We start from the raw sequence: 107,406 nt of genomic DNA, 5'->3' as shown, positions 1-107,406 counted from the left end.
TGAGTTGTTGCAATACCCACAACAAAGCCATAGAAGACCGCGGTTCTAGACTCCAAGGTTTGGTATTGTCATTCGCCTTCTTTATCTCTCCTCCGTTGCTTGGCAGTGAGCAGGTCCCTTCCTGGTGGTACTTCCTTCTGTTCATTTAAAAGCACGTGTAGTGATCTCCCGAGGTAAGTCATGGGATTTCCTGGGTCCAGACCCATGAGCTACAAGAAAAATCTGAGCTTTGCTAGCTGCCAGTGCAAAAATGATATGAGCTGTCCATGACTGTACTGGCAGGCCACGGTATATGCAGGAGTTCTTACTGTCTGGAGTGACCAGGGAGGCCCTAACTTTGGGCACAAGCCCTTGTTGCTCACAGTTCTGGCCAGCCGCAGCCCAAAAGCAGTTCAATGCAGATGGCCTTAAGCTGAGACAGAAGAGATCCAAATTAGATATTGGAAAAATTAACTTTTCTAGTGTCAGAGTTGCCAGGCACTGGAACAGGTTGCCCAGGGAAGTGGTGGAGTCACCACCCCTGGTGGTGTTCAAGAAGTGTGTGGATCTGTTTCTGTCTGATGTGGCTTAGGGGTTACAGTGGTAGTGCTGGATGGATGGTTGGACTGGGTGATCTTGAAGGTCTCTTCCAGCCTTGGTGATCCTATGATTCTTTGTGCAAAAGCTGAGCAACCCCAAAGTATGAGACTTCTACAGGCTGAACAAGGGAGAGCCACCAAAAAGTAGTTTCAGGTAGAAAAACCCATGTCTTTTCTGACAGAAAAGGAAGGACCACTGTGTGCTGATGCAATTGGGTGGAAAAGCAACCCAGCTATTATAAAATGACACAAGTCAGCAATAATGTGCTGCATTTCCTAAAACAGTGTCAAATTCTGCCCCTACAGTGTGCAGGATTTCCACAGGTGAGCTGTAGTTTAGAAACTTGATGGCAGATAACTTGGCATCCTGTTCTCTCTCATTGTTTTGTACCCACCAAGACTGCAGTTGAAACCTCACAAGGTTCAGAAAGTTGACATTTTGGCAAGCCTATGTGAATCTATAGTGTCACAGGACTCTGACAAAAGATAGTCAGGAAAAAAAAAAACAAAAAAACCAACCACAGAAAGGGAGAAAAATACATAATTATTACCTCTGCAGGCTACAGCTGGCGTTACTAATTTATGGAGTTTTCTCAAATTAAGATCTTAAATCAAAAGGTGGTCGAGCCCTCTACAGATAAATTAGGAGATGATGCAATAGCTCTTTTTCACATTAAACTATGGTGACACCACTGGCTATGAACTCTATGAACTAAATCTTGTAAACAGGGAGAATTAGTGTATCAAAATGGTTTAATTATTTTCCGTGTGTTGTAACCTGTATAGCAGCAATAATTTAGTTTTAGAGGATTGCACTGAACAGGTCAATATGTGAATAAAGCAGTAAACCTGAAAATAAATGCCAGAGCACATTAAATTCTATCATGAAAGTAGAATTGTAGATCATGGAGGGAAAACATGACATCAATATATGAAGGTGAAAAATATTCAGATGTTTTCATACCAGCTGATAAAAGTACCTTCTGTTTTCAGGTGATTCAGTCATAGTACTTGCTATTTGTTTTTGACATGGTAGCTTTCCAGAGCTGCAGCTTTTCACTGCAGTGCAGAGATGCTCTTCCAGCTGGCTTTCTGCCAAGAGAAATGAAACAAGAGACATGCAAACTGGAGTGAAAGCTTAAAAAGAATATCCAAACACAGAAACTAGAAGCTCTCGGGAAGACTTTACAATTAAAACACTAATTTTGGTGATGTGATCAATTTCCATTCTTCTACCATACCATCAGTTCATAGAATGATGGTATTTCTGTTGCTTTCTAATGTGAATCAGAGATGTCAGTGGTCAAGGTAGAATTGCAGCAGAAAAGGCTTGAGTCCTAAGTGTGTATGCACTGCATAAGACAGGGAAAGGAGGGATTTCTGGCTTACTGAGTTCCTCTTTTTCCCTGTAAATTCACACTCCAGAAACATTTAATAAACCCATACAGCACTTAGGGTACAAGCTTCTGCTTTCATGCACTGCAGCAGTAGCTGGCACCCCTACGAAAATCAAAAGCTGACTGGGCTCAATGTAGGTATTAGAGGGCCTGACAAACACCACAGGAGACTGGCAAAAGCAGACTAAAGGATACTGAAGGACAACAAATCACAGGTGAAAACCTTTATAAAAAGAGATTTAGAAAGCAGGATCAAAATAGTGTAGAAAAGAATTTCATAATATCATGAGAAGAACAATCTAAACTATTTCAATTGCTCAGTCCTTTAGCCTGGAATGATTACTTCCTGTCCTTCCCTGAAAAATTTCCAAGTGAATAAAAATACTTTAGGGAATCAGAGACCTGTGACGGTACCCAAATAATGAGGATAATGCCTTTAACAGTGGAGAAATATGGTATCATTTTGGCTGTGACATTTCTAAGAAGCCTAGGACAGAGAAAAATAGATGACTGCCTAAAGGGACTTTAGACTTCAGGCCTTGATCTCTCCTGTGGTGAACGCAACTGTCCCTATGTGGAGCAGAAGAACCCAGTATTGATAACGCTTTTATGTACAGATGGACTCTTATGGATGTTTATACTGACACTTCCAGAATGTGCTGTAAGATAGAGAAACAGAGGCCTAAGCCTTCAGTTTGACCAAACCACATTTTTGCTTCTATTTAATCTCATGGGTAATTTATCAGAGTAGTACTCCTATTCCTTCCATTTTTGTCTTACAGAAAATATGGTAAAATATACTAAGTCCTGTGCAATTTGGAACAAAGCTCGGATCAAGGCCAGGATATAAGGGCCTATGAAATGATCAGGTATATTCATTGTGTCAGTGACGCAGACCTTTGGAATTAAAAGATACATTTATCAGACTTTGAAGGGAACTACATACTACTTCATACTTTTATGGCAGTCCTTCTTTGAAGTCGAGGAGATTTTTAATCAATTAAATATTAAATACAAACTGGCCAGAATCCATTCCTCTTTGTTTTGTCTTTCCAAATAACTAATATCAATCAAAATAATATAACTGAAATGGTCAGGCAAAGTACAAGTCTGAAAAATCGAACATTACTGAGATTTTTTTTGCCTACATGATCGAACATCTGACTTTTCTCGTTGTGGCATTCATACGGTGAACACTTTCGCGTGGCCAGTCTTGGACACATTAAGGACGTAACACACCTTGCGTTCCCTAAGAGCCTCTGCCTGAGCGAGCAGGAGCGCGCCGAGGGCGATGCGGGAGCGGCGCGGGCCGGTCCCACCGGCTGGGCCTGCCTGCAATTATCCGTGCAGCCTCAGTCTTGCTCGTCGGCCCAGGGCAGCTAAAGGGAGCGGGTCGGGCCGCCGCCGTTGTCTTCATGGCCCGCGTTCGCTTTTTCGGCGGAGTGCTGCAGGGAGAGCGGAGCAGCCCCGCGGCGGCCCCGGGAGCGATGGGGCTCCGCAGGCCCCGACTGGGCAGCCCCGGCTGCGGCGGCTGCTCCAGGGGCGCCCCGGGGAGCGGGACGGGAAGGGACGGGACGGGACGGGACGGGACGGGAAGGGACGGGAAGGGAAGGGACGGGAAGGGAAGGGACGGGACGGGACGGGACGGGACGGGAAGGGACGGGACGGGAAGGGAAGGGACGGGACGGGAAGGGACGGGGAGGGACGGGAAGGGGCGGGAAGGGAAGGGACGGGTCGGGACGGGCAGGGAAGGGACGGGAAGGGAAGGGTCGGGACGGGAAGGGACGGGAAGGGACGGGAAGGGACGGGAAGGGAAGGGACGGGACGGGACGGGACGGGAAGGGAAGGGACGAGACGGGCAGGGAAGGGCCGGTGCGGGACGGGACGGGACGGGAAGGGACGGGACGGGAAGGGACGGGACGGGACGGGACGGGAAGGGACGGGACGGGACGGGAAGGGACGGGAAGGGACGGGACGGGAAGGGACGGGACGGGACGGGACGGGACGGGACGGGAAGGGACGGGACGGGAAGGGACGGGACGGGAAGGGACGGGACGGGAAGGGACGGGACGGGAAGGGACGGGACGCTCTCAGGAGCTCCGCGCCGGACTGCGGAGGGCGGCAGTCGCTTCAGCTGCCCCCGGGGACTTGGGTGTTGTACCGGCGCTCATGGGGATTTGCCCGTCGGTAGAGGCACGCCGGGCCTCTGCACTCACGGCCCCCGAAAGCGGTGAATGCCAGGCACTATCTGTTCCCAAAGCCATGGCTCAGAGAATAGTGCATACGGAAACTGGACGGGTAGTTTTTGGATGCGTCTGCACCACAGTAATTGTAATACACAGCACAAAACCTAAACCTAGTTTTCCAAAGACAAATGACATCCTTACTCTTTTTATAAGCTTGGCTATCTTTTTGGGTATCTTCGTTTGTTGTAACTAATTTCCATTTGAAATCAGGATCTGGAATTTGGTCCTTTTTCTAGGAATACTGTCCAGTTTTGAACATGGGGCTTGGGGCTGCACTGAGACGTGGAGAACCAGATTCAGAGTGCAAGAAATGAGAATGAGGAATAGCAGTCCTGCTTCTTGGTTCCCATAGTTAGTGGTCTGCATTGGAAAGGAGTGTTTGGATGAAAATAAACGATAGCATCAGCTTGCTATTGCAAATTCTGTAGGATACAAGAAACTTGGAAAACCCCTCCAAATACGAAAAATTCAGACAGTCATCATACCTTCATTTCTTGGAAGTCTGGTGTTGGACATGTTTTGATTGAAGCAAAAGGAAGGAAAGATTCATTATGCTCTTTTATTCTTTCCTAGACAGAGGAAGGCATATACGATTGGACTCAGAAAAAAGGCAATCTGCCAGCTGAGGAGAAATACTTAAATGAAAACATGTATATTATGAAGAAAGCAGGACATTTATATTCACAGCATAATAAAGCTGGGAGAAGTGAAATTACAAATTTAACACAAAAAATGGGCAGTCAGCTTTAAAACACACACAGATTGGGCATTTACAAATTTGACCACCTGGACTGAGCTTTCAATTTTGTCCTATTCTGGTTCATGTAAAAGTACTGAATTGCAAAAAAACAAGACTGGAAGATTCTGGAGATAATCTAGTCCAAGTTCCCATTTCTGACCAAGATCAACTATACTCATTTGTTACTATTTAAAAAACCCAACTTATATGTTAGAAATGGCATAATTTTTAGAACTTTTTTAGGCTTTTCAAATATTTTTGCTTATTTCTGCTTAGTCTTTAAGTTACACCTACTTGCAGTTCATGAAAACAAATTCAGTTTTCCTCTAAACTGTGAGTATTATTGAGAAACAAATTATTTGCCATCAGTTTTTTGGTTTTTTTTTTCTATCTGGAGAATATTATGATAGCCAAATCTTTTGCCATCTTCTCACTAGATGCAGGCCTTAGCTTAGGCCATGCCAGTGTAGAGTACAAGAATTACTTCATGCATCTAAGATATGCATACTACACACAAGTATAATGCTTACTGTTTGCTCCTTTTTCTGTGCAGCAGAATGACATTGACTCAGTTTGTGAAGTACTATGGCCCCCATTGCTTTATTCTGCAGAAATACGATACAGCTCAGAAGCCCCCCCTGAATTTGTGCATTCAGATATTTAATTTTATGCAATATTGTTCTTACCTGCATTGTACTTTGTCCATTTTTCAGACTATCTAAAAAAAAAACAACTTCTACTACTTCTAGTCCCTCTCAATTTCAGATTGCTTGTGGATTAATAAGTGTACTTATTTTGTGACCAAAGTGATTTAAGAAAACAGTGGACTAGGAACAGCACACTGATGTTTAAACCCTCACTCAAATGTACTTGTTTTGAACTGAGGACTACTGCTTTCTGAGGATGAATACCAAACAAGATATTTACTTACCTTATTGAAACTTCATCACCACTATGCTTCCCTAGTTTGCTTATGAAAATTCCACATAGATACTGCTGAAAGTCTTACTACAGTAAAGCTGCTATTCCGCCACTTATGTACTGCTGCTCCAACATAAGGTATCCGATTGGTGTTATGCACCTTGTCTTTAGAGACCCACGTCGGGTGTTAACTCCTTTGCTTTTCTTCCGGATACAAACCTAATTTCCCTGAGGATTTGTTATCAGAGTTTTCAAGAATTTGAAAGTAATTTTGAGAAAGTGACTGGCATGTTGGCCATTTCTAGTCTTCATTATCCCTGTGAATTTTGTAAGTAACTGTTAATGCTTTTAAGAAAACATTTCAATAATACAGCATAATATACATGCCAAAGGACCATCTTCTGGGATTTGAACAACCAGCCACTGAAGTATCCCTCCTGTTTGCAATTGCAAATATTTGTAGCCTGTTTAATGTTCTTAACATGCATGTACAAGCTTGGATTTCACATTACACCCGAAATATGTAACATACTCATATTTACAGTGTTTCACTATGTACAACTTTTTATCTATAACGCTGCACGATAAGAGTTTCTTCCATGCCAGGTACCATTTTTTCAGATTCTGGTGTTTTGTTCTACAACAGTTTTTAAAATAAAATATACAGAATTCTCATCTATAAAATACAGAGAGGTGCAGAAATAAAAAAGAGAACTTGTGAAAGTAGATTTAAATTAGGCTATTGAGACTTACTACTTTTTAGGCAAGAAAGTGAATGCTGGAAAAACAACAATACTGTCACAAATATGTGCAAGGCTTCTTCGATAATTGTTTAGTCATAGAAACACAGGGAAATTAATCGGATTTCACTCTCCTGTGATATCCAAGGAAGGAGTACCCGATGGTGGCTGTCCAGGGTACGCGGTGCTTGGCCTGTGCAGGAGCTCGAGCACGGGGCTTTGTGATGAAAAGGGGACCGGGAGGGCATCGCGCGGACACTTCCCGGCCTGACCCGGCGCCCGGTCCGGAGCTCCGCCGCACCTTGGCCCGCTACGTGTGCCAGGTCGCTGCATTCGCCCTCGAGCGAGCTACGCGGACGGAAGACGCGATGCTCTTTGTCTCCGGCTCTCGCGGAGAGGCCGAGCGGGTGGCGCAGCTCCGGGCCCGCCGCCGTTCCCGCTCCGGGGCGGTGTCGGTTCCCATCCTGCCGGGTCCCGGTGCCGGTTCCCCCACCCCGCGTCTCCCCGGTAACAGCGCGGGGCGGACGGGTCGAGCGCGCCAATCGGCTCGCGGCAAGATGGCGGCGGCGGGAAGTGCGGCTGGGTTGGGCGACGGGCGGGCGGCGTAGGGCCCGGCCGGGCTCCGCAGCCTGTGGCGTCCTGCATGGAGCGCGGCGGGAGCAGCCAGCTGGACCCTGGCTTCTCGCAGCAGGACACGCCCCTCCTCATCGTGGAGGACTCGCAGCCCCAGGGCGCGGAGGCAGACGTGGAGCGGGTTTGGCTCAGCGTTTTGGCTCGCCGGCCGCCGGCCCGGCGGAGCCCGAGCCCCGTGCTGGTGAGCGCCCGGCGTGGTGGCGGCGCCACCCGGCCTTGCCCGGCCCGGCTGTGACGCAGCCCCCGCCTCTGTCTTGCAGGACATCGTCTGCGGTCCTGCTGGGAGCCGGGCGCCGCGGGAGCGACTCGCAGGTAAGGGCGGGGCGCGTGCTCACGGCGGGTCCGGGTACCGCGGTCGCGCTGACGGCGCTGTCGTTGCAGAGCCCATGGAGAGCCCGGCCCGCCCGAGCCCCTCTGGACCGCGGGGCTGCGTCGTGGAGGAGTCTCCACCGCCCGACGGGGAGAGCAGGTACGTGGGGTGGGTCAGGCCGCGGGAGCCGCCATCCAGGGGCTCTCGGCCGCCGCCTTTCCGGCCTGCTGAAATCTCTCTCGTGCTGAGGACAGGCCGGGAAGGCGGGCTCGGTGCTGTAGAGGCCGTGCTCGGCCCCGGCCAGGACGTGCGGTGCTGGGGGCGTGGAGTGCCTGCTCGGTGCCAAATGCCTCCTCGGAACACGAGCCGCGGGAAGGCGGCCTGCGGGAGCCCCTGCGCGACCTTAGCGAGTGTCTCTGTTGCAGTGCCCTTGGAAAGGCCGGGGAACGAAGTGAAGGCGATGTTGAAGACTGTGCTTCTTCGCTGTGTGTAGAAGGTAACTTACTCGTTTCAGGTCGTTTTTTTGGGTTTTGAATCGGATCGACCGTCTGTGCAGTTTTTCAGTCGAGTTGACTCACTTGTCTCACCAGGGGCAGCTGTGCCGGTAGTAATATGTCGCAAATTGGCATCCTTTTCTGGAACTGATTTGTATGCTTTGGTGTTGGGAATTAAAAAAAAAAAAAAAAATTAAAAATGTTTGATTTATTATTGTTAGAATGGATCTTCGGGACTGAAGGTGGTTTAGAAGAGGCAGGGATGCATTGTGATCGTCAGGAAATGGAGCCTTATTGTGAACTGGCACAAGGATCCTCGTCATCAGAGGATTTTCAGACACAGGCTGTGTATTATCAAGATTATTTTCTCTTCACAGAATGAAAGTATGCTGCAGTTCCTAATGGCATTACATAGGCCCTTGCTGATTAATACAGATTTCTGAGTTAATGGCCACTGTCCCTGTTCTGTTACCGTATTTTAATTAGTACAGCTAAGATCAGATCAGTTAGTTTATTCAGAGTTTCAGCAATTGCCTAAATACTTTGCACATTAGAGGGTATGTCTTTTCTCTTATGAAAGTGATAGATGGCTCTTGAATTTTTTTTTGGTATACACATTTGTAATGGATGTCTGGTGTTAGATACAGGCATGTCACAGCTGCAGTTTGGAGTTCTAGAGCTGTCGCAGAGCCAGGACTTTGAGAGTGACTTTGTGCCCGGTGAGGGAGATGCTAGGTATCAGCTTCACTCTGGACCTGCTGTTCTTTCTTCCAGACTTGTGAGGAACGAGTCTAAATATGGTAAGTGAAAATGATCATAGATGTCTTCTTGCTGCTGCGTAGATTCTATCTAGTTTCTTTAAATTATGGAAGTTATGGGTTTTTTTGACAGGAAATATGGTATTAGTAGTTTTCAAAAATGGGTTCACAGCTCACTGGTAGATGCATAGAATTTTTCCCCCTCTTTCTTTTGGGCTAATTAACTTGTTTTCTTGTACCTGTCCAAGTGCTATCTTTGATTCTTTCACTTCTCTTTCGTAATTTCTTTCCAGAGTATTTAGGCAATCTGATACTGAATTCCCTCCCTGATAAAAACCTCATTCTGTTTTTGTTTTTTTTTTCTTCTTGTTATCATAGATAGTTAATTTTTTTTTTAATATAGGGCTTGTTTTGGTATTTGTGTAAATTACAGACCTACATTTTCTTATTAGTATTTTATTCCAGATGATGTGAGTAACAAATATTTTTTTTTTTATCTCTCTCTTCCTAGAACTTTGTGGAGTCAACACAGAAAGTGACTCCAGCACAGAAGCACATGCTGCTTTGGAAAGCCAGGCAGAGAAGTCTGAAAGGTAAAACAGTCTGTCTTCTATGTAGGTCTTTTGTGGACATTCTAGAAGCTGATTTGTGTCTTTTTTTACTAGATTTTTAGATGTGGGAGAGGGTTCAAGGCAAAAGAGAAAGATGTACTGCTGAGACCTTTTTGCAGCAGTGCTAAGGAGTGCTCTCAGCATTCCTCGGTGAGAAAAGATGTGATGTCAAACTCCTAAACACAAAGATATTGATAGGTTTGTTTTTACAAGTGCGAGTTCACTGTGTAGTAAAATATGCCAGTAATTTTGCCAAGGTGATATGACTGGAATATACTAGAAGCAATACTTAATTTTAGGTCACAGAAGTGACTTAAAGAAGTCAAGAAGTTATCTTGAAATAGCTTAGTCGCTGTAGCGTGGGCTTTGGCTGCACAGGAGAAATGTGGAGGCTAAGTGGTGGGTATTCCAGGATGCTTTTGAGTATTTGCTATTGTAATCTTTATGGTTTTAACTGTTTTTAAGTGTGAAATTTCAGTTTGTTGAATAGTATTTGTTCTATCTGGCATAAAATTTATATGATATTTAGCTCATCTGGTTATTATTGTGTTCTGCCACAAAATAACGTTAAAGAGGTGAAATGAAATTCCTAGACTCTGCATTGAATAGAAGTGAGTAGAACAATCTGCATTCCATTTAAGCATCACTTAGATCAGTAGAAAACGTAAAAAACAATTCTAAAAGTATAACTGATCAAAGATGAAAGTGTTACTTTGTCAGAAGTTTGTCTTCCTTCTCTCCTTTTCTTTTCCTCTGTTATACATGAGTGAATACCTTCTATCTGTTACTGATAGATTTTCTTTACAATATTGTCTTACTCCATATGCTGAATTTCTCGGGTCAAAGACTGAGTCTTGCATTTCCAGAACTCTGCAGGAGGCAGAAGAACATACCAGAAAGAAAATGCCTGTCAGTGATGCCAGTAAAACTGAGGAATCCCTTGTTTCTGGTCATGATGAGTCAGATATCTTGTCAACTCAGGAAGAGATGTTTCCCGATAATCATGCAACAGGTAACAATAGACAAGCAGAACCAAAATGTCCATCCCGGAGACAGTTATAAACATTATATGTACTTTATCTTTATAGGCATGTAGTATTTCAGAGTGCAGAGCATCGTGAGAATTCTTCATGTATTTTCTGCTATAATTGAGAACCCTTTGGAAATGAAAGGCCACGGCCTCATTCAGTAGAGTATGGAACAATGTCTAAATGTCACTTCCTGTTAGAATGGTTACTGGCTTGTCAAGTACATTTAATTTCCTTTTTTTTCTGTGCTGTTTGAAGAGCAAAACCCAACTTTTATCCTATTCTGAAACAAATAATGACACACCAGTGTGGATAAGTAGTGTAGGCAAACTTCTGCCCAGTGGTGTCTACTCTGATCTGATCTTGTGAATTAACCTTCTGTATCCAGAAGATTCAATGACAACCTTCCCCTCACACTGAGTCAGTGGTCAGTGCAAGGTGTCTTTTCTTGCAAGAACCTTGCCAATATTTGCATTCTAGTGCTGGATCAGGAGTGCGGATATCCCATTGGGGTTTTTTTTAAATTCCCATGTAGGAAGACTTGTACAGTCTAAAATCTGTTCAAAATTTTCTTTTTCATCTGAACTATTTTGTGCTCACATTTCACATACTGAACTTCTGTGTGCAGTCCTTCACCATCTCTGAAAGTCAGGTTGTCATTGCCTATCTGAGAAGGAGCTGTGCAATAGCATGAGTTTAATTCCTTGGAATTTTCTGATCACTGTGTTTTTTGACCATATTTCTGTCTTCATTTCCTTTTGTTCAAAGCCACTGCAGGGAGTGGCTGTCCAATAATCAGGGTGGAGGAGGGAAGTTCTCTGGCCTGCACCCCTGCCTGCAGTCTGCAAGTCCTGCAGCTCTCTGGACAGACATTCGTTGTACAGGAGGGTCATTCCATGTAAGCAAAAAATTCCCAAACTCTTTCAAGAACTTCATTGTAGTAGTGCATTCCCCCTACTCTCTTTGTTATTCAAGGATATGTGCTTGATTTTAAGCAACCAAGTGTTTTAGGTGATAAGTGTTTAAGTGTTAAGTTTTAAGTGTTTTAATTTTCCACTATGAGAGGAGCATGGCCTTATTTTGCAATGAAATGAGCTAATGGTGACCATGTGATCTTCACTGTCGCTAGTCTCTTACTGGTGAACACCTGACACTTGCCTTTCATGAGAAGAGTTGTATTGTGACAAGCTGGAGCTTGATAGGAGGAGAACTTAATGCATTTTTTAGTGAGGTGTGGTTTTCATTTCCCTGTTTCCTTTTGGGCTGCAGTGTCTCTTCAGATCTAGTTATTCCTCCTCCTGTTTCCTTTGGACCCAATGCCCTTGTCCCCAGCAGTCCTACTGAGCAGGAGCAAGCAAAAGGTAACATTTTTTTCTGCATAGAGTCTGTGGTGGTTGTGTTTCTGTGCACTGGTTTAGTCAGAGCTTGCAGCCTTTTCAAAATCTGTTAAAATTATGTTTAAAGAGTAAAGCAGGACTGAGAACAGTGAAGGGGTAGATGAAGGGAGATCTGTATTTGTGACTGTTGTTTATGATTCTCTATATTCTCTCTCCGCTATTGCTATTTCCTGCAAAGCTGTCACAATAAAATGACTACTGTTGACTAGTTCCCCTCCACTTGAAAGAAGGGAAGTGCTTTGTATGGCATACAGATTTCTGCTGGAAGTTACATTCCTTCTTTAGGGATAAGCCATTCTTGCTACAGGCAGAAACCTGTTTTAAGTCTATACTGCTAGGCCAATAGGAAAGACAGATAAGAATTACATAATATGAGTTGTTTTACTTTAATATAGACAATTTCCACAGTATTTTTAAGACCTTTTATATGCTGTAAGTGTGTATCCTAAATTCTGATGTCTAAAGAGAAATTATTTGATATGATATGTTGGTTATTAAATATTTTCTCTAAGCACACGTTTACCATCAGGGATAAGATACCCATCTGTGCAAGCTTTTAGCATGATAGACAATCAAATACTCCTTTTTGAGAGATTCCTGTCACAGAATGTGAAATACTGTTAGAACAGATATTTTGTTAGCTGGGGTCTGAATTTTGTTGCATTTTAATAAAGATAGCGAAAGGAAAAGGAATATCTCAGAAAAATGTTTTTTTATAAATTTCAGACACTTTTTTCCTAATTGTAGAAGTTCTAGACTTGTAGCAAAATAGTCATGTGAATTTTTAACAGAACACTTTCTTCCCCCTTTGAAAGTAAAAATACGGATGTTTTTGTTGATCTTTTTCTTTTGTTACAAAAAGAATGCCCCTGGAGACAAGATTTTACAAAATTGAATACACCATTGAAGACAAATCTTTTAATAGAATGTTGGAAAGTTAGGTACAACACAAGATTTTGCTGCTAATACCTTTTCTACTCTTTCAAATCAGATGAACAGATGGATATATCTATCCCTGCGGAAGGAAGAGAACTGATGAAAAAGCAGAGAGGAGATACACTGGGGGAGATGGCCCTCCCTTGTGTCCCTCCAAGACCTCTTGTTCAGCCACAGGCTTCAACTCCAGTGTCCCAGAGTGCCCCAAACTTCTTTCCTGGATCTTTACCTATACCATCACAACCAGACTTCTCTCATGTAAGGGTTCATTCATGTATATAGCTTTTCTGAGGTTTTTATATGGCTGATGCAGATGTGTTTGAGTCAACCTCTGTTCTTTTGTATTGAGCTTCCCTACTAAGCTGGTTCTCATGAACCTCCCTGTTCCCACCAGTTGCAGTTATATATTAGTCATACTGTGTGGCAGCTTTTCCTGCAGAGAAAATGCAGAACAGCTTAAGAGGGCATAGTGAGTTACAGAACATAGAAGCTGTTGTCTTAGACTGCGCTGCCTTATCCTGAACTGCCTCTCAAACTGCATCATAAATTAGTTTTTTATTGGGCAAGACCTTAGCATCCTTGTTTGTGGGGAAAGGGAAGTTGTTCCATAAGAAAGCATCTTTATTCTCCTACAAGGCTAGAATTTATTTACTGCTTTTTTTCAAGCTGTTTATTCTTGCTCTCTGTTGTTTCCTTTGTACATTTTGATTCTGGAAATGATAACTGTTTAAAAGGGTTTAACAGACAGTTTGTGGGTTTATACCTAAATATTATCAATGTCATGAACTTGCTAGGAGCTTCACTAGTTAAAGCAGTGCTTCTCCTTAGCTGAAAGCAGCATTCATTATATAGGAGATATCACAGGGAATCTTTCCAGCACCCTTGCTTGCTTGAGTAAAAATAGCTACTAATTTGCCATATTTCCCCTGTATTTTATGATTTGGTAGTGAAAGATACCAAGGATTGTGTCTGACCTTGCCACAGATGTACTAAATGGTAATGCGTGGTGATAATTTTTCTTGGCAAAAACAGGTAAATCATGGCTCATATAAATGTGTGGAAAAAAAGTTTTGGATGTTTGTTTGTTTTTGTTTTCATTGGTTGTTTCTTGGTCTGTTGTTTTGTGCTAAGCTTGCTCTGATCCATAATCCAGTGTAATTTTTAGGAATAACAAACAAACAATCCTACTTGGGATGCCCTAATAATCTATGTCCCTCTTTTTTCATTTTAGGATATCTTTGTTCCAACTCAGAGTCCAGAGAAGAAGCATGAAGGAGAAGAAAAAACTTCTTTAAAAACTGCTTTAACCCCTTTATGCTTACCAGGATCCACAGATGCTTTGTCAATGATGTCTGCTGATGATTCTGTGTCACAGCCTCCAGAGTCGTGTGAACTGATGCTTTCTGCAAGTGCATGTAGCCAGCCCACAAATACAGACAACAGTTCAGGCTCTCTGAACACGCGCCAAGGCAGTGAGACCACACAAGTAGAGAGAACTTCTGAATGCAAGGCCTCAGACTCAAGACTCTGTTCTGTGGAGAATGATAAAATAAAACTGAATGTAGGTGATCAAGCACCCTCTGAAAATGGTGAAGAAACAAAAAAGGAGGACATTGGGACTGCATGTGAAATGCCTGTAGGACAGTTTGCTAGTGCAGGTGTTGCAGGAGATGGGCCATTAGCCCCTACAGTTCATCAGGAGATCAAGTGTATTTCTGGAAGTCAGGCTGCTGCAGATCAGTCTGGTCTGCCTGAGATTTTATCATATGCTCAAGAGACTTCCAAACCTGAGGCAGTTCATGAGACTCAGTGTGAAGAACAAGAAGAAAAACTGCAAGTAAAAGAGAAGCAAATAAAGGAGGATAGGTCTCCTGGTAATATAAAACTTTCTCACAAGTTTATTCTTGAAAGGGAAGGACAGTGTCATGAAGATACAGAAGTGAATGATACTTGTAAAAATAGCAAAAATGTAGTCCAGGAATTAGAAGAGAGTGGACCAGAATGTCAGGGAAAAGAAGCTTTGAAAGGTTGTACTTTGGATGCTGGGAAGGTGAAGAACGTGGATAAACTATCTTCTAAGGCTGTAGCAGGAAATGTGGCAAAGCTCAATGAAGTTTTAGCTAAGCCTTCTGTAGGGGAGTTATTGGAGCAGCACAATTTGCTTCCAAAGTTAAAGAGTGATGTCCAGTCAGAACTGGCATTGTGTGACAAAAACCATCCCGATCATTCAGAACTGGGACAGGTAATGATAATAAGTAATCAGCCATCACTTCAAGAGAGAGGGGTTGAAACATGGGTGGTTCAGCACAAGAATCAGGTGCTAAAGAATATGGAGGATACTGTTAGGACAAGGAATCTGGAGCAAGAAGAGCAAATGCAGCCACAGGAGAAGGCAACTTCTAAATCCCCCAGTCCTTCCAGTGGTAAGTGAATTTAGGTTAGTAGTTCACAGGTGTATATTTTGAATAATGTCAAGGACAGCTGTATACAATCCTCAGTGTTTTTAGGGAGCACTGCTACTGGATGCAATTTGAGCAGTCTCTTTTAAGAGCAGCACTACACTTCACTGTGTTATATGCAGAATATGACATTGCTGTTTTCCCCTGTGGTATAATTTTTGTTTCTGACAACAACAGGGTCCTTGAAAGGAACAGGGGTGTATTAGTACGTTCCCTCTTGTAGGTCTCCTTAGTTTCTTTTTCCTTTTTGTCATTCTCAGAGGAGAATTTTCTTTGTGGAGGTGTACAGAGCAACTTTGAGCTAGAAACTAATCTAGCAAATTTTTCATGAGATATTTTTAAAGTAGAATGGCTTTTCACTCGCATGCAAACTGTGGCTCAGCAGGTATTGTCATCATCCATTGAAGTAATTTAACACACAGTGTGTCATTATACAAGATGTGAGATACTACACCTGTTTTATGGAGCTTTTGCCTCTTAGCTGGCTTAATTTTTAAGCACAGTTCTCTACTCCTCAAATGAGAATGAACAAAGAATGATTTTAGTGTCAGAATATGTATTTCACCTCTATGAAGTCTGTTTGGAAAAGGGAAAGACTGTAGGACCTCAAATGTTATTTAATGTTAAGTTGAATGATGATGTTTTTGCTACAATAGTTTTAATTTCCTTTAACTAAAAGAAGAAAAAATAGCTTTGCTATACAGAAAATAATGCTTTGAGGGGATCTAGTCAAAATACTGGTCAGAAAGTTCAGTATGATCTAGGATGAACTTTACTGTGAACAAGTCCACAATATTTGGGACTACATGTTTTTTAAGACAATTTGGCATAGTCAGGAAAATGATACTGGTCTTCCAACTTAAGAACAGTATGGGTTTTATTAAATGCAGCAATAAGTTTGGCAGTACACCGCTGAAATTATGATAAAGATAAATAGCTGCAGTTACATTACAAGGTTAAATGTCAGGTTCCACTTCAATATGGGCTTTCACAATATTCACAATCCAAAATTTCCTTTTTAAGAGATCATAAACAAGATCGTGTTTGACTTCAGATAATATTTGGCCTCTCATTCTGTACTCAAAATGTTTTGCTTTTTTTCTTGAACAAATCGAAATGCAACTTAAACACATCACAGTTGGCTGGGTTTACTTTTTGAAAGAGTACTATAAGCCATTGTTTAAAGAAGATGAATTCAAAAATTAATGCTTGTTTGTGTTTTATGCATTTGTATTACACTAAAGGGCTGATCAGTGTTAGGAGAGAGTTCAGGCTTTTGCGATACTCTACCTAACTACCTTCAGACTCATGAAGCATGGTGGAAGAGTATGTAGAGTGGTATTTGCTCTCCTACCATTACTCAGTCCTTAAGGTATGAAAAGCTGTAGAGCATCCCTCTAGTCTTAAAGCAGCTTTGTTATCATAATAATTATTTTCATAATAAATATTTTAGGAGTCTAATCCCTTATCAACAAATTATGAAGCAGAAATCAGTAAGCACAAACTTTGGGTAAGGGCTTGCCAAGGGTAGTCTGTCCCTTCATCCAGGTCACTGATGAATAAGTTGAGGCTGGACCCTGTAGTGATCCCTGGGGTCACCACTAGCTATAGGCCTCCAGCTAGATTCTGCACCACTGATCACAGCCCTCTGAGCTCTGCCATTCAGCCAGTTCTCAATTGACCTTGCTGTCCATTCATCCAGACCACACTTCCTGGGCTTACCTGTGTGGATGTTTCAGGAGACAGTGTCAAAAATCTTCCTGAAGGCGGTGTAGACACCATGCACTGCTCTCTTCCCATCTACCCAGCTAGTCATTCCATCACTGAAGGCAGTCTGATTGGTCAAGTGGGATTTCCCCTTGGTTAATCTGTGCTGACTACTCCTGATAACCTTCTCCTCCATGTGCTTAATGATAACAACCAGGATGAGTCATTCCTTCGTCTTTCCATGGATGGAGGTGTAACAGTGGCCTGTAGTTCACTGAATCCTCCTTCTTGCACTTTTTGAAGACTGGAGTGACACTGTAGCTTTCTTTCTCTCCTCAGGTGCCTCTCCTGTACTCCATGACCTTTCAAAGATGAGGGAGTGTGGCTTAGGAGTAATGTCTGCAAGCTCCCATAGCCCTCATGGGTGCATCCTATCAGGGCCCATATATCTGTGGGTGTCAAATTTGTTTAAGTGATCTCTAACTTGATCCTCCTTGACCAAGGGGAAGCCTTCCTTTCTCTATACTTTCTCTCTTGCCTCCAGGATCTGGGTTTCTGGGGCACTGGTCTTATAAGTAAAGACTGAAGCAAAGCAGGTATTCAGTAACTCTGCCTTCTCTGTATTCTTCATCACCATGGCACCTACTACGTTCTGCAGCAAACCCATGTTTTCCCTAGGCTTCTTTTTGCTACTGATGTTCTTGAAGAAACCCTTCTTGCTGTCTTTGACATCCCTTGTCGTATTCAATTCCAAATGGACCTAAATCTGTTACACGTTGATGTAACATCTGTTGATGGTCATAAGAACATAAGAAAAGTTTATTACTTTTGATTAACTGTTTTCATTGATAGAACAGTTGAGACAGAATGTGAATGAAAGCATTTAAACTTTGAGGCGAGGCATTCACATTTCTTTCAGTTCTTGTGAATGCTTCTTTGTATTCTCTCTCATGGTATCCCTTGGTGTAGTAATTAGATTAGGCCAAATGTGGCCTAGCCAAAATTTGGCTAGCCTGCCAAATGTGGGTTTATAGGTTAGAAGGGATTGTGGTAGGAGTTGCTTCAATTTTTAAATAAAACACTTTTTAAATGGAGACATGCTCTAGGCCATGATATGACAGGAATTCATAAGCTGTTCATGAGGAGGAGTGGTTTGCCTTCACAATGTGTGAGTATCATTGTGCTAGAAGTTACCTACCCACTGCAAAAATACACTGAAGTTCTTGGGTTGATCTTCGGGATGTTGCAGTTGTTCAACCGTGACTTTAAAGCTTGTGATAACCAGAGAGGTGAGAGTTTTCAGACTTTTCAAACAGATGATACATAATGGTTTGCTGATTGGTCATTTTTCTATGAGAGGATTATGCAAACTACTTCTCTACGATGTTGAAAGTTTGCAAATAAATGCATGGGATGAGGCAAAAGGAATGAGCATTTTACTAGGTTTTTGATTTAGTTTGTTACTATCTGCACATAGTAAATCCACCAAGGCATGGTTTCCTTGATGGGATAGGCCACCTCAGCCATCATTCTGTGTAAGTTTTAGGTTATCAATTTAGGCAGCATGTAGCTCTGCCAGTTCATTTCTGTCCTAACCTTCATTTCTGTTTTTGACCTCATCTCCTTTTTTTTGAGGAAAATCCTGAGCATCTCTGAAGCAGAGCTGCATTCTGTAGAAGTCCTGTTCATGTCAGGATATTTAGTCTCCCCTTCTGTCTAGCACTTGGGAACAGCTGCATCAAATTGACCACTGTCCGGATTTTCACTGAGAGATTTTCCACATAAAATAGGAGGAGTTTCAGTTAGAGCAGCTGTTCAGGGAGGTTTCGGACAGCACTAGTGTTACACTTTTCCCTATTTCTACAGCACAGTGAACCTGTGCTTTTGATATTTGAACTAAAGTAGACCCTTGAAATTACTAATTCTGGTGCTCTGTGTCTTTTAGGAACCCCGTTTTGTTTTACTTTGCTGAAGGAGGGTGATGTCATTCAGTCCTTAACTAGCATAACACCACCTCTTACTGGCCATCTCAAAATGGGACCCAGGAGACACAGCACACCAATTGGTGAGTTTCACCCAAATGGCTCTGTTCTGCAGTGAAAGCATGGAAGCTTTTGATTCTTGGTGCAGGGTCTAATAAGATAACTCAAATGCTGCCTTGGCAAAAAAAAAAAAAATCCTGTTCTATGGAGAGGGCTTATCCCGTCCCCACGGTTTTCTTGTGTTTTCTGTCTCCAGCAAAGGTGTTTGCTCCCTGTGCACAGGGTGGTATGGAGCATGTCTTCCTTGCACTCACTGTAGTCCTGTGTACAACTCCATTAAAGAATGTAAAAGAGCCTTCTAAGTAGCAAAAGAGCTTAGACTACAAGAGGATTGCCTCCAGTATTCATCTTTTATCAGGACTTTCTCTGCTAGATTCACAGAACAGCACCCTGCAAGTGTTAGATGGAAAGAAGTCTGTTCTGCTTGGGTGGTAGTAAATTATTCTGTCACAATCTAAGGATAATACATGTGCTACAAAATTTTCATGCTTCAGATCTCTAGGAAGGGATTTCCACTACTGCAGCATTACTAACGATGCATGCAGTGAAGTGTCTTGAAACCAAAACTAAGACCTCAACCCCAACAATGTGAATGACAGTAGCTACTTCTTGTTTCTTGTTTTTATTTTTCTGTTTTCAGTGGACGATACTTGCCCAGACAGCACTATAGCAACCAGTGATGTTACAGCAGAGGGCACAATGGGGACCAACAATGTCACTGTGGAAAGCGTGGTGGTATCAGCAGATGTGACAGAAGTGTGTGAGAAAGGAGAGTCTGGTGTGGTTCCTGAGTCAGATGCAAAACTTTCTCTGCGAATGAACCCTGTTACCCCTGTGAATGATGGGAGCGAGGAGTCCTTGCCATTCAGCTTGGAAAGTAAGAGGATGAAACCAGAAGTGTATGGGTCCTACTGGATCTCAGCCCTAACTCAGAACCTCTCTGTGGCATTCCCCAAGACAGAAAAATTACAGGGGACTCAGAGACTCATTTTTCTTTTTGGGCAGTGTCACTTAAGTTTGTTTCTCTGTTTCTGCAATGCTCTAAGCAAGGATGAAGTGAGAGGAGAGGCCTCTGTCACGAGGAAAGGTATTTCCAGCACACTACAAATGGTTTGGTTTGAAAGGGACCTTAGAGATCATGTAGTCCTGACACCCTCGGTCATGGGCAGGGACACCTTCCACTAGGCCAGGTTGCTCCACGCCCCATCCAGCCTGGCCTTGGATACTTCCAGAGTTGGGGCAGATTCTCTAGGCAGCATGTAAAAGTACATCACCACCCTCACAGGGAAGAATTTCTTCCTAATATCTAATCTAAATCTCTGGTCCTTTAATTTAAAACTATTTCCCCGTGTCCTATTACTATCTACCCATAGGAAAAAGTCTCTCTCCTTTTTTCTTTTTTTTTTTTTTTTTTTTTAATAAGCCCCCTTTTTAAGTACTGAAAGGCCTCAATGAGGTGTCTCTGAAGCCTTCTCTTCTTCAGGCTGAACAAGCCCAGCTTTCTCAGCCTGTCTGTAGGAGGGACTCTCCAGTCTTCTCATCATCTTGGTTGCTTCCTCTGGACTTGTCCATAATCTGGACAAAAAAGGTTTGACAGGATTTTAATCAGAACAGTGGCATTCAGTCTAATAGTCTAAAACTTGTAGAAACTTAGGTCTGTTCTGAGAATTTGGATGGGGAAGCCTCGGGCACCCTTTGTCCAGTGTTGCTTAGCTTCTCTTCACTGAGTGTGTGGACCTGGGAAAGGTCAGGAGAGTTTTTTTGGATGATGCCAAAATCATCCTTCCCTTCTTGTTTCAGAGCCTGCAGCCAGTGACAGGAAAGATGGATCCTCTGCTGCTGCTGAGGCTGCTGCCAGGTAACTGGGCTTCTTGCTGGGCAGAGTTCATACAAAGGTCTGGGTAGATCCTTTTTTCACACATTATCAGCCGCAGGGAAAAAAAATAAATTAGAAGACAACACAGGAGCAAGGAACATTTTAAAAGTATATATGACATTAACTCTTCAGCTCTTGCAGCAGGTTTCAGTTACATAGGTGAAGTGGGAACCCCGCTTGTTTGTTCATTATGGGCTCTGTGGTTCCTGCTAATGTCAGCATTTTGCCTGACTCTGATTGTAGTCGAAGCCAGAAATTCATGTCCTGTGCAGTCCAGAATGCAAGTCTGCTTTGTCCCTCTTCTAAATTTCAAATATATGGGTTTCTGCTTTCTTTAATTGGGCAATTCTCTGCAAAGAATCTCTGAGAAGTTCTGAAAGAGAATTGTTTTTTTGGTATAAAGCTGATAGAAACATAATCAGTTTATGGATATACAGAAATCACAGGTTAACAAGTTGACCAAAACATTGAGTTATTCCCTTGGTCTTTTGATTTGTACGTATCTATCTTACATCACGTTTAATGTCTAGTGTTGCTTGATTTAGCTTGCAGGAAGTAATGTTTGTAAGTACTAACAGGAATCTCAGTAGGAAGACAGTGACTTATAGTCACCTGAGTGAAGCATAGTGGTTTGAAGTGGTGAGAAAACTTAGGAGTAAAGTCAGTATCTTCTTGTTACAGGACTGCTTGCTAGATGGTAATCATGCCTCAATGCTTAGGGTGAGTGATAGTCATTTCTCACTGGTTGAGGATGGGTTACCTTTGTAGGTACATGAACATGAACTCTCAGGGTCTACTTTATGACTGTCATTCCCAGTATTTTTGCAGTGTCATGAAATTCCTGAGAAGTAAGCCATAAGCGGTCTAACTGTGTCTCCTGGTGGTTACCAGAGGCAGTAGATGCTGAAACTCCTGATGGTGCTGCAGTTTTCCACACAACGTTTTCTGGAATTGTTCCATTGCTCTTGGCTATTAGGGTGTCTGCAGAAAGACAGAAATGCTTGTGCAATTGCAGTTTCTTTCTTGATCTTTGAGACAGATCATCTTACTCATTCTGTGGCTGTGTAGGTTAATCAACTCAATGTTCTTTGTTCTTACAAGGAGCTAGAGAATTCTTGTTTTGCTGTATGAGGGTTTTCTCACTTCCTGATGCATTTTTGTTTGTTTGTTTGTTTGTTTTAAATCTGCACTGCTAGCTCCCAGAAAGCATCATCTGTGTTTAGTCATGTCTGTGAAGTTCATCGAGAGGATGAGACCAGAGGTCATGGTCTTTCCACTTCTTCATTTAGGTAACTCCTCACAGTCTTTGCCTGCCAGTCCTAGTTGGATTTATATCCCTATGTGTGTTTTCTACATCAAAGAAATTGCACTAAGCCATTTTCTTTGGGTGACTTAGAAGGTTGGGGACAATGGGGTAAGTATACTAAATCTGTATGTTTGTGTCTCACATGGTTATCAGGCTTACCTTTTGACTGAGCAGCCATGTGGTTCCAGAAGACTGATATGCTTTAGTGAAGTCTTGGGTTTGAGAAAATTGAGATAATTTTTAAGGCTGTTTAAATACCTTTTCTGTCTCCTCTTCTAAGATGTTCTGACCAGTTTTGTTTGTTTGTTGTTGCTGCTGCTATTGTCCCTCTTCCAAAGGACTGTACAGCTGCTTATGTTACAGCGATCAGGGTGCTGCCTGGAGAACTAGAAGTAAAAATCTGCTTCTTCAGTGTTTTCCACTCCATCTTTTGATAGGGACAGTGAGGGCTTGGTCTATGTAGAAAGAGTAAACTAAGTTTCAACAGTTGCATTAAAGACCATAATGAACAGGGAGTTCCAGCGCTGGGTGAGGCACAGCTAGAAGGGAAAACAGTCCCTCCTCAAAGTCCTCAAGCACTCTAGACACAGGTGGGGGTTCTTTAATACTGCTTTCACTTGAGTGGCAGCATATAGGTTGTCTTGTTTTCTTAATCAATAGTTTTGATCTGTGTGTAACTGGTTTGCAGGGGGGATCTGTACATTTTTCCTGGCACACAGGAAGATGCTGAATTACGTACAAATCCCAGTGATTCCCAGCAACAGAAGGCAGATGGCAGTGGTGGACAGATCCTAATTCCTCAGAGGATGCAGCAGGACTGCCATCAGCGATCTTCTTGTGCAGAGGACGGAGAGTCTCTGGAGACTGATGTTGTAAGCACTCAAGCAGAAGATGGGAGAAGAATGCAGAGAAAACAAAGTAAGGCTATTAAAATTGATCAAAGTCAAGAGAGGTGGAAAAACATCAAGAATAAAGGGATCCAAACTACAGAAGGTTATCTTTTTACCCCAACAACTGTTACAACATCAACACAAACATCAGAAGAAATCTGTAGACAGGTGGAAATGGGAACCAGTATGTCTGGGCAAAGACCTGGGCAACAAGATGTGAACATTCAAACCGATGAGAGTGGGGAAAAGCTTGTCAACACCTCTGGAGATGACACAGACTCTTTGCACTGTCAGGTGGGATGAGGGCTGCCTGTATTTAACTGTTTTAGGACAGTAAAGTCTCCCTTCAGCCAGTAAATTCATTAACAGCTGGTTCTGTTGAGAAAAGGCCAAGGACCACTTTAAAATGTTAATATCACAAGCTGTCCTTAATCAACTGCTAAAGTAGTAGTATCTGGTAGTTCACTGGGCAGCATGAATTTGGGAAGTAAATCTCCCCATGTATATTTTCTGGAAAAATGTGACAAGTTTTGGTTGGTTGGTTGATTGTTTTTGTTTGGGGTTGGGTTTTTTTTGGGTGCAGATATACTTAACACTGTAAAAACTTTCTCACTTTCTTCTGGCTGGAGATAGAAGTTGCACGAAATTTTGAGTGAAGGGTTTGATGCTTTCTGTTTTGCATCAACCAACTTCTGATAGCTTTTTCTCTCATTTCATCTGCTGTCAATGGGTAAACATATGTAGGGGGAACTCCTCCAGAGAAACATTCTAACAAGATGAATAACTTCAGATTAGTACTTTGTAAAGTATTGCCGACTCAAAAACCCTCACTGCTTGGCTGTTACAGTTTGTATATACTTTTTAGCAACAGAAAGACTAGAAAAATTATTTTTTACTAAATCTGATTTAAGACTAATGTGTCCTGTGGGAAATAGGAGATTAACAGGGCCATAAAAATACAGCAAGAGGGATGTGATATGTCTGAGAGTCCACTCAATCAAAGAGTATCAGAAACCATGCTAAACAAGCTTGCTGTTTCCTCCATGGGCTGCTGTGATTTCCCTTCCTCTACTTGTCAGCAAAATGTGTTCAGTTCTCCTTTGTTTAAGTCACTTGTGTGTTATTAATTGTGCATTAATTTGTAGCAAGATGCTTAAAGGTTCCCTACTCCCGTACTATAACATGGTAAGAAACTGTACTGCAGAGGTAGGCCTACTCAGAAATAGTTTGCTTTTTTGTTGTGATCTGTTTTGTTTTTACTGTACCCTCTACTACAGGGAGAGGAGGAGTTTAACCTTCTTCACCCACCCAAAGGCCGAGTTCAGCATCGCCACATGCGAACCATTCGAGAAGTGCGCACTGTTGTTACCCGTGTTATAACAGATGTTTACTACATCAATGGTGCAGAGGTGGAACGAAAGGTAGTTGAGGTAAGTTCCTGTTTGTGGTTAAATGGAATGAGAGATTGGCTGAAAAATAAAAGTAGTTAAAGTGAGAGTGTATTTTGGCTGCAGAAAACAAGTTGAATGAACAAATCCGTGTGCTGTGATGACAAGGCTTTCTTCATGAGCAAACTTGCAGGCCATTTAGGGAATGGCAAAGACTGTGGTTTTGATGCTTGTATATTTCATGCCAAGTGTTCTGAAGACACATTCAAGACCCAAAGAGCTCAACAAAAGACTTAACTATGTGCATCCAATTATTTTAAAAGTCTTGGAGTTTTGGCAGAATAGAAATATTTCAGAATGAGCAGAAATTCTATTAGTAAGCAGAAGTCACTTCTGCCTAAAAAGTTGAACTATGTAAGATAGTTTAGCCTGTTTCGCAGTTCAATGTCATTTTTAACAGTCTTTTGAGTTCTGTGTACCAGATCCTGTAAGAGGTCTACAAAAATCAATTTAAAACTGAGGAACACAGCAGCCTTTTATTAGTACACCTGTGTTGTAGTATGTACATTCATTAATTGGAAAGTCTTTAGGAAATCACAAAGTTAGCTGAGAAATGCTGACTTGATGGGCACAATAATCACATCAGCCTGCTAGCAATAACATGTTACTCCTGTTCTATAAAGGTAAATAACCTGAGTCTTGTGCTGTGTAGTCACAGTGAGTAATGACATAATAGGATAAACTAGTTCAATGCTTTTACAACTGATACTACACATGAAATTCCTTATTGTAACATAAAAATGGAGAAGTCCTGAAATAGGCTTACATAGTTTGTGTAATCACAATCATATAACCATTTCTGCTTTATCCATCACTTGATATCACTGTTTTGTAGATACATGTTTTTTATATCCATAAAGCTTTAATAGCTCCAGATGACAAGCTGTCTGAAATTGATCTTGGATTATGAGCAATGAAAGGCTCCTAGTGTCTCATGTATTTGTTGCAGTCTTACACTCTAGAAGGGTGGGAATTATTCACCAAGCCAGACCAATTGGATACCAAGCCAAGCTTTGCCGTGTTGCTAAGGAAATTTCCCTGTCCAACCATCCAGGAAGCCACGCTGGCAGTCACAAGTGTACCGCCTGAGCTGGGACTGAGTCCCCTTCACAGTGGACAGCTCCAGTGAGCTGATGGGTGCCCTGCTTGAGTCCCTACACACCCCACAGTTGCACAGGCAGATCAGGTCTCCTTCCTCACCAGCTGGACCCCAGGCTTCCCACAGCAGAGTCTCAGACATCTGGATCCTTAAAAAAATTTAATCTGGTTGCAATAACTAAATAACAAAATAACAGTTTGAGCTGGTGCCTCCAAGGAGAGACCTTGAACAAAGGGCACCCTGGGCTTTTATACCCTTAGAATCTAAGCTGGAGAAGTGTGGGAAAGTCTGAGGATCTTTTGTTCCTGCTGTGCCTCCAAGTGTCCAGGTCCCATAGCCTTTTGCCTGGGGCTCTTGCCCCACGGGAGTCAACATGCTGCTCCCACTTGCAGCCCTGCACTACCTATACTGAATATATTCCTCAACACTGCTGACTGAGTTCTTAATGTGACTTCTTGATACAGAGCAGCTGCGGGCCTGTAGTGAGAGATGCACTATCTACCATGGATTAGCCCAGACTGAAGTCTGTATGGCTGTCATCAGCTTCGTGAATGTGGTCTCAGCTTGTCTGCTTTTTGGACTGGTGATTGTAAAGCATCTGGCACTTGCATCATCTTAGACAAACCTCTTTTTGTTTCTTTTAAGGAAACTGAGGAGCCTGTAGTGGAGTGCCAGGAATGTGAGACTGACATGTCCTCTAGAACTGCAGGAGGCTCATCGCTGACCTCAGGGGACCTTGGTGATGTCAGCTCCTTCTCATCTAAGGCCTCAAGTCTCCACCGTACATCCAGTGGAGGAAGCAGTGGTCACTCTGCCACGCACAGCAGCAGCAGCTCAGGGCGAGGAACTGGAGCTGTCAAAGGGAAAGTGTGTGGGACAGAAAGCAGAGAATTTGCTTTACCCGTTGGCAGAGGCATCTTAGGAAAATTGAGGTAAGTGCAAAGTCTTGGGAAAAGAGGAAGAGATCTGGCTTGTAAGTGTGAAGCAGGGTAGACCTAAATCAAAGGTTTTCTGAGAAAGATCTGTCTTGATGAACAGAAAATAAGGAAGGTTGTATTTGCTTTTGCATCTATTCTTCCTAAAGGAGCAGCTTGTTTCCTTGTGAGGCATTGCTTTGCAGTTTAGCAGCAAAGAGGCAGACTTTTGGGTATGTTGTGAGAGCATCAAGAAAATGGGACTATCCTAGTGAGCTGGCTTCTCTTCTCAAAATGGTTAACTCATAAATTCTCTAGCCCTAGGAAAGGAGCTGGGCAGCCTGCATCACCACTCAGAGTTAGCCAGACAGGAGCACTGCTTTGTGAGGAAGAGGAGGACTGTATGCCTGGCACTCATCAGGGTGGCAGAGCACCTGTGACACTTCGTGGACGAGGAAGAAGAGGACGCCCACCATCTCGAACGACAGGAACAAGGTACCCTGGAAAAATGAGACTGTAACTTTAATTTATTGCAAGAAAGAGAGTGGGAAACTTCTGTCTTAATGTCCTAGAGGAAAGGAGTACTGAATATTTCAGAAGTTAGTTTTTAGTGATATCATGTAGCAGCTGCAAGCACCTCACCCAAGTATTTTATACTTAGTAATTGTTTTTTCAGATCCCCCTTCTGGGAATGCTTTTTGTCTTTTTTTTTTTCTCCCCTATCTGGGACTGCTTTTTTCTACAGAGATTTAGCTGGACTGCCAGGTCTGGAGGATCTTTCAACTACCGCATCACCTGAGGAGAAATCATTTGCTCGTTCAGTTCGACTGCCAGATGGAGGAGAGAAATCTGACACTTCTCACTTCTGTGCCTTACGTCGAAGTGACTCTCCAGAAATCCCATTACAAGGGGCGACTGCTCCTTCAGACTGTGCAGACTCATCCACTGGGAGCAGCTTTGTGGGCCTCAGGGTTGTAGCAAAGTGGTCCTCAAATGGGTACTTTTATTCTGGGATGATTACCCGAGATGTCGGAGCTGGAAAGTACAAGCTACTCTTTGATGATGGATATGAATGTGATGTGCTAGGAAAAGATATTTTGGTCTGTGATCCTATCCCACTGGAGACGGAGGTAACCGCACTCTCTGAAGACGAGTACTTCAGTGCAGGTAAGAGCAGTGCTTGAGTTTCATCCTTGGTTTTCTAAGTTGCTGTATGTAGTGGGAAATGGGCACTTGTTCCAGGAAGATGAGAAGCCTGAGTATGGCTGGCTAACAGCTATTACTTGCTGTCTTGTCAGGTGTGGTGAAGGGACACCGGAAGGAGTCTGGGGAGCTATACTATTGCATTGAAAAGGAAGGCCAGAGGAAGTGGTACAAACGAATGGCTGTTATCCTGTCTCTGGAACAAGGAAATAAGCTCCGGGAGCAGTTTGGGCTAGGTCCTTATGAGCCTGTCACCCCCCTGACCAAAGCAGCTGACATCAGCCTTGGTAAGGAAAGGTGCTGTTGAGCTGAAAAGTGCTGTCTGCTGTTCTGTGTCTTGTGCCTTTGAGGTAACTCAAGTACCTAATCTGAATCGCCAGTGTTTAAATGTTTCTGGATATTCAGTAATGTTTTTGATACTTTATAGTGAGATCTTTGAGATCCTTTTATTGTTCAGCATCAGAGACTTAGTGGTGTTGACTGGCTTGTGGAAAGTGGTCAAGTGCTTCAAGGACAGTGATGCTTGCTGTACTTCCATACACTTGGTGGATGGCTGCTTTGATACAAAGTCCCAGCAGTACTGGGAGGAAAACAGACAAGCAGGGTACAGGGCATGAGAAGAAAGATACATTTTTTTTTTTCTTGCTTTCCTCTGTCAGAGGTGGTGGCTTGTATCTTCTAGGTACTATGGAGTTCAGCCACTACTGTACAGTTAGGTAGGGTGAAAGCTTGTGGAATTTGGTGACAACTCATGATTAATCCCTGCATACTATATTGCAGATAATCTGGTGGAGGGGAAGAGGAAGCGACGTAGTAACCTTGGTTCTCCCAGCACTTCCAGCAGCAGCACAACTCCTACTCGTAAAGGGCAGGAGAGTCCACGTGTCCCACCAGCCTCCCTGTCTGGGAAAAGGAAACTTATTGCTTCCGAAGATGAGCGATCCCCAGCTAAACGTGGCCGCAAGTCAGCAGTAATAAAGCCTGGTGAGAACTTGAGTTCATCTAGTTTTTTCCTCCCTGCTTTTTCTGTAATTGATCTTTCCACTTTCCATAACTTAAAGGTAGATGAGATTGCTGGGTTTTTTTTTTTTTTTTTTGGTTCTGCATGATTTGAGACTGATTCTCAGTCTCAAATTCAGCATTCAGCATTCAGAAGCCAGAGATATTTTTAGTATAGTCTGAGTATTTACTTGCTATCTTTCCAGTTGTGCTTTTTAGAAATGTTTTGACTTAAATATTGTGATTTGTCTCTCTCCTTTCTTAACTCTTTAGTCAGTCCTGGAAGCTGTTAAAGGGACCCCTCAGCAGTCAGTGTTGTTTCAGGATGTTGATAATACTTGCAAACTTGTCCCATTAATGTTTTAAGTTGAAGATTCTTTGCAACCAAAAGAATAAAAGACCCCTACCTAGCCTAGTGTCATCCTAGCCCAATCCTGCCTCTGTGTCTCCTGCAATAAAATAGTGAGTTGAACAGATTCCCCAGGTACAACATACATTTGAAGACTTACAGCGCTTCTCTCTCTCTGCAGGGGCTCTGAGAGGTGGAGAGTTTGTAAGCACCTGTGAAGGTGTAGATTCTGCAGATCCCCCAGTACTGGAGGGCAACCATGGACCCTTACCCCACAATAAGACCCTCTTTTTGGGCTATGCCTTTCTTCTCACCATGGCAACACCAAGTGACAAACTGGTCAATCACCAGAAGCCATCAGATGGTCCCACTGGGAGCAGTGAGGAGGAAGAAGGTGAGGCAAATCTTACCCATTGCATTTTCAAGTGAAATGCTGTGTCTTTAGGAAAAATGCTGGATAGTGTCTGATAAGACATTTGTGTGACTACTTGTTTACCCTTTTGCTCTTTAATCCTTTGCAGAAAGGACCTAGGACTCAGTCTGACTTAGCCAACTTGCGGCCTAAGATGTGACAAACCTCAGTGATGATCATAGGCCTGTTCAGCAAGCTAAGAAAGGTGTGAAAATTAGTGAGATCAGCGTTGTCAGAATAGTATAATGTAAGAAGGAAGGTTTTGAGAGATAAGGGATAGTGCTGGTGAGCATAGAACTTGAAAGCATGCATGGATTACTCCAGTTAGCCTATGCTGGTGTCATGTTTCATGCAGTTGAAGAAGTGACAAGGTGCTCACCTGGCTTATGGTGTGCTGCCCTCTCTGGTGTCCCCCTCCCCTTCCCCTTTCTTTTTTTCTTTTTCTTTTTCTTTTTTTTTTTTTTTAACTCTTTCAGTGATTTTCTCTAGATATTCTTGGGAGAATATCTTGGCTGGGATCCCTTATTGGAATGGATGAGGGCTTTGTAGACTGTGGTGTAAGAACATAAGCAGATAGATTATAGTCGAAAATTGAACTTTCTGTTAGATTTTTTAGAGATGACTCCGTATGATAAACATTACATAGCAAAACAGCTGCGAGCAGGAGCTGGCTATATCCTGGAAGACTTCAATGAAACCCAGGTAAGGGGTTCACCTACTAATCTAGAAAAATAGTCACAGAATAGTTGAGATTAGAAGGAATTTCTATAGGTTATCTTGTCCAACTGCTCTGCTGAAAGTGGGTTCAAATAGAGCAGATTGCTTAGCTCCTTGTTCAGTTTTGTTTCGAGTTTCATCAAGGATGGAAACACCATATCCTCTCTGTGCAGCTTGATCCAGTTAAGAAAAAAAAGGGAATTTCTTGTATTTCAGTTTGTAACTGTTGCTTCTTGTCCTTTGAGTGGATAACACTGAGAAGAGCCTGGCTGCATCTTTTGTACACCCTCGTTTCAGCCATGAATATGCATTAAAAAGACTACCCAAGCTTTTCTCTTTTTGATCTTAACAAAGTCAGCTCTCTCAGCCTCTTCTGGTATGTCAGGTGCTGACATAGTGGTGGTCCTTGGCTCCAGCATGTCTGGTGTTTTTGGTATACTGCAGAACCCGGGAGTGGATGAAGCACTCCAGATGTGGTCTCGGCACAGGTGTGTGCCTTGGAACACTTAGAGGTAGAGCTCTTCACTTACCAGATCTACTTGGACAATACTGTAATTTAGTGTGGCTTTTACTTACATTTTCTTTCTTTTTTTTAAAATAAAGAGGGTAAATTGCTTTAGGAATATCTTGCTTGAGGAAGCAATCTTGTCTAGTGATTTATTGAGTCTCAGGTAAATCATCTCTTTTGTCTGAACTGGAAGAGAGCAGTTATACAATGACTGAGATAGCAGTGATACAAAAACTACTAGGCACAGTTTTTGCCTGTGGACTGCAAAGCTTGGAATGGGATATTATGAAACAGATTCTGAAATCAGTACTACCTTTATCTAATTCACCTTTCACATAATATGGCAGTGAAAATCAGGGTTTCAGTTGTTTTCTTCTTTAAACAGTTTAAGCAGCAGGATAATTTCGGGGGTTTTTTTGCAAGCATTGTTTCCCGTTTACGTGCCTTGTTTTCTCCCCTGAAGTGTAATGCGGCATACCAGTGTCTTCTAATTGCGGACCAGCATTGTCGAACTCGGAAATACTTGCTGTGCCTTGCCAGAGGGATCCCTTGTGTGTCTCATATCTGGGTCCATGATAGCTGTCATGCTAACCAGCTTCAGAATTATCGGAATTACCTTTTGCCAGCTGGATATAGCCTCCAGGAGCAAAAATTGCTAGAATGGTGAGTGCCAAATAATCATGATCTGAGTCTACAGACTCTTGGAGAGACCTGTTACACATGGGAGGCCCTTGAATAGCTACTAATACTGAAGGTGACCCGAGTACTGCTCCCTATACTTTCCCTTCCGTATAGGAACAGCACTTCCATCTCTTTCCTTGGATTTACAATGACCTCTAATGCCAAGGTATATTTGAGTGCCATATACACAAAAAACAGAATCTCCTTGGAAGTAAGGAAGGCATCAGTCTTCTCATGAGGAAGACAGAATTCAGACAAGGCTTCCTACACCCTTGGCTAAATTCTCTAATTGCTCAGAAATGGATAAAGGAGAGCAATACTATGTTATTTTCCTTTTCCCTTGGTACATTTTAAGCTAGTTTCTGCATTTTCTATGGACTTCTAATCCAGAAAGTCTGTTTTGAGATGACAGAGGAAGTCAGACTCCTTAGGCAAGCTGAGGGGCAGACACAAATTTGTAGATAGTTGTAGGCTTTTGGGCAGGAGACTGTCTTCTGCTCAGCTCTGTCAAAGTGGAAGCAATTTGGATGTGCACAAGAAAGGTGGTTCAGGATTAGGGAAGAGTTCAGCTTAACTTTGGATATAGGCTGCTGTGCATACACCCCAACAACACTATCTAGCTACATTTTATGCTCTATGAACAAAGGATAGTTACTCCAAGTACTTCAGGGAGGGGTGGTAAGAGAGTGGGTCATTGTATGCAAGATATTCAAAAAACAATACATGGGAGCAAATCAGGTGACTAGACTACTAGATATTCTTACCAGTCTGCATTTCTCTTAACTCTACAGGCACCCACGAGAAAACCCATTCCATAACCTGAAGGTTCTCCTGGTGTCAGACCAGCAAGAGAACTTCCTGGATCTGTGGTCTGAAATTCTCATGACAGGGGGAGCAGCATCTGTTAAACAGCATTACTCAAATGCTCACAACAGAGGTACTCATTGGCCCGTTTCTCAGGGAATCCTATGCCACTGTGGTCTTTAGTATGGTCTAAAACCATGTGGGATGATTTACAAGGTTTCTCTAAGCAGAAAGGAAGGCAAGGACAGACACTTGGTACTTGAATGTAATCTGTATATAGATTGCATCTAGGAGACCTATCGTGCAAAGGAGATGCTGCAGCAATTCAGAACATAAGACATCAGTTTCCAGCCTATGTTGAAAGGGGGAAATAGACAAGAGTTGCTCCTGCACCTTCTATTGGTCTCTCAAATTGTGTTTCCATTGTCCTTCTGAACTTGGCTGTCTCTTCCTCTCCATATGCAATGTAGGCCCTAGCTCTTAGAGACTGAGGTCAGGACTCAGGGTCATGCCTATACTGTTGGCTACTGGTTTTCTCCTAATTTTCTGGACTAAAAGGCATATTTTCTTGTGAGCTGCAGGGTTGCTGTAGGCGTGTCTTAACTTTTACAATGAGAATTCATTGTCTAGGAATGAGAAGACCTAAGAGTGATTCATAGTGGTGAAACACACTGATCTGCCAGGCTGGATGGGGCTTGGAGCAACCTGGTCCAGTGGAAGCTGTCCCTATTCATTTTAGGGGATGGAATGAGATGAGCTTTAAGGTCCCTCTCAAACCAAATAATTTAGCATTCCATGCTTCTGTGATGTTCTGCTGCAGAGCAGAATCCTCTTCACCTGACAGATGCCTGTTTTTCCTCCTGTACAGATCTTGCTTTGGGTGTTTATGATGTGGTGGTGACTGATTTTTCCTGCCCAGCTGGCATCCTGAAGTGTGCAGAAGCTTTACGGCTGCCTGTTGTCTCACAAGAGTGGGTGATCCAGAGCCTTATTGCTGGGGAAAGAGTAGGCTACAAGCAGCATCCAAAGTATAAACATGATTATGTCTCTCACTGAAATGAAACTCTGTCCTGCTGTCCAACTGTCATGCAGACTGTTTTAAACAGGTTTTAAATGTTTGTGAATTGGGCAGTATGCATGGATTATTGTATATAGTTTTATCTGCTGGACTTTTATGATTAAATAAATGTTTGATCTCTTGTGGTATCTGCTGCTACTCCTCATTATCTAAACTTATTCCAGGGCAATGCCTTTAGGAAAGGAGTGCAGAGAAAAAATAAATGCTTTCATTTCTCTGAGCTGAATAGCACTAATATTTGGCTGTGAGTAAAGCGTGAGCTCAACACAAAGTCAGTTACAGAGGAAGGGGTGTTTTCCATTGGCAGTTCAGGGCAGTGGCATTTCTGTTTGTTGGAAGAATACCATGTTGTGTATTCCTCCGGTTTGCTGTTATTTCGATTAATTTCATTAAGGTGCTGCTGAAGTCAGTGCTTAGAATTTCTTGGACAAGTGTAATTTTGTTTTGGCTACCTCTTTTTTTTCTCTATCATGACTATATAGCTATTAACCGGTGTTAGTGGAGACAAGCTGTACCTAACTAGAGATAGACACAGCCTTGGACAACTAAACTGCTGGGAGACTGAGGTACAAAGAGTGTGTTGAGTGCTGTCTATCTTTAAATGGTAATGGGATAAATCATCTGCTTCTGAGCTTCTGTATTCACATCTTAGTGTTCAGATGGCATAAAGGCAAAAGCTCTTCACTCAAAAAGTGCTCTAGGCTGAAGGCCTTCCTCCATCCTCATACAATCTTTAGTCCCTTGCTTTAAAAGTGTGAAATTTTTCTCAGTGTATTTTTTCCTCTATCATTTCATGGCTCAGGCATTTCACTGTGTTGCTCTGTAAATCTCACATCCAAACTTCAACACTTTGTCAAGCTTTCTAGCTTTTTCCATGGTCAAGGACTTTTAAACTTTGCATCAGGCACAGTCCTACCATAAACAGCTGAAATGTGTGGAAGGTGCCCAGTCTTGTACTTGCTGGCTGTTGTTACTGTGTCTTTCTGAGTGAGCAGAGATGACTTTTTCCCCCCAAGGACAAGTAATTTCAGTGTGAGCTGTGTGCAAATACCCTTTCAGCAGGAGGCTGGTTTCCTGGCAGCATTTTTATTCAAATTGGGAAACCTGATACAACACCCCAGTGACGGACTGGCGTGTCTCTATTGCCAGTCATTCAAATGGACTTGCATCAAAATGGTCTGTTTGTTACAGCAAGGCTAGGAAATCTTAGTAATGGGCAAGAAGTTCCTGCCAGATACCGCTCTTCAGTGACAGACAAGGCCATGCCATGCTCCTCCCTTTGCAGCAGGGTGCAGACATTGACAATACTCCATATAATTGCATGACAGGATATTTTTATTTGGCTTCAGCAGCGTACTCACTAGTAGCATTCTAAATAGTCTGGAATGAGAACAGCACAGGTGAACATCCCAGGTAAGCATCTCCTTACCATTTTTCTGCCCGCAGAGGCTGCTTTCTACTCAACTAGGGCAAAGCTCCTGTCTTGGCAAGTGTAATTTTAGCACATAAACTGTATTAAATTGTATAGAGAAAGCATGTGATTTCAATAGTGTCTCCATGACCTATACACATATACTAGACTAGTGCACTGAATGAAAAGAGATTTAAAAAATCTATTTCTTCTTCTCTCCCCCTTCACCTCAATAGAAAATTGCTACCGCAGTTTCATTTTCCTGGTGGTATTTGATTAGCAGACATTGTGTACTGTGTATCAGCTTACTACACAAGCAGAACTTCTGAATACAGCCAAAACTTCTTTCATAGTCAAAAACAAGATTACTTCCTCCATACTTGAACTTGAAGTGGAACATAATCCAGTTGAAGAGTCCAGACATCATAATTCTGGTTTTTTTTCACTTTCTGAAGAGGTTCAGATTGCCTGTCCCTGGAAACACTTATCAATATATGCAGGGCTGCAGAAAGCATATTTTTAATGAGTTCAGAAGAAATGGAATAGCTTTCTGTAATCACTGGGCAGCCTCACTTAAGTGGCAATTCCTGCCAATTCCCTCTGAAACAGTAGTTCACCAGGCAAAAGCCAGCTACAAAGAAAAATTCATTTGAGTGTAAACTCTCCAACTGTCCAAGAGCACCAGTGCTTGACGCATCACGAGTCACAGCCTGAAGGAAAGGTCTTTAGCGCTTAAACACCAAAACTGGAAGAAAATGGTACAATATTAACTACATGTTGAAAGTAACTCTCTTTACCAACCCACACCAGCATTTATTTGTCAGTATGAACTAGCAGCTTGTTCAACTTTCTGCCAAAAGAAACTCAATGGGGAGAAAGCATATGAAGCCCAAAAATTACTGTATGCTGATTTGTTACTTTTCTGTCATATTATTTATCAACACTTGGTGTAAGCCAAAATAATTAGAAGCAATCAATAAAAAATGGCTTTATACTTCAAGTACCTCAAGATAATGCTACAAGCAACCCTCAAGATATTCCTACCTGCCCAAGGTTCCTCCAGCCTGGGTGTAGTATTTGTTATAATCCAAGCGTAGCAGCAGTTGAGCTAAGTCAGAGTTTATCTGATGATTGCGAACACTAGAGAGAATCTTGAAGAGAAGCGATGACTGACGACTGAATCCCTATAAATTTGAAGATGTCAGTTCTGGGCCTTCTCAGAAGAGAAGGAAAGCAAGCATCTCATCTCTGTTTCTGACTACCCAGTCCTTTAAGAGCCTGAAGAAAAGAATCACTGCAAGAGATGTGATGCTTGTGGTCCAGGATACGGTAAGCTGTGAGCCACAAGAATTCCTAGATGTTAGTTATCCAAAAGGAGGGGTAGAGGTACCAACCTCTGCCTCCTTTCTATTTCAGTATCTGCTCCAATTCTGCCTCTCTGTGCACAGAGAATTTCCAACTCATAAAGAGTTCATTAGTTAAAATAATTACAAGCACTTACATAGAAAGTCTTGGCTTACACTCTTGTTCTATAGCTGTTACAGCCAAGATAACTGCTTAGGCAAATGTTTGCATGGGAGGAGAACATATCCACAGAAACACAGATTCACCTTCACCAAAATACTGAGTTGTGCAGCTCCCCGTTCATCTAATGGGCCCAGATTCTGACTGACCAGAGAACAAAAACTATGACAAAGATCCAGAATTTCATTTAAGCAATGGAAAACCTACATGAGATAAAAAGAGCAAATTAGTAGTTGAAACAGAGTTCAAACACAAGAGAGAAAGCAGGTACCTGAAAAGTTGTAGCATTCATAACAAAGATGTTGCTGATACTGTATTTTTAGTCAGGAACGAAGATACTGATGTAGCATTTTTTTAAATGTTTTCTAAGGAAAAAGGATTTAAATGTTATGCTGTATCTCCCCCTCTGCCCCTCCCACAATCTTTTGCAGACATTTCTAGGAAAACAGCAATTGGCATGAACCATCCAGAGAGGCACAGGAGTTACACACTGGCTTCTCTATCCAACCAGCAGGTCATCACTGCAGCTTTGGGATTAAGAAAGCAGGATAAAGACCAATAAGAGCTATGGTTCAAGGCTTTGGTTTCACTGTTCACTAAACTTGGAATTTCTTTTGTATCAGTTGATCTGACTGGATAATTACTATTCTGACACCCTTACTCTACAAAATAAATGAGCACAGAGACACTGTGTTTCACTGAAACTAACCTCTGCAAATGTTTTTGTGATGCTGTTTATAAAAGTACTTTTGTTTTGTTTAGTTTTTTTTTAATTAACAAAATTAGAAAGACCTTAAGTCCACTTGGGAACATCTCAACTATTTTTTTTTCTCTTAAGGAGAAGAGGGAATTTTCCCTAGTCTAAAGCATATCAATATGAATCACTCAGGAATACAGTTCCCATCACTATGCTCGTTAGTACTTTAATAAAATAGCCTGTGATAAAAACACAGCGATAAAATACAAGATATTAAGGTTAACTGAACACTGAAATAAGCTTGATTTAGAATTGCCAGGAATACAGCATTCACACTCACCAGCTGTAAATTAGATGCTCTTAATTCAATTATCAGTTATAGATTATAGCTGCCTTACTCCTAGAATTGTAGTCTGCAGGAGATTATCACTGATCTGTTTTAAAAGATGTGATTTGTCGTATCTTTTCAAAAACGTGTGGTTTTTTAGAGCACTTGGAGACTTAGTAGAAAAAGGTGAAAACAAGACCTACTTACAGGTTTTAGGAGGATGAAAGATTGAGCCAACAAATTACTTAGGAAATGATCATGAGCCAATCGTATACTCTCAAAATCTCTTGTGGCATTTATCTGCTGCAGAAGCTGTGAGAACTGAGACTCCAGTACATCTACCTGATGAATATAAGAAACTTCATTAGTGATTGGAGGATTTGGGAATTATTCAGACCAGCCATAAGTTTTGCATAAGAAACTTTCCTTATTGCTACTCTTACGTTAGAGGCTGAGGATCCTCTTCTCTCTGGCTGACGAATGGGGAATTATATTACATAATGTGCAGTATGCAACAATTTTTGATGCCTAAGTAATATCTATGTAGAAAGGGAAATTATAATTTTCTTTAACTATGAAAAGGTATAGAGGTAGAATATAAACAAAGGTATTTGATTGTAGTCATTTCCGAATTTTATTCGGGGAGATAATATTTTGAATCTTAGGGCAAAAGCTGCAGTACAAAAGCTCAGCCAGATCACTGTGGAGAATTTGGAAATCCAGCCTCTTCTCAATTCTTTAAAAAACAAAGCAAACAAAAAAGCCCAAAACTTAACTCAGAGTTTACTTAAAGAGGCCAGAGAAGGAACCAGGATGGTATAGTAATGATGATCCTTCAGACATGGCTGGTTTCTCACAGACATTTAGTAGCATTAGAGAACTACTACAGAACTTCTCCGTTTCACTGATACGCAAGTCCAAAAGCTTTGTAATTGTAGCAGGAGTCTGGGAACTTGTAGGAAGCTCTAGACTTGCGAAGAAAATCCTGATTTCCTTAAGGTACAAGGAATCAGAAAGCTGAGATGGGTCTTCAGTGCATTTCTGCCAGTTTCTGATTAACTGATACAGTTTATCTTTCTCTGTAATACTGACCTGCAGGTAATACTGAAGATTGTCCACAAGGAAAGCCATGTGATCCCTCAGACGCCACTTGATGGCATCTGTTCTGTTAGATTTCAGGTGTTTGCGTTGCATCTGGAGAGCCCAGCAGTGCTGTAGCTCAGCCTGGACTCGTCGCACACTCAGCAGGTATTTGAACACAACATTGTACCTACAATCAAAAAATACAAAGTTGGTTAAGACTAAAATCTTTCTCTGCTGCAGTTACTGGAGAATGTAACTATGCAAGACTGGAAAAAGAAACGGGAGGTGACAGCCAATAGTTAGGGCCAATCAGGTCATGGCCCAGGTGCCCCATGGCACCTCTTTGCAGAGTAAGATTTCTCCTTGTATTGATTACTGATGTAAAAAACATGAAGTTCGTTTCAGTGTAAGGAGGGGAGCTGTCAATGAAAACACTGCTTGTTAAAGCAGCGCTGTTTGTAAATCAGTGCATACCTGCCAGCATCTTGCAGGTCTTACTGTCATTACAAGTACTTTCAATATGAGTAAGTGGAATGAGGGATTTTAATGTTCAGGGAGAAATAACTCTACCTTTCTCTCCATAGAGAGGGAAAAAACCCCAACACATTAGTTGAATGCCTCATATCAGGGAACATACAGATGAATATAGAATGACCATACCTAGTACTTACTTCTCAAGAACAGCAGGAGTAAAAAGAATGTGCAGTGGCCATTGAACTTTATAAGAAAGGCCCAGAGCTGCCCATCCAGATGTGGGGGCTTCACGTGGGGATAATTCCCGGGAAGGCCCTTCACGAGTCTGAGAAATATCTAAAAACAAGTAAGGTGCTGAATTACTTTATCTTCTCAGTCAGTGCAACCGTGGCAAGAAAGAAAAGGGAGAATTAAGAAGAGCCAAAGTAGTCTAGGCCATCACATAGGGCAGTAAAGTTAACAAAATTAGTATTTAACTTGAGAGAGGGGTAAGTAATCAATTGGAAAACAGGGTCATCAACTCCTCTCTTAATTTACTTCTAAAATTGCAAGCAGATACCTTTATGTTCCTTTCCATGATACTCAATGGTTAAGTGAAGAAGAGGAAGAAGGTTGTCATCATCTAACAGCACCTTATGAGCAGACTGCTGAAATGCAATGTTGACATCTGACAACAAGAGAACCCATATCAGCACAAGATGATGCAGCTAGTACCAATTCTTCACCCATTAATTACTTACTCTTGCTCCTAAAAGACAACAATGATCCATTATTGACACTCTTTTCTTTTAATTCCAGTTTCAAGTACCTACCATCAGAAGGTTTCTCAGATTGTTTTCACTCACTCTGTGAGACATTTTCATTCACAAGTGCTGTAGTTTCAAAACTAATGACATAATGTAGAGAGTAGAGAACTCTTCTGTGCTGGACATGGCTTACCACTTCCCTGCTGTACCACAATGAGGACAGTTTAGTAAGCAAATAAGCAACACTCACCATGTTCAGTTACAGCTGTAGGTGGTGTCTTTAACATGTGCTGTGCAGTGTCAATGAAGGCCTGAAACAGCTCACCTCTTCCCAAAAGGTAAAAGTCTTTTATAATCTGTGGAGATAAAATTTTTTGTACCTAACATACCAAAAACTGAGCAGAAATTTTAAGTGTCCATTTTTATTATCTGAACATTTTTATTACCTGGACAACTGCTGTTTCTAAACAGCTGGAAAGCTCTGAATCTCATTCACTGACCAAAAAGTCTACACTGCCTTTGCTTCAAGATGCAAACTACAAAACCACATACACATAACCCTCTAACTCTGTCTCTGAACAAGTTCTATCAGGGTATGCTCATTCTTGAGATTGGAAAATTAAAACAGCTTTACCTTAGTGAAGTAAGCCCAGAGTGTAAGGCAATAAAGTATTTAATAAAAAGAAAGAAGAGAAGAAAGGGAAGAAAGAGCTGCTTTAGCAAAAATGAACTAGCAGTTGCATTACCTTCAGTTGTCCTAGTAGATCTGATTCCTCCACCATCAGTTTCCAAAGATGCTAGTGAAGAAACAACAATCAAATGAAACAACAGCAACCTCCACTCAGAATTATCTCACCCATTCAGAGAAAAGAGTAGCTGCTGTCTTAAAACACTTGAAATACATACAAAAAGAGCATCTATACAAAATGTTATATAAAGTACAAGAGAACACAGTGACAGTCCTGTGTAGCAGTCCATGCTACCAGCTAAAATTCTTGATATGTACTGGCAAAAAACTCTGCCAAAGAAATCTAAAGACCTGGGAGCAAAAAAAAGTGCAAACTCCTATGAAATCAGTTCTACCCCAATTTTGTTCTCTAACCTCCCCATTTTCTTAAGTTCTCCTCCCCGCCCCAAGTGAAAAAAAAAAAGATGAAAAACTGCCAAAGCACGTGCTCAGTGAGATGCTATCTACTATACTGAAAGCAAATGAGAACTTCTGAAGTCACTTCAAGTGAAATAAAAAAAAAAATACAAAAATTCCCTTCTTTCCCTTATAAAAGACCATAGTATTCGTTAATATCCTTTTGTCATTAGAAGTTGGGTTTACATGAAGCTCTGAGACCAGTTAGAACAGATGCACTGTTCATGTTTGTTCAATCACTGGCACTGATGAGCCCCCTTCTTCCAAGTCCTTCACAAAACTTAAGAGCTCCTCAGCCTGCATAGTAGTTACCCCTCATAGGATGCTCACCTCAGCAACAGTGCTCCGTATCCAGTCAACCACTGTTTCGAAGTCCACCAAACTAAAAAGTGGTTGCTGCTTGAGTCGATGTAGCTCTGCTGCAAAAGTGTCCTCCTGGTTTTTTAGGATGGAGCCTGTGCAGCAATGAGAAGAGTTTCAGAGAGTAAAAAGGGATGCCATTTGGAGACGTGCAGACCTCTTCCAACACAATGGAACAGAAAGGCTGTCCAGGCAGCACTGTCTCAGGTCTGGCAAGGAGCACGAAGAGGAGGCTTCAAAGTACAACTATCAAGCTATAAGATTTCTACTGCAAGTACAGTTGCGATATAGATGCTTGCCAGGGCAGTGCTGTGGTATCAGTAAAATCCCCACCAGTATTTTCTACATAAATGGTTGCTGCTAAGAGCCCTTTTTCTAGGACAGAGCTAGATCTTAGAACTCACAAACTTTTCTGCCACATTAACCAGTTGGTTTGGGTCTCCACATACCACTGCCCCTTTCAATTTTTTCCTACTGCTTGAACTTGGGGACTTCGTTTCTTTTAATGAACTGAGCTAGAAGACCAATTTCTTTTCCCCTTGCTTCTGCTACTGCAAGAAAACAGTCCAACTGAATTGGTCCTTTGTTCTCTGTAATGTCACTCAAGTAATTTAAGTACTTTTGCATAGACATGCTCAAGGTATAGCCACCACAGCCATATACCTCTCCCATTGGTATAGGAATATATTTCCCAAACCTCCCCCAATGTAAACTTTTCAAGCTGTCAAAGTGAACCATCATCTAGAATTTTCTCTCCCTTGCTGTCTTCAGGGCTCCATATAATTTTTCTTTCACAACAACTTTGGGACCACCTTGCAAGTTAATCGCTCATGTTTGTGGATGTAAATTAATCCCATGACACCATTCTGCAAGATATACACTTAGAGCAAGATGTGTGTGCCTTTGTGTCTGTCTGCAGCCTTTAGGGAGAGGGATGCAAACTGAAAAGAAAACAAGGCCTTTGCAATCGCTTTATCCAGAGCAAATCACATGGTGACTTGCTGCTGGAAACTTGGAGACTATGTTTGAAAAGTATTACTTATACATCCTGTTCTTACACCTCTCCCTTGGAACCAGTCAGAAGCAGAACACTGGGACTACTGCTCTGTCCTGGCACAACTATCCATATAGTCTGAAGAATAACAGCCAGTAGTCACTGACTGTTGAGGAATTCATTAATGTAGCGTTTTGGAAACTATATGTCAGTCACTCATAACTGAGCAAAGGATGTGAGAAGGATATTCCTTACCTTTTCTGGTCAGGTTAACATTCTGATTCTCAAACATCTGGACAGATTCTCCCACAAAGAGGATTTTCTCAGCAACCCGTACAGGAATGTATGAAGGCAGCATTTCTATTCTCAAAGAAAACTGCTTTAGAGACGGAGCTAACATGTTCTCCTCCTCAATCAAGCGCTGCCAGAGACACCAGAGAAAAGAAATCAAGTGCAAAACAGTGTCAGAAAACCAGTCAGAAAAGGTGTATATAGGGGGGTGTGTGTGTGAGGGGACATCTAAGAACATTGGAAGTAAGCACAAAGGTAGCAGAACTGATTTGTATCATTTAAGTAAGCCAGTAAACTTCCTTATGCTTCTGGTATGCTAGCAGATCTCCCTAGACATCAGAGTGGAGCAGAAGGAGAAAAAGAAGCAAAGCCTTTGTGGAACAGTGATAAATTAGCTGTATTAAAGGACTATGCTACATAAGCAAAAGGAGTTTTATTGCAAATGCATTACATCAATTTTTGGCTGCCATAACAATGTTAACTAGCATTACCAAAAATAATCCTCCCCTACACTCATTCCTATGTTTTAACACTTGCGATACAGGCCAAATATAAACACCTCCACTAGTGAGAAAATCGGATAAAGATCCAAGGGCTTGCTAGCAAAGATAAGGCAATTTTCTCACTTCCAGTGAAAGCTGTTTTAGAACAATACAGTGAGTTACTCATTTTTTTTCTGAATTTTAATAAGGAGCTCCCAAGTATGGAGGCAAGATCTTCCTTCACAGATTTAATATTGATAATTTCATCTGGCTTTCTTCTTGCTGGAGAATTAGTTTCAGTGGTCCGTAATCCAGAAAAAATTGCCCAAACAAAGTTTTGAGAATGCCATCTACAAAATTCTTCATTTCAATAGAAGAGTACAAATTGGTATAATACTGATATTAACAGGTTGGCAATTATTTTCTTAAGATTCTAGCAATACTTTTAGATGAGGCAATATCCAAGTATTTTATTGGTCTATCCCACTAAAACTCAAGAGTTCTTATTTTACTCTTTGACTGAAGAATTGCCAACACTGTTAAGTCAATACTGAAGAAAGAAGTTGCTTAGTCTACAATTTCCACCATGGACCCAGAAGACTCAACAATATTCACTTTCTTTATCCAATATAGCGAAATAACAAATTTTTCCACTAACTGCCTTTTAAAAGTTTTCTCCTGTTTTTCTCTGGGTGTAGTCTGTTTTCAGTAGAGACTGTTGGCACAGGGCACTTAATTAGTATGCAACACAGAGTTTCTGTGTGGTCACAGCCAAGCTGCATGCACCACACTAACTCTGTAGGTGCCTATGGAATGTTTTCTTTCCACAAACTAGAGGGTGAGTTTAGAGTTGAAGCTGTTCCACACTGTTCTCTAGTCAGGCACTATTCAAATATTCAGTGTGGAAGACTACTCCACTGAGAAAACTGCTTTGCAAAAGGGAACTCTAATGGTATAGCATCTACAGGAAGAGCTACCACATTTCACCAGTGTGCTGGCAGGTTGCTCCCTTGCTTAGCAGTCCCTTGACTCTCACATAACACATTTTGTATCAGTAATGTCAGTTGCATTAACCTGTTAGGCAACATTTGCACAACTAATGGTTGTGCAAGAAAGGCACCTGACCCAGCAGCCCATAGAAAGTGTGCAAATCAAGTCAACAGCCAATTTCCCCACCCTGTTCCTTGCAATTGCTCACACTACCAGCAATGTCTATGTTAAACAGATCACACTGTTGACCATAAGAAATGAGAAAACAGTCAGTCAAGAACAGTGGGCATGCAGAAGTTCCCATTACTTGACATCAGCATATACACAGATTTCATCCATATGGCTTTTTGCCCTGGGGTTATCCAACTGTGCCAAACAATAGGTCTCTGTCCCTTATGCCTAGCAGCAACCTATTACAGTATTACTTCAATTAACTATCTTAGTAGGTTTCAGTGTATGTATAGTCTAGTATAGCTCACATTGAAGCAGAATACAATACACTTCTTTAGTTCCCTAGAGACAAAAGAAGCCAAGTTACGACTCATGGATCTTACCAGGTCCTGCAGTTCTCGTAGTTGTTTTCCTGTAAGTCCCCCAATTCCTAAGTCATCGTCATCTTCTTCAGGTTGGCTAAGGACATTTCCAGAAGAGGGGCCCTGTTTGATAAAGAACTCTTCATGTTGGTCTAGTAGCAATCCATGCAGCATCCAGGCAGAGAGCTGTTTATACATGACTCCGTGGCACACAGCCAGAATCCTGAGGTCAAGAGAAACAGTCAGTCAGGCCTTTGCACACAATAATCAAAATCTCATTGGATGTCATTCCAGAAGGTCCAGTTGGTCAGCCAGGCAGTATGGCTAATGTATTATTTTATATTTTATATATTTTTTTTTATTTTTTTATTTTTTATTTTTTTTTTTTGTAAACAGAGGAAGGTGGACAGAACCAGAAGGTGCAAAACTAAGCAAACATCTCCTCTGGACATGTGGCTGCTCCATGGAAATCTGCTAGTATGCCAGAGGTATAAATCTGCAATGGGTGCTGTTTCTACTCAAATGACATTTTAAGTAGTTTTACTTTCTCCACAATGACATACAAACATCACAACACTCACACAGTCACATTCATGATTTTGAAGGATCAAATATCAGTAACAGGTCTACCATATGCAAAACAATTCACGTAGACTTCAAAGAAGAAAAAAAAAATTCGGTCTGAAGTTTTATGAGCCCTTAACCCAAAGTATGGAGAAACCCTTAATTCCCACCACAAGCCTGCTTTAGATAAATAATGGGGAGGGTGACAGTTTTCCCTTGCATGTTACTCCCTTTTTACCATGCAAGGCTGTTTTGCATGTACTGTTTCAACAAGTAAGAAACACTTTGTCACTAACTCCAGAAGAAAGAAGCAGTAGTTTTACTGTATCTACATACTTTTCAAGAGCACTGCGAACAGGAGGCAACCCCCCACAGCTATGTTTGTGGACTGTCTCCAATATCTGGCATCCATGAATCTACAGAAAGAAAAGGTTAGACTACATCTGTTATTTGAATCTGTACTGACCTTTTTATGCATTTAAACATTACACTTTCAGCTAAGAAAAAAATGCCTTCACAAACTGAACAAGTCTTACAGGAAGGAAGGTGTAACAGGCTCCGTGTAGTAATGAAAAAGGCCTTCTATGTGTGGCTCTACACTCAAGCTTCTCTCAATACTTTCCCTTAAAAAAATATAAGTGTCTCTGGATTCTGAAAACATTACCCTCTGCCTTTTTTATCTCGGGCAACAGTCTGAGAAAACAGACTCAGAAAATAAAAAATTCCAACCACCAGCATCCTGTCCTATAAAATTCAAGACACCAAAGATGATGGGCTAAGGGAGAAAGTCAAATACAGTGTAAATGAATTTGTAAAACAGTCTCTCAAAACTTACAGTAGAACTTGGAATAGGTCATTCATTACTGAAACTACATTATTTTCTAGTATTAGAAGTCTGGGATGGAGGCAGAAATGACTGTATCAGTTAAAGAGGAAACCTGTTCAGAGAAACTATCTGCATTTTTACTGTACCTTCTGAGTTTTGATCTGTTCCACCATGACCATCACAGAGGGAAAGAGTAACTGAAACTGCAGAACAAGAAGTGAAATATTGATTTAAGTTGTTATGTAAGGAAGAGAGAAAGAAACTATACCTGAGTAACTGGACACCAGCTGAACACAATCATTTAATGAAACCATTTTCTGTCTTTCCCCACAAATGAGAAACATGACATGCAAATCTCTAGGAAGTATGTCTTCCCTCCACTGGACCAAAATGCACAAAGTAACTATGATCCAGCAGTAGTTCAGGCTAAACACAGCCAGTGAGGAATGTGTGAGGGTCAAGGTGGAGGACCTTAGCCTTGTGTTGAAGTGCAGGTGATCATCTGAGCATGATGAAGGGACTACAGATGTAGAGGCATTAGATAGAAATGGCATGACATGATGAAGTAAGCCTTGCTTATCCCGCCCCCTTTCTTATTAGACTCATCGATGAATAAGAGCAAGCAAAGAACACTACCTCTTTAATAACATGACATACCTGGTCCAAGGAGTAATTAACATGAGAGATGGAAAGATGTGGGTCAGCCAGAAACTACAAAGATAAAGCAATTAATAAAGATTAATTATCACAACCACTGGATGATGGCACTACCCAAGATATGACAACTACTTGTCTAGCACAGATTAATCAAAACCTCTAAAACTGAGAACAGAAGCCCCAATAGTTTGAGACAGCACTGGGCTCTGACAAAGTTGGAGCCCTTACTGAACTGAAGGAAGAGGGGACAATACTTAACAGGGTGAAAAGTAATTTACAATGGCATCTCACAGGAATAATTTGGAAAGCATCCCTAACATGGAAAGGAAAATACCTTGTTTCATCTTAGAAGCTATTACTAGCATGTTTATTGTAGAAATGACAAATTTCCACAATCTGTAAGCAGCACTACAGCCTCTTGTTCTGTATCTCTCTCCTTTACCTCTTGTTCTAGGTCAAGTAGTGCCTGTCGATAAGGTTGCAGCACTGAATCAAGACCTGTGCAGAAGGCTCTCAAATAAATGCCATGCAATCCACTCTGGTTTTGCTGAGACGGATGATGATCCTGAAACCAAACAATAAAATCTGCATCAGCGTCCTAGTGCAAGTCTGAATAGTAATGTAATATCCGTGCAGTGTCACAGCAGTAGTCAGTGCTCTGAACATGCCGAAATGCACCTTAGCTCACCATAAAGTGACCAGAAAAACAAATACAACATTATCATAGTGAGAATCACTTAAGCAGATTTACACTGAGCTCTTTCGTGGACCTATGCAAGTGCTGGGAGCCACTGGTACCAGTGCTTCTTTTCACTTAAGCATGCCTCTTGGATATCAAGGCTCTTCGCAAGTCAGGAGGAGATAGTCATGAGCATCCTGCTGAGCTCACAAACCCTGGGCAGTCTGCTGTAGTCAGAATTTATTACAAGACTTCCCCAAGAATAAGATTTTACATTTGATGCATCCTTCACTGCTCTCTACCCTCCCTTACATGCATCGCAGAGAGCTTTCTGGAGCTCTGCTCGGTGCTAGCGCGAGCGCGTGTGTGGGCCACGGGCCACTCCTGTGTCCTGGGCAGCTTGGTCTTACTGCTATCTGCCGCGCTATTCCCGGGAAATACCACGGGCCGGCTGCCCCACCTGCTGCTGTACGTGTCCTGTGTACTGCTCCACGAACTCGGCGAAGCGAATGTAGTCTGTGCCCAGGCGGCAAAGCCGATTCAGGACGCTGGTCTCGCTGGGGTGCAGAAACGGCAGCTCCTGAGACACCTAGAAGGCGAAACAGCGGTGACGGATGGACGGACGGACCGCACAGGGCGGAGGCGGGGACCAGACGGGGCGGGGACCGGGGTGGGGTGGGCTTTGTTCGGGGTGGGTTTTGTCCGGAGTCCTGCCGCACCTGGAGGCCGCCCCGCTTGCTCCAGGTGAAGGCCGCCCCCGGGTACCCGCTCAGCGCCAGCAGCAGCTCGTGGATCATCCTGCCGCACGGGGCCGCGGGGGCTGCCGGGAGGAACGCGGGGCCCGCCGGGAGGAACGCGGGGCCCGCCCGGAGGGACGCGGGGCCCGCCCGGAGGACCGCGGGGCCGGCCGGGAGGAACGCGGGGCCCGCCGGGAGGAACGCGGGGCCCGCCGGGAGGAACGCGGGGCCCGCCGGGAGGAACGCGGGGCCCGCCGGGAGGAACGCGGGGGGCGCAGAGGAGACGGGGGAGGAGGAGGGGCACGGCCGGCGGCCCGGGCCGCGCGAAGGCGGGCACGCCGGAAGAGGCCGCGGGAGTGGCCTGGCGGAGCGCGGCCTGAGGGGGGCCGTGGCCCCCGCTCACGTCCCGACCGCTCGAGAGGCGCGTTGGCCTTGGCTCGCGGCAGGAGGAGGACGGTGCAGGAACGTGGGTGGCTGTGATGGCAAGAGTCCGTTCGGGAGGTCCCATCCAGGACAACCGCAAATGCACAGGCTTCTAGGTAGACTTGGTTTCGGTATGCCTCAGTAGGTTTCTTTATCGGTTTCTCGTGTTATCTGTCAGCGTTTTATCAATCCCAGTTTTACCTTTCTTCATTTATTATATATTGCTTTCCTCCACTTCCTGTCATAATACGGGTAGTCTTTTAAAAACTGTCTAGCTCGAAAACTATGTTATTTAATAAAGTGGTTTTTAGCAGCCTCTTTTTCATTTCCCCCCTATTTTTCACAGTGTTTATGTGCATTTTTACTCTTTTTCATTTAGAAGAAATTAGTGCTTAGTGTTAAGGGTCATCTAATGTGTATTTGGTTCAGCTTGCCACAATAAGGTCTGAAATGTAGGAAGAATATGGGCATGTACTATCTATAGCTATAGAGCTTTATGCACAACTCGGGTGCCCTGACATTATTGTTTATAATGTATGAGTATAATAAAACTATCCTCTTTCTATGGACAAAATTTCTAGTGTCATAATAAAGACTGAGAGTTTGGCTAGACATTTGTTATGCATCCTTGACATAAATATCACAGTATACAGTTGGTCTGGAAACCCATACAAAAGAACAAATAATAGTAGTTTGTTTAAAGGATTTTGGTGCTCATTTTCTCTAGGAAGCCTAGTGATTAGTCATTAAGGCCAAAAACTTAAAAGAATTTTTTTTCCAGAATCGATTGCTCAAATTTTGAAACGAGAGAAAAATAGGTATTTCTATAATATTTGCAAGACCGTCTGACTAGTGCTCATTCAACATTAAGGGAAAAAAAAAGACAAGAAACAGGAAAGACAATAAATTAGACACATAGATACATGACTCCTAACAAAAACATTTTGCAGAGTCAATAACAAACACCAGAAATCTTAAATCAGGGAAGCTGTTATAGATAACCTTGAAGAGGTTCAAACAGGTTTTTCAATGATAAGCAATAATTGTGTTTTATTTTTCTTTTCAGAATGAGATGTTTTTGACGAAGGGTTATGGCACTGTGCAAAAAATGTTATGAGATTTTTAGGTGGAACAAAATGAGTTCTGCACTCCACAGTCTTCATAGAAACATTATTCTAAACGTCTTCTCATTGTGTAACTTCCAAGTGGCCACATGTGAAGTAATGCAAATGTTAACAATTAGAACCTTAACTGCATTGTAAGACCTTTCATTTTGTAATTTATGTTTGGCATTCCCCAATGTAGTTATTTCTGTAATCATTCAATTATGTCTTCCTTTAATCAATTAAGTTCTCTAAGACTGTTGAGTCCAGCCAATGACTGAACACCAACCTTGTCAACTAGACCAAAGCACTAGGTGCGACATCCAAACACTTGCAGGGATGATGTCTCCACCACTCTCCTGGGCAACCCATTCCAGTATCTAATCAGCCCTCCTGTGAAGAAATTCTTCTTAATGTCCAACGTATACCTTTCCTGGCACAGCTTAAGACTGTATCTTCTTGTCCTAGTGCATGTTGCAAGTAAATATGCTTTCTGATGGGCTTCAAATTCACTGAATTTGGAAGTGATCTCTGGAAGTCTCTAGTCCAACCTTGTTTCCTCAATGCCAGGCAAATTCAAGTGGGTTTGTCAAGGACCATGCCTAATTAGGCTTGAACTATCTCCAAGGGCAGAGACTCCACAACTTCTTCAGATAACTTGATCTAGTGTTAATCCTTCAGAACCTTCAGAATACAAATATTTCTTATTTTGTTGAAGTGGGACTTTTATGTTTTTCAGTCCATTGCCCACTGCTTCTTGGCATGTTCTCTCATGCTCTCCTCATGTGTCAGATGCTCCAAGCCCTTAATCAATTTCATCATACTTGTTCCATTATGTCCATGTCTTCCTTGTATTGGGGAAGCTGAAACTGAATCCACTGCTGGGAGGATGAGAATGATTGACCCCCCTACCTGCTGGTGATGCTTTTCCTAACAGGGGCTATTGGTCTTCCAAATTACTTAATTTGTGCTTAGGTAGTAAATTTATGTCCTGGCAGTGAAATTCATGGGACGAATTAAAATGGACACGTGGTGGCTGGCATTGTCGTGCTCTGACCCTTGAACAAGAAATAGGCAAAGCCAACAGTAGTATGTACTGAGGGGAAGGAAGCTTTCAGGGCATGATTCTCCTGTGGCAGCACTGCTGGATGTTGCTATTGTTTTGGGGCACCCTGCTTCAACTTCAGGCTGACAGTTGAGTTACCCCGCTTTGGTCAGCAGAGCTGTTGAGATGGAAGGACATGGCTGCATCCAGCAAGGGCAGGCTTTGCTACTGTGAAGGGCAATGCAGATGGGAAACCTGGCAGGACAAGAGGTCCAAGGCAAAGCAGCACGTGGGAGGCAGCCGGGCTGCGGAGGCTGAGCTGATGAGGTTGCACTGCACACAGTGGGGCTAGCATGGCTGGGCTGCGAGGGTAAGATGTGAGTCATGACCACGTTGAGCTGGGCTGTGTTCCGCACAATATGCTCCAGAGTTTACATCAGAGCTTAGCTGGGTGTGTTACGAATGAGGTTAACGGGAAGATTCAGGGCCAGGGCGCTGGCCCTGTGAGGGGGAGGGACGCCGGGGAGAGACAGGGCGGCCAAAACGGCTCCTTCAGGTCTACGGGACGGGCCGAGCTAGGTTGGGGCCTGGGTCCTGCCGGAGGGGGGCTGCGCAACTCCTCATTTCTCTCCAGCGGCGGCCGAAGGTTGCGGGGGCGTCCAGGGCGCAGCCAGGGCGGGGAGAGCGCGGAGGGGCGACTCCTCCCCCGCCACACCCGGTGCGGCAGGAAGAGGAACAGCCGCGCCCAGCTCCCGCCAGCGCCGACCCAGCGCAGCGCCATGGCGGCGGAGGACGTGGACGGGCTGGCCGTGTCCCGGCCCCACTATGGCTGTGAGTACTGGGGCCCTGGGGGTTCGGGAATCCGCGTGGCCGCTAAGCGACTCCCAGCACCAGCTGCCCGTGCCTTACAGGGTCCAGCGGTGGGAGGGGAGGCTGGGCCGCCGCAGGCATGGGGGGAACCGCGGGGTCCGGGCTCCGGGACTGGTCCGGGGGCGCAGTGCGCCTCGCCGGCTCTCCTCTCGGGCCGCGGTGAGCCGCGAGGCGGGCGCCGTGCTGCGCGGGAGTTCGTCGAAGCTCGACGGTCCTCCTGAGTGCTGGAGATGAGTGCTGGGAGAAGACGGTGGATGGGCAGCGACGAGACGTCCTACGGCTGTACCGCCGTCGTCTACCGCGGGCGGGTCCCGCGCCTCGCCCAAGATGTCCGCCGCGGGCGGGGCGGGGGCGGCCCTGCCTTCCGCCTTCCCGCCGATTTTGGCGACCGCACCCGATCTGCCGGGCGAAACACCGCTCCCATCGGCCACCTTCACTGCCTTGTCATAGACTTGCTGTGGACAGGGAGGCTTTGGGTCTTGGTGTCCGACGCGCGGGCTCGCCTGTGCTACGATACCGCGTCAGAAATGATCAACGGCGGAGAAAAGGTGGTGCTGTGAAGGGGCGATGTTGTAAGCGGCAGTCGGTGCGACCTGGCCTTTAACACTTCCAGGCATGGGGCCGCCACAGCTTCTCTGGGCAACCCGTTCCAGTGCCTCACTATCTTCTTGGTTAAAGAATTTCTCCCTATCAACTGGTCTGAATCTCTCCACTTCTAGTTTAAAACTGTTCCCCCTTGTCCCATCAGTATCTCCCTCTTCTTGTTATAAGCTCCCTTTTAAGTACTGAAAGACTACAATGAAGTATCCTTGGAGCCTTCTCTTCTGCAGGCTGAACAACCCCAGCTGTCTCAGCCTGCTTTTGTGAGAGAGGTGTTCTATCTTTGTTGCTCTTCTCTGGACTTGCTCTAACAGTTTTTGTGCTGAGGATGCCAGACCTAGATGCAGTGTTCCTGCTGGGGTATCACAAGTGCACAGTAGATGGTTGTTGGTGGCATTTTAGATATAAGTTAACCTTTGCCTAATAACAGTATGAGACATTTTCTATTTGTCAAATTGGTCCATAAAACCTAAAAAAGCTGTGGGTTTTTCTTCCTTTTTTGACATGAGATGTACTTAGCTGTAAGTATGGGAAGAGGAGACTTTTTCACTGAGGCTTTGAAAGCACAGAATCTGGAAGATTTAGGCATATTACCCCTATGTAGGTCTTCAGCTTGGTCCGAAGATGGCATGCAGGTTGTAAATCTGAATGATTCCGCTCTGTGTAGGGAAGCCCTATATGAACTCCCATATAGGGAGTGTGTATTATCATTTCTACCTTGTTTTAAAGGTGGACTATAAAGATACAGAAGGGATTATATAATGTGAATATGTATTTGTGTCCTTCCTTAATCTTTTGCTATCAAAATCAGAGGATAGGTGAGGGGACTAGTGGTCATTGATGTGCTTTTGAAGAAGACAAAGGGAAAGCTAGAAGAAAATAAGAAAATAAAGGATTGTTTCTAAGAAATTGTACAAGGGATGCACTCAAATTAAGAAATAAGGAAGAAGGAAACTGGCAGATTTATGTGACAAGGATAAGGAAATGGGGCGTCTTCTATTGCTAGCAAAGAACAACATCAAATCCTTAGTTTTCTGAATAAAAAAACCACTGTGATGAATTTCTGTGGGAGAGGTTGGATCTGATTTTTTTAATGTGCCTGTTCCGTTACATTTGATCTTCAACCATCTGAGGGCCGTGTTTTGTTTATTTTCAGCTGTCTTGGATAATGAGAGGTTAACAGCAGAGGAAATGGATGAAAGGCGACGCCAGAATGTAGCCTATGAATACCTTTGTCATCTGGAGGAAGCAAAGAGGTGAGAATAATTGATTTTTCAGCTGCTGGTGCTTTAAAAAAAAGACACGACCTTTGGTATGGGAAATAATTTGGATGCATCTTACCTCTTGTCTCAGTTTCTCAGTGGCTATATAGTTTCACTAGAAAAAGCAAGCAACTAAAAATACCAAAGAAACTCCCTTCCTCCCTGAAAAAACCAACCGACTTCTTATATGTGCATCTAATGTTCTCAAAGACTTAATAGCAAGGACTCTGTAGCTGTATTGCTCCCTTGTTCCTAGCACTGGATGGATTCTCCCGATGCCATGATGATTTTTTACCTTTTCTTTTTATATACCTCTTATATATCCTCAATACCCTTACCATGCATACTTGAAATCCTTCAAGTCTAGTATCCTAGCAGAGTCCTGGTATTCTATTAAGCCAGAAGACCAAATATCCTAAAGGCCTCGCGGTTGGGAGGCCAAAAAAACCTTACGCTATCTTGAAAATCCAATACCTCCTCTAAAACATATCCTGTAAATTAAAATTAAGCCCATCTGGGGAAAAATACTTTAAGATAAGAAAATGTCACACTGTTCATTTAAGCTTCACTGGAGCATCAATGTTAAATATACTAATTAACAAATTCTATATTCTAAATTCAAAATTGTATATGTGATCTACTGTGTGTGTACATTCGGTATATTCCACCTTAGTGAATTATTGCACCATAAAAACTCTTATTAGATACCAAGATAAAAAGCTCTTTATCCCTTAACCATGTCTAACTCTTAATTCTAAACCCAAGAAAAGGCATCACTCCCTGTTGTGTAACTTGTATATGTCTGGTGCAATATTGCCTCCTGGCTTAGCAGTGCACATGAAAAACAGTTATTCCCTTCCTTTTAACTGAAACATTTTACAAATTTAAATTGTAGCAGTGTATATCCCTTGCACACTGAGAACTCAATTCTTGCATATTTTTCCATGCATCCATCTATTTAATAGATCTGTAGTACTTTATCCTGGGTTGCTCAGACTTCTCTTCAGGTGCTCAGTGTCTTTCTGGAAGTCCACTGCCAAAAGAGAGAAAACTTTTTCAACAGAGTGTTAGTGGGCATACTTAAAAAGAGTGCACCGATTATTTTGTATACCCCAATAGATTTGATAGGATCATACATTATTGCATGCTATCTGCTTTTTCATGATGTTGTAGTAGAGTTTTGCTGAGTTGTCACCTTGTGCTGCTGAAATCTGTTTCTTGTCTTGTGTTTATATGGTGTTTATATGGTCTATTGTGTTTTCCCAAGTGTGTTACCCTTCACTTGATCCTGCTGAAGTAGATTTTTCCTGATTTTTGTTTAAAATATTGAAATAACTTTTATCTTAATTTTGTCTTCCAGACTGTGTGTAATCTCCACGTTCAATAAGCATATAAACATACTGTATATGTTCATTCAGACAATTAATTGAAAGTGTGATCAGCACACAGTAGATACTATGAAGGAAAAAGGACCGTTATCAAAAATGGATGCATGAAGTCCTATTGTTGATATTTTAAAAAATATTTTGCAAAGATTAGATCCTATATGCCCTATGTGAAGAGTAGGAATGTGACATACATAAATACATATTCGACATAGCCGAGAGTGTGTTTTGTCATGGCTTATTAAACACTTAAGTCTCCCTTTGTTCTTCAAAAGATGATAGGGGTTATGAGCCAGAAAATTTTTCTTGGCTGCATGGTGAATTTTGTATAAATCTGTGCAATTCTTTCTTAGCAAGGCAGACACGTTCAGCTGCAGTGACTTTACTGGGGAGGAAGTATTGAGTTTGTAAAAGTTCACTGCTGGCAGAATATAAAGGATTTAATTCCAGGACTTTAATATTACCAAGAACGTATAGTATATTTTTGAAGGTGTGGGGAGCACTTAGTTTATGCTGTAGTCCTTTAAGTGCTTTATGAGAATTATCACTCCTGTAAGTTCACACAGAGTGCTTAGTTACTAGAAGGTAATAATTTTCCTTCCATATGGACTTGAATGAAGTTTGAACTAGTAAGATCTGACCATGCTTCAAAATAACTCCCTTTGAATCCAAAGTCTTTAGCAGCAAATGCTGGGCAAACAGGCAGAGATGAGTTGTACTGTAGTAACTGTCCAAGCTTGAAAGAGCCCCAGATCCTTCACTTGTGGACTCTTCCTGTCATCAACCTTTGAGTAAATGCTTGAGGAGGTGCTGATTCTCTCTTGAATTCCATGCCCAGATCTGCAAAAAAAAAAAAAACCAAAAAAACAAAAAACAAACCTCAGGCAAAGATATGTTCCACAGTAATGGCTTTAATATTTTCATCAAGCTCTTGCTTAATTGTAAATTTACTCTAAATAAATCAGCTTTGACTCTGAAGTTCTTAGTGATCTTGTCTCTGCTTCTTTGTGTCTTGATGTGGATGAGATTGAGCAGCTGGGCATTTGATTTTTGTCACACCTTGTCAGAAAAACAGCAGTTTTCACATTTGTCTCTGGGTGAGCCTTGAGATGTTTCAAATAATGCCTAGTGGTTGCCAGTATGTTCTGTAAATTATGAAGCAACACCTGTGTTGCTCAAAATGCAAGTAGTGGTGTGCAGCCTTCCTTGTATCCACCTTGGCAGTTGGAGCACTTATTTTTCAAGTGGAAGGTCTGCTTGGAGAACCTCAACCCTTATCCAACCTGTAACCCACATTTGCTTAGTGGCATACAAACTATTCATGTATATGTGAGTGGGAGTTCCTTATTCCTATAGTTAAGGCTGAATCACTTAACATAAGAGTTAAAGATTAAATGACCAGGAGGGGAGCAGACTTCTGAGTTTAATAATTAAGATATGTGAAGGAGAGCAAAGGCTTGAGTTCACTGTCTGCTTCCAGGATTTTTTTCCTTCCTGAGAAGTTATTTTTTAAATTGCCCTTTGAGTTTTATTACCACTAGTACAGTCTAGAAGAGGGCTCTCGGCTGCTTTGTTGGTAAGGAGTTTATTTAGTAGAAACAAGTAAGAGCTGTAAGAGATCAGTGTGTTTGAAATGAATGCCCTCGATATGAGATTTTCTATATTTGACTTTGCCAGTAATGTAACTTGAGCCTAGCATCTGAATTAGATACTGTGGCATTTTGCTTGTGCTATTGATTACAGTCCCTCTGAGCTGTGAGAGGGCTAATAGCCTTTCTTCATAGTGAGAGAATGTCAGATTGGTAGTTATATTTCTAACAGGAAGAGGAGGACCTAAGAGCAGAGGAAGGTAGCTGGTGTACTCCGTGTCACGCACAGAAGCTGAAAAGGTGAACATAAATAAATATAAAACATCATAAAGTTGATGATAGCCAAGGCAGGGTGGGAGGCAGCTGAAGAACAATGCTTGCTGACTCCTCTCCTCTTCCCCATAATCACATTATATTATTACAGTATAATATTGCATTCAAACACTGTACTTCCTATTATTTTTTTTTCTACAACATAAAGACACCTAAAGTAATGTGATTAACAACACACTGATTTGCATTGCATCAGCATTGTCAGAGGCTTGCTGTCCCTTTAACTGAGCAACACATAGGGAATATAGAAGCAAAGTGGGGTTTTTTTAAATATTAGAAGAAAGTAAAATAAAAATTAGCTAGCACATAATTTCGTACTGAAATAAAAAGTTTAGAAAAGTTTGAATTTCTGAACTGCCGGATGTGACAGCCCACGTGCAGTAACTTTGGGTACTTCTGTACTCAATTTACAGCTATTTGCAGATCCGTCTGCTAATGAACATACATCAGAAGCATTATCAGAGGAATAATTTGTACTTAATTAATGATATTCAAGCATGTTATTTGGTTGGGTTTTTTTCAGTCACTGTTCTATTGTTATTTAGTAGTTTTTTATTTCAGTTAATAATGTGCAACAGTCTTGTGAAACAGGAATTAGTTCTTGCTAGTTGGAGAAAGGGAAACGGAGTGTAACTAAGTTGTTCAGGATTGTGAAAGACTGAAATGAAATTTGGAGTTAAAATGAAGATTGTGAATAGAGTGATTCCTCTACTATGTGTGGACCAGATGCCTCATTCTTGAAGAAAATTTGCTTTGTTAATAAGTATTATTTAATTCTTGAAGTTTTCTTTTTCACATTCTTTTTTGTTTGTTTCTTTGGATTGCTTTTTTTTTTTTTTTTTTTCCCTGTCTCCAAATCACAGTAGTCTAATAAAATAGCTGTTGCAGTGCAGATAAAACTGTAAGAATATACTCTGTTCCGTTGGCAGCTCATGCTCACGGTAGGGTAGGGGTGTATTTATCTCAAATAGAAGCAGCCTGAGACCTGAGTTTTGCGGTCCTTATCCAGAAGTCAGGGTATTTTACTGTAATATCCTTCATTGGTGTTTCTACTTGCAGATTTGGTCAGGTACTGGTTTTGGGTTGGTTGTTTGGATTAGTTTTTCATATGTATTGTTTTGCGGTGGGTTTTTTTTGTTTGTTTTCTGCTTCTCAGATATAATGCAAGTGCCGTGATAGATTGTAATCCAGGAGTATTCATAAATAATATTTTATTATCACTAATTGGAAGTTGGACTAACTTCTACTCAGTTCTTACCACTTTATTTGGGCTTTTATCAGCTCCTTTTTGAACTGGAGATAGTAATTTACAAATCCTGTACTGTTTTGTATGACCTCATGCAGTTGGCAGGGAGTGGCTGTCTGGAGTGGAAGTGGCTTGGAATGCACGTTCAGAACTGTATTTTTCTGAGAAGTGGGTGGAGAGAAATACAGAAAGCATAGTGGTGAAGTACCACCATCTTTGCCTCACTGGATATTTCTTTTATGACTCACTGGAAATAGTAATGAAAGGCAGGCCAGGAGGAAAGAAACAACCCTTTGTTCAGAGATCAGGATTTTTCTCTTTGGAAGGTGCTTTCTGAAGGAATACTGTGTGTAATGTAAGAAGAGCAGCCCAAAACAACCAAAACAAATAGATGTCACTAACAGTTCTCGGCTGTGAGTACTGTGGAGTGCTTTGTAATAACCCTTATTTACAAGAAATCAAGTTGGTCTTGGGGCGTGATAACTTCAGTGATGCTGCAGCTTCCATGCATTTAGGTCTATTTAGTTGCTAATGCTATGTGATCAAGGCAATTAACTTGAAAAAGACTGTTGTGTATTTGATAATTATGTTCCTGTTGACTGTGGGCTTGGTACTCGGCTGAAAGCTCTCCAGGACAAATGACAAACCTTTCTGGCAAACATGGCAAATGCAGTAGTATCCTCATCAGCAAGAGCACCTAAGGGAATTTTTACAGGTTGATGGCAGTGATTGCAAGTGAGCAGAGAGGAAACTCCTATTTACTTGTACGGAGGCGGGGAGTAGTAAGGATTTCAGTGCCAGAGTATCAGTTTTGTCTTTGGCTCAGCTGCATGTTGCCAGGAAGAGTACATCAATTTCTGGGAAAAATCTGGCCTATGTTACTAATTAATTTCTTGTTCTTTTGTATCTTTGAACTGAAAATGCCTGTGTGGATAATGAGAACGTTGTGAGACCTTTTAGCTGTGGGCAGTACTTGCTTTCCTAGCTCTCCATCTGTACAAACCTTACTGAAATGCATTTAAATATCCACCGACTTTTCTAGAGGAGAACACTCCTGATGTGATAAATTTATTTTACTTTGCTGTTAACTCTCTGAGAGATCTTTCATCTTCAGAGGTGGTTCCTTGATTTGTTTAGAGTTAGAATAAGTTGTTTTTGTTAATTGTTAGAATAAGTTATTTTGAAGAGATGTTTTTGTTAGTGTGTTTTCCATGGCTGTCTAATGCTCTTGTTCAGGTGAACTGGATGAAGAGCTGAGGTTGTCTTCCAGGTTTTCTCTTCTTAACGTCTGTGAGAACGCCTGCCAAGTCTACATTTGTAACAGCACTAAAAATATTTGAGACTCATATGGATGATCTGCTGGAGTGTGAGAATCCTCATCTTTCAATAAAATGTGTAGTATCGTTAGTCCAAAAAATGCCATACGTGTTGTGCCAGCAGTAATGAGCAGTGAAAAAGCTTTTAAGCCATAATTTCATACATTCTTTTGGATGGTTTATGTAGAGACTTGGCTGGGGAGAAAAAAAGGTGCTGCCCTTTTGCTCTCACTTCTTTTTCCTCTGCTGTGGTGCTGCAGCAGCCATGCATCTTTTCCTCGGTACACCTCTGGGGAATTGCAGTAGGAGGGCTAAATGGTCATGAGCAGAAGCATCTAGATGTGAAGGCACCAAGGGCAACAGTTGGAATGACTTGTCTTTCAAAATGCCTGGATTAGCTGCTTGTCATCCAGATCCCAGCATGTTCGCGTTCGGTTTCACTAGATCCCCTTTGGAGGCAGAGCATCGTGAGCAAATGCTGGTGAATCCTGGAGGTGGTGCCGGACAGAGATAGTCATCGCTGTTTATTATCAAAGGGTATGCAAAGGCTTATCCTTATCTGTAACCTGTAAATTCTGTATGTGGTTGCCAGCTGAGAGAGTGCCCAGGAGATGTGAGGAGAGCTCGATGACTGGTCACCCACTGTGTCGGGGCAACAGGTCCTGGACCTCCTGATGCTTGTAATGGCTCTCTCCTGGGTGGATAGCTTGAACATCCTTTTCTTGCTTAAGTGATTGCAGGACAGACTTTGTGGGCACCAGTTACTTTCTGATGCTTTTGAGTATAAAGTTGAATGAAACATGGGGGTGGGTGTTTCAGTTTTTACATCCAAATGCGAATCAGCTTCCCTTTTCAACAAGGTCTGGCAGATTTTGCTATGGTGTTGGTACAGGAGTGTAACTGCATTTCCTGACTGTCTGCCACATATGGGTTAAATAGAAACTGGCTTTAGACTTAAGTTGAAGGCAAGAGGTTTTTCTTTTCTGGGGCAAGTGACAAAGATTAAATTTCTATTTCAGCTTGTTAGATTTTTCAAAACTATTTGAGTTGAAAGTGAAATTAAGAATGATGCTTTTGGTAGAGAAATAGAGGGTTGTAGATCAACAAGCAGTCAAAATGTGTTTTAGCAAACACATCTTTCTCAATAGAATAATTCAAATTACATATTCCTGATAGTTTTATGGTAATTACTGGTGTAATTTTAATGGTTGTAAAGGTACCTGACCATGTGTCATACTGATATGGGCAAAGTCCTGACTGTTAACAGATGTGATTTCAGATTTACCTGCATCAGGTAAATCTTGAGCATTGTATCTCTTGATGGTGATCTTGTTTCCCAGGATGTTAATTGTTACACCACTATGAAAGCCTTCCTGTGCTTCTCTCCCCCCCACCCTTCCCTGGGATGTGATTATGATCTTTGAAGAGTGGAATTCTAAATAAGTATTGTTGGTACCTTCCTTTAGATTGGACACCTGCTGTCTGGAATGTGCTGGTGTCTCTTAGTCTTTTTTTGTGAGCCTTGTTTCTGTAGGGTGAGTTTTAGGGCAAAAGATGATAACGCTTTAAATTGTGTCAGTGCCGGGTGCTAGACGAGATGGGTAAAAAAATGGATGTGTTATGCAAATATGGACCCTGAGGGTGAGTAAATCCGTTGGGGAGTTAGGGACAGGGAGACAGTTTTTCTTTCTCGAGGTTTTGTTGTTGAGTGGAATGCTTAGTATTCTCTAAGTCATTGTGTGACATAATTTGTCATTTTTGTAGTAGGTATTAAATGTCAGGCTAGTGTCATTCACTGTCTCATTTCCAGCTTCTGACTGATGGTTATACTGTGATCACTGAAACTCCATTTGTCAGAGGGTTCTGACCTTGAGTGTTTTCTGCCATCTATAAGATTCTTGCCAAATTCTCCTGTTACAGCAGCCACATGAATAAGATGCTATCACAAACCGTTATCTAAGGAGGTTTATATTGTTTACTGTTTGTCAGAAATACTGTGAAACAAACTACTTTCTGCCTAAATAAACGTAGTTTTCAACACAGGGACAGGTTGATTGTGTTACAGGTCCTTCTTGTTCAACATGTAGTTGTACTGAAATTGTGAAACTGCCAAATTAACTACCAAACACTGAAGCATGGGAATATTTTCAGGTCTTTACTGCTGCAGGCTTTCATACTGACTTTGGCAGATCAAGAGCAAATTTTTCATGAATTTTCTTGTGAACAAAACTATTATCATATGTTTTGTGGTTTTTGGTTTTTGTGGTGTTTTTTTGTTGTTGTTGGTTTTGTTGTTTTTTTTTTTGTACTAGACAACTTTAGGAACTTTTGCATTAGCACTGACATTTGAGAGTTACATTACAAAGGTATCCAGTGTTGATTTTCTTGATGCTCCAGGCACTTTAAAAGTGCACAAAAATGACCTAATTTCAAGAATTTGTACCCATGTGTGAACACACACATGGAAATCACATGTTGAAGATATGTTTGAAGAATGTGATTTTGGGCAAACAGCCTGCGTATGTAATGGTTGTAAGAAGGAGATATTTAAGGCAGTCTAACCATGTTGGTAAAGCACAGGTTTGGGTAGGCTTGGTATGGTATACAGTGTTACAAATATTGGAGACTAAGAGTCATACACACCTGGAAAGAGAGTTAAACTCTGTGCTCCTCTAGTCTATTTCCAGGCCTCATTCAGGAGGAAACAGAGCATATGCTTCTTGAAGAAGAAGACAACAGCCTTCTGAAATGTAGTTGGTAGGGGAATGCTAGAAGCAAAGAGGTACTGCTGTGGCACTGACATGCTTACAAAGAGAAGCATGATTCTAACCAATGATCAAGAACTCTGTGGCCAGTGCTTTCAAACTGGTGGCTCAGAAATTTACATGGAGGTTCTGTTTGCAGCTTTCCTGCTAACGAAACTGGTGAGGTATGCAGTAAGCAGAATGTGATGTGGAACTGAGCTTCAACCAACAGTGTTGGTACCAGACCCGGATACGAATTGTACCAGTTATTCTTCAGCATGATGTGTCAAGGTTACATATTTTATCATCTTAGAGTTCTTATTTGCTAGAAGTGTTGTAATGTCACTCTTGCGCCCTGCACAGCGGAAGTGACCACCAGGTGCAGACTCAGATGGTGTGTTGGGCTGCTGTGTGATCTCAGAATTGAAAAATGTCACTGGCTAGGTCTGTGTAAAAAAGGGAAGTCCATTGTTTTGGAACTGTAGGACAATTGAAGGTTAGAAAATGTTACTTATATTTGCAGTCCCTTCAAATAATTATTTTTATTTAGAAATTATTGCTACTTAATGATGACCAAGAAGTGAGCTTTCCTCATTGGTGGATAAAATCACTTTTTTCCAACTATTGGTGCCTTCTGTATTCTGTATGCCATGGTCAGTTTTCTTTTTGTGCTGGAACATACTATGTGGTAGTCCTGTCATGAAGTGAGCAGCCTTCCTTAGAGGCTTTGTCCATTTTTAAAATTTTCTGCTCTAGTATTTTTGTTTATTCAGTTTGATACTCTTGCAGCAGTTCCTGGAGAAACTAGCACTTTGCTAGCTCTGCTTCCTCAGGCTTGTCTATAATCAGTCTGAGAGCAAAAGAGTGACTTTTTATTTCTTTTCCACACTATTTTCATTGTCTCAGGCTTAGCCAGACTCAACATTTTCACAAGTGAAAGAGCGAAAGGTATTTCATATGATCAGTATTAGGTTTTTGCTGTATCTAAACTCCAGTTCTGGTTGAAATATGCCTATGATACTTTTCAAACATAAGATACGTTTGTGTAACTTGTCACTATCCTCAATAATGCTGTATTGTGGGAGAATAAAAAAGTTCTTAGTTGATATGACTGATGTTATTTTTTTCCAGTCCTTGGTAATGGAGCAGTGTTTCCTTTGAAAATTTGAAGACAACCTTACTTGGGAGACTGGCTGCCCACCAATACCTGATGCTACATTTTTACTGTCATGTCTTGTCAGGAAATCCTGGCTCTAAATTGCAGGTGATGATAGAAGCTGCATGAAGGTATTCAAGAATCTTTTTCTAGGAGGGGGATTTTGTAACATCATTATTAGCTGATTGGAAATGTGCACTTACTACTTTAATTAGAACTAGCTTCAGTAAAATTGTAAGTCCAATGTTATCTATGCAATCATGTGATAAAACTTGATTGAAAAAATAATTCTGGGTTAAACATTGTTTTCTGTACTGATGAGAGGGAGGGAGCATAGTGGAAACAACCAAAGTAGCAGAAAAGAATTGAAAAGTTTCTGTGAAAAGCTTATTGATGGCATATTGTTCTAATGCCTAATGTTGAAAAGGAGTAGAGGTTGTTGCCCATCAGCCAGGTTCCCTGCTCATTGGGAAATGTATTTGTCTTGTTTGTCTGTAAATTCCACAAGCATTTCTGCCTTTTAAGAATGACATGTGTTAATTTTAATCCAAGTATGTGAGCTTTTAAATATAAATGTGCTGGATGATGTTTTCTGAAAACATAGCTTTGTCCTCTGGCTTAGCAAATGATTAAGCAATGCCACACCAAGCAGGAGCATTACTGTATGCAAATTGCTCTAGTTTTGCAGTTATATTAACACCCACTTAAGAACCTGTTGAAACAGGTATGAGTACATTGAGATGGCTTATGTTCTAATTATGGGCCATTTATCTTTCATTATGGAGTGACTAGCTGCCTCTGTGTCCTTCCATAAGGTACTAATTCAATGGCTTAGTCACATGTCCCTCTGCTTCCATTTTAGGTCTTCTAGTCTGAAGGAAGTGGGTGTTTTGAATTGGGGTTTTTTTTTGTTTTCCAAGTAAAGTAGTTGGGAAGGTACTGTGAAAACTGTTGCTATGATTTGGACTCTTCCAGCATCTGAGTAGCTTTGTGTCCTCTCAGGAATCTTTGGTTGTAATGGTCTGTGGCATACAAGTGACAGTATCTTTTTGGTAATGGTCCAGAATTTTTAAACTTATGTCATGTTTGTCACATATTCGGTTAGTATGTGCATCTTTCTAGAACTCAATATTCAAGAGCAACTGAGTTTTGAGAGGAAAGTAGCGAAGCCTGAGAAAACAGTAGTTTTAAGAGGAACTGAGTTTCTTTTGTAGCTTATGGACAGGTGTTGGCCAGGTGTTCCCAGAAACCTTTTCTTCCTGGTAGACACTACTACTTGGTGCTTTTCCAGGTCCTGCTTTGGGTTGCAATCCCCACGCCCCCCCTTCTCCTGGGCTCAGGCTGCAGTCCACAGTGCAGTGGTATCTCATTTGGGATTTAAAGTACACTGGGTTGAAGCAGGATCATCTGCTTGCTTGTGTTTCAGATCAGTGCCAGTAATGTGGGCTTATCATCCTTGTGAGCCGAATTATTAACCTTGTTTACGTTATACTATCAGCTCTCTTTTATTGTATGGACTATTGCTATTTTGGACCCCTGTTGTCTTGAAAGCCACCTTTCTGTGATGTTAATTGATCCAAGGCTCATCTGTCCTGTAAGAGCTTTTAGAGTTCAGCTCCAAGTGAGGCATGATCTAAGTAAGATGCTTTAGAAAAGAGGCCTGTGGTTATGTAGGTCCCTTTTTTAGAGACCAGAGCAGTCAGGTAGCATGTCATCTTCAGGAGAAACTGTAGCTGAGCTTGCAATTTGCAGCCTCCAATAGCTTGTAAAGAAGAAATATCAAGGTGCACTTCTGTTTTGAGAACAGTGATTTTTCAAAATGTTTTGCTGTAGTTTTTATTTTTGTCATGAGATCCATGATACCATTAAATGAGATGGAAGGCAACAGTATAAAGGAAAGTGAGTTATGAGGAGAAGAATGCCTGCTCCATGCTTTTTCCCCTGTTCTTGAAATGTATAGTAGGGTGGGAAAAGATATATAGGAAGATTAGACTGAGAACATCATCCTCATACTGAAAGAGGGTAGTTTTAGATTAGATATTAGGGAAAAATTCTTTACCATGTGGGTGTTGAGGCACCTGGAGCAGGTTGCCCAGAGAAACTGTGGCTTGCCCTATCCCTGTAAGTGTTCAGGACCAGTCTTGGATGGAGTTCTGAGCAACTTGGTCTAGTGGAAGGTGTCCCTGCTCATGGCAGAGGGTTGAAATGAGATAGGCTTTGAGGACCTTTCTGACTCAAACCATTCTATGATTCTGTGAACATTGTAGGGTAAGTCACGCAATAACTAGCAAATACTTAATAAAAGTAAAGAAATGCTTGAGATAAACCTGTAGAAGATTTAAGTTAGTTAAAAGGATGGGATGGCCCCTCTGTGTAGACAGACTAAGTTGTGGGCTGAAGGAGAAACGTGGAGATGATGTCTTAATCACTTTTGGAAGTCTGGCTGATGAATTCTGTACTACTTAATATTTTGTCCAACGTGTTACTGACTAGCATTTTAATGATGCAGATCCTGTGTTAGTGTTATATCCATTTTCAACCCCTAGTGCTGAGTGAATAGTATGCTTGAGTATGACAGCAGCAGCCACAGGAGACTTGTTTGCCATGGGGTTGTGTTCACAAATTGGAAATATACTCATGTGACCAGCTTTGTTGTTCTTGCACTTCCAGATGGATGGAGGCCTGTTTGAATGAGGAGCTGCCTGCCACAACAGAGCTGGAAGAAGGATTGAGAAATGGAGTCTACCTGGCAAAACTTGGAAACTTTTTCTCCCCTAAAGTGGTTTCTGTGAAGAAAATCTATGACAGGGAACAGACTAGGTATAAGGTGAGTGCTGTTGACCATGGACATCTAAAATGGGAATATGCACACGTGGAGGTACTGTGAGAAAATAAGCAGAAAGTTAATTTGTATTATTCTTACCTGAGAAACTCTGCCTTCACTCTAGAACAGTGGTTAAATGAGGGGGTGGGTGGACTCTTAGTTTTATATCTAAGCTTGCACTTAGATTAAGTATTTTGTCATAAGCAGTCAATATAAGCATATATGAAAGACTTCAGACTTTCCTGCAAAAGTGCTGTTTTCACTATCTGTGTTAGTGAACCTTACTGCTGTTCTTGGCAGGTGTGATATTTTATTTCTTACTGCCCTCCCTCTTGCTCCTGCTGGTTTTTATTTCAGGCAACTGGTCTCCACTTCCGACACACGGATAATGTAATCCAGTGGCTGAATGCTATGTCTGAGATTGGTCTCCCCAAGGTAACTTCTGTCTTGTACATCCAAATAAATAAATAATCTCAGAAAAGCTTTGCATTCTGTGGAAGCATTTGCTGTTATTAAAAAATCAGCACACTTACTCTAGTTATTCTTTGATTTCTAGATTTGTGTCCCTGTAGAAACTCTCCCCTAAAACTTGCTGAAAGATTTCATTCTCCTACATGTGTGAGAATGACTAGGAGCAAAATAATTTATCCTTGTGTACCACATCTCTGATATTACTTATCTTGCATAATATCTGCATTACATCGTTCTTGCCATGCGTTCTTTTGAACAGTATCCAGGCTACAGTTTGATTGTGGAATTTTTTTAGAAATCAATGCTAAATGTAGCAGCACAACACAAAATACTACGTTCTCTGTTTCTTCAGATTTTCCTATGAAATTTTCACGTTGAGTTGAAATCTTCCCATTGTAGCTCAATCAAATATAAATTACCAACTTGACTAGAGAAATGGCCAGATAAGCTTCTCGGAGCTAATAAACACAGTTGCCTGAAAATATGTGGAACTGTGGTAGCACTGGGCTGATAGTCAAGTTTTCTTGTAGCCATGTTATGCATAGTCTCACCAAAACTGGCATTGTGTAGTTTAATCCGATGTATGTTTTCTTTGCATGTGTGCTTGCCAATTGAACACTTCAGTTTTGGCAAAGAGCTTTAAATACCTTGTTGTGATTTACTAGTTGAGCTTTCCTGGGATCTGTGATGATCTTACAGAAACACATTTGGGATTAGGAAATACTGAAATATGCTGTTGGGGTGGTTAGGTGAAAAGAAATGAGTGATTTAGACAGAGGGACGTTAAGTGCCAGGTATGAGGTAATATTTTCAAATGCAAGTAGGGTTTGGGTGGAAGTAAATGTGTGATAATATGTTAAAGAAACGGGCTGGGATTCAGTACATTTACACAAGATACTGATGCTTTAGGTATTTTCCCATGCAGAACAGCCAGGAAACTGATGCTGTGGAATTGAGGGTCATTCAGTTGCTCTTGCCTTTACAGAAAGAGCAACACTGTTTTGTGCTCACAGGCAACAGCAAGGAACCTTCAAATAACTGGAAAATAACATACTTTATTATGTTATAATAAATCAAGACTTCTAAAATAGTTGAATCTTCAATAATAAGAAGATTAAACCCTTCTGTTAAACCTTGAAGAGCTTTGTGTTGGAGACTGACTGAAAATTTTTGGGTCCAGCTAACTGAAAATACAGTATGCAGAGCACCTCAGTGCTGGTCTGCGTTTCCCTTTGAAACTGTCTCTCCTCTTGTTTCTCAACGGCATTCAATCCAAACAAAATTCTCTTTTCTCTCTTCTCCTGGGTTTTCTTCATCCTTTGGCTTTCACCAAAGTCCTCTGTAATACCTCATGACCCGGTATCTTGGTGTGCGCACAAAAGAAAGGTTCTACCCATTCACATATGTAGAACTTGGCAGGAAAAGGGGAGCTCTGATTTGCTTATTAGAAACAAAAGGAAATATTGACACTTCAGGTAGGAGAAACATTGGTCCAGGGCAGAGAAGCTTGAAAAGTTTTGTTCCATGACCTGTTTCTCTAGTGTAATGCAGAAGAATTGAGCTGACATGATTTGGTTGTATAGAGTGAATATAATTCAGACTGCTAACTTTGTTTTATCTTTAGATATTCTACCCAGAAACAACAGATATCTATGATCGCAAGAACATGCCACGCTGTATCTATTGTATTCATGCACTCAGGTAAGGAATACTAGACAGTAATCTGATTGCTTCTGAAATCTTTCTGCAAAGCTGAAAGGTGACAGAAGAGAGAGAGCTGAACTGAAGGCTGGATGAGGGCAAATTTTCTAGCAGAACAATCTTAACAGGTCAGAGCAAAGATCCATGAAGCCAATATTTTGCCTTGGGCAGCGGCCAAATCAGATTCTGAAGGAAAAAAACAGTGAAGTATGTTGAGATTACTACCTTTTCATTCCAATTCCCACCCTCTCTGCTGTCTGAGGCAGAGCTGGACATTCCTTAACCAAGAAGATAGTAAGGCACTGGCACAGATTGCCCAGAGAAGCTTTGGCTGTCCCATCCCTGGAAGTGTTCAAGGCCAGGTTGGACGGGGCTTGGAGCAGCCTGGGGTAGTGGAAGGTGTCCCTGCCTGTGGTAGTGGGGTGAGTTGAAACTAGGTCATCTTGAAGGTCCCTTCCAACCCAAGCCATTCTGTGATCTGTGTTGAGCTAGCATGACAGTCGAAAACTAGGAGTTGCATTTCTATTCCCAGACCCATCTGTACACAGCTGTATGGGTCCATCCCTCCTTTGTAGCAATTCCATTTCTCAGGCTGCAGGTGAATACGTTAACCCCATTTTTAGCAGGCCAAATCAGCCTAATGAATACTAAACTATTGGAGATACTACATCTGCAGTCCTGAGTCCAGTTCTGGGCTCTCCAGCATTAGAGGGACACAAACATGCTGGAGAGAGTTGAAGGAAGGGTCTCTAAGATGATTAATGGACTAGAGGATCTCTCCTGTCAGGACAGGCTGAGACAGTTTGGATTATTCAGCCTATATAACATATAGTGCCATGGGAATCTCAGCAATATGTGCACCTGTCTGAAGGGAGGATGGAGAGATGTGAAGCCAGGCTCTTCTCAGTGATGTCCCATGATGTGACAAGAGTCAAACAGCATAATCTAAATCACAGGAGGGTCCCTCTTAGCATCAGGAAATGCTTCATTTACCTGAGAGAGTGACCAGGGAGTGGCACGGGTTACTCTGAAATGTGTGGTTCCCACTGTTTTGATACTCAAAAGCCATCTGGACGTGATCCTGTGGAACTTGATCCTGTGTGACCTAGTTTGAAAAGGGAGCTTGACGAGACAAATGTGGGAGTGCCCTTCTAGCCTCAACCATTCTGTAATTCTGTGAAGACTTCATAGTGGTGTGCCAGTTACGTTCAGCTGAGGGAGAAAGAGAGTAGTCAGCTCACTCTCTTGGTGATTATCGGGTGTTATATTGGCTTACCTGTCCTTGAAACTGTATCTCCTAAAATTGTGTCATTGTCAGAACCACAAGGGAAAATGACTAGTTCTAATTCTTTGCTTCTTTTATTTTCTAGCCTGTACCTTTTTAAATTGGGTCTTGCCCCCCAGATTCAGGATTTATATGGCAAGGTAGACTTCACAGGTAAAAAAAACACAACACTCATGTATGCTGCCTTTATCTCATACCCTTCTAGATCAGTTGTGGAGCACTTGTTTACATCAATTAAAGGATTGTTATGGTCAATATACTAAATGCAAATAAAATTATAAATAATGGCTGTGAGGAGTTTTAGTAATTTAAGAAAAAGAGGCTTCATCTGCCAGCTTCTGAACCAGGCAGTTAGACAGTCATCAGTTCACTAATCATTTACTTTCACAAATAACAATGTCTTAACTCTTTTGTCACTGTTGTAAGATGCTTAAGCCTTGTATCCATCTCCTTGGGAGAGTTTTCAATTTGGAACTTAGTACATGGTTCTGACCTCTTGTGGCAGTTTAGAGGTGCCATCAGCTGAAGAGGTGTTTGACTGATCTGCTGCAGGAGATGCCAGCACAAAGTTGTGTGTTCACTTCCTTAATTTTGCACAAGTGTCAAATTCCATTTTGCATTAGTGAGGCTCTTGCCTGAGGGCATACATCTGGTTTAAAAGGTGTATAAACTTTATTTCCCTGCAAATTGGTTGTTGATTATACTTACAAAATGCTTATCTACTAACACTCTTTTAGAGTTGTATGGTATTTAGCAACCACATGTGTTGATGCATTCCATTCACTCCTCTCGGTGTAGTCTGTTTGTGGGGAGAAAGAAAATGTTAAACTACTTGTGTGCATTTTCCTGACCTGTTGGCAACAATAGTTGAGGTACCTCAGAATGGAGTCTGTTTCCAGCTCCTCATGAGAGTTCTGGCATTGTTTCCTAGTAAGAAAAACAACAGAATACTCCCACACGAGTTTCTGGGAGAAATGTATATTTTAGAAAAGTGTGCAAAATGTCTTAGCATTTTCATGTCTTTTGTTTCACTTACTGAGTTATATTCAAAGTATTATTTAAATAATAATTGTCATCTGTTGTAGCTGTCCTTTATTTTTTTCAGCAGCAGTTAGTATAGCAGTGCTAATGCATTTAAACACACGTAACACTATTTTAATGTGCATTTCAGAGGAGGAAATCAGTAATATGAGACTTGAACTGGAGAAGTATGGTATTCAGATGCCTGCCTTCAGCAAGATTGGAGGAATTCTTGCAAATGAACTTTCTGTGGATGAAGCTGCATGTAAGGAAAAATGGCATTTTGTTTGCTTATTCAAATCAGCAGATCAGTTAAGTGTTGATTTTAATGCTGCATGTTTTAAGCCTAGTACAGTCTTTCTGATAGGCCTTTTGGAAGACTGGGAAGATGTTTTTATTCTTCCCCTTTGTATTTTTCTTTTTTTTGGAGCATGATGATTCAACTGCTTAAAATATTTGAACTACAAAGTAGGCTGCTATTTTTTTCAGCAACACAAAGCCATGATGAAATGAGAGATACTTGGATAACTCTTTTGCTTTCCAGTTAATTTTCAGATAACTTCTCTGCTCTTTTCAAATAAGGGATTATTGATTTCTTGATTTTTAACAGTGCTGTTTTGTTTGGGACTAACTGTCAGACTGTGGCTTGTTTTTCAGTGCACGCTGCTGTCATTGCCATTAATGAAGCAATTGACCGTCAGGTTCCAGCTGACACTCTTACAGCAATGAAGAACCCTAATGCCTTGCTAATAAATTTGGATGATCAACTTGAATCCACTTACCAAGCCACACTCTACAGAGCAAAGCAAGACAAGATGGAGAACGCTAAAAATAGGGTAGCTCAGTTCTTCTTTCAAACCATTTGCATGCATTACTATTTTGTAGTGCAGTGTGGGGCAAACTGTGGGGAGTTTGCCAAATGTGTGTTAAGGTCCTGTATGTGTAGTCTTAGGCAGATTTACACCTTGTGGCCTTCTATTATGTTCCCCTGTCTTCTTGCAGAAAACAGGCAATAGTTAGCTGCATTAGTCTGTTTAGCTGTCTGAAATATGGGCCACAAAGATACAGAATTCCTGTCAGCATTTTTTGTGTCAGGAATGCATCCCTCTGTTTTCATAGATGTATTTTCCTAACAATGAAATGATGAGCAAAACTGACTTGATGCTGGAAGAGGTCCATGTTGCTTTAGAACACTGTATAACACATGCCTAGCTCTGTGTACTCTGAACTTTCTGTGTTCTGGAGCTCTACTGTGTGTTCAGTTGAGCCATTACATTGAAATAAGATGTTTCTAAGCTATCTGTATCAAGAGTTTGACTATAGTTGCTCTAAATGTATTTATGTCTAGGGCTTCTTTTTGCATGTGTAGAGGTAGTATATGTATGGCCTATCACAGCTCAATATGGGTAAACAGTTACTCTTTGTGACCTTTTCAATTAAAAGGTCTGTAAAGGAGAAGGAAGCCACAGAAACCCTGATTAGTTTTCATTTCATCTTCAGATTGCCTCAGAAAGTTCAGATAGAGAGAGAGATGTGTATGAAGAACTTCTGACTCAAGCTGAGATTCAGGGAAACATCAATAAAGTGAACAGTAAGTATCATGTTATAGTAATAGTCTTAATTAAGAGGGTACTTCAAAATGATACCTGTGCTCCTCTTTTTCTGTAATGCTGAAAAAAATTAAAGGCAGCTCCTCTGTTTTTGTGGGTTGTTTTAGTGGTGGGGTGTTTTGGTTTTGTTCAGTCGTGTGGTTTTGTTGTTGTTAGTTGGTTTTGGTCTTGTTTTGTTTTTGTAGTCAGTATTAATACATAGTTGTAAGCTTAATTCACTATGACTTCTGTTACCCAATGGATTGTCCATGTTGCTGGGGCCTTCAGTTCTTCATCTTGTATACTGCATGCCATTTCCAGGCATTAGCCTGTTTTTCAGACTAATAATTCATAATTGACTTCATAATTGACTCTGGAAGTGTTCCTTTTGGATTACATACCTAACTTGATATCTGTCAGGTCTGAGAGTATTTCTTGCTGAGTGGTAGGTTATGTAAACCATGGAACTTTCTCAAAACTGTTTTACTGTTAATAGCGCATGCAGCCATATCAAAGATTGACCTGGCTTTGGAGCAAGGAGATGCATTAGCACTGTATGAAGCTTTGGCAACACCGGCCCTGGGACTCCGAGGATTGCTACGAGAAAATTGTGACTGGTACTTCAAGCAGTTTATGAGTGATAGGCAACAGAAACAGGAGGTATGGAAAAGTGTAGACTACCCTGATTTGTGAGATTTTTCCCTTGCTCCTGCCTTTCACCATACAACTGTGTACTAATCACTTGGTGTATACCTGCATTACAGTTTCATGTTGGCTAGAAAAAGTTAGAGAGATGTTAAGAGATGGAAGTGTTCAGTAAGCCTGTCTATTACTTAGGTTTTATCTCTGCATGTGAAAGGCCAGTATAATGTTTGTATGTAGGTGTACGTATAATTGACGAAACCTTAAACTACCAACTTGTATGTGTATAGGACTATTAAAATTAAGGTGTGTCCTCCCTCATTTTACTATTGTCAGTGCCCAAATAATGTGGATATATGGGTTTTATAAACACCTATCAGATAAGTATGAACTACTTTCACTTGTAAGAATACCATCATATGCCACTTGTGGGCATGGTGCTTAGGGACGTGGTTTAGTGGTGGACTTGGCAATATTAGATGTGTGGTTGAACGCAATGATCCTAAGGATCTTTTCTCGGCTTCAGTGATTCTGTGATGCTACCCAAATTATTAAAGCCCTTCTGCCTCCCTAGTTACTCAGTCTCGTTTTCTGTTTGTATTTGTGTGGTATCATATAGTCCAAGAAGCGTGTACGTATAAGTCAAAGCCGCATGTTGTCCATTTTGATGTTTGCTAACCCTTTAGTTGCTCAGAGGTAAAATGCAACATTACATAATGGATTGTTTCATGCCAAACTGCACAGTTGCTAATCTCACTCCAGCACGCAGCTTGTGTACAGGGAGTCCTTTCCTACAAAATCGTGCCTTTTATCTTAAATATTTTATCATTTTGGAAGCAGTCTTGTCTTTAAATTGCTATGCTCATGAGACTGCAGTTCTGATATAAATAAGATCAGGTTGTACACATATGGTCTTTTAGCACCTGAACCAAGAATCTGCTGAGTAGTTTCTGATTTCCTTATGTATATGGCAGTCTTTCTGTTTTAAGTTCAAGTGGAATATTTTTTATTGAGGTAATTGAAATTAATAACTTGGCACTGTTTCACCCTTACAGTTTCTGTTTTCTCTTTAGATTGGCCTTACAGGGCCTCTGCAGAGGGAAGAGTTGCAGTTGGGAGTGGATGCTGCTAACAGGGCAGCACAACAGTACCAGCAAAGTAAGGATCAGCAGAAATTATTGCAGCAAAGTCACCATGGATGTGATCAAGAAAATGAGGCAGCACCATATTTGGGTCTATTATGAATGGGCATTATGAATGTTCTTTAAGTACTTTACAGCTGCTAAGAACATGAAAGAGAGTTGGTTGCCCTGATTATTTGCAGTGTCTTTTATCTAGCTCTTACAATGTGGCTGGAGATAACAGCATATAATTTGAATTAAGAAACATAGAATTTTTGCATCAAACTTAAATAAGCTCTTTTTATAGAATGCTTTTATGAATTTTTGTGCGGCAGCTCTGTGTCGCACTATTTGGAATGGTGAGACAGTATAAACGACACGGACACTCTTGTGAGTTGAACAGGAGAGTGAGGTTTATTACCTCAGATCATCTTTTATAGACCGATACGTGAAAGTCCAGAAAGCTAAAACTCTTATTGGTCAGTGAACTAACATATCACCATCATTGGTTGGTGGTGTACACCACCCCTCGACCTTCTCTTGCAAGAAAACAAGAAACTGACAACACCTGCAAGGCTGTCTTCTATCTCTGGGGATTATTTTGATTCCTCCTGATGATTTCCCAGGCCACTTTCTCAGGCGAGTCTGAGAAAGTTACGTGGCCTGCTTTTCCACAGGCACTGTGCTCCCTGCTTGCTGCTCGCGTTTAGCATCCGTAGCTCTGCATATAAAATCTGGATTGCTCCAAGAGATGTGAAGGATAGGTTTATCTGCTGATCATTCACATTGAGCTACAGAACCGTGACTGTTTCTGAATATCATGTAGCAAATAAAATGCAGGTAATTTGCTGATTGTTTTTTGATAGATGCTTCTGAGACCACTCAGAGCTCTCTTACTGTGCAGGAGCAATTCACCTAGCATTTCTACTAGGTAGAAAGGAGGCTACCAGATATTTGAGGAGAGAGGATTTAGAACACGAGAGGAAAATAGTGAATGCTGAATTAAGTAGGCAGCTGCCTTCGAAGTACCTTACTTGTTAGGCATGGAAGGCCTAACAAGTTTGCTTACCTACTTGCAGTGTTTTAAGTTAGCTAGCATGTACCCACTATGGAGTGCCTGTGTGACTGCCTTGAGCAGGATAGATGTAGAAAGGAAGAGAAAATTGGTATGGTTCACCCATCCAAAAATTTGCAATGAGGTTTCTTACTATCAGAATACTGAAATGTTAAAACAGTCCCTTGATAACCAGACAAAAAAGGTGAACTACTACTAAATATGAGCATTGTGTGTTTTAATTGTCTTCAGTACTGGAAGACTAACTGGGGATGTATGGATCTGAGTTTTGCTCTTTCCCTGTAATTTGGGTGTTATTCTTTCTCTAGTTAAGCATTTGAGCAAAATAAAAGTGCTGTTATTATGGGAGTCTCAACTGTCTGCCTTCCTTATTCTTTATGCTCTTTGATTATTTCTAGGACTGGCAGCAGTAGCCAGAATTAATTCAGCAATTCAAATGGGTGATGCTGAGAAGACTGTGGCAGAAATGATGAATCCAGAGGCCCAGTTACCAGAGGTTTATGCATTTGCTGCAGATCTTTACCAAAGGGAGCTGGCCACCTTACAGCAACAGAGTCCTGAAGTAAGAATCACCTTCTCTGTTATTTCCAGAAGTTTGCATGGGTCACTGGGTCTACCTTGTCTGTTTTCTTAACTGTATTTTCTGGAGCAAACCTTTCTTGAGTCTTCACAGAGCTGCTTTGGTATTCAGTCTGTTCTGATGTGGTTTAATCCTTAAATCTTGATCTGCTTGGCCTTGTAAGACTGTACCTCAGTTTCTTACTTGATGCTCTAGCTTTGTTTATGATACCCATCTTTCTACTTCGTTATCTTAAAGGATGTCCCTTTGACTTGTTACATGTCTCTTCTGACAGCTACTCCACTGTTTTTTATGTGCAGCAAATTTGTATAGAGCGAATGGAATTAATTTGTTGTCCTCTTTGTGCGCAGGGCCACCTCACCCATCCAGAACTATCTGTCGCTGTAGAGATGCTGTCTTCCGTGGCCCTGATTAACAGGGCTTTGGATTCAGGGGATATGAATACAGTGTGGAAACAACTGAGCAGTCCTGTCACAGGCCTTACAAACATTGAGGAGGAGAACTCGCAGAGGTGAGTGATTCAAGGAATCGTGCCCGTCCTTGATGTTGCTTACATTCTGTGACTTCATGAATTTTCTTTTCCTTCTCTTAAATTTTACATTATTTCTACATTATTTGTTACAGTACGGATTTAATCTGTGCTGTCTCTTGCATCTTGTTTTTGCTATTACTGTTTCTTACTGGTCTGATTCTCGTGCTGTGTCTCAATGCTTTCTCATGGATTTCACATTAAAGCCATGCTATAATACCATTAGGTTGTCACTAGTACTTAACGCCAGCTCACCCAGTGTTTTCTTTGCCCTGGACCCTCATTCAGTGTTTCAGTGCATTTTTGTCTGTTTGAGTGTACTTCACATTTGTGCTGACATGCTCCACACATGCAAGCATTTCTCTTTTCTCCCCGTTTTCAGTTTCAACCCTCATGTTACCTCTCCCACTTCGTGTGCAGTTCTCAGTGCTGGGTTGTGTTCTCCCTAAGCAGCTTGTTGCAATGTGATGTTTACTGGGTTTGGGGTTTGTTTTCTGACAGATACATTGATGATTTGGTGAAGCTTAAAGCTGAAAGAAGTGCAGAAGGAAATGAATTTATCACGTGGAATGATATCCAATCATGTGTTGATCATGTGAATAAAGTTGTGCATGAAGAACACGAAAGTAAGTTTTTCTGTTCAATTCATGCTAGACCAATTGTAGCTTATAAGGAGTGCTAAAATTAGGTGCGTGTCAATACAAAAAGTTACTGATTGACTTGTAGTTGTGTTGTACGCTAGATGTCTAGGAAGATCTTAGTTGTGAACAAGACTTGGTGATCTGTAACATGAAAGTCTTGATTGCAGGACTGCTTGTTGGAGTGATCAGACAGTTTGTTGTGTTTGTGGTATTGACATCAGTATTTCAAACTGATTTTTAATCCTTCCAATGTAAATTTTAACCCTTTTTGGATTGAAAATGCATTGTCTGGTGTCAGTGTCTAGGATTAGTCTAGAATCTTCTCATTTTGCTTCAATCCCCCAAATTTAAGGTAATATTATCAAAATCTCTCAGTTGTAGCCTTGTCTTGGAGTGCTCCATCCTTCTTCCTAATTTGCTGCTTTCAGTAGAAGATATTTTTCTTGAAGTCTTATCCTTTCTTTGACGGCAACTTTTTCTCCTGTTCAGTTTTTCCTTTTATTCCTTTTATTCCTTTTATTCCTTTTTTTTTTTCATTTGCATTGGTCTTTTTACCTTCTCAGTATTCCATTCCCCAATTTAGTTCCCAGCTTAGCTCCCTAATTGGAAGATGTGCAAAAATCCTCTGAAGTTACAAGTGTCTAACGCCAGATCACTGGTAAGACTCCAGTTCTCTGGGTGCAGGGACAGTGATATTTGAGCTCTCACCATGACTATGTTTCTGGAGTTAATCCTTCAACTGTACTGTGTGTGTCATGCCCTGCAATCACACTGCTCAGTGTTTCCCTAGAGGGCTTACTGACCTGGAGCATGGAAACCTGTTTCTTTGCAGTTATATAAAAGGTGTGATTGAGGAATCACCAGTAATACATTGCACTCACTTATGGGCGTTTGGTCAGTAGCCCTATATTGAAGAGAACAGGAAGATGTATAGGATATACATATACAGTGCCAGGTTCAATGGGGCTTAGAGCAGCCTGGTCTACACTCTTCTTGGTCTAGAGGAAGGTGTGCCTTACCTGTGGCAGGGAGGCTTGGAGATAAGGTGATCTTTAATGTCCCTTCCAACCCAAACCACTCTATGCAGCAAGTGTGAGTGCTGAAAATTATGTACTTACAAAGGAAAAAAATCCCTGATGGAAACTGAAAATGGTGAATGAGTGTTAATAATGTATTTTCTATATTTCTAGCTCTGCATGTTTTTTACTTTCTATTTCTCAGTAGTATTTATGTTAATACGAGTCCTTTAACAGTGATAAAAAGCTGAGCCTGAGTGTATTTATGAAAACTTCATGAGAACAGAAAATTTGAGTAATTGTTCTTGTGCTAAGACAGCATTCGTTGACTTTAAATCCAGAGTGAAGATAGAGGAGTCCTTGAAAATAGTAAAATTAAATAAACTTATTCTTCAATAGACCCTTGTGATGTTCTGTTTCAGATAGTTTAATTTTTTTTTTCTCATTTTCAGTAAGAATTTTTAATTTTTGTTTGTGACCTATACTGAAAACCTCCTGGGTTTGACGCTAACTTTCAAGCCATCTTTGATAATTTTGTAATATTTAATATCTCAGCAAGGCTCAGAGCCTTGCATTGTAAGGCGGGAGAGATTTGCCACAAGTCTGGAGGTGATCCTAAAGTTTATGTTGTACACTGAGGCAAGCTAATGTCTTCTGACATTCTTCTTGTGAACTTCGTGTGTTGTCTTTCACTGGGCAAAGCTTATACTCTAGGGAGGGTTAACTTTTAAATTAAAAGCTTGCTGTCTTGGTTAAGTTGTTTCCTGCATCTCCAGATAGACACTGTGTTTCCTATTTGGGTCACATAAGCAGATTTGTTGAAACCACACAAACAGGGCACCACACTGGGGGTGCACACAACGTGTTAGTTTAATAGTAGGTGGTCACAGGGGAATTCTAAAAGTCTGTGTAATCCCAATGTCCTTGGTTCTTTTAATGCTCCTTATCCTGTAAGAAAAGGTGCAGAAAATCCTGTAATGAGGTAAATTGTTCTTCTGGGGAATTTCCTAATTCTTTGGTCTGCTTTGTATATGCCCTTATGCGAAGTTTTATTGTCACTCTATGAATAAGTTAAATTAGTCAGAGAAGGTCCTCAAGCTTTGTGGCACTATATATATGTGTGTGTGTGTGTGTATATGTATATATTTCTCATAAGTTATCGTAACTGTTTTTTGATAGAAACCATGCCATCATTTTAGTGATGCAGTTCTTGAAACGTCCTCAACATATATTTTTCCCCGATCTCTACTCAATCCAAATATAATCTCTAACCCAAGGTGTTCTATTCTTTGTATGAACTTCTGTTTTGTGAGCCTTGTGTTGAAGAGTCACAGTCTTTGAATACAATAACCAAAGCAGGAGATTCCCACACTGAGCTCCTTTCTTTTCTCTAAAAGACTTGTTTGTTCTGCAGTGAACAAACCACGGTTGTATACTTCTTTAAGCAGGAATTGAATTGGATGAACTCTGGGATTCATCTCTACCTGAATTATTTAATGGTTTTCAGGACACAGTTGCTATAGATGTAGACTCTGTTTGCATTTAGCTGACGGTAGGGTCTTAATATTGCTGAATGGCAAATTTTACTGTACTTGGATAGCATCCACTTTTCTGATAATACAGCTGATACTATGTATGTCCTTAATAAAAGAGTTTTCTAAAATACAAAGTTACTGTATTTTTAAATGGTATTCCATGCAATCTTTAGTTTCATGTGAGGATTTCTTTCTGGAGAAGCCAAAACCTTGGAATATTGTGAACTCTGGTTACTCAGGCTTTGATAATTCTCTTCTAAAAGCTCTGAGCTGGGTGTCTGAGGATTCAGTTTTGTCCCTGCATGTGATCTCCCTGAGGTTTTGGTTTTTTTCTTTTATACTTTATTTTTTTAATTGCAATGCTCAAGAATCATGACTGCTTTGAGTGGGAGAAGTAGCCTTGGTTTCTTTACTAGTAAATAATGTTTTCTGTTAAAAATGTAGTGGTTCTGAGCTGTTACTTGATTTAGGAAGGACTAACCGCACTTCACTTCTGAAGTGAAGCTTATGATTATTGTTGACCAAGAATGGAAGTTTGTTTTCCTCCCCCTTTGCGTTCCTCCCTAGGGATTTTGGCGATTGGTCTTATTAATGAAGCTTTGGATGAAGGGGTCACCAAGAAGACTCTCCAAGCCTTACAGACTCCTGCAGCAAAATTGGAGGGTGTAGCTCCGAAGGTAGCACAGCATTATCAGGATACACTACTTCGAGCCAAGAGAGAGAAAGCACAGGTAAGTGCAGTTAAATGCACCTCTTGAAAGACCTGTGCATTAGTGTTACTGGATTCTTATTGGTCTTGAAAGACTGGAATCAAAATTGGCAATGGTGAGAGAGGTGGACATTCTGCATACCTTCAGCAGATCTTAACTAATCAGTTTGGATCCTTTGGTACTAGAGAAAGAGATTTCAACAAACAGTATGAATCCATGAACTGTGGAGATGGGTATAAGGATATCAAGTGTACGTTGTGGCTTGCTGCAACTTGGGTCCCAAGTGAGATATGTATCTTTTTTTGTGGAAAAATAATATTCATCACCTGTTTTTGTGAGGAGACCATGTTCATTCCAGGAGTACTGAACTTTCGATTGCAAGTTTTCTGCAAGTTTAAGTATTTTCTTCTAATGTTCTTTATTAAATGTAGTCTTAGGTGTAGTTATATGTGGCAAAAAAGAAAGTTTCTGAAAGCAGAAAATCTTTAAAGTGATAAATTAGAAAAAAGATGTGAAGCAACATACATGCTACCAGCAAAATATATGGTATTTCTCACCTGATGACATTTTCATAGCTTATGACTTTTGCGGCAGAAGTTGTCCTTAGCCAAGGACTTCTACCTATTTGTACATAGTTGCAGCTTTCACTAACTGAAAGGTGAAGATGAAGAGAGGAAGAGCAAGTTTCATCTTACAGGTATAAGAAAGGATGAAGAGTGCACGTGTGTGTACGCAAGTGGTTTTTGGGAAGTAGGGATAGGACACTGATTTTTTTTTTTTTTCCCCCTCATCTATTTACAGAGAAGTAGCAGATGTCTGCGTTCAGGGGCTTCAGAGTGTTTGGTTTTCTTTTTTCTGCTGTGGAGCTCATTGCTCTAAGTAGCAATGTGCAATTTTGTAGAGTGGCTAAGGTCTAGATTTTGTTGAATGTTTTGGTTTTGACTAAAGGTTAACCGGTGTGATGACAGTAGCTGAACACTGTATGCAATTCTGATGAAAATTGCTAAGCAGCTTTCCCAAGGGTCTTGACAGGGTTAATGTTTCTCAGGATCCATTTTGTGCTGAAGCATTTCCTCTCTCTGAGTCAGAATGAAACAATGACATCTTTTTATCCTGTGCTTAAATTTGTGCCAGACTGTGCTGGTAACTTCTGAGTGGGTATGAAATTACCTTATTTAGGCATAAGATAAATAAAGGGCTTCTCGCAGAAACCTGGGAGTAATTCCAGAAATGGAAGGATCATATTATAAAGTAACAATGCGGGGAAAATAAACACAAGCTGAAGCCAACTGTTACGAACTAGTGTTGGGGCTGAGAGGGATTATAGTTCACCTGAAGATGTTGCTCTTTTGCTTATTTGAATGGGAAGTGCTGTATCATGCGTGTTTCTGATGTGATGAGGTGAAAGAGAAGAAAACAATAGTCTCTGTAGTGTGTTACACTGTGTGTACCTTGCAGAAAGCCTTGCAGCAGCAAGACTGTAGAGAAGCACAGAATGGTTTTGGTAGTCTTTGGGTTGAATTCTGTGGGTAGATAGTACAGTAGAGTTACAGTGTCCCCCCTACTCTGGACAGGAATTTAGCTGTTGCTGGTACTCTTGTGGGACTGTCTGGCTTTCAGATGAAATCTGCCTGTGAAGGTCATGTTAAGCTCTGGAATGAAGTGTCATTTAGCCAGTTAGTTTCAGATCTGCCAAAAGCATGTAAGGAAATGTTCATTTTAAGTCTGGCCTTAAAGCTCTTGAATGTTGTAAGTAGTGGTTCTTTTGTGCAGTGTGATTACTATTCCATTCCAGAACTAAACGTTTCCTGTGTTCCGTTTGTATGAGGAAAGTTGTCAGAGGGATGGCTGTTGCATCTCGGCATTTCTTTCAGTAGTTACCTACAGGAAGCACCAGTAGGTGGGGAAAAGCTTATGCTTGGCAACTGCTGGCTCATTGTTCTTTATGTATATTTTGGGACTTGCAAAACACTTGTCCCTTTCCTCGTCTCAAATTTCTGCATATAACATGAGCTCATTTGGCTGGATTTCCCAGCCAAAATACAGAATACTGTGTGATCACTGCTCCTTTACAAACAATCTGTTAAAATAAAGATTTAAAACATGGCTTTGACTGCTGTGTGTGTACACCCGTCCACAATACGTACGATGCTTTTTGCTTTGCTAGTTTGTACAGGTTTGTGAAGTGTTGTGGTCACAGAAATGAGCAGCCTAATGTGATGTTAGTTACCCAAAGGTTTATTAATTTCTGCACACAGGTGTGCATCGGCAGCTCTGTGTAGTCATCTTCTGGTGAAGGACCAACTTCCTGGAAAATAGTATCCTTTTAGCAAGTATGGCTTTAGGACTAACTGGTACCAAGTCCCTGGCCTTGTGTTCACTCAATTATTAGAGTGATTCCCACTGGCAGGATTTCTTGTTTGTTCTGTTTCCTGAAAAGATTTTTTTTGTCTAGGAGAAAGAATTGAGTTTGGTAATGCCATAGTAGTCTCTGCCAGTCACAAATCCAGATGATGTCTGTGTGCTGAAGTCAGTTAGGAAGACTGAAATACTTCTTATTCTCTCTGATATGGAAAAGTCCTCTATTGGCTATTTCTGAATATAGGTTATCTTACTTTGCAAAAATAGTGATACTTTTCTCCTGATACCATATATTTTTCTTGTTGTATTCTCTTCAGGACACACAGGATGAAACAGCTGTTCTGTGGCTAGATGAAATTCAGGATGGGATTCATAAGGCTAACCAGGACACAGAGGAGTCCCAGAGATGTAAGTATTATCGCACAGTATTGCAAGTAATCCCCACTACCAGCCAAATACCGGTTATTTAAGGAAAGGCTGGGGGCTAGAAATGTCATGTACATGTGGCAAAGGAAACCACATGAACCTACAGGCTTACGGTGCAGGTGTGGTTTTTTGAGAAGTGAAATTCAGATTCTTCAAATACTAGATGTCTTCTATTGTGGCGCGATACGCAGTTTTTTTCCCAGTTTTGCATGTGAGCATTAGGCAGACATTACCTCCTTGGACAAATCTCTATCAAGTTGTTTGTCATTTGTGACTAATTGTGCATGTCTGTGGATAGTTAGTTAGATGTGAGAGTGTTCACATGCACAATTGAAATGGTGAGAATTCTGGTGAGAATGAATGAATGAATGAATGACCTTTTATTTGCATAAGGTATTGTTGTCTTGTCTTGGTTCTCTTGCATATGGGACTGTTGTCTTTTCTTGGTTCTCTTAGGTATTACCAGACAAGCACTCACAAGTTTTTCAGATACAGAGGGTACTATACATCTACACTATACTCACCTTTTCTCCTTAACGTAGTTTGCAGGTGGACTGCTCCACTCATTGTTGCATCCCAGTCTTTATAACAATGTTGTTTCTGTCTGCAGAAACAATTAAGTAATTACTGCTCTTGTTGGAAAGACCTCTTTTGAGTTGTGACTGGACTCTGCCAGAGGAAACTGTGTTAACTGAATGTAGTGGTTTAGATTTATTGTGGTCGAACCACCACACTGAAACAGATGTCAGAGGAGAGCTGTAACTTCGTGTGTTGAAAATATTCTGGTGGTAAATCAGCACCATGCTGGGACTTACGGGCACACAAATGACATGCTGTCAGGTGCGGTTCCACACATGGTTGGACAGTCTGTACTGAAGAGGCCTCTATACTGCAAATTGTCCAGTTTGTTTTTTATTTATATTTCATGCTTAAGATGTACACTTAAAATTTGCATTGTCTTACACACACCCCAGCTCTAAGGGTATGTTCATGTTGCCTTGCTCTGTTCTTCCATTCTGTGCTTGCTGTGAGCTACTGAGCCCCTGAGCTAACCTGCTTCCTGGTGTTATCCAAGTCTCCTTAGGAATTCTGGCCATTAATGACGCAGTAGATCATGGTGATGTTAGCCAGACCCTGAGTGCCTTGCGTTCACCTGATGTTGGGCTGTACGGAGTCACTCCAGAATGTGCTGAGACGTACCAACAAGAACTGTCAGAAGTCAAGAAAAGGGCAGCAGGTACACCTTAAGTAGCTAACCGTTAGTGAAATAAATGCAAGGTTATTGTACATGGAATTGGAACCAGAGGTAAAAAAGCCCCTGAGAAGAAATCTTGTGTTGTAAATGGTAGCTGTGGATGCTTTGTGAAATAAGGGGTTTCTTTTTCAAAGAAAGTGTGTGAGCAGTATAATGTTCTCCATGTCTAAAATGTGTTGTGTTTAGATAGCTCTCTTATGATGTCATTAGGGGCTCGGAAACATTCCTTTCCTCACTTGGAGGAAGAAGAATCTGTAAAGTAGATTTCCTGGCTGTAACATTTGTATGTGTGAAAGGTAGGACACTTGTCAGATTTTCAGACTTCTAACTGCAGTTTCTACTCTTAGGGGGCAATGGCAGTGAGTGGGTGAAACACTGGGTGAGAGGAGGCTATCATTATTATCATAACCTACGGACCAAAGAGGGAGGATGGGATGAACCAGCAGGATTTGTACAGAATGACACTCAGCTGTCACGGGAAGAGATACAGGTAGAGTAGATGAACGCATGCCCTTTTTCTCAAAAGTGGATTTCGTACCATTCCCACCCTTAATGCAGCTCTAAGATAGAATGCTTCAATGCTATAGTCATGTTAAAAAGCTTAGTAACTCATTTGATTTGCTAGGCATCATCAGATTGTGTGTGTCACAATTCCTTCTCCTGTTTCAGAAAAATTTATCCTGTCACTAAGAGTACCGGACCATCATGTCACTGTTTTTTTTTTGAACGACAAATTTGGAGTTTCTTGTAAGCATAATGTGGAAAGCTGATGTAACATCCTTTTTCTTGTATTTCCATTTTCTTTTTCTGGCACCTCTTTCTATCATAACATTAAATCAGAGCACCATATCCGGAGTCACTGCAGCATACAACCGAGAACAGTTGTGGCTTGCGAATGAGAACCTGATTATGAAACTTCAGGCTTGCTGTCGAGGGTATCTAGTTCGCCAGGAATTCAACTCAAGAATGAATTTTTTGAAGAAGCAAGTCCCAGCAATCACTTGCATTCAGGTAATGAATTAGTTCTGTTTGGAACTTGTATTCTGCAGTTGTTTTCTGTATTTGACGGTTTTTATTCAGTTCAAAACAATCGCTACAGCAAAACAATAGCTACAGCACACAACTGTCTTTGCCTTGTATTGTAAATTATCTAAAAATGTTTCCTTCTCCCAGTGAGTTTTGGTATATTATTTGCTTTTAGGTGTCATACATAATCAATCCAATAATCACATGGAATGGGAGACAGAAAAACTTATTTGAGGAAGCTTTACCAATTATTTTTTTGCATGTTTCAGTGTTTTGGGAGTAAGGCAATGTGAACTGTGTTGTATGTGTTGATGGTGATAATACCATAAGACTATGCTGCTGTGATTCGTCATGAATTCAAGAGGAACAACAAAATTTTCAGTATTCTTGAGTAAGATGCTTCTCTTCAGATTTGTTCAGGGATTTGGAGGATTGAGGACCTGAAAGAGATGGTAGGATAATTCAGCATGAAATTGGGTGCATTTACAGGACAACAAAAGAAAAAACTCTTTCTGTGGTGTTGTAACTGAAATGCTTGCAAGTTAAATAGCTGCTTTGCACCCTATTACCATTTTATTATTTCAGCAGTATGTGTCTGTCTGTTTCTGCCTAAGTAGCACATACTCTGACCATATATTTAACAAAATATACCTCCACACCCACTCCCAGCTCATTAAAATAGCGCTCTCTCCCTTTAAGTGTAGTCCAACCCCTTGCCTGACTTCTCTTCCCAAGTGTCCATGGCAGTGTGTCTTGGAAGGCTTAAATCTCACCAGCAGCAGCAGCTAACACATGATCCTCAGGTAGAACAGCTTCTGTCAACTTGACTGTTTCACTGTGTCCTTGACCCCTAACTGTGCTTCAGAAGGCTCTTCCTGGGGTCGTTTCAAGTCTCTCATGATTACTGTTGGGAAATAGTTAATGTTTCACACAATGTATCTCTTGGTAAGACAAGCATATCTCCTTCATGCTTCATTTAGTCAAAAGGGCAGGTGGAAGCTGAGGAACACAAAACTCAGATTTGTAATTACGTCCATTTAATTAGAAAAGTAAAGTGAGCATGCCTATTTTGATTTCAGTCTCAGTGGCGTGGCTACAAGCAAAGGAAAGCATATCAAATCCGATTGGATTACCTACGCGCACAAAAGGACCAAGTAATAAAGGTAGCACAGTTCCCCGATGACTTTTTTGGTAAACCTTTGGGGTAGTGAACTTTGTAGATAAGGTTTCTGTCTGATGTTTTTGTTGCCTTTCAATAGATTCAGTCAATGACCAGGATGTATCAAGCCAGAAGACGTTATAGAGATCGTCTGCAGTATTTCAGAAACCATGTAAGAGGCTATCTTGTTAAATGTATTCTGTACCTGACTTTGGTACTGTTTCCAGAGTGATGTCAAGTGCTTTTTTTTTCTTAAATCCTAGATAAATGATGTTGTAAAAATTCAAGCCTTTATCCGAGCAAACAAAGCACGAGAGGACTACAAAACCCTCAGTAAGTATTGCCAAGAGGATAAAAACTGATGTGCCTCAAATCTCTGTGAGGGATCATAGATTCATAGAAGAGATTACCCAACTCTCTCTGCCTGTCTCCATAGGAGAGATGCTCCAGCCCCCTGATCATATTTTTAGCCCTCCTCTGGACCCAGTCCTGCAGCTCCACATCCTCCTTATTATGTTGGGGTCCCCAGAGCTGAACACAGTACTCCAGGTGGGCTCTCACGAGAGTGGAGTGGAGGAGGAGAATCACCTGCCTTGGTCTCCTGACTACACTGCTTTTGATGCAGCCCAGGATGCAGTTGGCTTTCTGTGCTGCAAGTGCACATTGCTGCGTCATGTCAAGCTTTTTCTCCAACCAATAATATGATGTTGACTTATATGGCTGTGTGATCTATAACAGCAAGACAGCTTGGAGGAACAATTGGCATGAATTTGATAGGGCAGCACAGGGAATAGGTAGTTCCTGACGCTAAAGGAGAACTTTATTCTAGCTGTCTTTTTTTTTTTTTTTTTTTCTGCTGAAAAGTAGAACTATAGCTTTGCAGTTAGCTCTGACAGTGTGACTGCCCTATACTAATACTGACTTCGTTTTTGATTTACTTCTCTTACATTTTTCTCAAAACAGGAAAATCAAAATATCTGAAGCTGTCTAGACATGATGGTATTAATTTGCCTCTGGGTGCTCCTTGATATGCTGCTTAAACAGATAAGGCACATATTTACTTCTGTTTGCCATCCTCTAGTGTTGTCTATTTTCTTGCCTATTTTTAGTTAATGCTGAAAACCCACCTATGGCCGTGGTTCGGAAATTTGTCCACTTGCTCGATCAGAGTGACCAAGATTTTCAGGAGGAACTTGAGCTAATGAAACTACGTGAAGAAGTTGTAACCTTGATCCGATCCAATCAGCAACTGGAAAATGACCTCAATCTCATGGATATCAAAATTGGTTTGCTAGTGAAAAACAAAATCACATTGCAGGTAAGAAATGTGTTTGTTGAGAGACCAGCTACATATTGAATTGAGCCCAGTGGTAGTTAGCATGGAGAGCTCCTAGCCTCAGGTGTCAGTTGCTCAGGCTCAGTGGAAAACATTTCCCCAGACTTAGTTTTTACTCCATGTTCTTAGTCTATTCCACTAATTTAGTCTGTATCCCTAGAAAGAAAACTGTAGGAGGAGAAGAAAAAAAGTCCTGAAGCTAAAAAAGGCAACAAGACTATCTTGATCTAATGAATGCAAAAAGTTTTGAATTTAAGGGCTTTGTGACTCTTTTGTTGAACGAGTCACATGCCACAAGCTTGCAGGCAGGGGGGTGATTTTGGAGGCAGGAGACATGCTTATGCCGCTCGGTTGCTTGTTGGTTAAAGAAAGCCCCCTCTATCTAAGCTTGGCTGGTGTGATAAATTAAAAAAAAATTAAAAAAAAAATAAAAATGGCTGTTGCTGATACAGCACTGTCTTTTTCTTCAAGCTGAAGTATTGGTCAGCTTTTCATGTGGTCCTGGATTCATTACAATAGGCTTCTCTGAGTGCAAATTCAATTGGTGTAGTGGAATTTGTCTTAGAAGGAAACTGCAGTGGTTGGTCTGGTGCTTGTGGTGAAAAGTGCCATTGCTGTCAGAGTATGTGGAAGGTAGTGAGCTAGCTGAGTATGGAACAGTATTTTTAAACCGTAGGCCCAGTTTAAAAAAGGAAAACATTTCCAAGCATCTTCAGAATGCTACTAACTCTGATAGTAATTGCTACCAAGAGTGACTAACCCTTCTAGGGCTTCAGACAAATTCACAAAATCAGGAACAAAGCAGAACTTGTATTTCCAGTTGGAGAAACTGCTGCCATAGCAAATAATGCTTTACTTTAATAGACCCAGGCATTCCTTGACCCTGCATTTCCACGTCCAAAAGAAGTGGCTCTCAGATGCAAGTGTTCTCCAGTATTGCCTGTTAGAAACTTCTCAGAGTGAAATCTATACCTGTTTTTTCTTTCCAGGATGTTGTTTCTCATAGCAAAAAACTTACCAAGAAGAACAAGGAACAGCTCTCTGACATGATGATGTTGAACAAACAAAGGGGAGGTTTGAAAGCACTGAGTAAAGAAAAGAGAGAGAAGTTGGAAGCCTATCAGCATTTGTTCTACCTACTTCAGGTAAGCAACTTCTTACGCTGCTCGGTAACCTTTTGTTGTAGAAGGTTATATGTCTTAACACAGTCTTTGCTTATGCACTGTAGTTGTCATACAAGCAGTAAGGTTGGAAAAGACCTTTAAGATCAAGTCCAGCCAGCAACTCTTGAGCCACCTTAGTTTTTAGCGACACCAGCGGGGACATGCACACTAAGTAATTTTTCTTGTTGTTGTAGACTAACCCAACCTACTTGGCCAAGCTGATTTTTCAGATGCCTCAAAACAAATCCACAAAATTCATGGATTCTGTCATCTTCACGCTGTATAACTATGCATCCAATCAAAGAGAGGAATACCTGTTGTTGCGACTTTTCCAAACAGCACTGCAGGAAGAGATCAAGTATGTGGTAGCATACGGCACATTCTCGCTGTTGAATCAGTTTTGGCAGTTCTTGAGATTGAGGCCATTTTCATGTAAAGTCTAATTCTTACTTGCGGATAATTCTAAACTGTCCCTTCATTGTCCTCTTCCCCTTTCATATCTGTTAATGTAGTCTATAAAAGAAGAACCAAGTATGTCTATTGAAGATGAGGTCTTTTCACTTCAGTCAGGATTTCACTGCTCAACATGGCAGCTACTTTTGATCTGTTGCAAAGTCATGCTAAAATTCAGTCTAATCTCAATTCTCTGGTGTCTGATTATAAATATGTCCAACAAACTGCAAACTTAGGCATTATGAGCCAGGAAGAGGGCTAAATCTAAGCTCTCTGGATTTCCAAAAGCTAATGAGGAGTCTGAAATCTCTATTGTTTGGCATTTCTGTTTCCTGCGTGTGTTAGAAACTCTGGCTGTCCTCAGACATGTTTTGTTGGATTGGTTGGGCTTTAGGAGCTCGGTGTTTGCACTTTACAATGCAGAGTGGCACAACTCGCTTTGAGGAAGAATATGCAATGAAATTTTTGAGGAACTGCCCTTAAGCATTTTTGGGAATGCTTTTCAAGCATGAAGATGTTATATGACTTGTAACAAATAACAGCTTTTAAAATACATGTGTGTCGTACCCCCCACCCCCAAAGTCATGCTTGGATCAGTAGTCTAGGGAAGTGTAGGCAGGTGAATGAGTTATGCATACCTCAGATTTCATATAGATTCTTTCTTCTTCAGATCAAAAGTAGACCAGATACATGAAATAGTGACTGGGAATCCTACTGTTATTAAAATGGTGGTAAGTTTCAATCGTGGTGCCCGTGGTCAGAATGCCCTGAGGCAGATCCTTGCACCAGTTGTGAAGGAAATCATCGATGACAAGTCACTTAATATCAAAACTGATCCTGTGGATATTTACAAGTCTTGGGTTAACCAGATGGAATCTCAAACGGGAGAGGCCAGGTATGAGACCCGTTAATAGTGTATTTTTCTAAACATTGCTTAGCTGCTTTGCATTGCTCAGTTAATCATCATCAATGCATTTGTCCATCTGATTGTCTCGTCAAGACAGCTTTCATCTCGAAGTTCTAAAGTTCATATTCTGATTATGGTGCTGAGAGTATTGAACAGGAATGTCATTAGCTGATGGAAGAAGAAATGCTCTTTGGTGTTTTCTTGTGTTAACCTGATAGTTAGCGATGAGATGCACTCTAACTTAAAAGAATGTATTGTAAGAAAATGCATTTGGGAGTCGCTTCCATGTCAGTCCATGTTCATGTCATGCGTGGCCCATGCAAACAGGTAGTATTCGCAAGCACACAAAGCTGCTCTTGCTGGCAGAAAGCATCACATTGAGTTCTCTTGGTGCTAGCATCTTTCTAATTAATATTAGCCACTGATGACAATTGTATTGAGCTATGTGATCTTGTGCCATTCTGGTTTCTTCTTCTTCGGTGGTTGTGATTTGCAAGAACTTGAGGATTCTGCTGTGTTACTGGGGTATTTTAACGTACTTCAAAAAAGAAGCAAAAGCCATACAGATGAAGGTGTTCCTTCATATCTAAAGCAATCTGCAGTCATATACCTGTGTGTACTTCATGCAAAATTCTGGACATGTTAAAAACGCAAGTGAAGATGTGTGTTCAGATTCTTCTCTGTACATGAGATTTAGGCTACACCTTTATGAATTACCAGCTTCACCTGTCTGTGTTCACTGGAATACTGTGCAATAGTTTCAGCTGACTGAAAGAAAGATAACTATTCCTTCAGCAGCATGTTATATTGATTTTATGGATGCTGCTCTAGCTTCTGCTTGTGTCCGAGTTTTCATCATCTTAATACCCAAATGCATACTTTTCATTTTCACCAGTTTGCAGTCTGAAGTACCACTATGTGCTGCGGATGATGCTTTTTTTGCCTAGTGTGCATGCTGTAAAAAAGATTCCATTTTGAGTTAGCTGGGTCTTTCTCTCAGTGGCCATTGCAAGGGAAAGTAAAGGAAGTAAAAGCAAAAGAATTTCAGCTCTGATGGTGCCAAACAGGTTAATTAAAGGCAGTTCATAGCTTTTGGCAGTGAAGTGAATATAAGCATGTTTCTGTGTCAGACTATACATTCCTGAAGTGTACCATCCTGAGTAATATTCTCCTCTATATGTCTGACTTGTTCAAATAGCAAACTGCCATATGATGTTACACCTGAGCAGGCCCTAAGTCATGAAGAGGTGAGGACGCGCCTGGATACCTCAATCAGAAACATGAGGACGGTGACAGACAAGTTCCTGTCTGCCATTACTAGTTCGGTGGACAAAATCCCGTGAGTCTGATGCACCAGTGTTATCCCTGAGAAGTTGCTGGTGTCTTCATGCAGCATCTTATTATCTTCATCTTATCATCTTCTTGCAGCAGTCTTATTTGACTTTTTCTTTCTCTCAGTTATGGAATGCGTTTCATTGCCAAGGTCCTAAAAGACTCCCTGCATGAGAAGTTTCCTGATGCTGGCGAGGATGAGCTTCTGAAGGTGAGAATATACACCTTTGTGAATAATTGTCAGCCAAATTGGCCATGGAAAGCACATCTCATTCTTCTCTCTTGTTAGGTCTATGTGTGGAGAGGAGCGCATGTAAGCCTATTAATTTTCCACTCTGAATAGAAAATATTTCACATCAGGTTATTAATGTTAGGTTCACACACATCACTTGAGATGTTTTCTAACTATTGTTTAGAAGGAGGTATCCTGATACTTCTGTTTTTCTTTTAGTATCTTGGTCATTTAGCTTTTTTGGTTTCCTAACCTGGAGTTACTGTTGCTCCTAGATGGTAAACCTTGAGTTAACTAGTGCGATCACAGCCCACTGCTCCTTCCTTAAAGAGACAAGTTAGAAAGTCTGTATGCAAAATTCTGATATTCCTAATGCCTCATCTGTAGCACACTAGGATATTTTGACAGCAGTATATAGCGGCACTTTGCATGATGCCTAGTCAGTTTTGTATTTTGCGTTTCAGTTGGTTTTTGAGAACTAATAGGATCCTAATATTAGTTGCTCTTAGATTACTACAGCATTGGGGTTTTTGTTGAAATTTCTTTGGTTTTGTGGCTTTTGGTAAATTGTGAATTTATGCCCATGAATGCTTTACTTTTTAAGGCAATATAGTTTGGTTATTAGAATACTTGACAATGTCTCTTTAAGCTTCTCTGCCTCTGCTTCATTACAAAATAATTACCAATCTGAATGCTGTTTTCTTCTCTCTTCTAGTTCTGTGCTTTCCCATTCTGAGACATCGGTTCTTTCTATGCAGGTGAATTAATTTCTTCCATCTGTAAATTTAGGTGGAAAACTGCAGGTTTTGTTAATCCTCAGGGAAGCAATGTAACTGTCCACATGAATGTCAAAACTGCAGTTGTGTGCAATAGCTACTTGTAGATTTTTTTTAGCAACCGAATAAGCCCATATAATATACTGTCCTTTTTGCCCTGCAAGTTCAAATGTCTTTCAATTTCTTCCATGGATTTTTTTTCTTTTTCCTTTCACTGGCAGTAAACAGTTTGACTGTTAATGGTCAGCAGGCTGTTAACATCCAGTGGCATAATTTGTGAGAGTACAGCAGAGGCTTGCATAAAACACTTGTCAAAACTTGACCTCACTGAAACCAGTTACTAATTTCTGGGTCTGCTTAGCAATGGCTAGTTTTTTTCCTCTGTGTTTTCAACTGTTTGTTCAGACCCTGGTCTCTTCCATGCATTTAAGTCACATGGCAAGCAGGTGAAGCCAAGATTCACTGACCTGGCCTTCTGCAAATGAGTATGTGGTGAGAGAGTTTTTGCTTTAAATCAGCATGGTGGGTTAATACCTTTTCATTGCTAGAGTTACTTTTGGCAAAATATCCAATACAGGGTAGAAGAATATCATGAGCATATGGATATAATGTGATATTCTCTATTTGTAGTTCTTTGAAATGTACTGCTGCTCACATTTGACTAGGTAAATTGGATTTTTGAAGCATCAAATGCCATTAGTTTGCTGTACTTCTGATTTTCTTACTTCTGGAACTTAAATGGTTTCTCACAAACTAGGGGTCTGTGCCTGAATATGTTGCTGGTTTACAGAAGAAAGCTTTTCTTCTGAAAGAAAAAAGGTCTTTGGACAAATTTCCTCAGTTTAACTTTTTGGTGTGCCATTCTTCCTCCCTTTTTTTTGCTTTGTCAGAGATGGTAGCCAATGCTGCATGCTTATTTAAAAATCAGCTCTTGTTCTATACTGAAACTTCATTACTAGATTCCTCTATACCGTGGTCATTCTGCCCTTGCTCAGACTTACTCAATTGCACTTAATTCTCCTGACAGACTCTGTCTCATGTTCACATCAGTAGTTCATTGGTAACTTGTATCTCTTGTCATTTTTGTCATTAAATTTTTCTAAGTTGGAGTTCTGAATCTTTACGGATAGGAATATCTCCTGCTGTATTGTCCCGTGACTGGAAGTGCTCAGGCTTTCCTCTTTATTGACCGCCCTATTGCATCCTTATGATTTTTTCTTTTTTCTTTTTTTTTTTTTTTCACCGTAGATTTTTTGGGATGGTATGTGCTTCTATACAGCAGAACCTTTGTCTTGGAAAGAGACTTGCAAGGAAATCATTTATCAAAACACACAGTAGTTGCAATAAAATTCAGCTGGGTCCTGTACTGTTGTTTATTGATGCATTTCTTCTCTCTTTCCCAGATTGTTGGCAACATACTCTATTATCGCTACATGAATCCAGCCATTGTCGCACCAGACGCATTTGACATCATCGACCTTTCAGCTGGAGGTCAGCTGACGACAGATCAACGCAGAAACCTCGGTTCCATTGCAAAGATGTTACAGCATGCTGCATCCAATAAGATGTTCATGGGAGACAATGCTCATCTAAGCATCATTAATGAGTACCTATTGCAATCATACCAGAAATTCAGGTAGAAGACTGCAGCTAATTAAGCTGGGAAGTTTGGCAGAGGGTAACATTGCAAGTAAAAAGGGAAAATGGTGAATTTAGAATATGGAAAATTCTGTCCCTGTCAAATACGCAGTCTGTTAAAAAGGAGATATTTCACTCCAGACTGCCACAAGCATCAGTGACAGTGGCAGATAAAATGTGTACCTAGAATTTATGAACAGTACGTTGTGTGTTAATGAGATTGCAAAGTCAGGAGTTTCAAGTGTCCAGAATAAAGGTTGCTTTTGCATATATGTACCATGGTAGTTTGATGTGAACAACCAGAATGGACATACATTATTCAGTCCTATGTGAACCCTGGTTCCACGTGAAAATCTAGTGGTGGTCAGGAGTAAAGCAGGTTGGCATGTAGCTATTCATTCGTTAAAGCTTTCCTTCAAGAATTGTCATCTTATATCTCCTGTATTTTGGGAAATAGGGAACCAGAGATAGTTGGGGGCAAAGGCCGATAATGCAGTGGGGCAGGGGAATGAGGTCACCAAAGCTAGTTCTGTCAATTCTGAAAATGAGCAAATGTCAACGTGGCCACTATTTTACTAGGCTGCTTCTGATGTGTTAAACTAAAGCTGACAAACTGTAGTATGCCACAGTGTACCACAGTTGAAAGAGGAGAGTCTATGCTTGAGATTGTCATGGGGAGGTAATACTCTTGATATATCATGTGACTCTCAGTGAGTCATACTGACTGTTCTCTCCTTCTTTGCTCTGAAGACGTTTTTTTCAGGCTGCCTGTGAGGTTCCTGAATTGCAGGATAAATTCAATATTGATGAATATTCAGACGTGGTGACTCTCACTAAACCAGTCATTTATATTTCTATTGGTGAAATCATCAATACACACACTGTAAGTATACATTAGTCACAGTTGCTCCTTATAAGCAGCGCTTGCAAAGAAAACGCTGCTTCTGTCTAAAACGCGAACGTACCAAATACAAGGCTGAAAGCTGTCATGATTGTAGTTTGCGAGAGCTTGTTGATTTATAGAATCAAGTAATTTAGTAATGGCTTTAGTAAGTTTCTGTGGAAAGCATTTGAGTATGTGATACTGGCATAGCTCTGAATGTTGACATTGCTACTTTGGAATTCAGTTATTTTTTTCTAAAAGATACTAGTCTAAATAAATTTTACTGTTTGGAAAAGGATGTACTGTTAAAATGCAATTGTTTTCTCTGTTCATCTAGTTACTCTTAGACCATCAAGATGCAATTGCTCCTGAGCACAATGATCCAATTCACGAGCTACTGGATGATCTTGGAGAGGTTCCTACAATTGAGTCCTTAATAGGTGATCTAGTTTGTTCTGCTAAAGTAAAATGTGATATTACCTTAAACGACCTAAAGTGCAGTAAAGAAACAGTAAGAAGTCATGACAGCCTGTTTGGGAGGACGTTCTCTAAAAAGCAGCAGCAGATTTGTTGCAGTATATTTCCTCTTCATAACTTACTGCCCTGAAAAAAACAGGGGTTCTTTCTCTTCTCCCCACCCACCCCACCTCATCCCACTCTAGAAGTTTCTAGAAGACAGATGGATATTGATGTATTTTCTTTGTTCCATTACACTGGAGCCATTTCTCTTTGCTTGTGTCCCTGTTCCAGCTTGTTTGCAAAGATCTGTCCTCCTTTCTGGAGATCTGTAGGTGTTCCTTTCAGAGTGCAGTAATAAGCGCATTAAAGAGCACGTGCTCCTTCAAAAGTCTTTGGCATGTGGACAAGTAACATTTTTCCCCTCCTTTAGAATTTTTTCCATAAGAAAAATAGAATTTTATGCTCTTCTGGTTGGGTGAAGAAGGAACTAATGCTACTAGTCTGTGAAAGTCTTCTGGAAACCCAAGCCACGGTTCACTGCTTCAGGATATAACACATACTGGAAAGATGCACAAGTTTTTCTCCTTCGTTGGTTTCTATGTTGCAATTATTTGAAGTTTCTAGTCTGGGGCGGGGAGGGACACGAACCAGGCGCAGTTGTTGGAGAGGATGCTCTGACAGCAACCCAAGCACTTCCCTTGAAGTTGCTTGATGAGAAAGGTTGGAACCTTCTAAAGGAGGGATTGTAAGCACATTTTCTTCCAAGTGCTGGCAAAGAACAGAATGTAAGAAACATTATCTGAACAAGCATAGGCCATGGGTTTAGCTAGAACTTGCCTTCCTTCCCCATTTCATTTCTCCTGTGTGCATTGTGTCACTGGGGCTAATGTGTCAGAGTTAAATCTTTCTGCAGCCCTTTGAAAAATGGGGGAAAAGGTACCAACAATTGTTCTGGTGAAAGTTCATATGCAATTAGAGCAAGAAAATCTCTTTTTGATGGGATGGCTTACTTTGTTCAGGAGATGATTACAAGCTTGGTTGTTTACAAGGGCTTTGCTCTTAGATTGAAACATTCATTTTGATGGGGACACGGACATATGGACATCATCACATTTTTGTTTTGGCAGTTCAGCCACTCTTCTCAGTGAGATACTGAGATACAGTGTGGAATACATGTAAATCTCCAAGGCATACGAAGTGACGATTTTGTGGTGCTTTTCTGGACAGTGCATTTTCTTAGATTTGTTTTGAAAAAGTCTGTAATATATTCAGGATGATGTCTTTAAGAGTTGGTTTGGGTTTTGAAGTGTCCTTTTGACAGTATAGAAAACAGTCTAGTTTTTCTGTGATCTGTTATGTAGGGAAAAATTACAAAGTCCTAACAGTCAAGAAGGTAAAGAATGTGATTTAATCTATAAACTCTCTCCGCTTGGCAGGGGAAGGTTCTGGCAATGTTAATGACCCCAACAGGGAAATGCTAGCAAAGACTGAGGTTTCTCTCACGCTCACTAATAAATTTGACGTTCGCGATGATGAGAATGCAGAGATGGATGCAAGGACAATTCTGTTGAAGTAAGTAGGGTGTAACTACCTGGTATGTCACTCAAAAGAAGGAGCAAGTAGAACTTTAACAGTTAGTCTGCGTGTGAAAATAAGAGAATTGAGACGTCATTTAAAGAAATGTGGAAGGACTGTTACTCCAAATACACTGAGATTGTAGCCATGTCCTTTTCCATGCTGTAGTGTGACTTTTAATTGATGAAGGCTAATAACCTTTTTGAGAAGAAAAGAGGAAAGAGAGCAATGGACTGTCAGGGATTTTATTGTTGCCAGAATCTTTATTCTGGAAAACTTTTTACTGATAGTGACTCTTTGCTAATTTTAAGCAAATCCCTATTGACAAGATGTATAGAGCAGTGACCTGACATTCAAATGCATTTTTACCTCCTCCTGATGCATTCCTTCTCAGATTCTAGATAGTTTAATTGAAAAATCTTTGGTCAGCATGTACTTGACCTAGGCAGACAAGAAATCTCCCACAAGAAAATTATGTCTCAAAAAAATAACTTTAACCAGGCTTCTTAAAAGATACATCAGTGTTTTCCTACCCACCAGACAAAAGTGACATTGATTTCAAAAGTAAAGATTTACCAGCTGCACTGATAGTCTTTTAAGTTGTGGATGATGAGGAAGGTGAATATGTGATGCAGTTTGTGTGATTCCAAAAACAATTCCAGCCTGACTGCAGAGATGCTATTTGGTTTCATTGTACCATGAATGGCTTAAGGATAGAAGTGCTTCGGAGTGGATACCAACTGTGGTTAAATCCCAGCTCAAATCAAGGAGCAACCCTGTCTATGACTGGACTGGAGTTGAGATCTACTTTGTCTCCCATGCACATAAGAAAATAGTCCTTTGGAGCTTTTGACACCTGTTATATATATAGATCACTGAAGCATGCTTATCAATGGATAATGTAATAGAGCTTCTCTGGTTGCACAAATGGGCGGTGACTTCTAACTGCTTGATCTTTCACCTTGAATGATCTGCGACTTCTGTGGTCCGCGTGGCAGTACTGGGGCTACCTTGTAATATATGGGATAACATCCTTGCTGTTTGAGGGAGTTCTGGAGAGCAAATTGTGCATATTACAGAGAGGAACCTTTCGGGGAACCGGTTTCCAGTAACTGTCCAAAAAGTAAAGTGCTTCTCAGGGTTCTGTTCTGGTTTAGCCTATGACTACCTAAGTGCTCATCCAGTAATAATCTGACTTTAAATAAATCAATAACATTGGTATTGTTTCAGAAGAGAAGAGTATTAAAGGTCTTTCTCTTTAAAATTTTCCCTCCTATTCTCCTCGATTTCTTTGCAGCACAAAACGTTTAATTGTTGATGTAATCCGCTTCCAGCCAGGGGAGACGCTGACTGAAATTTTGGAAACTTCAGCTACCTCAGAGCAAGTATGATGCTGTTTATATCTGCTGGTTTAGAGGGTGTACAGTGGAAGTAAATTGTATGTGTGAATGTTATTCCTGCAGTAGTTGCTAGAAACTATTTATGTAGAAGACCATTTTAGATGGTAGGTAGGCTTCTGTTGGTTCCCGTGTGTAGAATGTGTTCATCAAAATGCGTTCATTTGAGTCAGTAGGGGAATCGCCAATCAAAACTCTTTATCTTGTGTTATGCCAGAGATCAGACAATCTGTTTCTGCTTCTTTTTGTCTCCTTAAAATTGATCTGTTTATGAACTCGTAGTTTTTTGTTTTCTTCTTCTAGGAAGCAGAGCATCACAGAGCTATGCAGAAACGGGCCATTCGTGATGCTAAAACTCCTGATAAGATGAAGAAATCTGTCTCTGTAAAGGAAGATGGCAACTTGAATCTCCAAGATAAAAAAGAAAAAATCAAGGCAGGCCTGAAGAAGTTGACAGAACTTGGGCCGGTGAATGCCAAAAATAAATACCAGGAACTAATCAATGACATTGCAAAGGTATACAATTAGATGGTTTCCTAGTAATCACAGTGGGGTTTTCCCAGTTTGTGGCTTTGTGAAACTGGCATGAATTTTGAGAAGGAGAGTAAGGTTTTTAGTAGCTAATTTATAGATAAAAATCATACCCTTTCTTACAGCATTTCCACCTCTTGGCATCCTTGGGTAGTCCTTTATTTTTATACAATGTTTCTGGTCTCTCAAATTGACTGCATTGTCAGGTTCTCGGGTACTTTAAGAAAAAATTTAATATCTTGGAAGGGAAGTCCTGATGTGTGATGTGTTTTTCTGCTCCATTTCACTAATTTAAGTAGTGCCTCTAGAAGCCGATTCACACAAGGAAGTTTTGGTCATAACTCTAAGACATCCTAACTGTTACTTTTATTTAAATGTGCCTGTTAAAGAATACCTAAACGATAGGGGGAGTTCCTGTGGAAAGCTTACCAAAAAGATCCAGTACTGTTGTACATTGCTGCAGTGACAATATATTTTATATCACGTCGTTTACTGAAAAACTATTTGGGAAATGTGACGTAATTAAACCAACTAAATAATCGCCTTTAGGGATCATGTGTCACAAATTAAAGTAGCAGTCAATGACTGTAGTGTTTTCTTGTTGAGATATTAAGGCAAGTGATGCTTAAAGGCTGACTAACAAAGAAAAGAATGAAGTCTGTGTGCTGCTATGGTTGTAGTGCTTGGTTCGTATGATACTTTCCCTACCCAGTGCTGGCAAAATTGCTGCTTTCATATCATGGGCTTTCAGTGCCCACTCTAGTCATCGCAACTAGGACAGAACTGAAGTTTGAGAAAGCCACAAAAGGTGCAAGTGTACTGCTGTGTAGCATTGGTTAGTTCCACAAATAGTCATCACAGAGAAAAAGCTGTGACACTTGAACTGGGGCAAGTACAACTGAGTGCTCAAGCCTGTAGCACAAAGCAAGACTAAGCAAAATCAAATGGTGTGTTTCAAGTACACAATGGCTCTGGGACCGAACACCTGCAGAGCTCAAATGACTGTTAAGTCTCTGCCTGTCTTTCTCTTTGGTGCAGGATATCAGAAATCAGCGTAGATACCGTCAGAGAAGAAAGGCAGAGCTAGTGAAGCTGCAGCAGACATACAGTGCCTTGAACTCCAAAGCTACTTTTTATGGAGAACAAGTGGATTATTACAAAAGTTACATAAAGACCTGCTTGGATAACTTGGCCAGCAAGGGCAAGTAAGTGTCTTGGAACTATAGAACCATAGAATGGTTTGGGTTTGAGGGTACCTTTAAAGGTCATCTAGTTCCCACTGCTCTGTCATGGGCAGGGACACCCTCCAATAGGCCGGGTTGCTCCAAGCCCCATCCAACCTGGGGTGGAACAGTTCTGGGATAGGGCAGCCACAGCTCCCCAGGGCAGCTTGTCCCGGGGCCTCACCACCCTCACAGGGAAGCTGTTGACTGCAATTCTTTGGGTGAGGTTAAGTCCTTATCCATTGAGTGGTCCATCTATCAAATCCATGTCTCTTCAATTTAGACATAGGAATGTTTTGTGGAACGTTGTTGAATGCTTTTCACAAATACAGGTAGATTATGATTGTCAGATACTTTTCCCTCATCCAGAAACGGTGTGTTAACCCCATTGTAGCAGGTCACCAAACTGGCCAGGCACCTGAGTGAAGGTATATTGGCTGTCACTGATTACCTCCTTGTTTTCAATGTATCTTCGCATAGTTTCCAGGTCATTCTTGCCAGTCACGGAGGTGAGACAGACTGCGTCTTCCTTATTTTCCTTTTCCAGTTTGTAGGAGCTTCACTGGACTGCCACATTTTCTCATATATGATGGATAGTGGCTTAGCCACTTCCTCCACCCGTTCCCTGAGGACCCACAAACACATCTCATCAGGGTCCATGGACTTGTACACCTTTAGGTTCCTTAGATGGTCTTGAAGCTGATGACCTGAAGCAAGGGGTTCCATGGCCCTAGAAGTACCTCATACATGTTGTATACATGCAAGCATGTGTTGCTGAGAAGAACCATAATGCTGTCTACTCAAAGCTCCTCATCCAAGCTCTTCCCCACAGCGACAGCTTTAGAGAAGGGGTCTCAGCAGCAGTAAAAAAATACAGGGAGAGGTCCTTGCCATGAATGGGGTCAAAAAGACAAACTTGAAACACTTTTTGATCCCTTTGGGAGAAGAGTGCAGAGAGTGCAGTGGTATGAAGCTTGTTGTCCACATATGCACTTGCTGCTCAGTCAGTCTGTCCCGTCATCCTTCTTAGGAGTAGAGAATGAAAATAACATAGTTACCTACAAGGAGACAGTTGATCACAAATTGTCCCCATTTTTGTGCCAAATGAAATCAATTGTTACAGTGCTAGACAACTCGGATTTTCTGGGCAAAAAAATAAATTGTTACCTTCTCCAGTTACATGTGAGAATAGGAACCCTTTTCATTTGCGGAATAAAAAGACAAGCAAGTTTTTGAGTAGTCTCAGCTTTCTCCATGTCATTTGTCATTAGACCCCATTTTGCCTAATGAGAGATGATATTGCGTTTTATGAAATACCATACGATTATGTTTTGGGTGGGATTTTTTTGTTTGGTTGTTTTTTGTGATGATGATGATGATGATTTTTTTTATTATATGATTATTAATAATAGCAATAATAACATTTTCCTGCTTAAATGTTATTGGTAAATAGTAGAAAATTAAAGATCTGAACTGGGCTGAAAGTGCTTTGTAGGTAAACTGACTAGTAGAAGTACCTCATTATCTATCATTAGTCATAGTTCATTAGCTGTACTGATTCTATCCCCTCTTTCATATAGGATGAATATTTACTGCTCAAAATGTTTTTACTTGTTTGAGTGACCTTCTAATTTGTTTCATTTGTCTTTTTTCCCCAGAGTCTCCAAGAAACCTCGAGAGATGAAAGGCAGAACCAGTAAAAAGATTTCTCTGAAATACACAGCAGCTCGACTTCATGAGAAGGGAGTGCTTTTAGAGATTGAGGACCTGCAAGGTAACCAGTAAGTATCTTTTTAAAACTCTTTAGGGCTAAATAATCTTTTTGGAGGAAAAGGAAAATAGGTATGCTGAATTATTGTCTTTTTCTTAGAACTAGTCTAGGTGCTGATAGTTGAGAACCAGAAATTTTGAGGCCTGTTTGAGGTTGTGTCACACTGTCTTGCAGTTTTGTTCTTGGAATTGTAATGTTGTGGGTAGACTTAGCTGTTGAAGCTGAAAAGGTTGTTTTGATGACCTAGGCTGGCGTCCCTAGGGCCAAGAAACCTTGCATAGTGATCACTCTTCAGTTCTTTTTTTCTGGTTGAAGCAAAGCAATTCTTTGAGAAGTGTAACATGACTTAAACATGACTTTCCCCCAAATCCTTCTCTGTTACCCCCACAGTTGTGGAAGGGTACCTCCTTGGGTGAATTGTTATTATGGTTGATAGCTTTCACTGTTGAAAAATCAGCCTAATGCTAGTCTGAGTTTCTCCAGCTGTAGTTTGCTAGCCTTGAGAAGCTGGCTGTTACTAGAATTTGTTCAATTCTGAATCATACTTTGTACTCAGTGCACTAAATGAGGCACGAATGTGTAGAACTAAAGTAAGACTGCTTAGACTGTACGAACTAAATTAAATGACCCTGTTTCCTGCTGCACTTGTGTGACGATGTGATTTACTGGACATAGAATCTGTTAGGCTTCCGTTCATCGTTGTATTGAGTCTGGTTGGCTTTTACAGGCTCATTTCAAATGGGGATAATAGAATAAAGGGTTAAGAATAGAATTCTTAGAAATTTATCTTCACATTTCATCTCATACGTTCCCTCCCTGTGATTTTTAATTTCTCAAATTTCATAGGTTTAAAAACGTGATTTTTGAAATCAGTCCAACAGAAGAAGTAGGAGATTTTGAGGTTAAAGCAAAATTCATGGGTGTACAGATGGAAACCTTTATGTTACATTATCAGGTAAGAAGTGTCCTATTTAATAGTGTCTGGCCCTTGCCAGACTCTTCATCAAAACGGCAATGACATGTTTTTTTGGCTAGACAATCTGAAAAATGCTCTCAAAAATAACCCATTTGTTGCAGGTGAAATAGGTGCAACACGTACAGGGGATCCAAACTGCTTTTTGTTTCTTCCCAAAGAAAGCCTGGTGTCAGTCTGTGTTCTTAATTACATTTACACATACACAAAACATATACTTGGGTTTTCAACATTTTCCTGCTCAGAGAAATTCCTCAGAGAAATTTCCTCAGAGAAAGTGTAGAGAGCTTTGGAGTCTGTGACAGCAGGCACCTGGGCTTGCGTGTGGTGGCTTCAGCCAGTCATTATCTATTGGTATTCTTTTTGCTACCCTATACTTACCTGTTTCTTTCCGGTTCTTAGGTGCCCTCCTTAGGTGTCAGGCTTTACTTAGGCCACCAGAACAGGTGTGCTGACTGACCTTCTCCCAAACGGTTCCCTGTTCTTTTTCCAGGGCCACTAATGTTGCAGCTGGTGTCTCTGTCCCTTTCTTCCACTTCTTCACCCACCCCCTGTCCATCTTGGTCTTTGTTAGGTTTGTTAGTTGTGGAAGCCTCAGGCCTCTCAAAACAGATTGTGTGCAGGAGCTCCTTGCATTGCAGTTAGCCCGCGCCGCCTAACTGGCTGCCTGGATGGACGCTGCCTCACACCTTTTGTTTGCTCTGAGGACTCCCCGAGTTTCTTTTGGTCCTAATCCGTCAGAGCTGGTTCTGAACTTGTTGGTTCATGGGGCTACCCACGGCCACTCATTTCCGAGGCACGTGGTCTGCTATACCACTGTGCTTTTGTAGCAGTGCTTTGCATATAAAGCAGATGTTGTCAGAGGACAGCAACAAGGGACACAACATCACACACGTCCACCCACATTCCCACACCTACCCACCTTGTTACCTGCAGGAGTGGGATTGCCGAAAGAATGTAATCAGTGAGATAAAATCAGTGCAGGTGCATTGCTGACAAAGCAAAGTATAACTAGAAATACTGCCTATGTAAACACCTCAGAGATTAAATTGACATCGTATGCATTGTGATAATGAGATGCCATTTGTTTTGCGGCCCTAGACTGAACTGCTGTAAGCCGCTTCCCTGAGATGTGTGGCAACTAAAGATTTCAGAAAGGGACACCGTGTTACCAGGTTTCATGGGTACATGACAGAATTAGTCAGATAGGAAACCTAAATGTTCTAAAAGTTACAGCAACTTTATGGCTACTGTGCAAATGACAAGGCTGGAGATGGCTAGATCTGAAATTTGGATTACTTAGAATAGTCTTCTATTTCTGCTCTCTTTCGTATTTTATTTTTTTTTAACCCGCTGCTTAAAATAATAAAGATCTTAAAATGACTATTTTTTTATACAGTAAGAGCGGCTCTTTAATGAGCCTCTTGCTTTTCCATCTTATGCCATGTGCTTTTTCACTGATATTCCTTAAGATCCTACTGTACTACGGGGTCTTTTATATTGTCTGTAAGCTCTTGAGGACTCCTCACTCATTAAGATACGCTTTTTGGCAGGATCTCTTGCAGCTCCAGTATGAAGGTGTTGCTGTCATGAAGTTGTTTGACAGAGCAAAAGTGAACGTCAATCTTCTGATCTTTCTTCTGAATAAGAAATTCTATGGGAAGTAACGGACCTCTGCCAGCAAGTCTGTGAAAGGGGAGATGGATAGAAACCTGCACCTACAACTCTTCATAATGTAGTGATGTATCAGTATATTCCCACCCTGTGCTAATTGTATCAAATGTATTGTGAAGGAGGACTAAAAACCTCCTGGGACTTGACAGCCCTGATTGAGTGTGCAGGGACTTGGTTACTTTTTTATTTATAATCTTCAGCTTTGAAGATCCCTTTTAAAGAGGTTAATTTAGAATGTATGTTTGTGTGGGTTTGGGAGTTAAACTAATTTAGAGTATACTTAGGTCATCTGAATGCTTAATTTACCTAATCGTGTGCTTTGTGAGGCTTGAATTATTGTTGCCTTTGCAAAGAGGACACTGGCAATGTAGAGAGGTCTGTTAGCCTCTTCTTGAGAGCCAATAAAGGGTTGCAGGTGTTATTTGGACTCCAGTTATTCTCAAGCAGTGATGACCAATATAAAACATGGTCAAGGTCCAGGTTACCTGTTTGCTTGCAAACTTGCATTGGTTGTGGTGGCAGAGGCCAGTTGCTAGGATTAGAACTACTGCAGTCAGGGTAATCAGTAAGCATCGTAAATAGTTGCTGAACTATTTGTGATTATTTACTACAGCCACATATAGCAGATTTAATGTCTCATTTTTCTTGATTTGCTTCTGTTTATCGCACTGTAGTAATTTACAGGTGCCCCCCTTAAATGGAGGGACCGTGGAATGTATTTACTAGGGCTTATAGATGAAAAAATTTTTGTGGAAGGGGAGGGTAGCTGAAAAAATGTCTTGTGACGCATTAACTTTTAGTGTTGCTTGCAAAGCATTTGAAATGTAAAATTCACTCTTTTTTTTTTCCAATTTAGAGCAATGTTGTGTATATCTGTGTCTGATGCAATAGATGTTTTCTGCCTTGGACAAGTCTGCAGGTGGAGCCTATCTCAAATAGATTAGCTTTTAAAAAGTTAATTTTTTCTAGCTACACTTAAGTTTCTGTTTCTTTTATTATTTCATGGGGGTTTTGTCTGCGCTTTTTCACAGTGGTGGTGGTGCTGGTTGTTCTGCTATATCAAATAAAAATGCAGAGAATCTTAAAAAATATAATCTGACCTTTACATTAATTTGCTTCAGCTGTTCCCTCAGTTTTTCTCTTAACTTTTTTTTAAGGAACGTATCTCCTGCAAATTTCAAGTTGGCCTGCTTGCTCACGTAACCGTTCAGAGTTTAAATTAACTGTTTGATCTACACTGAGGCAGTTCTTTCAGCTTAGATCTTTTTTCTCATGAAAGACACTCCTAGTATTTGGAATGGCTATGTCACTGAGTATAACTTTTCTGCAGTTCTCTTGGAAGGAAATACATAAACTTGCTGGTGTTTAGATTGCATTTAAACATACTCTGGTGTTGGTGTATGTCTGGTCCAACCCGATAACAAAAATAGTTTAACAAGCCCAAGAAAGATGGAGTACATCAACCATTTAGCTTTCGCCTCATGTTTTATCAGGGCATTTATGGCCCTGCCAAGAGAGGGATGTTAATTAGTGAGTCCCAAGCTGAGCCGTGACAGTAACCAGTTCTGTTCGAGCTGGTGGTTTATTGACACTTTCATTAGCCACACTATCTAATAAGTCCTGGGGTTTATTCCTGTTTTTCTTTCAACTTTGTATCCACCTTTCCACCCCTTTTCTCTGTGTGTCTTTTGTGTTCCTTTTTTGTCCTGTGCCATCCCCCTGGCATTCCCTTTTGCTACTTCAGTCTCTCTTGTTCTTGTTTTTCTTTCAAGAAATAAATACTCAATATTTATTTAATACATATTACTCTTATTATCAATTACTTATTATTATTGATCCCTCTCCTGTTCCCAGCCCCTGATACTGCCTGGAGGAGGTGAGGGGACCTTTGGGCAAGTGCTGGGCTTGAGTCCTCAAGTGTCCCCAAAGTTGGGCTACCATTAGGGTGGGTAGGACAACTCCTAGAGACATTGATGTGATGATGATAACTGATTTGTGGCCTTATCAACAGCCCCGGGCTGCAGTGAGAAGCAGGAGCAGCTTTTAGCCACCAGTAGTGGGAAGCTGAGGAGCTGGAACTGAGGAAGCAGAGCTGGAGCAGACAGAAATATGGTAGGGTTTAGGGTGAAACTGTTGTGGGGCTGGGATAAGGAATATGGAGCTGGGATGCGAACTGCGTGGCTGGAGCTGAAATCACCGTGAGGGCTGGGATAGGACCTTGCAGAGCTGTTCCTGCAGTAAGGATGGTCAGGTTGGTGCTGGAATGTGGGCTCAAGAGCTAAGCTCAAACCACAGAGAGCTAGAGCTAAAACAGAGATCCTGCCTGGAGAGCCAGAAAGCAGCACGATGTGACACTGCTGGGAAGATGAGGAGGCAGAAGCGCAGCACAAGAGCTGGCAGTCAAATAAAGTTTGTGGGACTGAAGCTGAAATCACTGGGGCCGGGATGGGGACTGCAGTGCTGCAGCTGCAAACGCTGTTCTGAGGGGATAGTGACTGTAGATGTGGGAAGCAACCATAGAATGGTACACAATGAGAAGGGCTGCAAATACAGTAAAGATTGCTTTGGGGTTGGGATGGGGTTGGAGTGGCATTTCTCAGCCTGGAGGTGAAACCTCAGAGCTGGAACCAAGAACAAAGACCCTTTGTCTCAACCTGGAGCAGCTTCATCTAGCAGAGCAGGGGAAAAGGAAGCGGATGTGGAGCTGGAAGAAGAGAGCTTGCAGTGAAATAAAGCTCGTGGGCCAAGAGCTGAAATCACTGGGGCTGGGATATTGACTGTGGGGTGGGCTTAGAGGCCCTAGGGTGGGAGCTGAAATGTTGCAGAGCTGGAGGCAAGAGGAAGATCCTGCTCCTTGAACCTGGGGAATTTCAACCAGCAGAGTTGGAGGAACTCATCTGGAGCTGGAAGAACAGAGCTGGCCGTGAAATAAAGCTTGTGGGCCAAGAGCTGAAATGACTGGAACAGGGAAAGGCATTCTAGGGCTGGAGCTGAAATCACTGTGGGGCTGGGATAGAGACTGACAGTGGGATTGACACGGCTGGGTGAGATAACTATTGTAGCATTCATATGCTGAAATCACTGTAGGTCAGTGATATTGATGTTGGGGCAGGGTCAAAGGGCTGAGGTCAAGGGCAAAAGCTCAGGGGTCAATGGTTAAAGTGAAAAGTCAGGGATTCAAACTTCAAGGGTCACATGTGAATGGTCAGGGTTCAAAGATCAAGAGTAAAGGGTCCAAGGTCAAA

The 107,406-nt window shown here is 41.3% G+C and overlaps 3 protein-coding genes across 9 annotated transcripts; 2 read left to right on the top strand and 1 right to left on the bottom strand.

The window, feature by feature from the left end:
* The first annotated feature begins 7,160 nt into the window (after positions 1–7,160).
* TP53BP1 (tumor protein p53 binding protein 1) lies at positions 7,161–33,408 on the top strand. Of its 4 annotated transcripts, XM_014251197.2 has the most exons (27): positions 7,161–7,435; positions 7,515–7,566; positions 7,636–7,723; positions 7,990–8,060; positions 8,700–8,858; positions 9,328–9,409; positions 10,294–10,439; positions 11,224–11,353; positions 11,725–11,816; positions 12,844–13,046; positions 14,020–15,211; positions 18,900–19,019; positions 19,637–19,873; positions 20,797–20,854; positions 22,069–22,161; positions 22,867–23,362; positions 24,346–24,498; positions 26,261–26,547; positions 26,848–27,024; positions 27,275–27,696; positions 27,828–28,019; positions 28,513–28,716; positions 29,262–29,474; positions 30,100–30,194; positions 31,181–31,380; positions 32,190–32,335; positions 33,071–33,408. In XM_014251197.2, the coding sequence occupies exons 1-27, from the start codon at positions 7,265–7,267 to the stop codon at positions 33,256–33,258; spliced, it is 5,667 nt and encodes a 1,888-aa protein (XP_014106672.2). In that variant the 5' UTR covers positions 7,161–7,264; the 3' UTR covers positions 33,259–33,408. The 4 variants fall into 4 exon arrangements, 3 of the variants coding, with proteins under 3 accessions (XP_014106672.2, XP_087919203.1, XP_087919204.1); XM_088063077.1 differs by having other exon boundaries at positions 7,515–7,723; XM_088063078.1 differs by lacking the exon at positions 18,900–19,019 and having other exon boundaries at positions 7,515–7,723.
* A 1,186-nt stretch (positions 33,409–34,594) lies between these two features.
* TUBGCP4 (tubulin gamma complex component 4) lies at positions 34,595–47,994 on the bottom strand. Of its 3 annotated transcripts, XM_014251195.2 has the most exons (18): positions 47,783–47,992; positions 47,524–47,652; positions 46,827–46,949; positions 46,385–46,438; positions 45,874–45,930; positions 45,238–45,317; positions 44,359–44,560; positions 42,297–42,462; positions 41,018–41,142; positions 40,290–40,340; positions 39,794–39,899; positions 39,357–39,464; positions 38,995–39,133; positions 38,333–38,510; positions 37,448–37,582; positions 36,302–36,418; positions 35,736–35,875; positions 34,595–35,436 (listed from the first exon to the last, which is right to left on the bottom strand). In XM_014251195.2, exons 1-18 carry the CDS (start codon positions 47,858–47,860, stop codon positions 35,424–35,426), a joined length of 2,001 nt encoding a protein of 666 aa, XP_014106670.1. In that variant the 5' UTR covers positions 47,861–47,992; the 3' UTR covers positions 34,595–35,423. The 3 variants fall into 3 exon arrangements, with proteins under 3 accessions (XP_014106670.1, XP_087919441.1, XP_014106671.1); XM_088063315.1 differs by lacking the exon at positions 34,595–35,436 and having other exon boundaries at positions 35,732–35,875; positions 47,783–47,993; XM_014251196.2 differs by lacking the exons at positions 34,595–35,436; positions 35,736–35,875 and adding an exon at positions 37,253–37,346 and having other exon boundaries at positions 36,333–36,418; positions 47,783–47,994.
* Positions 47,995–51,078: 3,084 nt separating this feature from the next.
* IQGAP1 (IQ motif containing GTPase activating protein 1) lies at positions 51,079–105,255 on the top strand. Of its 2 annotated transcripts, XM_005521698.3 has the most exons (38): positions 51,079–51,202; positions 52,998–53,097; positions 65,543–65,699; positions 66,054–66,131; positions 67,792–67,868; positions 69,239–69,306; positions 70,325–70,438; positions 70,831–71,009; positions 71,674–71,764; positions 72,259–72,422; positions 73,478–73,562; positions 74,999–75,162; positions 75,531–75,691; positions 76,211–76,335; positions 79,469–79,632; positions 82,290–82,380; positions 83,474–83,635; positions 84,001–84,143; positions 84,494–84,664; positions 85,759–85,842; positions 85,939–86,010; positions 86,102–86,171; positions 86,948–87,156; positions 88,164–88,319; positions 88,532–88,695; positions 89,461–89,685; positions 90,896–91,036; positions 91,156–91,240; positions 93,441–93,673; positions 94,426–94,558; positions 94,896–94,998; positions 96,454–96,589; positions 97,890–97,977; positions 98,293–98,505; positions 99,559–99,725; positions 101,402–101,524; positions 102,361–102,469; positions 104,041–105,255. In XM_005521698.3, the coding sequence occupies exons 1-38, from the start codon at positions 51,151–51,153 to the stop codon at positions 104,152–104,154; spliced, it is 4,971 nt and encodes a 1,656-aa protein (XP_005521755.1). In that variant the 5' UTR covers positions 51,079–51,150; the 3' UTR covers positions 104,155–105,255. The 2 variants fall into 2 exon arrangements, with proteins under 2 accessions (XP_005521755.1, XP_087919031.1); XM_088062905.1 differs by lacking the exons at positions 51,079–51,202; positions 52,998–53,097 and adding an exon at positions 62,864–62,980.
* Positions 105,256–107,406: the final 2,151 nt, after the last annotated feature.

The sequence above is a fragment of the Pseudopodoces humilis genome, chromosome 16 (genome assembly GCF_049639895.1).
Source record: "Pseudopodoces humilis isolate 2021_Gansu_Grassland_sample_001 chromosome 16, ASM4963989v1, whole genome shotgun sequence".
NCBI classification, from domain to species: Eukaryota; Metazoa; Chordata; class Aves; order Passeriformes; family Paridae; genus Pseudopodoces; species Pseudopodoces humilis.
This window is presented reverse-complemented; position numbering and strand designations above follow the sequence as displayed.

What these genes read in the sequence shown, in the direction of transcription:
- TP53BP1 (XM_088063077.1), top strand. Translation starts at nt 7,265, where the DNA reads ATGGAGCGCGGCGGGAGCAGCCAGCTGGACCCTGGCTTCTCGCAGCAG. An exon ending in CAGGCAGAGAAGTCTGAAAG is followed by an intron (nt 9,410 to 10,293) that starts GTAAAACAGTCT and finishes TTGCATTTCCAG; the next exon opens with AACTCTGCAGGAGGCAGAAG. An exon ending in GAGCAGTGAGGAGGAAGAAG is followed by an intron (nt 29,475 to 30,099) that starts GTGAGGCAAATC and finishes ACTTTCTGTTAG; the next exon opens with ATTTTTTAGAGATGACTCCG.
- TUBGCP4 (XM_014251195.2), bottom strand. Translation starts at nt 47,860, where the DNA reads ATGATCCACGAGCTGCTGCTGGCGCTGAGCGGGTACCCGGGGGCGGCC. An exon ending in GTTCGCAGTGCTCTTGAAAA is followed by an intron (nt 44,561 to 45,237) that starts GTATGTAGATAC and finishes TCTTGACCTCAG; the next exon opens with GATTCTGGCTGTGTGCCACG. An exon ending in TACGGAGCACTGTTGCTGAG is followed by an intron (nt 40,341 to 41,017) that starts GTGAGCATCCTA and finishes TTTCTTCACTAG; the next exon opens with CATCTTTGGAAACTGATGGT.
- IQGAP1 (XM_005521698.3), top strand. Translation starts at nt 51,151, where the DNA reads ATGGCGGCGGAGGACGTGGACGGGCTGGCCGTGTCCCGGCCCCACTAT. An exon ending in AGAGGACTACAAAACCCTCA is followed by an intron (nt 86,172 to 86,947) that starts GTAAGTATTGCC and finishes GCCTATTTTTAG; the next exon opens with TTAATGCTGAAAACCCACCT. An exon ending in TACAATTGAGTCCTTAATAG is followed by an intron (nt 94,999 to 96,453) that starts GTGATCTAGTTT and finishes TCCGCTTGGCAG; the next exon opens with GGGAAGGTTCTGGCAATGTT.